Source organism: Mixophyes fleayi, chromosome 7 (assembly GCF_038048845.1).
Source record: "Mixophyes fleayi isolate aMixFle1 chromosome 7, aMixFle1.hap1, whole genome shotgun sequence".
Taxonomy (NCBI): domain Eukaryota; kingdom Metazoa; phylum Chordata; class Amphibia; order Anura; family Limnodynastidae; genus Mixophyes; species Mixophyes fleayi.
Window position 1 is genome coordinate 116,779,316 of NC_134408.1, and position 144,179 is coordinate 116,923,494.

The 144,179-nt window shown below is 38.8% G+C and overlaps 2 protein-coding genes across 4 annotated transcripts; one reads left to right on the top strand and one right to left on the bottom strand.

The window, feature by feature from the left end:
• Window positions 1-826: 826 nt before the first annotated feature.
• On the bottom strand, window positions 827-16,053 carry DUSP19 (dual specificity phosphatase 19). Its single transcript, XM_075178647.1, has 4 exons — window positions 15,734-16,053; window positions 12,266-12,312; window positions 9,776-9,928; window positions 827-2,117 (listed from the first exon to the last, which is right to left on the bottom strand). The coding sequence occupies exons 1-4, from the start codon at window positions 15,957-15,959 to the stop codon at window positions 1,893-1,895; spliced, it is 651 nt and encodes a 216-aa protein (XP_075034748.1). The 5' UTR covers window positions 15,960-16,053; the 3' UTR covers window positions 827-1,892.
• A 14,473-nt stretch (window positions 16,054-30,526) lies between these two features.
• On the top strand, window positions 30,527-109,213 carry NCKAP1 (NCK associated protein 1). Of its 3 annotated transcripts, none has more exons than XM_075180488.1 (32): window positions 30,527-30,861; window positions 52,642-52,659; window positions 55,531-55,641; window positions 59,240-59,332; window positions 60,838-60,894; window positions 61,777-61,919; window positions 62,222-62,312; window positions 65,561-65,698; window positions 65,934-65,982; window positions 73,916-74,072; window positions 74,450-74,506; window positions 75,734-75,830; window positions 76,569-76,675; window positions 77,062-77,194; window positions 79,428-79,509; window positions 81,382-81,440; window positions 86,876-87,021; window positions 89,002-89,125; window positions 90,842-90,961; window positions 91,568-91,707; window positions 92,481-92,612; window positions 93,453-93,671; window positions 95,481-95,611; window positions 96,268-96,365; window positions 100,445-100,538; window positions 101,706-101,788; window positions 104,018-104,098; window positions 105,363-105,456; window positions 106,662-106,778; window positions 106,898-107,007; window positions 107,376-107,465; window positions 108,202-109,213. In XM_075180488.1, the coding sequence occupies exons 1-32, from the start codon at window positions 30,754-30,756 to the stop codon at window positions 108,316-108,318; spliced, it is 3,396 nt and encodes a 1,131-aa protein (XP_075036589.1). In that variant the 5' UTR covers window positions 30,527-30,753; the 3' UTR covers window positions 108,319-109,213. The 3 variants fall into 3 exon arrangements, with proteins under 3 accessions (XP_075036589.1, XP_075036588.1, XP_075036590.1); XM_075180487.1 differs by having other exon boundaries at window positions 30,528-30,861; window positions 88,993-89,125; XM_075180489.1 differs by lacking the exon at window positions 52,642-52,659 and having other exon boundaries at window positions 30,528-30,861; window positions 88,993-89,125.
• Window positions 109,214-144,179: the final 34,966 nt, after the last annotated feature.

Consider the following 144,179-nt stretch of genomic DNA (forward strand, 5'->3'; position numbering starts at 1 on the left):
GACGCTGTAAAGAAACAAGTAAAAATTGCTGGAATCAACAAGTGAATATTGGCCAACATCCAGTTCTGCTCCGATGCCCATTCACTGGGATTAGCTGGGGTCCCTGATGCCTGTAAGGGTGAGATGTTAGCTGCTCATCGCTTATGTGAATGGGAAGTTCATAGGGGACGGGCATAGACACCAGCTTGGCCTGGCTATAACTATATATCTATATCTTTATACACACATACAGTATATAGTTGTATTCATTTTCAATTCTAGTATTATTTCCTTACTGTTTTGACATCCTGTTGATTCAGGAGTGTTACTGTGCCTCTGAGGTTACACCCACCTGTGAGTCCCTTAGAGCCCTATGGCTGCTACTGCTTGGGGACATAAAAGCTGTGGGTAGGTAAGCCTCGGGTTGGATAAAAAGCATGGCAATAATCATGTTAGGACTGGCCAGAAGGGGAAAACTTTGGTTTGAGTTGGTCACCATAACATATATTGCAGTATGTGGAACAGATATTCCATTTTCAATACAGAAAAGTAGTTAGAACAGCAATGTGTATTTAGGAAGTATAGAGCATCAATGTTTTTTGCGTCTACTTTTATTCATTTTCAACTCTTTAGTTCCTTAAGGTTTTGAAATCCTGTTTATTCACTCAGAGGGCTAGATTTACTAAGCTGCGGGTTTGAAAAAGTGGGGATGTTGCCAATAGCAACCAATCAGATTCTAGCTTTCATTTATTTAGTACATTCTACAAAATGACAGCTAGAATCTGATTGGTTGCTATAGGCAACATCCCCACTTTTTCAAACCCACAGCTTAGTAAATCTGGCCCAGAGAGTGTTATGGTGTCTCAACCACAGAGGTCCCCATTGCTTTCATCCTCAACAATAGTTTGCTTCGACTTTTTAATTTACTCTCTGGGCGTGTGTTATATCCAAATTTTAATTAGGGAAGTGCTATAAATAATGTGTTCACCAGCGTGTGTGCTACCTTGATAGAGGTGGTATATATTTCCCAATAGGACTCAAAGCACTTTACATTTTGAAGAAGGTGAGGCAGCAATCTTGGGCCTATGCAATCATTCACACATTACAGTTTACATTTCCCTACTATACACAAAGACACACACTAGGGTCCATTTTTCTCAGAAACCAATTAACCTATCAGTATGTTTTTGGAATGTGGGAGGAAACCGGGGCACCAAGAGGGAACATAAAAGATCCATAGGACCTCAGAGTGTGAGGCACAATCCCAACCATATATATGTGCAACAAAGAAAGAGATAAGTAGAATTATATGAAGGAGTCATATATTTATTATAAAACAATCTGTCAGTTTTCAGTGCACTGTTCCCTTCTGATTTGAACACAATGTTCCCCATTGCTCCTACCCTGTCATTGTGGCTCTTTAAAAATGTTAGTCAGATTCTCTACCATGCAGTCCTCTGTTACACCCTCCATAGCTGTAAAGGCCCTAATTTCTACCAGATATATGCTCCCATTCCAGCCACACTGAGGCTTACAAGGGAGAGTGCTAACTGGGCAGGACACCCGCACTCCTGTTCTGTGAGTGTGTAGTGTACTAACAGTGGATTGAATAGCAATCATGTCTAATCTAATTGGCTGCTGCATACAATGCACATCTCCATCCTATCTCCTAGTCCACGTTCAGTCAGCCACGTTGGACACTGCTGTTCTCTCCGTGCTGTCAATGATGATGAACTGGAAGTTGAACATAGGTAAAAATGATAGTCCCTACAGGACTGTACCCATTGAAGATGGAATAAATCACAGTTCAAAAGTAACAGAGAACACACCTCTCACTATAAAAATGTAACTATTAAGACACAAGGCTAAAAACTCAGCACTTAAGAACTTAGGAGATTTCTTAACAATTTATGTCAATCTGTCTTTTCGTGTATAACATCTGTCTGTTTTTTAATGCAGTCTTGATACTTGTGGAGCTGCTCCATGAATCCGAAATTTGGAGAGGCCGCAGGTCTTGCATTTTTTACTATTGAAAAGGCTCTGGCAAAATTGAGTTTTTCACTGCACATCAGATAACCAATAACGATTGCTGGTGCACGAGACACTCCTGCATTGCAGTGGACAAGCAGCACACCGTCCTGATAAAAACAAAAAAAGTGTAGAATTGACAAATAAAAATGACAGTTTTCAGATCAATCAGTGAACATGCATCAATTTTACAACCTATATTTTGCTAAATAAATGTCACCACAATATCAGAGCTAGCCAAAAGCAAGTGTGCTTTGTCTTATGGCAAAAATATAATAGATTACTAATTTTTAAATGAATATTAACTGAATCATCCTACTTATTATATGTAAATACAATTTAATCCAGTAATAAAAAAATATTTTAACAATAATCATTTTTTATGGAAAAGATCACGAGCATGACAATTAATTGAAATTTAATAGATTAATAAATATGACAGTTATTTCTAAAGTGTTATAGTAGATATTTCTGCTGTGCAGAACCATCTCATCCAATGTGCAATGTACAACAAATATATAATGTATGGTACTCTCCTGGAGCCATTTTTTAATTTATGCCATTTTTTATTTATTTTCTGGAGACTAGAAAATGTTAATTGCGTCCAAAGTGAATTGAATACGTTGTCTTCTCAGACTTCCAGTCTCCAAATGAATTTGGAAAAATACGACTTCAAATGTGCCACGATGTTCCTCTATGTTGTTTATTCCGCCATATAGCGGATCCCCACATTCGTTCAACGCTCTGAGTATGGACATCAGCGTCAGGATTGACAAAATTGCAGCGATGATTTACTTTGAAATGTTGAAATCCGCCAACTATCCGAGTATATTATAGAGCCTCTTTCGATATTGTCCAAAATCCCCGTCATTAACTTTTCCACACTGCAATCATCCACTTTTACCAAAAAGCACTTGTGCGTCTCTCGACAGAGATTTCCGCAGATCCACTGCTGAGGAAGCACTCGGTCGGCATTGTTCTTACACTTAATGAACAAGCTCTTGTCGATTTCGACGATTAATCCTTCACCTCCGGTCTTCTGTTTTGGCTGTCGATCGAGGTACTTGGCGCAGATTTCTCGCATATAGTTGTTCCAGTCGACCGTTGCATTTTCGTTCATGACCAATTCCTCTTTGCACAACTTGATCGATGTCAATTCCTTGGCCCAGCAATAGAAGAAGCGAATGACTCTCACAAATTATAGACGACTGTCGGTAAACCAATTTCCCTGGCGGATGTTGACCTTCTTTCCACAAGTAGATTTTCTACAATTCCAGGAAATACACAAACCAAAGTAGAGCTTCATTTCATGATTTATATGACACAGCATTGCAGTATTCCTTTCTTTAGCAAAAATGCCACAGCCTCTCTTTCTGTATAAGGCAGAGTGAATAAATTCATTTTTAAATGTCGGTTGTATTTTTTTTTTCCAAATAACTCCAGATAACAGTAAAGTTTTAAATGTCGGTTGATTTATTTGTTTCAAATAATTGGAAAAATAGCCATTTTTTTTCAAATGGCTCCAGATGACAGGATAGACAGATCTTTTTCTAGCGGTGTATGAAAAGGGTACTTAACTTTCTATTTAAAGAAGAAAAAAAAAGGCTATGTGGGATTGTTCCTTTAAGTAAAATTGAAGTACATATCCATCATTCATAATTTAAACTGACCAAAATATTTCAACAATTGCTAATGTTCCAAACATACCTTATATCCAGGCTGTAATGACCAGACTTGTAAGCAGTAATAATATAAGTACATGGTGCAAGACATAATAACAATGCTTTGGCTCATAATTATATATAGTACTTTTCTATTAGGTTTTGCAACTCTGAACTTGTATCAAAGTTTAAAGAAAGTTTAAAGTCAGTGATACTGAATGCTGACAATAACACAGTCATATGGTATTGAAATGGCAACAGATGACCCACAATATCCATATGTTCTGTTTAGGTTGGCAGGTTGCTTTTATATGGTTGTCACAGTGAGTGGCACAGAGAAAGTAAGACTCATTTATCAACCCGGTAGACTGGCACCAGTTTACTAAAGCAAAGATGGAATAACAGATGGCAGTGACTTTACCTACCTTCTACAGCAAGTATTTATATTATGTTTGAATGTATTCTGCTTATGTAAGCCTCGACACATACAATATTTGAACAGAGTCTTTATATTGTTCTGGTGCACGTCTGCATTTTGGCTATGGATTAAAATCATCATTACAAAAGTTACTGTGTTGTTATCAGCATTCAAATCACTCACTTGGAGGAATTGTTTGAACCTTTGACACAAGTGGGGAGTCATAAAATCCGAGAGAAATAACCCCTTGAGTTATCACTTGTACTTATGAGCTACAGCATTATTATTATGTATTGCACTATTTACTTCTAGACGCCTCTGTTATTACTGCTTATGAGCCTGTCCATTACAGCCTGTATATACAGTATCCATCAGGAACAGCTAGGACACCATCATTCAAGTAACTGAGAGCTGCTGATAGATGCTGCATGTCAATATCATAGTAATGTCTATGTGACCTGCTAGTGCTGGTGGCCAAGAAGCATTTCTAAGTTGCCATCATGACCTAGAAACATCCAGTCCTGAGAAAAAGAAAGTACACCCCTTTTAAGTCTGTTTTTTTACATTTCACCATATAAATAATCATCTAGTCCTCACCAAGTTCTAAAATTTTATATATCTAATCTCATGCGACATATAACCCATAACAGCTTTTACTTCGTCATTAATTATTCAACAAAAAATATTGGGAGCGTTATTTATCAAAAGCTCCACTAAAGGTGGATATATCCTTTAAGTGTTTAAACCTGAGTAGTAGTTTACAGTACAAACCAGTACATGAAGTGGGGGTGTATATGGTGGTATGCCATACCGCCATTTCTCCTGTTGCCTTCACAAAAAGACTATCAAATTCCGTTCACTTATATTCCCATTATATTTTTCATACCGCCACTTCTAAATTTACACTTTGACCACTGGAACACACTAGAATTAAATACAGTAAAAAAATATTGCCAGTAGCTCAATGGTTAAGATCACTAAACCATCATTAAGAGACTTGCTGTTGACCTTATTTGGAATCCCATTGCTGGCTCCTAGTGATCTTGTTAAAGTCTCTTTGTTGTTGTTGTTTGCCATTAATTATGTTAATTATTTTGTGACTTAATGGGATAATGCAGCTCATTAAATATGAATTGTTTTGCACACTTTACAACATCAAACAGAAGCTTCTGTAAATGAAGAGCCAACCAGCAAGAGCTATTATAATGCTGTACTGAGTGATATAATCACTGAATGCTTTTCAGCAAGTCCATACATGTATACAAAACGGAAAAGTGTCAACAGCTGCACGTAACCTGAGTGAGGTCATTATGCAAACTAGGATTCAGATGTCTTGTAAATTATTCTTCATGAGGGAAAAGGATACCACACATAACAAAGAACAGTGCAATTTAATCTTCCAAGATGTTAATCTATGATAAATAATCCACGTTAGGCCTGATGAGAAATGAATCCCATATAAATAGACAGGCACTATACCCAGAACATTTGTTAATAAATACATTAGGTTATTCACAAAGGTCTTTTTGGGGTTAGATCAAAAGGAGAACAATTCTGGTTATTTCTTTTTATAACGTGCCAAGCATATTCCTTCCAGATTACTTTTGCCAGACCATCTATTTAATATTGAATGTGCATTATATACATTAGTTCTTATCTTTGCAACTGGTACAAGAGAACTTGAAATTCTTAAACTGAGTGGGGGGGGCTAATGGAGAAAGAGCTAATAAAAAAAACCAGAAACCTCTATTGGAAATGATTATATTTCACGTCCATTATATAAGAAAGCTAAATTATGTAATTCACATTGCAGAAGTATCAGTACATTGGAACAACTCAGAAATAACTCTGTCTAGAACACTATGGGATATATTTACTAAACTGCGGGTTGGAACAAGTGGATATGTTGCCTAAAGCAACCAATCAGATTGTAGCTATCATTTATTTAGTACATTCTACAAAATGATAGCTAGAATCTGATTGGTTGCTATAGGCATCATCTCCACTTTTTCAAACCCGCAGTAAATATACCCCTATACCTCAAAAGGGCAGCATGGTGGCTCAGTGGTTAGCACTGCTGACTCACAGCGCTGGGGTCATGCGTTTGATTACGAACAGGACCCTATCTGTGTGGAGCTTGTATATTCTCTGCGTGTTTGCGCAGATTTCTATCATACTGATAGGTTAATTGTCTGCTGACTAAACTGGATCCTGGTCTGTGAATTAGGGAATTTAGACTGTAAGCTCCAATGAGGCAGGGACTGATGATAAATATTTTCTGTACAGCGCTGCATAATATGGTGGTATATAAGTAATAATTGTGAATCTCTGTTTTCTTATTGGTATTCGCATATGGTAAATTGTATTTTTTACCCAGAAAGGCTACATTCCAGTGATTACATTTTATTACAGATGTTCACTGACCCCGTGTTCTGGTTCTGGATTAACTTCGTGTTTTGGGTTTGGCAAAACCACCCTTGCGTGTTTTGGTTCCCGATTTTTTTTTTTTTTATAAAATCCCTATTTTTTTTGCTAAAATCACATATTTTTGCTTTTTTCCCCCACTACATTATTATTAACCTCAATAACACTAACTTGAAGTCATTTGACGTCAATTTTGACCACCTCACAGGTCACAATATCATTTTCATACACTTTCAAACAAAGACTGCAGCGACCTGGCTGGATGCTAAGCGACAGAGCAATGACTCAAACACACGGCAGTTCCCTGCACATCTAGGAAACAGTGCCACACAGCACTGGCAGAAAAGCAAAGTGGTGCAAGATGGAATTGTTTTTTTGTTTTTGGATCATGAAATTAGTTATGGTTCATTTGATCGCTCCACCCGTTCCTTGGATAATTGTGGTAATTCTACAGTCAATACATGGCAACGAGCGCTGACCCCCCCCTCTCCCGGGATGCGTGATTTTATCAGACCTAGATTAATTGAGGGTGCCAGACAATACACTAAAAAGAGCCATTGCAATACACAGCAAGAAGCAAGTTCATCACGGAGCTTCGATTCAGCCCCAATTCACAAAAAATTATAATATAGTTAGGTACCTTTGACGTAAAGTGCAGATTACAAACACTTTGAGCAATACTGATGAAACAGCAGCAAAGTATTATTTCTATTTCAGCAATGACAATTAGCAATGGAGCTCTCCTGAATGTCACTGGAGACTTTGAAGAACACTGCTATCTCTCTTCTTCCTTTTCTACCTATGACGCTGCCCAACTGCTCTAGAGACTACCAAGAAATGTGCTACCCCTTCTGTGTCCCTCTGTGAAATGGCGCTGGATTGCCGTGGAATGCGGTACTCACAGAATCCAAAACTCGCGAGATCCGACAACGTAATGATGACATTTTGCCTCGTTTTCAATTCCGAGGGCGCATGAAAGTACCGAGCCGGCTCGGCTCGGATCTGCTAAGTTCGGGTGTGTTCGGTTCTCGGGGAACCGAGCCTGAGCATCTTTAATTTTTATACAAAACATGACAATTAGAGAAACTCACCTCAAAATATATATTGAACAACAAATGTTTGTGTATTCCTCACCGTTTGGACATATAACAGGGCCCGGAAGCAATGAAAAACAATCTGTGATTGTCCACCTTTCAACCCACTGCTTCTCGGCTGTTGCTCAGATGGCTTCTTTTTACCACCTCGCTATTGCCAGGCTTTCCTCTTGTTGACCCTACTGCTGGTGCTCGCAGTCTGCAGCTCTCTTCCCTGCACCTCAATACTAGCACTTGGCAATGTACTGCAGTCACTAGCACCCTGCTCCACACTTCTGTGTGTCTCTCTGTCAGTGCTGGGTGTTCCTCCTATTCAGAGGCGACCATTAATGTCTAAGAGTGCTCTACAAGCTCAAACTCTTACCCACTGCATTTCATATGCCTGGTCAGCGCTATACTCTCTGAGTCATACTATATAGTCATGTAACATGTTACTATTATCTAGTGGCTGCGTACCTTAAAAGTAAAATAAACTGAGAAGATATAGATATCGCTAAATTCTAATAACTAATGATGAACATGCCAACACTGAACAAACCTAATAATCACTATATTACCTATCTAATTACATAATAACCATTCCTTAATACCGCCTAGATAATAAAGAATTATAACAGTATAATTCTAATAAAACATATAAACCCTCCTTAAAACAAATACATAACAGCTAATTTATAATCCTACACTATTCAAAGTCTATCGTAAAACAATAATGACATACTCTAAAAACTAACTAAACAACAACAGACAGTGAGAGGTGTCTATTATAATTAGGAGAGGAAAGGAAAGAACAAGCCAGTACCTCTCTCTCATACAGGGTTTAAAGGAGGGAGAGAGGGCTGACCACAGAAATGTATTTATATACACCTAACTTTTTGCCAGGAACCACATTGGTTGGTTCCTGGCGTATGCTAATATTTTTTAATCACTTTTATTTAGAGTGGGTTAGAGACAGAGGGCCTGATTAATTAAGGAAAGTTATGCAAAAGTAAGCAAGTAAGGCAAAACCATGTCGCATTGAAGGGGGGGGGGGTGAATTTAAAATGTGATGGCAGATTTATAGTTGGGATAGGGCATGTCCTAGATCAACTTTAAATTTCAGTGTACAAATAAGTTATCAAGTATTTGTGTGCTACATAAAAAAACAGCCAGTATTTTCCTTATGTGCAAAATATTAAACTCACTTGCACCCCTTGCATTGTAACATGGTTTGTCCAGAAAACTTGAGTAAGAAAACTTACTCAATTTTTTGCTTAACTTTACTTAATGGAACAGGCCCCAGAAACACTAACTGTGACTGATCCTGAGACAGTTAAATATGTTTATGCAAAGATAAATTTGTACCTGGAATCTTTTTAATTTTTGCACTATATTATAAAATGGTCGAGGCTTGGTTATTTGTGATAATGTACATAAGGACTGATGTAATATCATAGTACTACCTCCTGCCGGTCTTCTTTTGTTTTTTAGATACACTCTTAAGGAAGGCAGATCTTTGCAGGCACACACTTTGGATGGTTTCTTGTTGCTTAGAAACCCCCCCCCCTCCCTAGACCACAGTTCAACTCTAGATTAGCTACATGCATGTGGCTAATCAGGCTGCAGCAGTGACTCCTTAGCGTGCAGCATGAGCTGCTCTGACGAGACATCACGCAGCATTGGTGTGATCAGCTGCAGAAAGTCGACAATCACATTGACGGCCCAGAATGCCTTGTGCATGAGGCTAATCTGGCTGCAGCATGAGCGCTGAGGAGACATCACACAGCATTAGTCTGATCAGCAGTAGGACGCCCGAGAATGCCTTGTGCATGGGCCGGCTGAGTTCTGCATTCCAGTATACTAAACTCCAGGGGGTAAATGTATCAAGCTGAGAGTTTTCCGGCGGGTTTGAAAACCAATCAGATTCTAACTATCAATTATTTAGTACATGCTACAAAATGATAGCTAGAATCTAATGGGTTGCTATAGTCAACATCTCCACTTTTCAAACCCGCCGGAAAACTCTCAGCTTGATACATTTACCCCCAGATCTCCAGAGCTAGGGTGCTGTGGCCCTGTGTGAAGGAAAAGGAACTGAAATAAACCAACATGCGCCTTAAAAATGGAAGCTGCTGAAGCTCAGTATATCTATATAATATATGCAGTAACACATTAAATTAAAATGTTATTACCTTCAGTTTAACTTGCTCTATAAAATCAAAGCATTCTGGGAAATATGATGTTATGTCAGTCTCGGGTAGATCAAGGATGGAGAGTTTCTTATAAGTGAATTCTTCTGGAAAAACATTTTCCACGCCATATGCCACATTCAAGACGTGTGTGACCTATACAAAAAATAATAAAAACACACATTTGAAAGTTCTCAAAGTGAATCCATAAGAAAGAGATAAGTCCTATATGATATGGTACACCAACTAAAATACTTCTTTTGTAATCAAAACATTTTTAAAACAAAGTTTCAGGGGGTCCCGCTTTCTCAAATGGATCATGAAACTGAGGGAGGGTAAAGGGGAACCCCCAGAAATGTTGTGAAATGACACAATACATGTGGTTATATCTTTTAAACATCTGAAAGTCCATGGATTGCTCTTCTTCAACTTTTGACTGTTAAACAGAAACATATAGTCCCACCCAAAAAAAAAATTCAGGTTACAGAGATATTTGTCTCCGTAAAGAAAAGTCACCCTGGAAAAAAAGATTCAAACTGGATCTACACACCTGAAAATAAGAAGTGCTTAAAATAGTACTTCATGTTTGAGGCTCCTGAAATATTAGGGATGCACCAAATACATATTTTAAGATAATTAGGAATCTGATTTCGTTCAATATTCTTCCAATCTTTATTTTACTAAATACCAAACCCTAATTTGTATATAGATGATAAACTTTTAAGGGGGAAATCAATTCCCCATGATGAGCCGTTGGACATCATGGTGATGTCTAACTGCACTAATTTCCGTGTGCTACAGTATCCAAACATTGCTCATTTTCATGCACACCTCTACAGGGTGCGAGGGTAAACCTATGAAGTTAAATGGCCGCAGAGTGCCTTCATGACTACTCCAGAGGCACATGGCGGGGAACTGGTTGGGTTGTGGTACATTACTAGTAACAATCAACAATCATTAATGAACTCTTAAAGTGGCCTCCTCCTGCAAGATATTATCCTCATCATCTATTTTAGGATACATCAACACCATGCCATAATTTGTGAAAATACATTTCCCATGTTCCTTCTAACACGACCAATCCAGAATGGAAAGTGTCAAGTGATTAATCCAATGAGAATTAATGAGAAAGCCAGACTGCATGAACAATCTGCAATTTGTTTTCATTGCAAGTTGAAATGTTAACAATAATTTCCAGATTACTCAGCTCAAAGAGAACAGCGCCCATAATGCTCAGCCAATGCTATGAAAGATGAAGTCCAGCAAGAACTGGAGAAGGAGGTCTTATGCAAGACCACTTCTTGCAGTCTGACATCCGGGTAGTCATTAATACCAGAACACAACAGGTAGCACAAGCACTTAAAAGGGAAAATCTATTCATATGAATTGTGTTCAGTACCATGGGGAAAGTCTTGAAGTCACATTTAAATACATTTACTTTAAGCACTTTTTTATTTATGTGTGTATCAAATTAATGATTAATGACTCTGTATTTGTAAATCACCATAAATACAGAAAAGCATGGAGATCCTAGATGTAAAAAATAGAGTCATAGACGTATACACATCAAAATAGACATGGTGTATTATTGGTGTTAAGAATCAGAAAGTTCTTTAGAATTATTATCTCTACATACGCAGAGCAGTTCACTTGATATGTAAAGTTTCCCTTCTCTATAAACTTAAAGACTAACTTCATCATCATCGTTTATGGGTGAGGCGACAAAACTCACTGCGCCGGACAGTCAGAATTACAAATAATACAAAATTGCACATAAAAAGAGATCAAGTATAGACAAGGCTGACAAAGGAGATGCAGATGTGAAACAAAGGGCAGAGAGGGCCCTGCTTCTGAGAGCTTACAGTCTAGACTCTAGAGGGAAAGGACAATGGTGAGACAATAGGAGCTAGTGAGACAAGAGTAGGCATGAGACTGGAGCTGGTAGAGGGAGCAGTATGAGACGAGGAATGATAGGCTATATTTAGAAAGAGCACTGGAAGGATTGAAGGTTGGGGGAGTGTCTGGTTAGTTGAGAAGGGTGTTCTATAAGTGGGGTGCAGCAGACCATGAAGGTGCGAGTGAGATGTCTTTATCAGTGAGGAGAAGAGATGTAGGTCAGAGGCAGACTGCAGTGACGGGTTCAGAGGTGAAGGGAAGGGTTTGGTGAGGGCTTTAACTTTGTTCACAAAATATGGTAAACTTTTTTTATGAATTGTATAGTATGCAATATAAAGCCTTGAGCTGTATTTTATCTGAGAATCGCAGGTCTTTAAAAAGTGTAGATTATCCATCTATACAAAACAACAATTTCTAAATATTAAATGAATACTCAGTGGGAGAGATTCAATTCAGCGCAATGTGTCTCCAAAACAGTCTAATGTAATCCCTCATTCCCATTAAGTAGCCATGACTTTTACACATACAAAGTAAGAAAATTAAATCTATTAGTGTATAGCAAACCACTAAAAATAACAAAAAAGGGCACGTTTTTACCTTAAACTTTTTCAATGAATCCAGATCCTGTGCAACATCTTGTGATCCTAGCAAAATAAATGTAATGCTTAGAACATAAAGGGAAAGACAAATAATTACAATCGACATCCATCTGACAAAAGAAATCTTGATTCTACCAAGCAAAAATACATAGTTTGGATTATTTTGTTGATGTACTTGTTGACATTATTAACATCTTACAAATACTGAAATTGAATATGAATTACCTATTAACTGTTATACAGTTATCCATAAATAAAGTCTAATTTGTCCACATTTGGGGTATATTTACTAAACTGCGGGTTTGAAAAAGTGGAGATGTTGCCTATAGCAACCAATCAGACTCTAGCTGTTATTTATTTAGTATCGGCAACATCTCCACTTTTCAAACCCACTGTTTAGTAAATCTAGCCCTTAATGTCTGAATTGGTCTTTATTTCCTATTTCAGTCATTTCCAGTTCTATGCACCTCCAAGTACTGGAATCTACCATGAATGGGAATCTTGCTGTCTTTGAGCTTCTTTCTATGGAGCACAGACTAAAAGCAAATGAAACAACTGATGGAATCTTAGTACAATTAGTTCTGAGTAAGGGGTTGTGTAGTTTGCATGATACTTTGGGCAGCATGGTGGCTAAGTGGCACTTCTGCCTCACAGCACTGGGGTCATGAGTTCAATTCCCGACCATGGCCTTATCTGTGTGGAGTTTGTATGTTCTCCCTGTGTTTGCGTGGGTTTCCTCCGGGTGCTCCGGTTTCCTCCCACACTCCAAAAACATACTAGTAGGTCAATTGGCTGCTATCAAAGTTGACCCTAGTCTCTCTCGGTCTGTCAGTCTGTGTGTGTGTTAGGGAATTTAGACTGCAAGCTCCAGTGGGGCATGGACTGATGTGAATGAGTTCTCTGTACAGCGCTGCGGAATCAGTGGCGCTATATAAATAAATGGTGATGATGATGATACTTTCAATGCGCATTGCAACATTTTCTCCCTCTCTTCCAAAATTTCTGACAGTTGTTGTGCACTTATTGATGATGCCACAGTGATGGGATGCACAAAATTATGACATATTGATGAGTTGTGACCCAACACTAAAAATATATTACAAATAAAACAAAAGACAAATATCCTCTCAAGTAGTTTTATGGATGTGTTTATATGGCTATTTCCAGCACCTCCCTGCGCATGCAAAATTTCCCCGCACTGAGGCGTCTCAGTGCGCCTATTGCGATCCCCGTTCTGCTAGCAGGAAGTCGAAGGAGAAGGCGCCTATGCCGAAAAATAAATATTTTTTGGGGTGTGGGCTTCTCCACCTTCTGGATATATTTATTGTAAGACCTGCGTTAAGCTAGGTACACACTACAGGGTTTTCACCAGATTCTAGTGCCAATAACAAGATAAACGGCTGTTAGGTCCGATATTGCATCAGTTTTTACGCGCCTATGATCATGTTTTAATCGTACCAATGCACATCGTATAATTTCATTTAATTTTATAACTGGACTAGAAATCTTTATAAACGATGGAACGATGTCAGGCAAATTCTGCAGTGTGCATGCACTCATGGCCAGCAGTGTAGGCAGATCTCTATAGAGTTTACAGAGTCATGATCTTTTCAGCAGATGGTTATAGACAGCGAAGTATACAGATCTGAAGGTAAATCGTGTAAAATCATGTAAGTGTGTACGCATGAATTGGCCTGACGATCAGGACTTTCAGTCATTGGTAAAATCGCTAAAGATATTGCATCAGGGGAAATTTACTGTAGTGTGTACATAGCTTTAGATGAGGAAAAGTCTTCTGGGTTGATTTGTATTTCATGATGTTCTGTTGCTTTACAATTATTGCGCTTAATACTTTAATGCAATGTGTTAATAAAAAATGCTAAACACTTATCTGCTGATCATAATATTATTGTCTGAGGGCTAGACTTACTAAATGGTGGTTTGTTAAAGCTGCCTGTTTATTGGCCGGATCTATTAAAGTCCAAACCACTAGAAAACTGTATGAAAACCACAGTTTAACAAAGCTTCACATTACATATTGCCATCCCAATTTTTAACATAAGAATGTATACAAAAGGAGGTGGCTGTGAGAGGCAAAATTACTCAAGTTGTATACTGTTTGAGTTGAGTTATCTAGCAATTCAGAACATAAGAGGAGACACCAATGACTTATGAATTTTGGAGGTAATCATTATTTATTGATGAAGGGAGGGGAAATATAATTAACTTATGCAGGGCATATTCAATTTTTCATTAAATTATTATAATTTTGACCCTTAATATAATGAAAAATGACATTTGCCCCATAAGTTAATATGTTTGCCCCCTTAATCAATTAAGTTATTGCTCTCATAATTCACAAGTCAGTGGTGCCACTTCTTATGTTCTGAATGGCTAGATAGCTCGAACAGCATGCAGTTTGGGTTATCTAGAATATTAGATGCACGTGCCTTTGTTCTGGTGTTTTTTCTGGAGCTTGTGACACCTGCAATTCAGGTGTTTGGTGCACTACACCACTAGCTTAAAACCGCAAACCCCCCCATCACACCATAGTAAATTTAGCCCCTTCATTATTTCAAAACCACAATCAGCATTGAAGACATGGGTGACCTTGCGGTCATGTTATGGAATCTAAACTTCCAAGATTACAACTGATCCTTCTGATGCTCACTGACATTGTACTGGAGATTTATTCTCTCACAAATTTAGAACCTGAACTTCAATATCTAGTTAGCTTTGCCATGCTTTGATCTCTTTATTTCTCCCTTCCGATGCACCACCATGTGATAACTCTATTGCCATGTATATGCCCTCTTGCAACTTTTACTAAGCACATGTTTAGTAAAAGGTTGCAGGACAGTCTATACACAACTACAAATAAAAGGTAAAACATATGAAGTGAGAGAAGAAAAAAGAGATAGCAAAGCATGTTAAAGATACAGATATAAATATTATTTATTTATACACACACAATGCTTGAAGTGGAAATTTTGAAGAGGCGGTATGGAAAATGTAAGTGAATACAATTTGACAGGTTTAGCATGAAGGCAGTAGGAGAACTGGCTACTAATGTATGCCAGCCACTTTGACATACGTGTGTGTGTGTGTGTGTGTGTGTGTGTGTGTGTGTGTGTGTGTGTGTATGTATATATACACACATTTGCATACATACACACTTTTGTACAGTTGAAAAAACAGTGCTGAAGCAACAAGCAATGCAAGCAGAACAGTAGACATTAGGTTACAAGTAAAACTTACTGTAGTTACATAAGTAAACTTGAGGTCCTCCAGTTATTTCTGAACTACAAGTCACAGCATGCCATGCTTGTCTTTTGGACCTGGGGTGACGTGCAGGGCATGCTGGGACTCGTAGTAGAAGTATTATGAACATTTGCTTTTCGATCGTTTAGACACAAGAGAGTAACAATTGCAAATACACACAAACGCATCCTGTCTATATAATTACCAAGCAGTAGCCACGGCTTGATGACCCCGACCTGCAGGTCCAGGCTGAGATCCTGCACATACCCACAGGACTTCTCATCATGTTGCTCTGGATCATCCACAACATGCACTAAGGAATCTTTCCAAGTCTCTATAATTCTCTTCCCTGATAAGGTTGTGACTCTTGTACATTGTTTCTTGAGTTTGTTTTTAGAAAAACCTTTGATTTCATCTCCAAGTGAGTGCATCACATAAGTATTAACTCTACAGTCTGCAGCAGAGATGATGGCACACAGCAGTCAGATACACCACACTGACCTCTCAGTCACTGTGCACACACTGCAGAACTGTGTTCCTGTGTGACATGCCAGGACGTTTCTCATTGGCTATACTGTTAACAATTATGATTGGCTGCTTCTTACAACCCACAAAACTGAAAGTTGAAACTGTAGATCTTGTTTCTCAGATGTATTTTTCATATAAAAAGTGATCGACCTATAGTTTTCTTTTTTTAATTCTGCTATTTGAACAGTTTCTGTAAATGCTGTTTGCATTGAATTGTAGATGCTTGAAAAACACTTTTTAATTAAAGTTTAGTTAGAATAACATGTGGAAAGAAAAACAATGAACAATAGTGAAACAATAGAATTTTCATAGCTTCTCTTGTTCTGGATGCCAATCTCAGAAACTACTTATGTTTTCTTTGTTGCATGAGCTTAAAACGTATTGCTGGGCATTGCATTGTATGCATACATGTACCAGTGCAGCAAACTGTCCATGTAAATTGTATTGAAAGTTTGGCAAGTATGTAGCTGAAAATTGCAATAGAGCATGCCATCTAGTCTACAGCAAAATACAACATAAAACTGAATTTTAAAGCATAAATCTAGTTATAATTTCTATATAAATGAGCATGTTGTCAAATTCACAGATATAACTGCAGGCTTATGTACCTTTCAAGATAAACAATCCTACCTGTTATGGTTTAACTAGAATTAGATTGAATAAATGGGAATTAATTTTCTTTTAATCATTTTTGTGGCATCCATTTTAATTGATTCCATTTCAGATGAAATCACTGTGGCATTAAAATGATTTATTTTTACTCACCACATGATTAAAGCATTTTATTTTCAAGAGACATAATTGGCTTCCGGGGAAATTCCTGTAAAGGATAACAGTGTAGGTACTGTCAGTATGAGGTGTCAGGAGAGAGCAAAGAAGATGTATTGTCATTGTTTACTGTAATATTTTCTTTAATGTGAGAATTTTTTTAAGTAAAACAACAACAATATTGCTTTTGAGACTTGGGGGTATATTTACTAAGCTGCGGGTTTGAAAAAGTGGGGATGTTGCCTATAGCAACCAATCAGATTCTAGCTTTCATTAATTTAGTACTTTCTACAAAATGACAGCTAGAATCTGATTGGTTGCTATAGGCAACATCCCCACTTTTTCAAACCCGCAGCTTAGCAAATCTAGCCCTTGGGGCTGATTTCCTTGTTTGCCCCTACTCCCATATACCTTTCCTGGTACGCTGCTTGGATGATCCAGTAGAGTAGGAAAAACAGACCTATTAGTGATTAGTTATCTGAACTACATAAGCACACCAGTGGTGTGACACCACTAATGTCAAATGATAAGCTCAAACACTTTTTTTGGTTATCATGAAGTATGAAAAGTAAATCTGTGACTACTTTACAGTTTTTCGGTTCACTTTAAAACACTTCTCTTCATCTGTCCTTCATTCCTTTTATATTGTAAGTGCCAAGGACCAACAGACCTTTTTTGTTACATTTTTTGCATAACATTGTGTGTATGGAATTTCACTACATTAGACTTGAGCAGAGGAATGTGTTGATTCTGCAAAAAAAAGTCTATTTCCACACCCATGTGAGTGTGGATTAACTCAGTCTTACTCAGCCTCACTTTTGGTAAACTTCACAACTGATCCTGCCAGGAGTCTCCGCAGGGAGGCTGGCCTAGGATGTTCTACACCTGTTCCCAGATAAACCCATGCATCCTTATGTCATTCACTCTCTTCTCTCTATATGGGTTCATTGAAACCTCAGTCCTTGTGGACTCCGGGTCTGCTGGCAACTTCATCTCTGCCGCTCTAGCTACCAAATTCCACCTGCCTGTGCTGATTTTGCTGCAACCGATTTCGCTAAATGTCGTTGATGGCAATCATGTCACCAATGCTTCCATCATGAGCATAAATGGTCCTGTTTAGCTGCTGTTAGGAGTTCTTCACTCAGATTGGATCCAATTCCTGATTCTACCACAGACCTTCAAATCCATCATCTTGAGGCTACCTTGGTTGAGGACCTATTATCTCCCCTCTTTACTGACGCCTCGCACAAGTGACTTCCTGGGGACCTCTCTGCAGCAAGCAATGTCTTTCCTTTCACACACTTATCGTTGAGGCTTTCCTTCCCTGTCTTCTGCTTCCTTTCGAGATGTGTTCTGCAAAGCAGCATCTGAGCAGCCTCCTCATCATACGTGGGAGTGCCCAATCAACCTCATTTCCAGGTATAGCCATCTCTAGAGTAAAAACATATCCACTATCTCTGCCTGAAATACAAGCCATGTTGGAATATATCACCCAGAGCCTTCAACAAGGTTTTATTCAAGAATGTTCCTCACAGGGTTCTTTTTTGTAAATAATAAAAGATGGTTCTTTGAGTCCCTGTATTGATTACCGACAATTTAATGCCATTACAGCTAAGAATCTGTCAGGATCTGCCTGCAAGCCCTTGCAGTGCATGCGGCTTTGCCTGGCAGCTCCTGCCTCCTGGACTATCAGACTTTACTATTGTGTGTTTTGTAGCAGTACCTCTATCCTCCAGAGGTGCTGCTATTGTGCTTTATAGTCCTTAGGAGTTAAACCTGCTGCACTAATTATCCCTGGCACCTGGGTGTTTCCTATCTATACCTGTCTCTACCAGCATTCATTGCTGGTTATTGATGTTACACACTGTGGTCACATCCTGTTATTCTTTGTTGTTACTACCTCCTGCTGTGCTCCAGGGTTTATGCTGCTTGGGATCTCTACTTACATTCTCCTTACCTGTATCATCTGTGAACCTGGTAATTACCTCTGCATTTCCCTGCAATCCTTCCATATCTCCTGTTTACCTGCAAACTGCCGTATACCTGGTAATTCTGCAAAGCTCATTATTACATCATCTGTTCATACTCTTCTGCAAATAAACATTGAATGTTTTTCACCTTATTCATGGCTCCTTAGTTGTATTTCTGCATTGATTCGTGACAGAACCACTATCCCCTACCCATCATCTCTGAATTATTTGATTGGATTCAAGGGGCCAAGATTTTCTCCAAACTCGACCTTAGAGGAGACAACAATCTCCTCTGTATCCGTCAGGGTGATGAGTGTACAACCGCCTTTAACACCCAAGACGGGCACTATGAGGACATGATCATGTCCTTTGGGTTGTGTAATCCATAGCCATTTTCCAAGGCTTCGTCAATGAAATGTTTTGAGATTTACTCTATCACTATATAGTTGTATATTTTGACGACATCATAATCTTTTCCTGGGATTTGACTTCTCACAGGGCACATGTGAAGCCTGGTCCTCTGAGGCATTATTAGCTTTTAATGCATTAAAGAGGGCCTTCTCTTTAGTTCCAGTACTTGTTCAGCTCGATCTACTCGAACCCTTCTTTTCAGAATTTGAAGTCTCTTTGGTAGGAATAGAAGCAGTCCATTCCCAAAAGTTTTCCTCCGTCACCTTTCATCTGTGTGGCTTCTTCTCTAAAAAGTTTTCCCCAGTGAAAGAAATTACGGGATTTAGGACAAAGAACTCTTCGCATTCAAGTCAGTCCTGAAAGAGTGGCATCACCTACTGGAAGGAGCTAAATATTCAGTCATGTTTTCCAAAGACCACAAGAATCTTACCTCCAAACTGCACAGTATCTAAATCCATGTCAGGCTCGCTGATCAATTTTCTTTTCACGATTCAAATTGACTTGGACCTTCCAACGCAGCACCAAGAACTTCAGGGCTGTTTTGTCTTGATCTTTTGACAATTGTGATCTTGTATCTTCTCCCGAGCCCAAACCTATCATCAATCCCTCTAGGGTAGTGGCTCTCACCGATACTGCTGTGAGGATGCCCCCTCCAGGTTGCTCCTTTGTGGCCCCCCTTCTTTGCAGTAAGGTCATAAGGTGGGTTCACAACTCCAAATCCGCAGGCCACGCTGGTGTCAAGAAGACAGGGGCACTCCTATTCCGCTATTACTGGTGGCCAGTTCTCGGTTTCCGAAGTTTACAAATATTTTCAAGCCTGTGACACCTGTGCTCGGCACAAGATTCCACGACAGTCACCTCAGCGTTTACTTCTTCCACTCCCCATTCCCGATTCTCCCTGGTCCAGCATCTCAATGACCTTTATTACCAAATTACCAATGATTCGTGGTTTCAACACCATTTGGGTTGTGGTAGACCAATTCTCAAGGATGGCCCACCTTGTCCTTCTGGAAGGTTTGCCATCAGCCTCCGAACTGGCCTACCTCTTTATTAAAAATATCTTCCGTCCCCATGGATACCCGTGGGAGATCATCTCAGATCGTGGAGCAAGTTTGTCTCATCCCCAAACTAGTGGTCAGACCAACAAATCAATCTAGACCTGGAGCTGTTCTTCGATTGTTACGTGTTACTCCTCTGAGAATCAATCCTCTGGGAGCAACCTCCTTCCTCGGGCAGAATTCACTCGTAACAATCATCTCCACAAATCCATCGGAACCATACCTTTCTTTAAAGTGTATGGCATGCATCCTATTGTGCCAAACTTCACCTCGGTTCCCAACTCTACAGTCCCTGCAGCAAACTTTCTTTCTTGTGACTTTTCCCATATCTGGTCCCATACAAGACCAAACTCACCGAGACCTTATTATGGTACAAGTTTGCTACAGATTGGCAATGAACAAAAATCTCACTGCTCCATGTGGGGGATAGAGTTTGGCTATCCACTTGTAACCTGAAACTCCAAGTTTTCCCTCCATGACATTGGCTCCACACTATATTGGTCCGTTCCAAATCTTTCAGGTTATTAATCCTGTCTCTTACAAACTGCACTTGGCCTTATCCCTCAAATTCCATAACACTTTTCATATTTCCCTGCTGACACCTCTAGTCCTCAATGACTTCTTCAAAGCATCTTCTGTTTCTCCTCCGCACGGGACAGTTACTGGAGATGAATACAATGTAGAACAATTTTGAACTCTCGAATCCTCCATAAGACGCCTCAATATTTGGTCCACTGGAAGGACTACGGTCTCAGAAGTGAGCTCCTGGGTTGGAGAAAGACCTTCATGCCTTATGTCTTCTGGCCAACTTTAAGATAAGAATGCCCGGAAGAAGGCAAAAAAAATGACTAAAAACTCAGCGTTATTGGCACTTGATGAGTTTATTGGCCCATCTGTCAATAAGGGCAACAATACAGTTTTCAGGAAGTCCAAGTGAACACAACTGCTCAGAATTTGTTTCCTATACAACAGGGGAGAGATTTATGTTGCATAAAATTCTGGATTGTCAGTCCACATATGTGGTCTATCTTATCAACTGCAAGTGTGGCATTAAATATGTGTACTGTACTATTCGATCTCTAAGTGCACGGTTCCAAGAATACAGACGTAATATTCTGAAGAATATGAAAACACATCGTTTGTCATTCCATGTTAAGTGCCAGAGGGGACAACTTGAAGGTTTGAAGGTACGAGTGGTCGAACAAGTGGGTACAATGAAGAGAGGGGGAGATGGTTTCAACCTGCTATGCAAACGTGAAGCATATTGGATTTTCTGGCTTAAGACCTTAACACCGTCTGGCTTGAATGAGACCATTGAACTGAATAATATATGATCTTCCTGTATATATGTATATGTTTAGAATTTGCTGACTTATGATTCTAGATATTTTGTGTCTTAATGGATTAGTTAGTCTTCATTACCACTAGTTGTGGACCTTATCCATTAGCTAGCGTCTCTGTCACACCTTTTTTGGTGAGAATTTTCATTTTTCTCAACCTTAATATTGGTGAGTCTATGATCACATAATGGTGGGTTTGTACACCATGCCTATTGGGAACTTAGTTCATGTTATATATATCCATATTTAATGAAGACATTTGGGGCTAGATTACTAAGCTGCGGGTTTGACACAGTGGGGATGTTGCCTAGAGCAACCAATCAGATTCTAGATATCATTTTGTAGAAGGTACTAAATAAATGAAAGCTAGAATCTGATTGGTTGCTATAGGCAACATCCCCACTTTTTCAAACCCGCAGCTTAGTAAATCTAGCCCTTGGTATCTTTAGTTGCTTACTTTTTGGGGGCATTATAAAAAATGTCTTTTGGCTTGTAATGTATTGATCTAAGATTATGTGGTTAAGTCATTTAGGGTTAAGCCTTTTATTATATATTTTACATATTTTGTGAGACCATTGATTTTTGTATACATATATTTTAGATTCCTTTAATTTCCCCTTTGGAGATTTAATATGTAGGCTATTATAATTAATTTATTTGTATGGGATATGTAATTATTTCATTTCTATAGGTGTTATTTGTGACTATATGAGAGTTTGTTTATATATTTTTTTATGTAAATTTTTATATGTTTTAGATTCTGATCGATTAAATATGCCTACTGTATTACCTTGTTTTGTGTGAAATTGTGTAACGGATGGTAATAGGGTAATGTAGTGAGGTTAAGAAGGTGGTTGAGGAATATTATAAGCTTGTCTGAAGAGGTGGGTTTTCAGAGAACGCTTGAAAGTTTGTAGACCAGAGGAGAGTCTTATTGTGCAAGGGAGAGAATTCCATAGAGTGAGTGCCGCCCAAAAAAAGTCCTGTAGGGAATGGGAGGATGTAATGAGGGTGGATGAGAGACGCAGATCTTGTGCAGAGCAGAGTTGCCGAGTTGGGAGATCTTTTGAGACAAGAGAGGAGATGTATGTTGGTGCAGCTTTGTTGATGGCCTTGTAGGTTAGCAAAAGTATTTTATATTGGATTCTATAGAAAACAGACAACCAGTGTAAAGACATACAGAGTGATTCAGCAGAGGAATAACGATTTGCAAGAAAAATCAATTTTGCCGCTGCGTGCAAAATAGATTGTAGGAGTTTGAGTCTGTTTTGGGGAAGACCAGTAAGGAGGGAATTGCAAAAGTCAATGCGGGAGATGATAATTGCATGTATTAAGGTTTTTGCAGTGTCTTGTGTGAGATATCTGCGAATTCTGGAAATGTTTTTTTAGATGTATGTAACATGATTTAGATATAGAGTCAATGTGTAGAACAAATTATAGGTGTGAGTCGAGGATTACACCTAGGCAGTGAGTTTTTGGGGTGGGATTTATGGTCATATTATCAATAGAAATATAAATATAAGGTATGCTCTTGTTGGTGGGTGGGAATATTATTAATTGTTTTAGAAAGATTAAGTTTGAGTTGGCGAGAGGACATCCAAGATGAAATGGCAGAAAAACAATCAGTTACATGGGACAACACAGATGTCGAGAGATCAGGAAAGGATAGATAAATTTGGGTATCATCCGCATAGAGATGATACTGAAATCTAAAGGAACTTATTAGATTTCCAAGAGTATAGATAGAGAACAGCAGAGGACCTAGCACTGAGCCTTGCGGTACTCTCGAACAAAACAGTGCTTTTATCATGGAATTTTTCCTAGTCCCTTACAACTAGAGATGCTCACTGACCCCTGTAAAGTGGTTTTGGTTTTGGATCTGGATTAGCTTCGTGTTTTGGATTTGGCAAAACCACCCTCGTGTGTTTTGGTTTTGGATATTTATTTTGGATATGGTATTTTTTAGAAAAAATGCTAAAATATGCTAAAATCATATAATTTTGCTCTTTTTTGTTCCTACATTAGTATTAACCTCAATAACACTAATTTCAAGTCATTTGCAGTCAATTTTGACCCCCTCACAGGTCACAATATTATTTTCATACACTTTCAAACAAAGACTGCAGCTGTTCTTGCCAGTGACAAGAGGAAGGTCATTGTCATGCCTGGGCATAAGACCAAAAAATCCACCTCTTATGTGTGGAATTATTGTTACCCAAATCCTGACAACAGTTGGCTAGCCATTTGTAAAGCCACAGTCAGTAGAGGTAGGGACCTTAACCATCTAGAATCCTCATCCATGTTACGCCATTTGAAACGAGTTCATGGAAAGCTCTTGGGAAAATGAGAAACTTATGCGAAAAAAATAACAACAAGCAGTCCAGGATCAGCTACCTCCCTTCTCTCATCTAGATCCCAGCACCTGCAATCTACACCCCCAACACCTTCATCATCAATATCCTCACAAGTGATCAACTATGTTAGTATTAGATATGCATCCAATATCCACTATTAATGCAGCTGCTGTTAGAGAATTACTTGAGGTCTTGTGTCTCCGTTACCAAATTCCATCACGACACCATTTTACTTGAAAAGCTATTACTCACCTTTACAAGTAGGTTCGTAAGAATGTAATTATTCGGCTACAAAATGCCATTCTACCCACTGTACACTTAACCACAGATATAAGGACAAGAGGAACTGGGCAAACTAAAGATTATATGACTGTGACAGCCCACTGGGTTGGTGATTCGCTTTTACCAGCAGGAACAGCAGCAGCATGTACCCAAATACGTCACATATTTCTGAGGCAGGCTACTCTGTGTATCATCTGCTTCACTAAGAGGCATATTAGTATTATTATTATCGTAGACTTGTAAGGCACCACAGTGCTCCACAGTGCCGTACAGTAGGGAAGACAAGGACATACATAAAACAAGACATACGTAAAACAAGAATAGACAAGGCAGACAAAATGAATGGAGACATGAAAACAAAGGGTATGGAGGACCCTGCTCATTAGAGAGCTTACATTCTAATTCTAAAGGGAAGAGGGCACAGCTGAAACAAGAGAAGCGAGTGTGGCTCAGAGTGGGGATTGGGATAAATGTGAGGGTGCATTAGTGTGAATAGTGTTATCGAGGATAAGGTCACCTCAAAAAAATTGATGGGTTTTAAAAGAGCATCTAAAGATTTGAAAGCTGTGGGAAAGTCTGATTGAGCGTGGTAGGGAATTCAATAAGTGGGGAGCAGCACGGGTCAAGTCTTGAAGGCGGGAGTGAGAGTTGTTTATGAGACGAGACACGGCGCAGATCAGAGGTAATACCGCTGACAACCTGTTTTAAAAACCAAGGGATGTCATTGCAACATGGCTTATCCTGCTTGGACTCTCCTGATGATATGTGATTTCTGATAACGCCACCAATATTGTTAGAGCATTACAGTGGGTGGAATTCAATCACACTCCCTATTTTGCTCACACAATCAACTTGGTGGTACAGAACTTTTTAAAAAATTACAATGACATGCAGGAGATGCTGTCTGTGTCCAGAAATATTTAGGGTCATTTTCGGGATTGTGCAACAGCATGTAGGAGAATGCAGCAGCTGCAAGAAGAATGAATTTTGAGGGGAATGTACTTTAGTGCAGCGAAGTAGTCACCTGTGAATAGAGTGCAGGCATGGTTAACTTGAGTCAAGTGATTCCCATAATTAGACTTTTTGAGAAGCAGCTAGAGAAATTGAAGAAGGAAATTAAACAAAGCAAATCCGCTAACTATATTGTCATTGTAGATTAAGTACTTAATTTGCTTTACCAGGATCCAAGAGTTATCAACATCTTAAAATCGGATCACTACATTTTGCCAACTGTGCTTGATCCTAGGTTTAAGAGCTAGGTCTTTATTTCCCACTGTTCCACATCACAAGAGATGCAATGAGCTCCTGATCAGCAGGCTGACAGTTCAATTGATATATGACACAATGACGTCTATGAAAAAACTAAGCTTTCCCAAGACATCCAGTGCTGATGCAGATGAGTCAGCACAACATTTTGACATTTGGGCTGGTGTAAAAGAATTGCCCAAAAATCGTGACAGCCCTGCCATAAAATGAACTACAAATTCCATGAGGAAGGCCATTATCGGCAATTGCATCAAAGTACACAGACTTCTGTGATGGCGGATTCCAGCGGGGATGAATTAGTTTTGTTTGAGGAAGATGTACACAATGATGAGGGTGAATACGATGACAGTGTAGATTGCAGGTGCTGAAATCTAGCTAACAGAAGGAGCTACCTGATGCTGGTATGCTTGGAAATATTTTGGGTAGAATGGCATCTTGGCAATTTTATGTTTTTCTACAGTAAACTTTCAGCTTTATTAGAGAGGGGTTTTTTTCTTTAAAAAAGTACAAGCTTTTTATTTACATTTTTGTTTCCCTGACTTAAAACCACTATGCACTTGAACATAGACTTTAGCACATGAGGTAGAGGGATTAGTATCATCATGACTGAGACTGGAGAGTGACAACAACGTCAACCCTCCTGTTTCTGTATGAGCTATGGCGCAGTAGAATGTCACTGGAGACTTTTAAGAACGCTGACAGACCTATTATTACAATTTCTGTTTCAGCACTGAACCCTGCCACCTCTCCTGTTTCTGAGTGAGCTATGGCACAGTAAAATGTAACTGCAGATTTAGACCAAACCAGCCAGCCCTATAATTTCTATTTGACAATGACAATTAGCAATTTTGCAATTGAGCTCTCCTCTTTGTGTGTAAGCTATATAACACCGTACAATTTGACTGCAAATTCAGAAGAAAAGACTGCCAGCCCTAGTATTTGTATTTCAGCAATGACTCTTAGCAATGGAGCACTCCGTTTTATGTGTAATCTATATAACACCGTACAATTTGACTGCAAATTCAGAACACAAGCCTGCTAGCCCTAGTATTTGTATTTGTCACGGTACCAAGGAGGTTTAAGTGGATCCTGGTAGTTCAGCCGGGATTGGCCTGACTTCAGCTAGGGGCGCGGAGTCTAACAAGCTAAAGGTGTTCAACAGTGATTCCTGCAAGGGAATATGGGCTTCGCGGCTTCCACTTGCAGGTCGCGGTCCCCTAGGAAAGTTCCCAGTGAACCACAACAGAAGGAGCGTGGAATCAGGTAGAAAGTAGCCTTGCCACTCGATAGTGGAGATTAGCAGGGATGTTCTGCAGTGTTGCCACTTGGGAGTGGTAATTAGCAGGGATGTTCTGCAACATAGTCACTTGGGAGGCGGTTTGCAGGAATATAATAGTGTCGCCACTTGGAAGTGGTTACTTTAGCAGCGTAGCCACTTAGAGGAGGTTTTCCCGGAGAGATAGCTGCGTAGGAGCTTGGAGGAGCCGGTATACAAAACTCAGGGTAAGAACTTCCCAGGAGAATAGCAGAAATCACAGGAGCTGTTTCCAGTACTGAGGTCAGAGACTGACTGAAAGAACCAGCCCTGAAACTAGGGTAAGAGGACAAGATATAGGGCTGTACTAACTAGGACAGCCAATAAAGGGCAACAGAAGCCATGAAAAGGACTTGGAGTCTCTGCGCATGCGCAGATCTGCCGACCGCTGGAAGACAGTGCTGGAAGGAGACAGGACTGCCGCTGCTGATCAGGTAAGAAAGTTTGGCGGGGAACGGGGCAGGAGAACACTGGAAGCGCACGCCGGGTCCCGGGGTGACACAGCGGGAACCCAGGTGTGTGACAGTATTTCAGCAATGACTCTTATCAATGGAGCACTCCTCTTTGTGTGTAACCTATATAACACCGTACAATTTGACTGCAAATTTAGAAGACAAGCCTGCCAGCTCTAGTATTTCTATTTCAGCAATGCGAATTAGCAATGGAGCTCTCCTCTTTGTGTGTTACCTATATAACACAGTAGAATGTGACTGCAGAATTACACCAAGTCTGCCAGCACTAGTATTTGTATTTTTCAGCAAAGAGAATTAGCAATGGAGCTCTCCTCTTTGTGTGTTACCTATATAACACAGTAGAATGTGATTGCAGAGTTACACCAACCCTGCCAGCACTAGTATTTGTATTTTTCAGCAATGAGAATTAGCAATGGAGCTCTCCTGAAGGTCACTGTAGACTTTGTTGAACACTGCTACCCCCTCCTCTTTCAATTCTATCTATGTTGCTGCCCAACTGCTCTACACACTGTGCTACCCCTTCTGTGTCCCTCTTTCAAATGGCGCTAGATCGCAGTGGAGGGCGATATTTATAGATTTCAAAACCCCTGAAATCGGACGATGTAACAATGACGTTTTGCCTCGTATTCGATTCCGAACAAGCGCTAAAGTACTGAGCCGATTCGGCTCGGTACTCGGATATGCTAAGTTCAGGTGTGTTCGGTTCTCGTGGAGCCGAGTCTGAGCATCTCTACTTACAACATTGAAGCCTGAGGACATGGCCAGCATTGGTGTCTTGGTGTCATTATTTTTAGTAACTGGGAAGTCATCATAGTAGATTCCAAGAGGCAAAACAACAGAGCCAAGGAACATGGTGATGTTCTTTTGTCCATTGCAGCAGATTGTCATCAGTTGGCACATGTACTGTTTATGCAAGAAGAATGGAACATGTATTTATGTGAAGATGCTATTAAGCAAAATAATTCCTATGACTGTGCTGTATACGCAGTGTTAAATGTTTATTGTATTATTTCTGGAGAGGAATAAGAATATATAGAAAGTCAGTGTTAGAAGATGGATACACATAAATTTAGTTCAGCATAAACAGTGCAGCTGTAAGAAAAGTAACTAAAGACATACAGTAAAATGCACAGCGACCTCATTACAATCAACATGGATTTAAAGGTTGATGAAAAACCACTGATCAAATACTTAGCATCACTGGTTAACATGGATAGCAGTCCACATGTGCAGAAAGCGCATGCCCAGGAAATTACAAACCAGACAACTGCATGATTCTTTGTTGTCATTGCTGAAATTGGCATCATGTAGCCTGCCTTTCTATAATCAGAAAGAAGATCCAATCTACTACAAGTATCAAAAGTGCTCTGCTACATCGTAATGAAAATTCACAACGAACATTATATATCTATACATTACCATGTAACAATGGACACTTTAATATGATGTTGTTACCTCTGTGATATATAGGCTCAACACATGTACGATGTAGAAACTCCTCTAAAGTAAACTGTAACAAAGCATTTCGGAACTCTTAATTTTTTTTTATTAAATTAAATTCATTTAAACATAAAAAAAAATTCTGTCAGGAATGGTGGTCTCAGACACGCAGTGGTGAAAGTAGTTGTTCCTGCTGCTGTAGGGCAAATTATTATTTGTTTTATATGCTGCCAGTTCTGACCTTTGCCTGACTCAGATTATTCCATGGATGTTTGCCTGTCTTAACCTTTTCGTTTGGATCTAACCATTCTCTCGATGGCCACTGGCCCTGATGTTTCAACTGGATATTTACCATTTATGGTTTGCTGCCAACTGAAACTCTTCTTAAACAATGGACCTTATTCCAGACTTGTGTCAGTACTTGTACTTCCTTTTATTTTATTCATTTTGTGGTTTTGACTATTGTTTCCAATATATCCCTGTGCCATTCAAAAGGTGTATAAAACAGCTGTCATTCCATAGTAACCAGCCAACATTCCACATTATGGGGGGAATTCAATTCCCCCCGAAGTACCGCCGCGTAAAATGTATTACCGTTATTATGGTAATATTAACCTGGATTTCCGCTCGCAGCTCAGGGAGCTGCAAGGAAAAAGCCGGTGTTGAAACTACCGTAATAACGGTATTTAAGCGCACTATTACCGTAATAATGGTGCGCAGGCCTCGTTACTTTTTACAGTAAGGCGGCCAATTGAATTCCCCCCCCTCCTATGACACTTGTGCAGTGGGGTACAGGTGTGGGGCAGGGAATATGCAAAGGATGTAGTGTGTGGGATCAGGGGATCTGGGAGAAACAAGAGGTGTTTTTACGAGAGAAATGGAACTTTTTACTAATATTTCTGCATTGACATGGCGTATAAAACAGCCGTCATTCCGCGTTATCTCATTTGTATAGTGGTGTACAGTTGTGGGTGTGCGCATATGCAAAGAATTTAGTGTGTTTGATTAGGGGATCTGGGATAAATAGGGGTGTTTTATGAGGGAATGCAACTTTTTACTGATATTTCTGCCTTGACCGGCATGGCGTATAAAACAGCTGTCACTACATAGTAATCGTCTGTCATTCCACATGTAAAACATGACCAAGTACAGGGCCGTAACCAGAGCCGTAAGTAGGCATGTGCCGGCGGTGCTGTTGTCCAGGGTGCAAGCCCAAGGGGGTGCAGCAGCCGTCCTCTACCTGGGCTTGTATCTACAGGCTTTTACTTCCACAGTGGAACGCATTCATTTGGTTAAAATTGAGTGCTAGGGGGGTGGGCGGCATTTGTCTTTCTCGCCTCAGGCTTTAGAATTCTAAGTATCTTAGCTGTGTGGAATATAAAATTCAAAAGTATAGGATTTTTTTAAAGTATACATAAAATTTAAATTTGTTATCATAGTAGTCAATTGGCATTCATTTTAGCGGACTAGAGCTGTCATTCCTTTAGGTACGTCCCCCTGAATGCCTAGGTCTTCACACACGGGTCAGTAGGACTGCACAATGGTTCAGTTGTGCTTTATAACAGGGATAACCAGGGCTATACCACACAGGGCACTATGACAACCTCACACTGCTAGCCAGATATTAGTGGACACACACTCACTAAAAAAAAATATCAAAACACAGCAATGAGGTAGTGACGTCACCGCAGTATTCTGCGTGCACAGCGCAGCAGCGGCGAGAGCGCGCATGCCCGGGATCCTGAAACGTTATCCTCGTAGCCCATGGGAAAGGGAGAGGGGGGCGGAGCTGTAGATCGGCAGGAAGGGAGGGGCTGGCGGCGGGTGCCAGGCAGGCGTGTCATAGCGTTAAACTGCGGAGCATGGGATCTGTGTGAGGGCGCCCCCCCTTTCCCCCCCCCACAACAACAACCCCCCCCTCCCCGGCACACCGAGATCATCACTGATCCGCGACTCCCCCCAGCGAGGCCTGACAGGCTCGGGACAGCTCCGGAGGTGGTAGTGGGAGAATAGAGGTAGGATGTCGCGCTCCGTGCTACAGCCCAGTCAGCAGAAGCTGGCGGAGAAACTCACCATCCTCAATGACCGGGGCATCGGGATGCTCACCCGCCTCTACAACATCAAGAAGGTAAAAGGGGGGCGGCATATTGTGGGGTCTCTCGCCGGCTGTGAATGGGAGGACAGTCACTCAGGCCTCTCTGGAGCTCGGCACACCAGTGACTGGGGCTATATTAGGGAGGTATCCTGTCAGTGTAGGAGCGGGGATGTTCCTGGGATAGCTGGCAGTATGGGGGGTAGTTACATGGGGATGAGGAAGGGACATCTCCGAGGATGTCTAGTAATACAGGGGCCTTATACAGGGGTACTGAGGAACAGCTCTGGGGGTAACAGAGGTTCACATGGGGGTGATGGGGGGAACATCCCTGAGGGTGCAGCTAGCACAGGGGCTGATTAGGAGGAGAACAGACATCTCCAGGGCGGTGCAGGATAAGGGATCCCAGCTGCAGAGAGTGGGAGGAGGAGGAAATCCTCCATGTTACTGATTGCAGGAAAGGAATCTCTGCTCACTCGCATTCCCATGCAACACACCACACACCTATGTACATGTGATAGAGCTTGTAGGATGTCTGTCTGCTTGTGTGTGATAATGATCAGCTCCCTATATGTGATGGGAGATATATCAAGGCCTACAGACTCTGCCCAATGATTAATATGTGATTCATGCAGTCCATTCATAGATGTCAACTGTCAGTAATTGCCCAGGTGTAAAAGATTTGACTTGAAATCACAGTGCTAAGTAAAAAAAAAGGTGTGTGTATATATATATATATATTTATTTAGTCAAGCTCTTATTTTAGGCAGTTCTCACGATCTGTTGTGTAAACCTGTGATGATGTGGGTTGCAGTGGTCAAAAGTCTACCTGGACTATGTGGTGTGACTTATGTTCAGCAGAAAAGTGTCTTTGGAAATTATATTGCAATGTTATTACAACAACTCATTCTGAGATGCGAAAGATATTACTCGGCTCTAATACCTTGGGAAACCTTTATTAGAGTGGGTTGTATTATGTAACCTACACATTGTAGAGGGAGCATTTTCTCAGGTTTTAATTAATCTTCTGAACCAAAGTGCCTTATTCTTAAGTAACTATCTCCCAGTGACTTTCTTGGTTTCATTCTGCTCAGCAAACCGCTGCCTCAACCACGTGTAATGAGTAATGGAAAAAATGGTTATTAATACTGTTCTTTGAGTATTTGAGTGGACACAAAATTTCCTTTGGTGATCAATGTGCATATATTATTATTTTAAATTCCAAACAGGACTGTTATTGGAATATATATAGAAACTGTAATTTTTGGTTTATAATTTGAGATTACTAATTCATATATCAAAATACATATTTTATTCTGCATAATCTTTTTGTATGTTTAAAATGCAGCAACATGCACATTATATGTCATTGATTGACACGCCATGTACATATTAGAGAGTGTAATGTTTCAGACTACTTGTAATATTACTGTTAACTGATTTCCTACAGATGTTTTTCCTATTATGATTTCATGGATTTATATGTATCTATACCCCCTTAATTTTGTTGTGTTTCTAGTTTTATTTTTAATGGTTACTTTAAATTTATTGCTACTGGTTGGTGGTCTTATAAATACGTCTACAACAAAATTAGCTAATAGGGTTTCTATAGAAGTCTATTTTATAGTTGCAAAAATATCAGTGCCTAAAATGTATTACTTTTATATACATCATTATGTAGTGTATCATTTTATATTGGTTTCTATACACTTTCCCATATAGAACTAGTTGACTGAATAAGCGTTAGTTCAGTTACAAAGTACTTATGCTCTTAACGATTTCTGAAAATTCCTGAGTGAGTTTATAGTTTGTTTACTACTTCTTAAATGGCAATGTATAAGCCGTAAACTTTGTTTTGGTCTCTTAAATTTCATGAGAGCACATACTTCATAACTTTAAACTGGGATCACTTTTGCAGCTGCAGATAACTTCCTATCCCTTGTAAGTTGTAGCTTGTAATTATGTTGAGTACTTTTCTGTTACCTTTAGTGTGATACCAGGTGAGCAATCTTGCATTTTTCCATTTTGTAAAATGCAGTGTTTTGTAGTCCAGGTGCTGATGGTTTAGTCTTTGGAAATCGGTGTGCTCTACATCTTAAAAAGCTGCTTACAGTAAGCTACACTGACTACCCATATTGTGTATCCAGGCTTGGGCCAGACTTTAAAATGACCAGACCTTCTGGGGGGGGGGCCCAAGCCTAAATAGGTCCATGTAGATTTAAAGAACATCCATGAAAAGTGACGTTTGTCAGTTGTCCTCATAATATCATAATTATAGGTAAGTGCTCTTGTGTGAGAGGCAAACACTGGTTTTCACGTACAGTACCGTGTTAGTATTGGGCTGCTGAACAGTGATGAAGCGTGTTACCACAAAATAAAGTTGCTTGTATTGTATCTATCCTAACAATTATCAATAATGCTTTTTTTTAATACATTGAGATCTTTGATGGTCAGCAACAACTTTTACTACATAAAAATGAACTTGCATGCAGCCCTCTGAGTTAAGCTGCCTATACAGACACAGATTTGGTTGCTAACCCTGATCTTAACAAGATCTGTGTCCAATTGGAATGCATCTGATTGCTCAGCTCTCTAAGTGAATGGATCACGTGGAGTCTAGTTATAGTACTTGGTTGATGCAGTTTTCAGTCATTGACCAACTGGGTTTTGATGTAGTCTAATTTAATATGATCAACTGTCCTTTTGGGCAAACAAGATGAGCTTTTGGGCAGCTGAAGCCGCATGAATGAAATGGCTGTCCAGCTTATTAAATTGTTCATTGAGTGATTGTTTATGGGCGTTGAACTGTATTTGCTCAGAAAAATGTATAGATAGCTAAGATGGTATGGAGCTGACAGCCTAAATATGATGTTTACATTTGACATGAAGATTTCACTTCTCAATATCAAATCATACTATTTTGTGACCTCTGACTATGTTCTTGACCACTCAACCACTGATTTGTACAGTTGCTGGTGTATAAAGGTGCAGTTTCATTCTATCTAGCAGAATAACAATAACTTTTATGTTCCCATACATGCTGCAAAACTGAAAGCCAGTTGGTTTAACTTGCCACAATACACTATATCTATTGGCACGAAAAAACATCTATCCCATTTCAGCATCTTTATTGGGATCTTTCAGATGTTAATATATCTGGAAAAAAACCAATGCCTGCCTCTCACCACATGTACGGTTATATGATCTGGTCTCTTTCGGAGCTCTGCTCACATGACCAGCTTGGACCGAGATGCAGACATTTGGCAATCGAGCGGAGAGGATGGATCTACCAGTGTATGGGCACCTCTTCCATATCCTGTAACCCCCCCCCCCCCCCCTCATTCTGTGAGTTTCCACAACTTCTCACACTCCTTTTGTGTTACTTAAGCAAAATCACAAATACATTAGCAAACTACGTATAACATCAGGGTTAGCAACCCAGTATGGTTGTATACAGGCAGCTTTACTCAAAGGGCTGCATGCAAGTTGATTTTGATGTAGTAAAAGGTGTTGATGGCCATCAAACATATGGAGGCCTCAATGTATAAAAATAAAGAAAAGCTTTATTGATAATTAACTTATTTTCCTACATGCACCAACAGGCCATATATACATTTTGGGATACTGCTCCATTCTAAAGAATGCAGGACAGAAATCACAAAAGGATAGATGCAATACAAGCGACTTTGATGTAGCGTTTTACCACAAAATATTGTTCAGCAGCTTAATACTGACACTGTATCGTCCATAGTTACCAATGTTGGCCTCTCAAACAAGCACTTAACTATGACTATGATAGCAGATAATTGTCACTTTTCATGTGTTCTTTAAATCTGCAGGACTCTGCAACCTTATTGTGACATACCTGTTGCATTCGCCAAGTTGCACCTATTCACATAAATGGGAGTTGCACTGTTGATTAGTCACAAGTTACTTGTAGTTTCAGTGTCTTTTTGTGTGTGGCATTATTGGCACATAGCTGTAAAAAATTAACTTGCTAATATTTACTTAAAGAAAAAATGTTCAGTGGCTGCCAAAGCTGGATCAACATCAGAAAATGTAAAAATACTATAGGTAGATGGATATACATGATGGTTGTAGTTACATACATTGTCTCAAACATGTGTCAAGGCTCGGTGTAGCAAAGAAATAAAACAGCGAAGCCTATGAACTATAGGAAGCTAGCTACATTATATATGCAAATACTTCAGAAAAGCTGTAGTCCTTGCTGAAATACCTTTTGAAGATTGTGAGGGCACACTGTTACTTTTAGGGGAAGATTCAATTAGACGTGAGGTTTCTCCTAAACACACAACTTGTGTATTTACACAAAATTGAAGATGCACTCTTAATTTAATTTAAGTAACGGGTGTTTGAATAAGGGGGATTAATTGTCAAAAACAAAGACACCCCTGCAAACTTTCACCCAACAGTCTGTCAGTAAAAAGACCAATTACAACTTCCTATTCATAAATAAAATGCAGAAGTCTTAGTTACACATTTGCAAATATATGATAAGTCACCCTCCACTTAACAGCCCTTATGCTTTATATGTGAAATGTGATAACCCTAACCTATTGCGCACCTGTTAATATTTATAAATTTATTGACCTACTACCATGTTGTGTATCTTTGTGTTTGTGAGGCCTGTATAATATCAGTAGCTGACAGGGAGTGCTAGTTCTTTTATAGTGACTGTATTTTGGAGGCATTTGCATACCTCCTAGTAAATTTTGTTCTCAATGTTTAAAAATACAAGCATATAGCCCAAGTTGCATACTCGTCATGTATGATTAACATGATAAGTTTTGGCAGAAGCTCCCTTAAAGAAGATGGGGTGGATTGCATCTTATAAAATAAATATGTCAAGAAAAAATGGCCATCCAATTATGAATAAATATTGAGAATAATCAGAGCCGGCCTCTCAAAATCCCTGGAATGCTTCAACATAGAAGCCTGCGAAAGATTGTTTTGCGTTGATGATTTTAGTACTGCAACGTCAAAACAGTTCTTGTACATTTTCACAGAATGGCGCAATCCTTATTTTCATGTTTGTTATATTTTCTGCCTATTTGGCTGTGTTCAGTGATATTTATTGTTTGTAGAGTAAAGAGAATTATAACCCATTTATTGATGGGGAAAAGAAATCGGAATTTTCTATGTGTCATATATTCTATATAGTTCTATTAGAATTTTAGTTGAAATGTAACAGGTTAAAAACAATTCTGTATTTGTTCTAAAGAGCACTAAAATAATATCACATTAAATTTGCATAAGAAAAGAGGGCTTCCTTGGAAACTTGTAAAATTTCTTTCCTTGAAACCGTTTTGTGCAACAAGACCCTTATACATTACACCTTCACATGAACATAGTATAGAAATATTCTATTAAGTATAAAATAGAGATAAGATTAATTTACTGAATGCTTAAACAGTAACTTTTTCCTGAAATCTTAATTCACTTTTATAAAGCCTACTTCTTACTGGCATTGTGTTTGTTAAAAAACGCGTGTGAAAACGCAAATGCGTCGCTTTTATATGCATATGTTTTTAATATGACTCACAAATGCGATAAACCCACAGCTGATATGCGATGGGTGCATTTGAGAATGTCTAGCCAGAGTTTTCACAATCAATCCAATAGGTTTTCCAGTGTGTAGAAACCCTACTGAAATTAATTGAAGAAGCTCTGCTAGTTTATAAATTATAAGTGTGCCCCACCTCCTCTAAAAATCCATTACCAGCACCAGAGCTATACAATCTGGACTGGTTCCCACTAAAACGCTGACAACGAGCTTTATGTTCCCCTGGCAAAGTAGAAAGCAGTGGCAGGCTAGTTAGGCTGTGATGGCTGTACTATAAACGTGAACCCTGCAGTGTGAGGTCCTTCCGTCATTGTGGGAAACAGCATTAACCTGTTCAGCCCTGGGCTGAAACCTGTACAGGGCACCGTATAAGGCACGTCTTTTACATAGTATAAAAAGTTTAAAAAAAAAATCCACACACTTATTAAAAATAATGTTTAAGTAAAACACTCCCTGATACTTTCAATCTGAATGGTAATCCAAGATGGCTGAGTGATTAAACAGAGTTCGAGTCAATCACAAGCGGTTTCCCAGTGATGTGCAGCTGCACTGAAGATTATGGACAATTAATTCCTTTATCCCATTAATTTCAATAGTTTCTACATGTAGCCAACAACACATTTGAAATGAATGGACTATAGGTATGAATAAAGGCTATAGAAATCATGGGGAAAAGTACAGCACACCGCAGGGTAAACTGCTTGTGTAAACCCCTAGTGGGTATATGTGGGCAATGTGTTGTCTTATACATGAATGGACTTCAAGTTTATTGACATACTCTGAACATGCTGAAATGGCACAAGCATCATACAAACAAAATACAAGCGTGCAATGTATTTACAAGCAGACCCAGGTGTAAACGCAGATGATGTGGATACATTGAAAAGAATTTGTTTTATTGAATCGTGAGATCGCATACTTTGTCTTGCGTAATACACAACATTTACACACCAGAGTGTAGCAGGTTGAAATTGTTCTCCATTGCGATTTTTTTGTGTGTGTTCATAGGAGTAACTCTTCATTAAGAGTTCAGACTGTAGGCAGAACTATTCACTAGCATAATTCTTTGCAATAATTCAACAAATATTTTGTTAGATCATTTTGATTCAAAGGCTTGTAAACTTTTGTGAATTGGAAAACTTTTTTATTTTTTTTTATATATATATATATATATATATATATATATATATATATATATATATATATATATATTTTTTTTTTTCCCCCTAGAAACTGAAATCTTTTGCTAATGGTACTGGTAGGTGGGGGGGGGGGGGAGAATGATTTCTATTGTTTTTTTTATCAGTTTGTCACCTTTTACTCTGTACAGAACAATAAAAAACATGCAGCCAACCGATTAGGTTGGTGAACGAAAAACTGGTCACCTGCCAGTCAGGAGTAGAAACTACCACATCTGCATTCTGTTTTGCTAAACATGTGATGGGTCATGTATTTAATGCCTATGAACACTTGAATTCTACAAGTATTGGCTGACCTATTTCTTTTTCTGGTGGTCTTTGAAACAGGTAGCATAGTAATCAGCTGTGAAGGATGATGTGGAAGGTGGAGAAACAAGTTGAAAGTGGCAAAGAGGTGTTGAGTGTTAGTCGAATGGGTAGATAGAAGTGATGTAGGTTTTTTAGCAAGGGTAAGAGCAGTGCTTAAGGGTGGGAAGCTTTAAAATATTCATAGTGAAGAAAATCTGTTTTGTGGTGAGATTTCCTCTTGTATAGCTCAGCAGTGCAGGTAGTGGATTGGCTTGGTGTGCCATGGTGGAGACTTGAAGTGTAGGAGGCAGTGTGTGGTGGCTGGAGCAGGTGTAAGTTTAGGAATACTGTTGTAAAGAGAGACGGCCAGATCAGGGCAAGACTGGCAAGGGATATGTGAGGGTTGTGGTTTTATTAAGACTAAAAAGTGGAAATTTGGTCAAAGCCAAAATTTCATTAAGCATGTGGATTAGGGTGTGGGTGGTAGAGTAAGGCTGACTTTCAAGAGGAGGTCATTAGAGAGTGGCAATATTTTTAGAGAAGTTAGACTTGGAACATGTATGGCAGAAGACCAGGTCAATGGACAGGAGACATGGTCCACAATGAGAGACCAAAGGAGTAGGTAACAGGGGGAGGTTTTAAGGCAGCGGAGGTTGTTGGGTTGTGAATAAGGATGTTGAAATCTCCCAGTAGAGGAGTGGATAGTATGGAAGCAAGGCAGTTAGATTGTAAAAAAAAAATAATTAAAAATTAAAAAAACAGCAACATGAGGTTTGTTAGAAGAGACTGGTTGCTGTGGCTTCAAGGGAAGAGAAGTAGAGGAAGGGTTCTTGACTGTGAAGGTACAATGTGGGGAGTGTAGGGTATCGCCTATGCCTCCCTGTCTGACTCCAAACCTGGGCTTGTGGCTAGAAGTGATGTCCGTGAGAGTGAGCTACAGAGGAAGTAAGCCAGCTTACTGTAATAGCTAGGAGATTGAGTGTTTGAAATGTTTAAATTATGGATGCGTGTGCGTTTGTTGCAAATGGATTGTGTATTCTAGAGGGCATATGAAAAGAGGGGGGGAAGGGTAGAGATGAGGACAAGTGATGCAAATCATGGAATATTTGAATTCAAAATAAAACCTCTCTCAATTTAATATATATATAACACAGTGCAGCCAATCAGCTGTTCGTTTTTCAATAGTTTAACTTTAAACACTAGAGTGATATAAGTGAGCAACTAATAAATAAGTTACAGTGCCCATTGATACAGTACACATTAGAAAGTAACTTTGTGTATTTGAGGTCAGAAAACAAGATGCTTGTTAGCATTAGCAGCATATTTCCATGTGTGATCATTAGTCACCATGAAGAGCAGGATTTATCAGATGACTGTTTTATGGCAGTATTGAAACAATGATCAAACAGTGCCAAGTTCCTCAACTGAAAGCAATGCATAACTACTAATCAAACATTGTGGTATTGTGGTCGGAAGTCCTCTGTGCTTTGGGTCATAGCATCGGGGTGGGGGGACGGGTTATACAATGACCTGACAAATTTTATCAAACTATACAGTCAAAAGTAATATCTGACATGTTCTTTGTGACCTAATAGTAAGTATACTGTGGAACATTTTGATTATAATTTGGCTTTAAATCTGTTCAAATTTGCATTTTGACTCAGTAATATATTGTATATCGCAAGCAAATATTGTTTTATATTCCTTAAATAGGGATTCAGATGGCTGTGAGTAGTTCTTGTATGGTGCGTCTTCTGTGTGCATTTTGGTTTAATTTATTCATGTGAAATGTGAAAACAGAGCTGGCACTATGGTGTACACTTTTGTCATCATAGTCATAAGGGCAGCACGGTGGCTTAGTGGTTACCATTTCTGCCTCAAAGCACTGGGTCATCAGTTCGATTCCCAACCATGACCTTATCTGTGTGGAGTTAGTATGTTCTCTTCGTATTTGCGTGGGTTTCTTCCGGTTGCTATGGTTTCCTCCCACATTCCAAAAACATACTGGTAGGTTAATTAGCAGCTACTAAATTGACCCTAGTCTCTCTCTCTCTCTCTCTCTCTCTCTCTCTCTCTCTCTCTCTCTCTCTCTCTCTCTCTCTCTCTCTCTCTCTCTCTCTCTCTCTCTCTCTCTCTCTCTCTCTCTCTCTCTCTCTCTCTCCCCCCCCCCCCCCCCCCCCCCCCCCCCCGCGCGCGTTGGGGAATTTAGACTGTAATCTCTATTGGGGCAGGGACTGATGTGAGTTCTCTGTACAGCACTGTGGAATTAGTGGCGCTATATTTAAATAGATGATGAGGATTTATTTATATAGCGCCACTAATTCGGCAGTGCTGTACAGAGACCTCGCATCAGTCCTTGCCCCGAAGGAGATTACGATCTAATTTTCAACACGGACACAGACTAGGGTCAATTTTGATAGCAGCCTATTAACCTAGTGTGAGAGAAAAGCAAAAGCCCCCGGAGGAAACCCACGCAAGCATGGGGAGATCATAAAAACTCCACACAGATAAGGCCATGGTCGGGAATCAAACTCATGACCCAAGTGCTGTGAGGCAGAAGTGCCACTAAACCACCGTTATTGGTACTCAATCGTGAGGCAAAGTGTTCAGTAGATGTGCAACCACATCTTCATCAGATCCATTACTAAATACTGATGGGTCATCTCATGTTATCAGCATACAAGTGCTGCAAAGCAAAAAGAAAATACCAATAGAAGTAGTTAAGCTGATTGATGGCACAGCGACCCTGGCCTGTTGTACTTGCTTTAATGTATAGTATCCTAAAGCATAATTGAATCAACCTCTCTATATTGATGGAATAGCTGATTTTGTTAAAAAAAATATTTTCAATTATATTTGTTTTTGTTTTTTTTGGAGGATGAGAGCTGTCAGTTTGTTTTTGTTTTTTTATTGTAGAATACAACAAGAGCTTGTTTACACCTATCACGTGCTTATGCACTTTTCAGCTGCTAACTAGTACCATGTAAATTGCATTAAAAATAGGAGGAATAGTTTCTTAGGTTCGTTCACACCGTTAAATTCTAACATTTTAATGCCACATTTAAATTTCTAGAACATGGCATGATCTATTTCACATGTTGATGCTTGCTACCAATGCCATAAATTGTATTGATAACATCACAAAACTGCAAATGCATATCATAATGCATGCAAAGCAAGCCCAGAGAATTGGAACTATTTAATTCATACTTTTTTCCCTAAAATAAAAAATAAGTATTCAACAAAAATATTCACCTTCATCTACCGTTCTTCATTTGCATTTTTAATATGAATAATTTCTTTGTGTGAACTGTAATGGAAGCTGAGATTCTGGTGGCTCTACTACTTGCAAATCTCCTTTTGATTTACATGCTCTTAATATTCTTGTTACACGTTTTAGTGATTTAACATGGTTTCCTGATGGACAGATGAATAATTACTCTTTCTGCAATGCCCATTTCTCTGCAACACAATAACATGCATTAAAAATGAGAAGGTAAGAACATAGGAATAGTTTACAGGAATACATAGGTGGACGTATATGAAAACTGTTCTACAGAAAATGTGTTCAAAGCTACCCATCAGATTCTATTTTATTATTATTATTATAATTATTATTATTATTATTATTATTATTCCGTTTAGAAGCTTTTTAGAAAAAAATATCTCTTATTGATGGGCATCGACACAACCTCTTTATGCAGCTACATGTGGAACCGTTTTTCTAAGTATCACCATTTAGTCTGGCAGATTATCCTATGAACCGAAGAAAGGTGTTTTGACATTACTACAACGTTTGAATGCAAGCAGTAACGTTTCAGCCATAATTACCTCCTGGCACCTGGAATCATGCATAGAGAATTACTACTAGATGTAAAAGAGAAGCCATTGGTTGTGGTTGGCGTTAATGCGGAAAGATCTGGACCTGATCATTTTAAAGCATCGTTTGTTTTTTTTCTTTTACATATGTTGAAATCCTTTAATTGTAGGAGAATGTATTAATACTCCACCCTTCTCCATATCTTCATCATGGGCTTCATAGTAGGAGCTTTAGTGAATGTGTGCTCAGGTTATCGATGCAATTAAAAGTTGCAGAATATGCAGAGCTGACGCTTGAACCTGGGTTTTGTTTTAGATTTGAATATAGTGACACTATTTCAATAGTCTACTACTAACAATGAAACCACTGCATTGCAGTTAGGATTTGCTATAAACAACTGCACACAAGCGACAAACCAAGTCACTCTGAGATCTAAAAATGAATTTCCAAGGTAAGTATAAAATAGCTATGATAAACCTGGACCACACATTTATTTGTTACTGGGCAACTTATTTGATCATAAAATTATTTAAATTGGTGTGCTAAAAATAGTGACTAATCATTTGCTGACAAGAAGTATTTTTTGGACAAATAGTCACTCAATACACAAACAAGAAATGAAACCCATTGTATTGATTTTGAATCGACTACCAACCTGTATGGTCATAGTTTTTTGGTAGCCAAATGTTTCCAACATGACCAATCATTTTGTTTTTGGAGTAACTTCCAATTTGGTTGGCCAGGTTGCATGGAAAGGTTTTTGGTTTTTTTTGTGTGTTTTTGTTTTTGTGGGTTTTTTTTTATATAAAGTCCTTGTGAGTCGGCAAACTAATTCCTTTATGGCTGGGTACTTCACAGCCGATGACCGGACACATTTTTGTTGTGTGTTTGTCACACCATGATTTTACTATTGTTCGGTTACCTTTTTTTCTAATACAGATGCAGCTTTCTTTTCACTGCAAATATATTTTCATTTTTGCAGTGGCTGTTTGGTTGCACCACTTAGAGCTGACATAACAGCTTCACTTATACAGTTGAAATAGTTTAGGTTTTTTGTGAGGTTTTTTTTTTGTTTGTTTTGTTTTTCTTTTAATTGAGAGAGAATCTTCATTTTTGCAGACCCAGTAGCGTTCTCTCCGGTAGGGAATCTCCGTGTTTACCAGAGGGTTGTAGTTTGGGGAAGTACTACATCCTGTATACACTACACAGCAGAAATAATCAGGAACAGTTTGTAATGTTGTGTGGCCATTGTTACTACAGCACAGGGCCTTGTGTTGGAACGTAACTCTTCTCATGGCGTTATGTTGTTTTAAATAAACCAAGCAGCCAAGGTGTCACTCAATGCTTAGAGGAGAAGCTAGGGGTATAGGGCAGCGAAGAACTCTCTGCTTTGACGGCCCACAATGGCCTCTAATTGATGTCCTGGAACGTTGTGTTGCCTGTCATCCTGGAGTTACCCACGCTGTGTCTGACTTGCATTATTAACACAAATGCAAAGCATGCAAATACTGTTAAAATATATCTGTTTATGTTTATCCATATGAGTACTTATACAAATATTTTTGGATACAGCTTGTTCCATTCCAGTGCTTTCACCGCACTTGAAAATGTGCATTGTGTACATAACCCTGAGGGGTTAACACAAGTGGTTTAACTATTGCTGTGCTGTGTTCATCCCATTCTTACCATTGGACCCCTTCAGGTCAGTGGAATTGTGTGCTACATGTAGAAACTTGATCCCAATCGCTCACTGCATTGTTCTGCTGCAGGCTTGGAGCAGAGCAGTTGGCATTTCTTTTTCATTATGCGTATATTACAAAAAAAACATTAATTGTTTTACTCTTGTGGGTTACCAGGAGTGTTCCATTTGGATTACAAGATTCTCTTATGGAGAGGGCTAATATTATTAACTTTATTACTATTTTGGTATAATAAAACTGGGTATTATGTACTCCATTGGGGCAGCAGAGGTCTAGGAAGCGCCTCACAGAGTGGGTAGATGTTTGCGGCAGGGGAATGGAGTTTTTACATGAGAAAACGGTGGTTAAGACGTGTTTTAGTTGAATAGAGGATACCTGTAAATCTGACTGTTTGAATGAATCAAGGATAAGACCTGCTGACTTCATAAGGCACCTGTGAGCATTGTGCACATAAAGAGGTTCTACATTGAAAATGAGAACTTCCACTTACTTGGATTTATGCTGTTACACATGATACTGGTGTTGCTGAGAAATAGATAAGCTGTAAGATAGCTGTTCTTATGAGGCTGAATGATAAAGTCTTGAACTAAGGTTACCATGTTAAAACCTGTGCACCTTTTTGAAATGCATTGTAATTGGTCCAGATACATGCTCTATATCTGACAGCTGCAAGCATGCTACAGCCATCTAAACTAAGCTAAGCTGTTATGCAGCACATGTGTAACCTATACATGTGTTTTATGTGATTATACACAGGGTGCTCTGGGCTGCTCCTAAATAGTTGTGTTCAAGCTGTGTTTTAAGAGGGTATTTAAAGATTCAAATTGTTTCAAGTCTGCTCGATAAAAGTCAGATGTATCCTAAAATGTGCCTTTTATTCCTAATAACATTGAGTTGAGAAAAGTGGTTGTGGTTTCAGTACATGTGTTGCACTTTCCATTCACTATCACAAGATCCGGTTAGGGGTGCCGTTTCCTGGGATAAACTGCTGCTCTTCCTTTGCTTCAGCCAAACAACATCACACCGGTCCAGTACCTTGGTTATTATAACCGCAGCTAGTTTTGTTTATTTTTTGGAGCTGCTGAATAAAATTCCTAGCCTGTCCTGTTAATGCAATGCAATATGGAATACCCTCTTTATAGTGAACGACCTAATGTTTCACAGCCCCAAAATAACAGCACTTACTGGTAAAAAAAATTACAGTATCTCTCAGCAGGCATCTGACCTGTTCCCCAGGTAGTGAGAGACTGAGCGAGCTCCCTTGCAGCATTTTACCAGCAAAATAACACAAGTGGTGAAAGAAGATCACCTGAAAAGAATTTGGTAATAGGCACTCCAGTCATTTAACAATATAAAAACAAACTTTATTAAGGGTTATCTTTAAAATAGAGAGACCAGGTATCAATGAAATCGGCGAATTATATGTTTAAAATATAGAAATGTGATAAAGAATGAAAAAAAGTGACAAAAATTAAATAGAAAACCCTTCCGGGAGGCCGGTTAGTAAGTTGTTTAGACAGTTAGTATTATTACTGTGTGAAAATAGTATCCATTAATATGGGCACTGTATCATTTAATTTCTTTATTTCACATATTCAGTGATACATTGTGTCAACTTTCAAACATCATTGTGCTGCAACCACTTTCAAAATAAAGTTATTGTCCTTCTTGTTATTTACCATAAGGACAATAACTTTATTAGTTATTGTCCTTAGTCACGGGGAATTCCCCATGACTAAGCCGATAAGGCGAAACGTACGTCGGGTCACGTGTGACGCATGACGTCACAAACCCGGAAGTGAGCAGCCGGTTAGCGGTGTTTAGCCGCGACTGCACCACGCTACACAATAGGTCCTTTATGTTACCAGCGACTATGAAATAGATGCCTAAATTGGGACCTTTATAGGGAATTAAGATTAGTCTGTATGGGAACATCTCATTCGCAGTATTAGCGCATAACTAAGAGTATAGAGTTTAGAAGGGAGCTCTGCTGCCGATATATATTATCATAGATGAGATTACTTAGTGTAGCACTAATGAGTCCCGACACCAATAGATGCATTCCCCAAGAGACCTATCTGTGGTACTGATGGGTGTCTCATTATACATGATACCACTGTTATATAGAACTTGAATGTGCCTATTATTGCCAGGCTAATACGCAGCCAATAAATACTATACAAATAGTGTTTATCTCCCAAGAAATATCCCCTTTTACCCATCTATAAGACTACCCTATATTCCAAGGGTCTCATGATTTAGAAAATAAAAACGGCATATATAACCATAAGGACAATAACTTTATTTTGAAAGTGGTTGCAGCACAATGATGTATGAAAGTTGACACAATGTATCGCTGAATATGTGAAATAAAGAAATTAAATGATACAGTGCCCATATTAATGGATACTATTTTCACACAGTAATAATACTAAGGGGGGTATTCAATTGTTGCTCCGGACCGCAAAAAAACGAGCGCGTTAAAACTATTACCGTTTATACGTAAACTTGCGCGTAAAAACCGTTAATACGGTAGTTTATTCCCTGAATTTGATCTCGCAGCTCAGGGAGCTGCGAGATGAAATTCAGCGAGTGATTACCGTATAAACGGTAATAGTTTTAACACACTCGTTCTTCTGGCGGCCGGAGCATCAATTGAATACCCCTCTAACTGTCTAAACAACTTACTAACCGACCTCCCGGAAGGGTTTTCTATTTTATTTTTGACACTTTTTTTCATTCTTTATCACATTTCTATATTTTAAACATATAATTCATTGATACCTGGTCTCTCTATTTTAAAGATAACCCTTAATAAAGTTTGTTTTTATATTGTTAAATGACTGGAGTGCCTATTAACAAATTCTTTTCAGGTGATCTTCTTTCACCACTTGTGTTATTTAGTTATAACCTTATTTGGTAGAGCACCCCCTCTAATCCAACCTCTTAATTATTTTCGTGAGGTTGTAGGAATGAGGAAGTCTTGACCCTAGAGCGAGATGTAACTATCTTTTTTTTCAAGCATTTTACCAGCACCACACAGGTGCAACTCCTGATTACCAGCAGAGTGCCTGGTAGGTTGCAAGCCCTAGCATGGGCTTGATGAATGGAGCTCGCCCTTTTCTCTCCACTCATAACCCCAGGAACCCTTGTACTCGCTCTTACTGAAACTGGGCTGCTTTTTGGAAACTTGTTTTCCAAACATACACATTCCCCCTGTTGTTTTAAAACACAGATGACAGAACCTGGGCATATGTATATCCCATTAACCACTTTCCCAGTGCTTCTGTCATACCAGGTACACAAAGTGGAAACAACCTTAATTTTTGTTTTATATGGATTGAAAATGAACTGAAACTGGATGATAAATGCATAGATGGAACAGGATGTGTGACGCATAAGCTGAATGTGACATATTTTTTTATATCCTTTGAACATATACTTTACTGATAGTCTAATAGAATATACAGAGCTACATATATTGATTTATAAGATTTTTGTTTTGTTTTTTTCTTCCTTTAGAGAATTTGTTTTCCATGAATAGTTGGATTTGCAGTAAAGGGCTGAGACCCAGCTTGTGATTCTTTCTACCAATTAAAAATTGCTGTAAACCCTCTGAAGAACAATTCTGTGCTGTGTGTAGGAGGGAAATGCAGCGAGGCTGACATTTATCAAGACTTGTTTCTTAGCATTTTTTGCATGTTGGCAGGTAGCTGAATATTCATGCTTTTTATACTGATTGCTTTAGTTTTCTGTATCTAGAGCACTTATGGGAAAACAAAGTAAAGGCATTCAGGAGGTTTAATTAATCCTGAATCTTGCACAAAGACTATTAAATTAAATGCATCACACAGGGATAGCAGAATCCCTAGATAAGTGCCATTGTTTAAGGGGTATATGTAGATACATTTATATATAATAATGTTTGTGTAATATAGTCTCTCTGGGAAATCACATGAATTTGCCCTGTAAGCAACCGTCAAATGTATCTATTTTTAAAAATGCTTTCAGACGTCTCATTATTATCTGTATGTCCCTGGTGAAAGTGGGCAGGGACAGAATAATCTGTATCCAATCATGTTATCAGCATGCTCACAACATAGTTGCAGTCTAACTTTTGTTTGCCAGGGGTTCTGCATTGACGCTACCATGTTATATATGACCTCTTAAACAGCCTCAGTGTCATTAGCCATAGGGAAGATAGGACTGCATGTCACAGTGGGAAGTCAGACTGCGAGGTAGAGGAAGTAGGGTTTGCCAGCTGCACAGAGTATTATTAATAATAATAATAATAATAATAATAATATTACCATTTATTTATATAGCGCCACTAATTCTGCAGCGCTGTACAGAGAACTCCCTCACATCAGTCCCTGCCACATTGGGGCTTACAGTCTAAATTCCCACAGACACACAGACTAGGATCAATTTTGTTAGCAGCCAATTAACCTACTAGTATGTTTTTGGAGTGTGGGAGGAAACCGGAGCACCCAGAGGAAACCCACGCAAACACGGGAAGAACATACAAACTCCTCACAGATAAAGCCATGGTCGGGAATTGAACTCGGGACCCCAGTGCTGTAAGGCAGAAGTGCTAACCACTTAGGCACCGTGCTGCCCACAGAGTAGTGAGTGAGTGTCCTGTCAAAGTTTTGCAGGAAGATTGTGTGGTCAAACGAACATCTGTCAAGTAAAATCTATAAATCCTATATTTTTTTGGCCTAGGGGCACGTTCATATCTTTCCAATGTCATTGCGCTTCACATGCGTTAGTTAACGCATTAAGGATACAATCTATATACCGTAGTTATGGTAATGTAGTCCCCTGATCATACCACAAAGGTATAAGTCCGTGATGGACTATAGGCAGCCCTAGGGCTCTTTGCCCGTCGAGCCGTCCCCTGCAACCCCTATTCCTTTGTTTACTAATTCACAGCAAGCAATCCATTATTATAAGGAGTTAATACATCCATGTTATTACATTTTCAGGTTAGTAATGTCTGCACACAACTGTCTTAATTTAAACTTGTCTTTAAACAGACATTCAAACATTGCTGATTATATAGGAAAACATGTATTTTGTTAAGTGTCGGACACTAGTAAAAAATAGTTGGTGAATAGTTTGTGCTTTAGAATCTTTGTAAATTGGTATATCTTGCTGATATTGTGAATTTAGAGTTATTCATTTCAATTCATAAATATACTCAGGTTTTTAGAAGTGGCTTAAAATACTAGGTTGTTTGTATACTGGTCTTGTAGCAACTATGCACAACTCAGGGAAAGGAGGTGTCTATATGGGAGAAGCTGTTCTACTGCATTGATGGGTGTAGCATGAAATGTCAGTGATGTTCGAATTTAAACATAAAATTGAACATGGGAAATGTTGTCATCAGTACAGCTGGAGTTGAGTCTGCCAGTAGTGTAAAAATATATCTAGCTTTCCAGTCAGGAACAGGTCATTTGTCCATCCCACGTAACCATGAAAGTGATGGCCTAGTTTATGTACACTGATTGGCTTGTTAATCACCTATAGGAAATGTGGTGGTGGGTGGTTAGAAACTTCAGGCTGCCGTGTAGATTTGCCCACTGTTCCTCAAGTAAGAAAGGCAGTGATAATTAGCCCTGATGTTTATAAATATAAATGCACATATAAATTTCAAAAACAGAATCAGCCTGATTTATATTGGGGAAGACCACATTTGTCTACACACATTTAGTTTGTTTATATGAATTTTTGTTTCCCACCCCCAGTGTACTGGTTACATTTCTATGCAATTTAACCTGGTGTAAGGATACTTTTTTATTTTCTGCGCTTTCTTTTTATCTAGATTAGATAACCTAAAGGGGCACAAAACAACATTCTCTGGATGATTGTATTTATAAATGAGTGAGGGCATATTACTTGGTGTACTGAGGTAAAATGAAATATTAGACTTAAATTCCAGCAAACCGTAGGCCTTGTGGCCAGGCCATGGAAAGAAAGTGCTCTTGTTTGGTGTTAATACCCTGGTCCGTTTTGAAAAAAGTTCTTTATTTAGTTATAGGTACGTGTGTGTGTCTACAACTGCAGAGCAATTACAATAGTCTTTGTGCTCTATAGGTTTTTAATACTGTCTCACCTTTTAAACTATCTATGAAAGAAATGAATGAAGCGCCTTTTCCACATGGTATTCACTTGTTTCAGTCATAAAACCTAAAACAATTATAAACAGATGTCGGTTTTGTCACAGATAATTAGAGATGGGCGGGTCCGGTTCCCCGAGAACCGAACCCACTCGAACTTTGGGTATCCGAGTACCGAGCTGAGCAGCTCGGTACTCTCCCGCCCGTTCCGAATCCAAATCGAGGCCGAACGTCATCGTGACGTCGTCGGGGCTCGGTTCTCGCAATACTTCAACTTTATAAATACACGCCTCCACAGCAATCCATCGTCATTTGACAGAGGGAGAGAGCAGGGTGTAGTCACAGGCTGATTAGAGCAGGGACAGAGAATCCAATATTCTTCTTGCAATTGCTCTAACAAAAATCGCTAGAGAAGAGAGGAGGATAGAGGTTTATTATTTTTTGTTAATATTTGGCACTCCTCAGTGCTTTTGGGGTGTCCCCCATAATTGTGCATAAATATTTCTGGCTGTCAAAAGTCATAACTGTCAGCAGTATCTACCAACTAATTTTTAGAACTCCTCAGTGCTTTGCGCTCAGAATGGATTCAAAGCAGTCCACATATGATCAGAATGAGGACCAAGGTTCTGTCACCAGTCCTGATGTTAGTGTTCCCAGTACGTCAAGGCGATGTCAAACAACAGTGTTTTCAAAGTAGTGCAAAAACCCCCCAAAAAATTACTGTATTGAAGCGAAAAAAAAGTGTAACTGAGCAAAAGTTAAGTGACGATAAAAAAAAAATTGCAAGCATGCCATTCTACACATGTAGTGGCAAAGAGAGAATGAGGCCTTCACCTTTGGCTATTAGTGGCAGATCCCAAAAAGTTACCCAGCCTACAATTGGTGCACAACTACTGTTACGCGTTAAAGCCGAGCTGCAAGATAACAGTAAGGCATTAGAGGAGAATGTTTGCTCTGATTCATCCAACAGTGGGATGTCTAATCGTGAGCATTCTGCTGATGTGTGCCTTAATAGCCCGAGTGTAGCCGGTGATACCCAAATTGAGGATGCCACTTTGGAATTAGAAGAGGATGAGGGGGAGATTTATGTAGGCGACGAGGGCGCTAATGATGATGTTGATGATTATGATGCAGATACCAAATTGCCTTTCTCAATTTCTATTTATATTCTAGATTATATAACTGCTGAATAGTTTTCTATTTTACTCCTAGTGGAGAGAGGATCTGATGCAGACAGATACCAAACTGCCTTTGTCCATTTCAATTTATATTGTACAGTCTATAACGGCTGAATTTATTAGTATTTTATACAAGTGGAGGGGGGCCTAGAGAGACAGAAACCAAACTGGCTTTGTCCATTTCAATTAATATTGTACAGTCTATAACGGCTGAATTTTTTGGTATTTTATACAAGTGGAGGGGGGCCTAGAGAGACAGAAAGCAAACTGTCTTTTTCCATTTCTTTACATATTTAACTATAAGTGTAGGGTGTAATATACATCCAAAGACGATGGCTGCATTGCCAATATGCATAGATGGAGAGGAAGACAATCTGTTTTGTGTGTAGAATAAATGAAGGCCTACCAACGAAGAATTAAACTGTTTTTTGGATGATTTATTACCTCTATAATTAGATTATTTATCTCTAAAACAGTTGGAGCACTAAATTGGGTTATATTAGGCCCAAAAACATTGATTTTCCAACAAAATAGCAAAGCAAAACCAAACAAAACCAAAACACGCAATGGCGGTTTTGCAAAACCAAAACACAACGGTAATCCAGATCCAAAACCAAAACACGGGGGTCAGTGACCATCTCTACAGATAATACTTGTATTTTTTGTTGACCATTGATAAAACTAAGTGAGAATGGTTTAAATTGGACACAGTGTGAGACATTTCTCATGGTCTATTAAACCAATCTGAAAGACCAATTGGTAGATATTTTGCTTCCAGACCGATTTTTGGTTAGTGTGTTGTTATAAGACAATGTTCTTAACAGAATAAAGTCACAGTTGACCGCGTTTTGTGCAGTTTATTTTACATTATTTTAGGATGGAGCCTCTATCAGACATGCTTACTTGTTCCATTTCATGAGAGAAGACATTTTTCAGATTTGGGATTTCTCATAGGTTTTGATTGTAATGAGCACCTGTATAGGTGTAATGTGATCTTTACATCAGTGTAATAATCTACTGTGGGTCATATTGTTATAATTGGTGAATAGTAACATCAATTCCCTATCCATATTGGAAACACTATTAAAATGCATGTGTTATAAAGAATAACTCCTTACTGTAGACATGTTTATATTACTGTATATTGGTGTGAAAGGCAACCTAATTGTTTTTTTTTTGTATTTTGTTTTTTTTTTATAAAGAAATAATTGGATGTAAGTGTATATTTTATTATAGGATGTTAACTATTATTTTGTGCCAGGTTATCCATATTTAATTATAAAGCTCACCATTTAGAATATGGCATTATGTTTGTCTCCTCCCTGACTCTATCTGGCATTATTTATTAATATATAATTCACTCGCAGTGCAATAACTTGGACATGGCCGAGGTCGGAGGGCCGATAATGTGAAAGAGCACCAGCGCTACAAAGTTTGCTTATAGCCTGTACTGATGCATTGCATCAAATTATGTTGGACATTATTTAAAACTAATGTGAAGGAAAAAATGGTGGTTTCTGTAGTGGCCACTTAGATGTTTGTATACATCCCAACTTCAGGAAAAATCATGGCACAATAAGTCCAGCATCTCCTGTACCAAAACCCTACCAAGATCTGCTTGACCATATTCTCATACCTGTGAAGCCTCACCCCTTCTGGACCACTGGAAGGTATGTGTGCTTCCGTTTTCTAAACTAGAAAAATGACACTATCTCTAGATGCTATGGACACCATCGCCTTTTTCCTTTGTAACAGTTTTGAACAATTGTCACATGTGCCCCTGCTCCAGAAGATATTAAGGTTAGAGTGCCTTTAAGTGATGTTCTATATGTGTGTGTTTATTGTTCAAAATGTGCATGTCTAGTTCGCTATAAAATGTCTGTATGTAATCCTCTCTCTCTTTCTTTATTTAAATGCTTTCCCAGCAAGGACAAGTTTGGAAGGTTTGCATTGCTTTTCACCTTCCCTTTTGCCCTTTTTTTTTTTGTTGTAAAAAACAAGACTTCTACTCCATGACGCCTCTCTCTCTCTAATTTACAGCATGGCCGAAAAGATCAGTGACTAAAAGCAAAGTAGTTCTAGCAGCCTTACTAATGACTCGCTGTACACTGCCACCAAGCATGCAGGATCAATTTTGCATGGAATGACTATTTTTCAGTTCTGTCTCCTGTTTTCAGCATCTTTTTAGAATGTAGATATTTTTTGTTCTCTACAAAACTTCACTTCTGAAAGTTAAATATACACATAACATTGCCGCACACCAGAGCATGATTAAAAGCCATTTGTTAGCTACTGTAGTATATGTGCTTTTAATAATGTACTAGTCTGTCCTATATTATAGGAGAATTCCATCTGCTTAATGCACATTTTTATTAAGTAATTTCCAGCAGCCTTTTTCACTTCACCTAATATGTGGGTGTTTCTTCCCTGGGGCTCTGTCTTCTGCAATGTTAATTTAAATATGTTGCCAGCATTAGAGGGCCTGTTTTGAAAGCAGGGTGAAAGCAAAGTGCTATGTCAGCTCTGGCTCCAGCCCTGAACCACTTTAAACTCCCAGCGCTAATAGTTATATGCTGGGAACACGGTGTCAGTGACCTGACTCTGTGCATGACGGGAGTAAGAGGTGAGGTTGTCATAGCGCTCTGCTTGCTTGTGACCTACATGCAAATTGGGCCCTTTTGTGGTGGCCAACTAACGTTATGGATCCTAGGAGTGTAGTGTACAAGGTCCCGTTTGAAGAACCCAGTTCAGTTAAGGGGATCTGAAGAGGGGGTGGGGATTTTACTTTTTACAAGTTTGCTATTCTTAAATAATAATATTTTAATTTATTCGAATGGGGGGGAAAAAAAGACCCCTTTTTTAAATTGGTTTTATGCTATAAATGTAAAGAGCATAAAATTTAAATATGAACTGGGAACATTTCCTTTTTTTAATACAATTTCCAACTTGCTGCTAACATTTCTGGTGTCCTGTGGTGAACAAGTTCTATATAGTATATTTGTTTCTAAATTTTCTAGTGAAGGTTTCAACTGTATCAGTTCAGTTTGATAGAGTAATCTGGGGTCCTGCTCTCCCCTCCCTTCCTTACTCTGTATAATAGGGAGGAACGAGCCCCCAATTGTTATCAGCTATTTTGTGTCATTGTTTACATATTCAGAAACCCATGAAAAGCCCATAAAATAGGTTAAATTATCGGTTTAAAATTTTAGAACGCAGCACAACACATTTCTCACACATTAGCGGTTTCTACCAGTACAGATGATTGTATTGGCTTAAGTGCATGAAGAGCAAGTGGAAAGCAGGTCACAAATTCATAACTAAGACACTTCTAAATAGCACATTGTTTTATTTATTTACCCAGTTTCACAGTGCATGTGTGAACAAGCCCACAAGTTAGTCAGAACTAAATTTTCTTTTCTGTTTTTGTTTTTTGTTCTTTCAGCTTTGTTTGTTTCAGAAAGCTGTACCATTGTTGCAATAGTGTTAATTATTAGTGATGCAGAGAAGCTGATGGGTTTATTTTTCCTTTGACCTTATTAAAGGGTTCTTCACTGAGGCGGTTTCTCCAGCAGTCAGATGGCAGCCCCCTCCATTGGCATGCGCACTATTATCTTAAATAAGATTGTTTTGGATACGCTGAAATCACTGTTGGTGTCAGTAGCATGGTCAACCCTTCAATCTTGCAAAGGCGTTATGAAACGCAGAAGTAGTATCATTACTAACAGCAACGTACTTTATTCTAGACGCCTTGCAATGTTGAATACTTAACAATGCTGCTGACAACAGGGATATTGTGAAATCTGCAACACTCCTTTTTCAAGGTAACATAGTGGGGGTTCTGTAGTAGAATCCCCCCTGACTGCTATATAGAATGGAACCCTAATTATGGAGAGAGGTTCCTAAACAGCAGGGGGAGAGGTATCCAAAGCTGGATGACTTCTTCCATAGATGAACTACAATTTGCTCTCCATTACCCCTGCAGTTCCTCTGAAACTCATCCCAATCTTCACGTCCACAGGTCATTTCTCCAGGGTTTGGCATACCGAGGGACTTCGAATGTAGCTACTACCATAATTAGTATGATCCTGGCTTTCAATACATCTGCAACAAGTGCTTTATTCTCATTTTTCCAGGGTGTTGCAAGTGAGGTTTTTTTGGGAAAATGTGGTGGTCTTGGATATGGGAAGTTAATTTCTTTGACCTGGCCTACTACAGCATAGAAAAACGAAATGAACGTGTGTGTGTAGCCCATATTATAATCTAGGATATGTCAAATAAATGAGTGGCCATTTGCAACTGTTTTGTTTTTGTGTTATAAATGTTCTATGTATGTTTTGTTTGTTTTAAATCATTCGTACTGTAGATAAAAGCTTTAAAAACAAACAAAAAAAACTTAGTGTTTATTACAACATGTAATACACTCATTTTCAGATATTTTGCATTAAGCCAAAGCAAATCATTCTTTTGCCTGTTTTTGTGTTTTTTTTTCTTTACTCATTTTACCATTTTTGTTTCTTGTTGCTGACTTATCTACCTCAGTTTATTTTATTTATTTTTTTGAAATCTTTAGGATTGACCGTTTTAGTGCTTTCCACTCTGCTTTAAACTTTTTTCTTCTGTAGGAACATTCCTTTTTTTACCCTCTTATATTAATTTTAGCTCTGACAACCCTTGCGCGCTCTCATTTATTTCTCATTTCGCTTTGAAACAACAATCTTTTCATTTGACAGCCTGACGATCCCTGCCTGTATTTGTTTTTTTGGGGGGGGTAAAAAAAAAAAAATCTAATATTTTCAATTTTTAACTTTTGTTAGGCATGTGGCGATCCCAAAGCAAAGCCTTCTTACCTGATCGACAAAAACTTAGAATCTGCTGTCAAGTTCATTGTCCGGAAGTTTCCCGCAGTTGAAACACGCAACAACAATGTAAGTAAATCATTACATCACTGTGTACGTATATTTCTAGTACATTTTTTAGTGGCTCGCTGAACTGTACAGATCGTCTATACACTCTAGAGCAGTGATGTGGCCCCACCACCAGTGGTCCCCAACTCCTTCCTGCCTTGTCGGATTTATTTGTTATCACTTGTAACACTTATTTAAAAGGCCTGTTATGATATGTTATTATGGCTGGGGGTGTCTTTCTTTTGATTTTAAATGAATTCTTTTAACTTATTGAAATTAAGGGATAAAGTGTGATTGTTTTGTATGGCTCCTGAAGTGTATTTGGTTGCCTTTTGCTGCTCTAGAGCCAGCCACTTTGTATGATGACTGCATCTTATCAATTCCTAGTGAATTGATGATATCACTGAGGCATATAAGGTGCATGCAAAGTGCAATTTATGTGTATTCTCACAAGGGAAGACCTCACAGACCTTTTTTGTCAGCTGTAAAAGAAAAAGACTAAATATTTAATCACGAGAACAGTTTTCAATCAGAGTTTACCAAGCCGCTCCTTCCTGTTAGTGGAACCCCAAGAACTGAGCGTTTTTTGCCTGGGCACCAGCATTGCTGATTTACAGCACTTGCAAAAGCAGGTGCTGTACACTCAACTTTTATGTTGGGGGGGGGGGGGGGGGGGTGAATAGGAGGTCCCATATAAAGCCACAAGCATAGAGCTTACAGCTTCCTATTGGTCTACCCATTCACACTCCATTTTTAGCATGCATTTTAGAATGGCAAGCAGCACTTCCATTGCAGACCGATGGGGTAAATTTATCAAGCAGTTGGTTTGAAAAAGTGGCTATGTTGCCTATAGCAACCAATCAGATTCTAGTTGGCATTTATTTAGTTCATTCTACAAAATTGCAGCTAGAATCTGGTTGCTATAGGCAACATCTTCACTTTTTCAAACCCGTGGCTTGATAAATTTACCCCCGAGAGAGCTGATTTGAAGACCACTTTACGAATGTGTGAATGAGTGTTTGTGTTTCTCTGTAAGGGATTGCACATACCTTAAAACGCACCTAAAACTTTGTTTAATTTATGTTAAAGTTCTTTCTTCTTTCTGTTGAAATTTACATCGGAAATGTTTTCTTCTCTTGTCTTCATCATTGATAAACATTTTGTCCTGCAACAATGGTATTGTTTACATAGGCAGTAGAGGATACAGCATTTGCATACTTAGTTTAAAGAGCGTACTCTTTTTTGCTTTAACTTTTGGTTGAGGAATTGATGTCTTGTTTTGAGTTAAGGTCATACATTTGATATAAAGGTAACCGTTTTATTTGAGCATTACATTGTATTTCTGTTTAATGTGTTATACCAGTGGCCGTAGTGAAAATCTAGAAGTGGAAGTCTAAAAAATGTAAGTGAATGAATTTGGTAGTTTTACAATTAAGGCAGTAGAAGTGGAGGTATTGCACATCACTAAACTGTCCCACACAGTATAGTATTCCGAAAATATATGCTGGTAAGAGTCACTTCTTTAATTCTAACTTTATTCACCTCCTAAACACTGTACACGTAGGTACCTTAGGTAAAACATTCTCTCACAAGCAGGCTGAACCTTCAGTTTTACAGATGACTCCGGTCTCTAGACCAGTCAGGGAGACCACCGTTCTGCAGGACTCCTGAACAGCCAGTTTGTTAGGGAACTTCCACCAGGAAGCAGAGAGCATTATATACAGAGGTTTAAATACTGTTTACACCATTGTGTAATATTCAATTTCTGATCATTTGGCTATCATGATTCCTTTAAAACTATTGTCGTACGATGAAGACCTTTCCATGGACCAATCTTTAAAAAAAATGATATTTTTTTATTGATATTTAAAGGTTATCCCTCCAGACCAAACAATCCTGTGATGTTTCAGCTGTAAATACAAATATTGTACCCTTTTTCGACCATTCCATCTGACTACGCACCCCTACGCAAAAGAACATTATAGAAATGTTTAATATTTTTTTGTCATCAGCATAGGCTTTATATTCCCCCTACTGTAGTGTTGTGAACAGACTAGACAGCCTTAAGAAGAAAGACTAAGAATGTTTGTGTTTTTACTCCATGTCCCTGGCATTCTTGAAATTATGCCACTAGAGTGGGAGGGCCTTAAGTTTCATTCTATTTGGCCAGGCTGACTCCATACCATTCAGAGGAATCTTTTTTAAAAAAAATAAAATAAATCCAGTTGCTCTTTATGTAAACTCATTCCTGGGATAACCTGACATGATTGTACAAGTCTTGTTTAACAGAAGAGAAGAGCGACCCTCCAGCATTAGTGTCCTTGTAGAGGATTCATATGGTTTGTAGCAGTGTTGCAGACACACACACGTTCTACAGAACACTGCTGCATTCTTAACTAAACAATCATGAGTTGCATGAAGCTGTAGCCATTCCCTATTGATGCATTCCTGTCACACTAAGGTGTTTCACTGGCTGAGGGTTCTACCATAGGAGCAGGAGCTGGTTTAACTAGTTCCTTATATGTGAACGTGTATTGCTGCTCGGCACAGGGTAAATGAATGTGGGCAGTACTGCTGCCTGGGAAGTGTTTGAAAACTCAGTGAAGTACTGTAGCAGCTGTTCATGTAGTTGAGCACCTCTAATACCAGCCTGGGTGTGTTGTGTGGTGTTCAAACTTGCACCTGATGAGCAAGGCATCTCTTGTACAGTGTACTTTCCAGAGAGCCCAGTTTATTACAGTCCAAGAGATTGGAAATGTTATAGAAATAAAGGAATAGTAGATTATTGCATCTTTACTTTTCATGCTGGATATACTGCTGTTGAATTTTCTTCCTGGTCTCCACAGAAGCTGTCCAAGACAATATGTGTTTAAAAAATAAACCTGAAACATACAAATGTGAATTAAAAATAAATAAAACAAACGTTTTGTGTGGTTTTATTTTGTTAAAAATATGGTTCACTTATTTTAAATGTTTTCCTGCTTGCATATAATTCAAGTCAGCCTTCATTGTATGGTTTCATGAAATCGCTTTGCTTTAATGTGCATTGTTGCTTCTTTGTGAATTCACACTATCCCTGTAACTATAGCTTAACTTTCTTATATCTTGCTCATTATTCTCTTGTGTCTAACAAGTGTTTTGCTTTTTTTTTTAATTTTATTTGTTTCTTTTGTCCTTTCTTCTTTTTGGTTTGCTTTTGTCATTTTGTGACTATCTAGTTCTAGATCATTTTTACTGTATTTTATGTTTGTATCTACATTTATTTTGCATGCGTAACGTGGCTTTGCCTGGATATTCTGTTTGGTAAGTTCAGAATTTTAAGTGTCCTATGCTTCTACATCTGAGATTGTTGTCTTGCTCTATCTTTCAATTAACACCTATTTTAAATTTGTCCCTTTTGTGGGCAATCGATTTTCCTTTTTTCTTTTTTTTTCCATTCTGTACATTTGACATATTGTGTAACAATCTTTTAAATGTGGCAGCCTATGTTGCTTTCAGAGTGGTAAGTACAGTTACTAAATCTTTGCCATACAGAGCCTGAGACCAGATTTAAATATTTGCCATTTGTTCTGTGAGTGATATGATTGTCTGTTTAGCTGAATATATCTTAATTTTACAGCAACAGCTTGCACAACTCCAAAAAGAAAAATCTGAGATCCTGAAAAATCTGGCACTTTATTACTTCACATTTGTGGATGTTATGGAATTTAAGGTTAGTGCTTCTTTTAGTACTAGTTCAGTTATTATGTTATTTTTTTTTATATGTGATTGTTGTATTCTTATCTTTACTTGATAAGACAGGACATCCACACTGGTGTGTGTGTGTGTGTGTATAGCACAGACAGCATAGTACAGAGCTCAGTAGACCTTATGCCATGGTATATCCTCAGCGGTTATCGTTTTTTGTGTGTGCGCCATTCCATTCAGTCGACCATGAAAGAACTCTCTTGTAGGTGTGCCCTTATGAATATTCCTAGTTGAGCACAGGTTATTTAACCACTTGCTTTGTCAGCCTGAACATTTTCAGGTGATGCTGTAAGATACCTAAAATCTAAACATTCTTCAAAACTCCTGTATATAACGGTAGTCTTTTCACAGATTTGTTCCTTGCAAATTTGGTACGAAGATGTACTACACTGTTACTATTCAACTTTTATAACTACGTTAGGGAAACATACTATAGAGAGTATTTTTGCCTAATGCTGTTGTAGAATTTTGCATTGATTTTAAAGTAAGTAACTAATGATATGTATATTCTGATAAATTTTATTTTTTCTTTAATTAAATTGCATACATGTAGACTTTTAAACAAGGGCCTTGGTTTTTTCCCCGCTTTGAAAAACCCCATTGCATGCTATATGTAAACTTTTGAAGCCTCTGGCGGGGTAGTCATTTTATGTTTGTGTTTTTGTTTTTTTGTTTTGTTTTTGTTTTAAACCCTAATCGTGGCTCCCCTCACTGTAGTCCAGTGAGCTGCCCCATGCAGCTGTGGCTTTGTTGAAAGCCAGGGGTGTGACTGCATAGGACAGCCCACACTCATGAAGATTGCAGGTATTTATTTGCTCTCCCGCTCAAAACCCTATATTCAGCTATGTTAAAGTGGTGAGTAAGTGGGAATTTTGCTCTAACTTGAGGTGATCATAGATGCTACGATTGGTCAGTTTGTCTGTTTTCAATTGCAGTGACTTAACCTAGTTGTGTGTAGGCTACAAACAAGAAGTCATTTTACTCAGTCAAAATCCTATGGCATTTTAATCTGGAAAATATCGTAACATTGGTGATTCTTCACCGCAAGAGGATCCACACAACTTAATCAAACAACCTAAATTGTCACCTCATGTGTGGGCATATTAGTCCCATATCTGATTGCTTTAAATTTGGACTGAAGGACACACAATTTACATTCTATGGCCAGCCTTACACCCTGAGACTGAGCACAGAGTTCTAAAAGAGTAGTCTCCATTCTCAATATGTCGGCTCAATAATTGCTCTAGAAAAAGTAGATTTTTTTTTTTTTTTACACACATTTTCTATAAGTTCTTCCACTATTTTCTTTTGTGTCACCCAAGCCCTCCGTTCCAGTACAGGGTCTGCATACCTTTTGAGAAAGAGATGTTTTTGTCTTGATGAGTATTTGGGCAAGTGCTGTACAGTGACCGCTAATTGTAAAATAAGATTTCCAGCTATTGATGATATGCATATTTTTTTCCCCACCAGGATCATGTATGTGAACTGCTTAACACTATTGATGTTTGTCAAGTTTTCTTTGATATTGTAAGTATAAAAGCGTGTTACAGCACACACATTTACAGCACGTTTCCTGTATAATGATTTAAGCAAAAAAAGTTGAATTTATAGTTTTTAGCCCTGGAGGATTGTATCCGTAGATAATTGAACAGTGTATATTGTTTTAGCTAGAGGATAGGTGTATATAAATATAGGTATATGTTTATTATACACATCTGTGGTTTAAAGGGCACTTGTCGGTAACATTTTCTTGAGTAACCCAATAATGCAGCGTAGCCTGTTAAATGGTTCTGAGTTCAGTTGGCAAATATCAGAACTGAATTTCATGTCCGTCTACATTGATTGTTTTTCTGTAAAGTTGCTGGTCTACTCTATGCTATAAATGGCCACATTCCTAGGTAGGTTCCTCAGAAATATTAAATTGAAAATGGTATTACATCTTTAACAGTAACACTAGTACCACCCACCTCATCACCCCCTGGCAAATCACAGCTGGCACATCTGTTTACCTTGCCAACTTAAAGTGGAGGTAGAGGGGGGTGGGTGTGCAGGAGAAACCACAAGACGCAATCTTTTTATTTGCGGCTTGTGAGTAATCCCCCTGACTATTGCACGGTGACTCTCCTAACCAGCCATTTGCTGCTGACGCTCATCTTTATGTATGAATATTATGCCAGGAGTCCAGAAATCTCTGTGACTGTGTGTGGTGGACAAATCCCTTTAAAAAAAAAAAAAATAAAAAAAAAAATACCATATCCAGTGCATTAAAAAAGTGTTATCTTCAGTTTTTTTTATTCCTTAATAAACATTTCTAGTCATTCAGCGTTTGTAAACAGCATTTTTCTTTTGCAGTATGTGTTGGACCTTTTTATTTTTGCTGTAAAGGTTAATGATCCATTCTTTCTGCAGACTGTCAACTTTGATTTAACCAAGAACTACTTAGATCTCATAATAACCTACACTACATTAATGATAATGCTTTCTCGGATTGAAGAGCGAAAAGCAATTATAGGACTCTACAACTACTCTCATGAAATGACTCATGGTTCCAGGTATTAGCATTATGTTGTATTTAAGTTCAATCTTGATTTATAACTTCACTTGGGGATAAACTCCTTAATAAAAACAAACATTTTGTAAAATTATTTTAACTGAATTATTATTTTTTTGGTGTGTAACGCATAATTCTATCCATGTTCAAGATGTTTGCAGTCACTTAATTGCTTTGTGGATTTAAAAATGTGGATCTGATTCCCATAGCTTGCTGTAGTTCATGGTGCAATTAGTGAAGTTTGAGAAATGCTCTGTAACTACTAGATGTGCGAATTTAAGAGCACATTTGTTTTATTTTTAGTGATCGTGAGTATCCTCGACTTGGGCAGATGATTGTAGACTATGAAAATCCTTTAAAAAAGATGATGGAAGAGTTTGTACCACACAGTAAGGTGAGAAACCCGCTGTTGGATATTCTTATATAGCTTACATTAAATAACTGAATTATTCATGGATAAATAATTTGGTCCAGCATTCTACTGTGTACCATTCCAGTTTTTTTTGTTCTTTTTTCAATCTTTTTAAAAATCTGTTTTTAGTAGGGTTGGGCTTCTGTGTCTTCCATTTGGCAATACAGAAACACAGTTTATTGATTTGCAATCTCATTGTTAACAAATGTTTTGTATGGACAGGTGAATTTACACACAAAAATGTTGACTAGTGGTGTTACTGCATGTTTGAAAGTAACTCAAATAATAGTCTTTGAAATTCTTGTCTTATCTAACCACCCATGTCATTGTCTAAAGCTGCCCACTCGCGCTGCAATACCAATGATATTGGCAATTGGCCTGATATTACAGCATGTGTACTCTAGCATGATCATGATTTCAGAAGATTACCACTATTGGCTTGTGTGTGACCATCTCCTGACCACACTAAGGCCCCTGTGACAACAGAAGAGATCAAACTGAGCCAAGGAGACTGTTCGACTTAGCCCCCCCTACATACGTGGCCAAACTGGACTCTGATCCTGGTGCCTAGGCCAAGCTGCAGTGGAATTGTGTAATCTTATTCAGTTACCTACTTTGCTTTATATGAATAGCCACATTGATTGATCCTCTCTGTTTTTGCTGAAAAGGGCAGTGTAAAATCAATGACTCCCGTGTTACACTGGAGATATGGTTTAATAACTGTTATGAAGCTTCTATGGAGGCACTGTTAATTGTTGGAGCAGACCTCCACTGGGAGCATTATAGGATCATTCAATGCAACTATTTCTGCCAGGAGGGCAGGTAAACTGTGTAAGGTTACAAACATTGGATGGCTCTAATTTGTGTGTTACTAATGTACCTTTCATTTCAGGAGGGTGGATCTTAATATTTTGTTCTAGATCTTCCTACATATCCAGATGGTGTTTTTTTTTTATTTTATATATAATTATTTAATAAGAGAAATGACAAATGTTTTGTAGTAGATTTAAGACTTGGTCAGCCAATTTACAGAAAGTGTATATGTATATGTGTATATGTATATATATATGTGTGTATATGTATAATTATGTGTGCATATAAAGAAAATACATTATTTGGTTATATTTAAGAACGGAGTTTTGATCCAGCTTTGTAGTGACGTTGGCAGCAGATCCTTTAAGTCCTGTAAGTTGCGAGGTGGGACCTCCATGGTTCTGTCTTGTTTTTCCAGCGCCTCGCACAGATGCTTGATCGGATTGAGATCCACTGTGAACTCTGACATGTGCCTTAAACCATTCCTGAACAATTTTTGTAGTGGGGCAGGGCGCATTATCCTGCTGAAAGAAGCCACTGCCATCAGGTAATACTGTTGCCATGAAGGGGTGTACTTGGTCTGCAACAATGTTTGAGTAGGTGGTATGTTTTCAAGTAACATCCACATGAATGCCAGGACCCAAGCGTTCCCAGCAGAACATTGGCCAAAGCATCACACTGCCTCTGCCAGCTTGCCTTTTTCCCATTGTGCATCCTGGTGCCATCTCTTCCCCAGGTAAACAACGCACACGCACCTGGCTGTCCACATGGTGTAAAAGAAAATGGGATTCCTCAGACCAGGTCACTTTCTTCCATTGTTCCATGGTCCAGTTCTGGTGCTCACATGACCATTGCAGGCACTTTCGGTGACGAGCAGGGGTTCAGCATTGGCACAAGGACTGGTATGCAGCTACGCAGCACCATATACAGCAAGCTGTGATGCACTGTGTGTTCTGACACCTTTCTATCATAGCCAGCATTAACTTTTTCAGCAGATTGTACTACAGTAGCTCTTCTGTGGGATTGCATCAGATGGGCTAGCATTCGCTACCCACGTGCATCAGTGAGTTTTGGCCACCCATGACCCTGTTGCTGGTTCAATGGTTATCATGCATTGGACTATTTTTGGTAGGTATTAACCACTGTATACCGGGAACAGCCCCTGTTGTTTTGGAGATGCTCTGACAGTCCTTTTAGCTATAACAATTTGGCCTTTGTCAAAGTCACTCAGATCCTTACACTTGCCCATTTTTCCTGCTGCCAACACATCTGCTTCAAGAACTAACTGTTCACTTGCCCCCTAATATATCCCACCCCGTGACTGGTGCCATTGTAACCATATAGTCAATCCTATTCACTTCACTTTTCAGTGGTTTTAACGTTGAGCCTGAACTAGAGGCTTCAAGAGCAGACCCAATTTGGTATAGAAAATAATAGTTGTATTGAAAGTATAAATCTCTGGTAATGAACTACTAGTGTGGATTTAATGTGTATTTTATTTAGCCTTAATGGCTAACACTGTTTCTTCTTATTTTTCTTTTCCTCTTTAAAGGGTAATTCCACTATGTAAAATGGCCATTTTACTTTCTATATGTCAATTGTGGAGGCCCACCTCTGGAGATCCCTTCCTCTGCAACAGTGTGTGGCTCCACTAACATTGCACCATGTCTCTGACATAAGATGCAAGTCCCATCACCAATAGTTAGCATGGTAATATGATGCTATTCATGGCAAAATGGACACTGCACATTGTGTTCTTTTGTCTAGGCCAGTGTTTCCCAAACCCAGTCCTCAGGGCTCTCTAACAGTGCAGGTTTTCTGGATCACATGTGACATAATTAGGACCACCTGTGGATCTGTTACAATGTGTCAGTCAGTAATGAATACACCTGTGCTCCAGCATGGAGATATGGAAAACCTGCACGGTTAGGGAGCCCTGAGGTCTAGGCCCATGTTCATCAGTGGTCCTCTTTGGAGGAAATCACAATATAGAGGTACAGGATGTTTGTAGGGGTAAGAGACTATTATACATTGTTCTTGTTTCTTGGCCTCTGGCAGTTTCTCTTTCACCGACTGTTCCTTAGCAAGATGTAAGTCATATGCGATGTAAATTTTTGGTGCTATATTAATTTCCACACTGTGGTACTTTCTTTCTTTTTTGATTGTGTGTGTTTTTTTTTTTTAAAATAAGCCAAATCAAATTTTATCTCTAGGATAAAAATCTCTTCCGAGCAGATCGTGTTCATAGCACTGCAGCTCAGTTACACAATTTAATGGCTTCCAAAATAACAGCATCGGCTCTCGGTGAAAAGTTGCCATTATTATGCTAGAGAATATTTATACATTTTTCTGTGTGCATATTTTAGTCGTTGTTCTGTTATGCAGAGATAAGAATTGCTTTGTGTTTTCTGTTTTAGTCCTTGTCAGATGCCCTAATTTCACTTCAGATGGTTTATCCTCGGAGAAATCTTTCAGCAGAACAGTGGAGAAACGCGCAGCTTCTCAGCCTCATTAGTGCCCCAAGTACAATGTTGAACCCTGCACAATCGGATACGGTATGATAACATCAAAAACTTCTAGACTATGAGCTATTTGTACTAATTTTTTTGTAGTAACTTGAGTTACAAATTGCAGTAGACTTGGCAACCATGACTGCCAAAAAAGTGCATTGAAAATGTTTTAAAAGAAGGAACAGACTGACATATATTTCTGATTTATCGGATGCAGTGTAACGATAAATGGCCTGGAATTTGAGGTATTAAGATTTCCTTTAATTCCTCTTACTTACAGATGCCGTGCGAATACCTCTCGCTAGACGCAATGGAAAAGTGGATCATTTGTAAGTAAATGTCTTTTTGATTGTTCTCTTTCAATAGTATTTACCCATTTGTATGCTATAATATGGAGGAGATTCAGTTGCTGGTGGTGTGACTCGTGGACATCACCGCAGTGTCTGGTTGCGCAAACTGCCAGCCATTACGGTAGGAATCTTCACTCATTTTTTTGCGCACCTCTATGCGGAGATCCTGCCATAACATCAGTGTGATTTGTCTCCGTGGACATGCCGGATACTCCTTATGCTGAATTTAACTTCCCACTGTGTGTCTCAATTTTACAATTCTGATACATGATTCTGTTAATGTTTTACTATTGCAAACTGAAGAAATGCTGGGGTCAGTATGTGAAGTGCAATATTTATTTGATCTATGTAATAAAATTGCTGCACAAAGAAAAATGAAACCTGGCTGGGATTCTAACTGCACAATTGGCATTCTGTAGCTTCTATGGACTTTATTGAAACAATGGGGTTTGTGGTCTTTATTCACCACATGGATAACATTTTTAGTGTAACGTTTCTTTATTGATTGTACAGTATAGTGGTTTGTTCTACTTGATTATGATGTAACCCATTGTTAACTAGAGAGAGTTTTTTCTGCAAAGAATATCAGATGCATAGTTTTTTACAAAAAAAAAAAAAGACTGAGAAAGAAGAAAGGAAGAATATGCAAGGCAAAACCACTCGGGCGACGCAAATAAAGGCAAACAAGACATGAGAGTGAGGGGAGCGGGAGGAGCTACCAAATTGTGAATGTGGTTAGGGTGCAGCATTATCAGCTGAGGATGTGGGAGTTGAACTCGTCAACGGCACTAGTTTCCATGCATCCTGAAATGCAAACCAGAGACATAATGTTGCATAATAATCTGCAAATTTATCCGCTGAGGAGAATATTAACTCATCCATTGATCTATTCTCTGGAGCCATTTCATGATGGACAGTGGAGTGGGGGACCTCCACTGGGTCGGTATCACTGCTTTGACAGCTGATTTAAGATATTTCAGAATTGATTTTTTGAAGCTGGAATTCAGGATATTAGTTTTCTTTAGCAACCAAAAGGCAGGATTACCAGGGACCTCATCTCTCAATATATCTGTAGAGACTGCTATGACCTGGGTCCAGAAGGGTCGAAGCACTGCACATTCCAACCATATATGTAGGGGACTGCCTGGGGCCTCCTGATATCTCCAGAAAACATTCGGAATCCCCGGTTATATTCTTGCTAATTGGGCCGGGCATCTGTACCATCTCGACATGACCTTGTAATGTGTTTCCACGACTGCTACACTAGTGGAGCATGCATGCGTAGATGTGAAGATGTTTGGCCAATCTGCTGCCAGGATCTGGTTTTCCAGGTCTCGTTCCCAGTCTCTGGTAAATCTGGGTAAGGAGTTATACAGATTTTCAATGAGGAGTGTAATATATAATGAAGAGGAGGTGAGGGCAGCTGGAGGCCTGACATATCGATTCAAAGACCGTAAGATCCCTTGTGTCTTTGCGGGGAAGTCCCGAAGTCAGAAAATTTTTATTTGGAGAAATCTCCAGATTACGGAGTTCAGCAGTTCCCATTTGGCCTGAATTACTACAAAGGGAGACACCCGCGGAGTTAATCAGCTGGCTGGCCCGTGGAAATAGTAGATTGTCAAAAATGGGAAACAAAGGGGAAATAGGTGAGAATATGTGCATGAGTAGCCAGAGTCTAGACCACCTTGAGATGATGGGGCCAATAGTGGGATGTTTATGGTAGGTAATTTGCTCAGCCACGGTGTGATTTGCACAACCAATGTCAGTCACTGCTTCTCACCGTTTGATTTTCTGTTCCACAATCTTCCCCAGCATGTCTGCATTGTGATATGATGGAAAATGTGGAAGTTGTATGCCCCCCAGATGTCTGCGGCAGTATAGCATGTCATGTTTGAAACTGACACACACACACACACACACACACACACACTAGTCTCTGTAGGTCAAAGAACCATTTGCCGGGCATGTGGATTGGTAGCATCTGTAGAAGATAGAGGACGCGCGGAAGGACATTCATCTTAATTATGTTGACCCGACCTATCCAAGAGAAGGCCTTTCCCCTCCAATCTCTCAGATCAGCCCGGAGGCGTGCCATTAGAGGGCCAAAATTCAGTTCAAATAGGCGGAAAAGGTCGCTAGAGATCAACACACCTAGATACTTAATATGATGGGAGTGCCAATGAAAAGGAAATGCTTGTTAGATGCCCCCAGCTACATAAGTAGGTAGTGAAATGTTGAGGGCTACCGATTTCAAGTATTTAATTTTGAAGTTAGACAGGAAACCAAAACGCTGAAATTCGTTTACCAAATTTGGGAACCGTATAATTGGATTAGTGACCACGGTTAGGTCATCCGCAAACAGAGCTAATTTATATTCACCTACCTGTAATCCTGATGTGTCGGGATTTGCTCTAATGGTCCTAGCCAGTGCTTCCATACAGAGCACGAAAATTTGTGGGGGCAGTGGGCAGCCCTGCCTGGTGCCATTACCAATCAACACTGGTTCCGAGAGTGTCCTGTTAATTATAATACGGGCTGTTGGGGAGTGGTAGAGAGCCAAAATCCTGTGAAGCACTAGTGACCTAGACCCATGTGCGAAAGCATGCACTGTAGAAATGGCCAATCAATTCGATCAAATGCCTTTTCCGCTTCCGTGGATAAAAGCAAAGCTGTGGTGTTAGAGGACATTGCTGTGTTAACCAAGTCGATGACCTTAGTTGTGTTATCCCTTACCTCACGGCCAGGGACAAAACCAACCTGGTCAGAGTGAATCAAATCCGGGAGTAGAGTTTTCAGTTGGTTGGCGATGAGTTTTGCATAAAGCTTAATATCGACATTGAGTAAGGAAATCGGACGGTAACTTGGGCACTGGGATGGACCCATGCCATCCTTTGGTATCACTGTGATGTGAGCTTCTAGGGATTGTGTGGAGAACGGGACATCCTCTGAGACAGCATTGAAGGCTGGCACCAGCAGGGGAAAAAGTTTTTGTTTGAAAGCCTTGTAATAAGAGTGAAAATTCGTTGGAACCGGGGCTTTTATCCGAAGGGGTGGATTTGATTGCTTCCGCTAGTCCGCCATGTGTGAGGTTGCTCCAGTAGGGAGATATATAAAGAAATGAAACTTGCTCAATCAATTCCAGTAGGGCGATGTCTGCATCTGAGAGAGTGGGGAACCCTTCCTCCTGTAGGTAGGCGGATATCTGTGGGGTCTTATCTGGTAGGTCTGCCCAATAGCTTTTCCCTGAGATGTTGTAGAGATGACAATATTAAGAGTGGAATGATGTCGCTATGTGCGACGTAAGCTGGCAATCTATGCCTAATCACTGCTATGAAAGATTTGGCTCTTTGGGACCATAGGGCCTTTGCTAGGATAGAGTTTATTGCCTCACTCACAGTATTGATTGCGGCATTTACGGTAATCTAGTTTTATTCTGTCATATAGGAGTTTATCTAGGGCTGACTTGGCTTCTGTAAGCTCCGCTAGTAGCTCGGAGGCCAAAGTGGCTTTGTGTCTGGAATCAAGATCTATGATTTTATGGAGGATTTGGTTTTTGAGGGCTTCCTTTTCTTTTTTTCATGTAGGAGCCTAGTTGAGTTAGTTTACCACGAAGAACACACTTATGTGATTCCCAGAGTGACACCGCTGAGACCTCCTAGGTGGAGTTTAATTCTATATAGTCATCAAGGGCCTGTTCAATTTGAGTCCTACAATATGAATCTTATAGGAGAAGTTCATTAAGTCTCCACGAACAGCTTTTTTTCCTAGGTTGGGCCAGGTGTAGAGTTAGGGATATGGGGGTGTGGTCGGTAAAGGTCGCTTGGCCTATGGATGTGGAATGAACCAAATGGAGGTGTCTGTGCAAGAGGAATAGATAGTCAGTGTGGGTGTGAGAAGAAGGTATAGTTTCCGACTGATGGGTGTTGTAGCCTCCACATGTCAACCAGCTGAGAACTATGCAAGGTGCGCTTTACCTTCGCGTGTAGAGACCTGCGGAGTCTGGGAGCTCCATTGGATGTGTCCAGGTCCCGATGCGGAGGCCAATCCAGGTCGTCTCCTATCACTATCACACCCTCCGCCAAATCCTCAACTACTCCAGGACTGAAGCCAGGAAGGTGTGTTGACCCTGGTTTGGAGAATATAGGTTAACAAAGGTATAAACAGTGTTGTATAGCTTACATTTAACCAAGGGGGCTCTCCCCTTCACCAGTCTGGTCTTCTGTAATATGGTAAAAGGGAGTCTTTTAGAAAAGAGTGTGGCTACACCAAGGGTTTTACCTGCGCTGTTGTTGCTAGGGTATTGGTGATCTTGTAAGACTGGGGAGGACCCATACTTAGTGTGTCTCCTGTACGAAAAACATTGGTGCCCTCTGTGGAATTCACGCAAGGCACATGAACGTTTCTCTGGGAGGTTTAAACCCTTGGCATTTACAGGGATCACTTACATACAGCATTATTTAAAGCTCAATATCTATATCTTGTAAGGGGAAGCTCCCAGGGCTATGGAGGGGGATGGGAAGGGGGAAAGAGGGGAGTGAGGAGGTGAAAAGAGAAATACAGAGAGAGAACAAAGAACTTGGATATATTGTAAATAGAACCTAATATTCACCTCTGCAGACGGAGGTGAGGGGTGGAGCCTCTCCCATCTTCTGAAAAAACACTACAGTGGTGGGGGGTCAATGAGGGCATTGGTTATGTCAAAAGTAGGTGGGCCCTGTTTATTTTGTAGATATAGAAAAATCTTGGAGCGGTCCGTATTTGTTTACTTAATCCCTTGTTCACATGTCAATACTGGAAGTGTGTGTATGTGTTTGTATATATAATATATGTATGTATGCATGCGTATGTTTGTTTATTTGGTTTTTTTTTTGTTTTTTTTATCTACATTTGCTGCTGGCTTCTCTGGCACATAAAGAGAGTTGTGAATTATCTAGAGTGCCTTCCTGTCACTACATTGTAGTATGACCTGACTGTTTGGGAGAGTAATTAAATACCACACATTACAAGGCTAAGCAAGCAGTAGAAAAATGTTGCTGATAACGTGGTAAGAACAGGGAAGTAATAACCAGTTTTTAACCCTTATAGTTTACTCAATACACTGTAATGGGTGCCGAAAAGCAGTATAATAATTGCAAGGATACAATGAACAAAAGAAATCTTAAGGCATTCAAAAACAATTCAACATAAGATATGTCCTGGACAAACATGAGACACAGGGTAGAGGGCCCTCCCCTTATGAGCTTACTTTCTAAAAGGGTGATGAGAGACATGTAATTATCAGATGTATGTGTTGTATTTAGGTGGCCCTTAATAATGCTCTCCCCTTTACAATAAATGGTCTCCTCTTACTTAGTGATGTGAGGGTATATTGATTCTCCATCATTTTTTCCTTACAAAGTGTGTTCTTCTAAATTCTCCCGCTCCTACATAGAGAACTAGACTGAGACCTACTGACAAATTATAGGAACCTGAAACACAATATGATACAATCACCCCTAGTAATAGTATATACTGTCATATTCCCTGCAGTCACCTCTCCAGGCAGAAGCTGAATGATCTTGCTGGTGAATTAAGATATTCTCCTATTGGTATATTTTGGGATATACTGTATACTTTCTGCCACCATCTCCTCCGCCTTGCTCCTCTACATTTTAAACTCCCACATTGAGAACTACTTGGGTTAAGTTTGCAATCTGGTGATGGTGGGGTTATCCGCATACCAAAATTATTAGATTTCCACTAAATGGCAAAGATTATACGGCACAAAGCCTGATTTCCACATACATTGATTTTGCATGTATTAATAATTGCTAGCGCCAAACTGTTTTAATGGCTGAGGTGTAATGATTTGTTATCTATTCAGTAGTCATAATGGTCTGTTTGTCACACAGTCAGCATCACTCTGACCTGTCATCTTCCATATTCTTATTAAGAAGGAAGAGCACTTTTTTTTTTTCCATAGAATTAACGCTTAAGTATAATGCATCGTAGAACAAGATTTCAAGGCGTTTACTTCAGCCTCTGTCTGGTGCTCACATCCAAAGTGTACTGCACTGCCACCCTGTGCCAATCTAAGACAGGACATCTACAGTAATTATTGCATAACTTGAAAAAAAGTACACAAATAGCGGTATATAAATAAAATAGCCTTTTATTTGTATGTTGCATCTTGCCACAGTAGAAAGTCGCACGCTAAATGTCTGCCCATCTGTACTTTAAGGAAAGGCTTTGGAAATTTTTGAAATCTGTACCTTCCACATGAGAAACTGAGCAGAATTAGAATCTTCTGTGGTTAACATCTGAATCTAAGAAGCTATGCATGTGGAAGTTGGATGTTCTCTAGTGCGTTCAGTCTCTCAATGCAGAAGATCATGGATTTTGTGTTTCATGAAGATCTGCAGCATTATTTTGAACATAGTCTTGATGGTACACAGGCCTGAAGTATAAATTGATGACATATACAGCGGATATAATCCACACACCCTTTTTAAAATTGCTGGTGTTCGATGTTAAAACTGAAATCCTGATAAATCATGAAAGACCTTTTTCATCTTTTAATGTGACGTTGCAACCTATAAGATTCAAGTAAAAAACAGAAAATTTTTTAGGAAAATAAGTGAAAATAAAAAAACCTTCAATACCATGATTACATATCCCATAAACTAATACTTCATGGAAGCACCATGAGCTTCTCTTCTAGCAGTTAGTGTTTTTGAATAAGTCTGGTTCAGCTTCACACACGTGGCCTTTGCAAATCTATCCCACTCTTTCTTTCATGTAAAAAAAAAAAAAAAAGTTCAAAGTCCCATCAAATTGCGATTGGATCTCCTGTGCACAGCTGTCTTTACATCATTCCATGGGTTTTCAATGGAATTAAGGTCTGGGGCCAATCCAAAACTTTGATCTTCCTTTTCTGCGGCCACGCCTTGGTGGTTTTGGATGTGTACTTTGGATTGTTATGTTGGAAGGGAAAAGGTCTGATATAATTTATCCTGATTTCAGGCTTCACTTCTGAAACACCTGCAATTTCAATAAAGGTGTGTAGACTTATGGTAACCACTGCATAAATTAAGCTTTCATACTTTTATTGCCTATACACAGTCATGTGAAAGAGAAAGTACAGTCTTTTAAATGTGTTTTTACATAATAGGACATGAGTAACAATAATCTTATTCTTAACAAGTCTCACAATTTGAGTCAATCTATAAAAAAAATAACCTGTAACAGATTTTAATTTGTTCAACAAAAATAGTCCATTAAGAATCCATGTGTGAAACAATAAGTATGCCCTTACTGCTTCCATATCAATAAAGAAGGTAACTTGAGCCAGGTGCTGCTATTTGAGTGGACTTCATTATTTGATGATCCGGAAGTGCTTCCACCTCTAAAAAAAATTAGAACCTTTGGCAGTTCGGCTGCAGCCAAGGAGGAAAGCCTTCTGCAATGATCAATTTTTGCTGCTTTTCAGTCACTTATATGGCCGTCTCCAAACTATTTCAAGTCCATCATTCTACAGTGAGAGAGATTATTAACAAATGCAAAAATACGACTTCCACCTCATTGAATGATTGATTAATTTTGCTACCTCATCCCCACCTCCACCCCCACAAAAAAAAATATAGTGATTTCTCATCTACCACCATAAAAGGATTTTGAAAGCCATTATCGTGCTTTAGGCCACTTGACCTTAACTTGATTGTAGACATGTACATTCTGCAAGTTAGTGAGTATTACCAGCATATATGCGTTCGTAGTTTAACATGCAGAAGAAAATCTAGGATATACTTTAGGTAACTGAAGTAGAAGAAATTTTCCATTGCATCCTGTTCTCATTCATGTCTGCTTATTTTCGTATAGAGATTATGATATATATCATTGTCCACAATATCACTTCTTATTTTATTTTTTCTAGTTGGATTTATTCTCTGTCATGGAATCCTAAGTACAGACGCTACGGCTCTGAACCTGTGGAAGCTCGCCATGCAGAGTAGTTCATGCCTTTCCCTTTACAGAGACGAGGTTTTCCATATCCATAAGGCGGCAGAAGACCTCTTTGTCAACATCAGAGGGTAAATCCGTAACACAATGTTGCAGCAAATACGACAAAATGCCATAGTTTATAAGAAAAAAATATAATCGCATATATGTTAAACAGGGGAAGTGACAAATTGTCTGTGTAGGTTTGATGCTCTTGGTAGCCCAAGAAGCTGCAAGAATATCAACTAATTGCTCACACTTGATGTAGAACTTCATGCAAAAATACCTCATTTATCTTCAAACCACTGTGGTTTTAGTATATGGGTACTTACCCAGTTTCACTTCGGCTCCCATGATTCTTGGCTGGACGGGTGCTTATGGGAAGTGGGTACATTTTTGCATTTTAAGGTTTTCTTTTACGCATTTTTTTCCCCCTAATATAGTCAACTGTCATGTTTCTTGTTTTCAGCTACAACAAGCGAATAAATGACATCAGAGAGTGCAAAGAAGCTGCAGTATCGCATGCGTAAGTAACCATTATAAAGGCATCTGAATTGCAGTGTTAATGAACCTTAAAATATTTTCTATAGATCTTATTGATGGTACATGTCTCACAGACATGCGTAGTTAGAAAGCTCTTTCTTTGTAAACTTCTGGGAGCACTGTCCTGTTGGAGCCTATGAGTCATGATTCATTTTGTGAGGGCAAATGTATAGCTCTGCATTGCTGAGCTCTGGGACTGTATTCCAAGCTACTGGCATCGATTTGTTGGTTATTGGTTACTTTGGTTATGCCAAGGAGGAAGCCGTGACGATGTATACTCCCAGCGTGTATGAAAACATCTAAATCTATTCACCCAAATTTAGTTTTAGTAATTAGTTTTGCTGCCTTACATCATGTGGGGCTTGGGCTCAAATCTGGCTAGAAGATTAAGTGCTTGGAGTCTGTATGTTCTCTCCATGCACACATTGGTTTTCTTTGGGTACTCTGGTTTCATTCTGTGACCCAAAAACATACAGGTAGATTTATTGGCTTGTGACTAAATTGGCCAAGTGTGTCTATGGTAGAGATTGTAAGCTTCAATGGGACAGGTCTTCATTGAAATAAAGATGTGTACAGTGCTGCATAACAAGTTGCCACTGTATGAAGAATATTAAATGTTCTTAAGTAACTTTTCTGCATTGTACCTTCATAAGAAAAGTCACAAACTCAGTTTTACTACACTTCAGCGGTCTACAGAATCGAGCTCTACTGGTGATTACTCCTCAGTATAACCAGTTACTGACTTGTAGAACAATCAAAGTATTGTCTTTATTAATACAATATATAAACATGTGAAGTTCAATCAGCTTGCGTGGCGGGGACCAGCTATAAAACAATTGTTGCACATGCTGACCAAGCACTGCAATATGGGTCATTTAGCCCAATGTGGTAACGTGGCCAGAATAGAGCCGCAATGCCTGATATTTGTATTGAAATTGATCAGATCATTATTGGGCATGTTGGTAAATGAGATTGAAAGATTGCAGCTGAAACTGCTATGAGCTGGCGTGTCTAGTCCTCTTCTGACCAAAGTAGCAGATCGCCTTGGGCTGGGCCACTGGATCTTGTCCAATGTGTTCACTTTGTGTGTGTGTGACCAGATTGCACATTGGTTCTGATCGCAAATCTAAAACATTTAAACATATGTTTGTACAGAACTGGCTTGTTTTTCCTTTTGTATGTAAATGTATTAAGTTTCTTTTTCATTTAGTGGCGCAACACATAGAGAAAGACGCAAATTCTTAAGATCAGCCCTAAAAGAACTTGCTACTGTCCTTTCTGACCAGCCAGGATTACTGGGACCCAAGGTATGCACTACGAAACTTTATTATACAATTTGTTATTCGTTAGACTAGGTTAATTAATTTGTCAAATAAATTGTTTTAAAGTAACTTGTAAAACTTTACCCGGCTAGCAGTGTTCTTCTTTCTGGGTAAATGTTGATTTGGCAATAAAAATAATCAGGGAGTATTTATGTACCACAAGCTGCCAAGCAGATAAATACTTAAAAAGTTTATTAAAATGTTTTTTATTACAAACCACGAAATTTCAAAAAGGATACTTCTAAGAGTTCAATTTCATGTTTGTATTCAAATAAATCTGTATGGTTTACCTGGAAACGGATGCTGTACTGATTTGGGCTAAAGATTTTAATTAAAGGTACCTTGAAATTAAAATAAAAAATATTAATGCGTACACTCCGCCATCCCTTTTCTAAGTTTCATAGTTGTCCTCCAAAAAATTTTACACGTTGACTTCAACTAAAATAATATAATTAAAATACTGTAAATATTGCACTAAAGCTTAAATTCTCAAATGTTTTTACCATAATAGAATGAGTGATATGAAGTTAGAAAATAAAAAAATGTTTATGTTGCTACTGAAATACTATAACCTCTTGTTACCTGGTCTTGATGTATGACACTGGTAAGAGCACTGCTAGGTGTCAGGAATTGAGCAGCAAGGTCTTGTCCTATCTCCAGTCAGTAGCGAATCTGTTCTGTGAACACCGTGAATGACTCATAACCAGAACCTGTTCTCTGTAGGCACTTTTTGTATTCATGGCTCTATCGTTTGCTCGTGATGAAATCATTTGGCTGCTTCGACATGCGGATAACATCCCAAAGAAGGTTGCGGATGATTTCATGGATAAGTGAGTCACACATTTAGTGTTTCAGCAGCCTTATTGATTTATAAATATTCCATTTCATAGAATAAACATTAATGATTATTACAAAAATGTAGTTAAAACTGATAATAGAAAGTAATAGTTCGCTTGAAGAACCCCTATAGGGTCTATTTTACTTGCAGAAATCTACTTATCTTAAACTGTTGGTTATGTACACACTGAAAATGTAAAAAATGTCCTGAGTGTACACAAAACCATCATGATGAATGTAGTATTACATTAGGCCTTATTCACCCCCTTATATATTTATTTATGTTAGCAAACTAGTTTATTTAACTTTCTATCTGAACCTGAACTTTAGCATTTTCTGTTCAATCGTAAAGTAATTCCTGTCTGCATGTCTCATCCAGGCACATAGCGGAACTTATATTTTACATGGAAGAACTGCGAGCACATGTCAGGAAGTACGGGCCAGTCATGCAGAGATACTATGTGCAGTATTTGTCTGGCTTTGATGCAGTGGTTCTAAATGAGCTGGTACAGGTAAGAAGTTCTAACACTCACCCTTATCCCCTGTAGAGAATAGTCTATTTTACGGGTATATAAAAGTACTTGTAGCTGTAGAATAACTACATGAAATACTTTTCAGATGAATCTGAAAATATTTTCAGTTAATACTACGATTTACGTTGTGTGCTTACTTTCTCTAAGACGTAGCAGGGTCCAGGGTGTCGCTTTGATGAGGCCTTGTAGACAGGCAGAAGAGATACCTGTGATCACCTTTTATGTGGGTTGGTGTCAAACTCGGGAGTAGGAAGTCATGGGTTTGACACCTGTCAATCAGACTAGAGCTGGGTTGGTGCTTAGAGTTTAAAAGGTTTGTGTTTCCTGTGGCCAGGGTGATTGATGATGGACTAGCTGGCTGTTTTTGAGTGTCATCAGCAAGGTGTCTGTCACAATACATATTAGAGTGTATAAGAAAACAGGTTTCTGAAGAAAAGTTGGTGTTACTCATATCCACAATGCAGGAGTTTACTTTCATTTCTGTATTGTACTTTGTCAGCTTCAGGCTTGTTGCTGCGGTCAACAGACATCTCTACAGGCACCAATTGAAGCGTTTTCATAAAGGATTGTTCAATAAGAACATAGACACAGTGTTCTCCCCAACAAATTTTGCTAGCCAGGTGGCATTAAGAAGCAGCAGCCGGGTGGGGGCAGTTGTAATACTGTGCAATAATAATGAAAAATGTTTAACCAATCATAAAACAGGCAGTTGTGGACAATAAAGTCCGACGGAGGGTCAGTGGTTTAACACACATTGCTGGCTATAGTGCCTGTTATAATAGGAGAAACAATGGTTTAGTCTATTATAATAGGACTCTGATGGGCTCTAAGAGCCAGGTGGCAAAAAAAGCAGGCAGGTGGATAACCCGGGAAAAAGGTGCTGGGAATTGTGAGGGCCACAGAGAAATGGATGATTCATTAAAAGGTCATGTGGAGTCTTTCCATACTGAATTATTGACATCCTTAATTATACTTGCTCAGGCTTGTTTCTGTCATGTTTCTGAACTGATGAGCTGACGTTATGCTACAGATCAGCTGAGATGACATTCGGAGTGGTTCAAGAACTAAGCAGTTGGTGTAGATACTGATTACATTTTATGACAGGAGAAGTGGGAACATGCACTGCTAATTGAGCAAAGTATATGACTCACTGCTCGAAATGTAGAAGTGCCAGTGCCAGAAAAAAGTGGCAAAAAAAATGCACTTTTCATCCAATTGTTTTTGTTTTAAATTAGACTATTCTCACATCTTGTTTTAATTCCTTAAATGATTTGCTGAACATCACTACTCTTGTATTTTGTAGAACATAGGCTAGGCCCAAATAGTTCTCCAATGTATTGCGAATCCTTTTGAATGTTAGGAAATGTTGTCCTAAAGCATTTTTTTTCTCATTAAATAATTAAAGAGAATTTTTATTAAATTGTGTTAGCAATGTTTCATTAAATGGTTTCTCAGAATTACACTTGATAGGCACTAGAGGGAGCTCTGGGGTCATGTCAGTGGTGCCTCAAACTGAATCACCACACTGCTTGAACATTTTGTGTATTGATTATAGAATGAGATTCTGTTGTGTTGCATTGATGCCCTCCAATAACTTAATAATCTTTGTTTGCTGAAATCCTGTCTCAATCTTCTTGTGCGAGAGAGAGATATATATATATATATATATATATATATATATATATATATATATATATATATATATATATATATTTTATATTAAGTATAGTAATGTATTGGAAAAATGGACAGTTAAAAATGGGATTGTATGGTAAGAACAAAAATGAGAGCTATGTGACAGTCTTGGACACTTTCTGGAAGTCCTACTAGGATCCGTCTTGGGAATAGACAACAGAGCAGCTTCAAACATCTGATGTGATAAAAGCCTTTAAGGACTTAGGACTGCACCACTGTTTCCCAGCCATATACCAGCTGTTATATTTGAGGTTTATCACAGTTGATTAAGATTTTACTGTAGGGCTGTAGGACAATATTAAGGCATTATGGTATAAAGACTTGTACAGTGGCACTTTAGGACAAAATAAGCCCTGCAAGCTGACTTTATAACTCCTTTTAGAGGAGAACCCTGCAACAGGAATATTATTTACACTAGATTGGTACGTATTGAAGATAACTTGAGATTGCTAAACTTACTTTCTGATAGTTGTATGGAAGATAATGTCCTTCATGAATGTTTGTCTTGTCATCCTAGAATCTCTCTGTGTGCCCTGAGGATGAATCGATCATCATGTCCTCTTTTGTAAATACGATGACATCCCTGAGCGTAAAACAGGGTAAGGCAATATATTAATGAAGCTGTGTAGACCTCACAAAGTAAATTCAGTTGTGATATAAGACACGCTTTCATTTGCAGCAATAACTTTTGTACCAGCCTGTTTGATCTGTCTGTATATTCTTCTCCTGAACAGTCTATGGCTTCTTGTAGGACATTACTCTGGAGGTGATTGAGTGCATAGCTAATTCTCTGACCACTAAACACTTAAATATTACACTAAATACACTAAAAATATTATTCACATGTTAAAATGTTAGTTTTAGTATATATGTTTGTCTCGGTTTTTTTTGTTTTGTATTTTTGTTTGCCCTTGCTTTAAATCGGATGCTAGACTCATTTCTCTGCAGTTGCTGTAAAATGTCCCAGGTGTTAGCTGGCTTCTCTTTAACAGCTGGTTTGCATGGCTCTAGTTTAATCTAAAGTGCGTAGCAATATTTGCGCTAAATAGTGTGCCCCATCATCCCTGGTGAGGAGAACGTGCTCATGGAGTGTTAACAAATCATGAAACCTGCTTTGCATTAGGAGCTTATTTAAGTAAATAACACGTCGGCATGGTTGGGTCATATGGGACTCCCCTGGTGCTTATAATTTTGGCATGCTTGGCTGTTAGAGGATACTTAAGTGATTTAAAAGTGAAGTGGTTGTTTTGTTGCAGTAGTTTGTCACCAAGATAACTCCACTTGCTAATGTTTCATGAACAACTATATTTAAGGTAATGTTCGTGTGAGACTAGAACTACATCAGGGCAAACAATGGGCAGAAATAAATACTTCAGGACCGTAATATCTGTACATTAATTTGAAATGCAAGTCAAAAGAGGCAAACAGCTGCAGGTCCGTTCACCCAGTGGCATGAGCTGCCTGTTTAATCAAAGTTCTCAGAGCAGGATAGCATAGTTGGGCTGCAGTGCATAAACCACGCATCGCACCTGTCAATGCACATATGCAAATTCAGAATTGAGTAGAGCACAAGCAATGGAGGAACGTCGTATGGTCATGAATTATCCTTCACCCTGTTCTCGACAAATGGATGAGTGCACATGTGGCACCAACCTAAGGAACTGATCTAGAACTCTATGCTTGTCTCCAAAAGTGAAGGGTTTCTGTGGTTTTGTAATGTAGTGGTTTTGGTGCAGTCATTTCCTTAGAAGGAATGATTAATGCTAATCACTACTTTATTATGGTATGGAGTGATCATCTTCATCCCATGTTTCTTTACTGATGGAAGGGGCATCTAGAATGACTGTACCTCAAATCGCGAAGCATGTGTGTTCGTCCAATGGTTTTGATTAGTATGACAGGGATGTTCTCCATCATTCATGGCCTTTCCAATCATCCGATTTTAACCCAACCAAGCTTTTATGGAGATATTCTGAAATGATGCTGGAATAAGATATTGATATGGTGAATTCTCAGAAATGCCTGTTTCTACACTTTAAGCTTGTTTACAGCCAGATATGCACAAACCAGGCACACCACCCAGCATATTCATACATTATACTTATATACCTGGAGTGTATTAAAATACTACTTCATTGCTCTAGAACAACTTTATGCTACAATGTTACTGTGATAACCACAAAGCTGTGTTTATTTAAGAGTTACGTATGCTGTCATGTTTGCAGATGTTTAACCCTGTAGTGTAGACTGTATGTGTATATATATTATATAATTTATTTTTGCATACTTTTTAAGAACAATTCAATTGTTTTCACAATCATTATTTTTATTTCTTTTTTGTAATTTCAATTTCCTTTTGCGAAGTCCATGTTTTAAGATTATCTAAAAATGTCTCTAACATAGATGAGTACTTGGATGTACATAGTGAATATTGAATATTCCGTGACTTGTTTGTTTTTTGTTTTTCCCAGTTGAAGATGGAGAAGTTTTTGACTTCAGAGGAATGCGATTGGATTGGTTTAGATTACAGGTAATTGTTTGTTTTTGTTTAGAAGTTTTGATTTTGTCTGATTGTCAGGAGCAAAGGACACTTATAGCAGGTTGTTTTATACTTTATTTTAAAGCCAATTATTGCAAATACTTTTTCTATATTATGATGCCACTTTGCAGGGTCAGCACTACAATTGGGCGGTTGACTAGGACACCAGTGATCAGGGGGTGCCTAAAACACTAAATGACATAATGTCACTCATCCAGTGATTGTAATGTCTCTGCTGCACCGCCACACAGAGTGCTGACCACTGACGTGACTGAGCATCAGCTAGCAGCTTCTTACATGTGATGCTGCAGCTGCTTCATGTTAGGATTACATTGAGAATCTGGCTCTTGGCTATGATGTCACATCCCCAACCTGAGCAGCCAAGGATGCCCCCCACCTCCCAAGGTAGGAACCAGCTTCTCAGTGGACAGAGGTGCCCTCATGGCTAGCGCTGGCCCTGCCACTGCGTATACTTGTCATACTCTCACTTCCTGCTTATTGATTCTATCTTGCTTATGTGCTTAAAATAATAATTAGGTTTCCTTTACACTGAATACAATGCTTTTATAAATCTGTTGCTTTTGAATTGAGATCTGTTTGTTTAATACTATACATGTACTGTTTTCAGGAGAAGGGAATGAAATAAAACATGCCATTTATACTGAAAACATTTCTCATATTTACAAAAAGACAAACATTTACTTATGTGAACACGCTAGTGAATCTAGTATGAAAAAGCATTTTTTATTCTTTATGTATTTTTAAAAATACCCATAGCCTTATTATCTGCATCATAGCAAATTATTTTTCCTGTGGTATTAGCCACTTGGGGGTATATTTACTAAACTGTAGGTTTGAAAAAGTGGAGATGTTGCTTATAGCAGCCAATCAGATTCTACTTACCATTTATTTAGTACATTCTACAAAATGACAGCTAGAATCTGGTTGCTATAGGCAACATCTCCACTTTTTCAAGCCTGCCGTTTAGAAATATATACTCCTCAGTCTCTGCTGGAAATAGATTGAAAGACTAATGTACATTTGGAAATATTTCTCCTCCACATTAATGAAAACATATCGAGCTCTTGATATTTATGTATATGTTTGTGAATATTAATCTGTAGTTCTTTCTATAAAACTAGTATTTTAAGATTGGTGACCTTTTATTACAAAAAAAATAACATGAAGGCAAATCACTTTAAGCTTTTCTGTTTAGAAACCGACATTTATTCTAACAATAAATTAAGATATTTATGCATGTTGGGATATTTTGCCTATATCATGTCAAACCGCGTATCTAAGAAAAGCTATGTTCAAGCATATATGTAAATTACACGTTCCCATTATCCAGTATGTTATACAATTTACTTCTCCACATTTTTATAACACTAATTGCTGAGCAATAGACACCCTTGAGAATGATTTCTACACAAATGTCCCAATTCTTGGAAACGCAGATGCAGATTTGTTACGATGCCACAAAGTTCTGAAAAGGTCTTTTAAGCAGAACCCTTTAGTATGTGGAACAGGTTCAGTTTGACATTGTGGGCAATATTTACTGTCTAATTTCTGGGTGATATATGTCAGATTAATGTTTCTCTCAAAAGAGTACTGTTCATTTGTATTACAAGCTGAACAGCAGGGAACTGTTCTGCAGTGCCTCCATCAATTGCTCTTCTCAGCCTGCAGTAAATGATTTGTGGCAGCACACAGCTCGGAGGAAACCACTTCCTCATAAATCCTTTATAAGGTGCCATCTGAAATTGTACTTGTTAGAGGATTTTATTTCTCCAGTTTTCTTTGCAATTGAACACTAAATTAGAATGTGTTATTAGAGTTATGAAAAAAAAATCTCAATTTAAAATCTTGGCATAAGTTAATATCGTTTTTGTGGACACTACATTTTAACATAGTTACTGGTACTTTCAAAAGTAGCATAGAAACCTGCAGGCACAGTCTTGCGGTGTCGTTCTAGGCATCACCAAGCTGCTCAGTATGAACAGTGGCCTCGGTAATTGATTTTGTGTAGACAATTATTGGAAAACATAGTTTGCACTGTCATTTGGATAGCTAATTAGGCCGTTTTAGACCCCATTGACCCTAAATTGATTCATGTTTGTGCATAAACACACAGCACATTGTGATAGCCATGTAATGGGTAACCATCAGATGTTTCATCATCATCATTTATTTATATAGCGACACTAATTCTGCAGCGCTGTACAGAGAACTCGCTCACATCAGTCCCTGCCCCATTGGAGCTTACAGTCTAAATTCCCTAATATAGACACACACTAACACAGACAGAGAGAGAGACTAGGGTCAATTTTTGATAGCAGCCAATTAACCTACTAGTATGTTTTTGGAGTGTGGGAGGAAGCCGGAGCACCCGGAGGTAAACCCACGTAAACACAGGGAGAACATACAAACTCCACACAGATAAGACCATGGTCGGGAATCGAACTCATGACCCCAGTGCTGTGAGGCAGAAGTGCTAACCACTAGGCCACTGTGCTGCCCATATGGGATTGATGCTAGTCGCACAGTGTCTGCACCTTGTATGCAGGCATGTGACCTCTCTTAATGTAGCTCTGTCTGTGTATGGGCGGACAGAGATCCAGCCAGTGTATAGCTTTTATTTCCATGAAGCACCTGCACTGTATACGGTTTGTTGGTTTTGCACCGTTGTGGAAAAATGCTCAGAGATAATATAGGGGAAATAAGATACCCCCTAATTCCAGTTATCGGCACTGTTTTCATTTGTTCAAACATAACCCGTCCAAGAAAAACACTTGCCTTGCCAAAAACCTGATTGTCACATAGTAACGCAAGGACATTTCCCTCCATCTACCCCCATTCCCCTAAATCTTCTTCTTAAGAAAATTTTTCACAGATACTGAAAGTGAGTTATGGGCTCCAGTTGTCCCACGTTAAATTGGAATGAAGAACCACTTCTTTTTTTTTTTTTTTTTTTTTTCAATGTCGCACATTGTTTTACAAGTAAGACATTAAAATGATTGCCAGATTTGGAAGCAGAGATATGTTGGCTGGAGCTTGAATGTAAGAATTGCACTAACATCTGTGCAACAGTAGCTGAATAGTACTTTGTCTTTTCTGACCTGAGAACGCTTTGATGATTGCAGAATGGCTTCCGCTTGTATTATTTTTGGCCTGGAAGCTAGGAGGCTGTGCATCAAAATGCATAATAGTTTCAACAAAAACAAGCCGGCCTTTTCTCGGTCTTCTTTCAAGGAGGAAAAAAAAATAAACCACTTTAAAGTCAAGCTATCTGGGCATTTTGTCTTTGTTTTTGAGATAATGGTGAAACCATGCTTCAAAAGATGTGCTGACAAACCCTAACATCCCACTCGGATTGAGTCATGGAAATCCGCAGAGAGCATTTTAACAGATTCAGAGCTGCTCGAAATGAAATACAGAGCAACTTAAAGCCGAGGAATTTTCATCAGAAGTGTCTGCCAAACGTCTTTTTAAGCTGCTTTTTTTTAAAAAAAACAAAAAGCAAAAAACCCAAAATCTGAGCTTTATTCTTTGAACAATGGCACTGTAATCCCCACAGAAGTCAAATCTCAGGGTTTCTTAGTAGGTTTTGTACAGTATGCTGATCACTAACGCATTGAAAAGCTGGAGGGGCCCAGGCTGATGATAGATTGTGTAGCTGTGGTAGATTCAGACAATGAAATTCTTAATTTTTAAAAAAATATTTATTTGCCAACAGGTCCTCTATTTTCTCTTAGACTCAATATTTTCAATACTATCAAATCATTCCTGTAAAGTATAGACTAGAGTATCTTTTTATCCTAAATAATGCACATTTGGTAACGTAAATGTTTTCTGATTGCATCTACCATGATCGATACATGTTCCATTTCTTAAATCTGTATCGTCTTTCATGCTGACACATCCAGTTGCTTTTCTTTGCCTACTAGTTTAAAGAGAGAGTAGGCTCTTCCCTCTGTACTTTCAGTACATGATATAAGTTCATTACAGCCTCCCTCTGCATTAAATATAGTCCACTTAGAGAACCCTGTTATGTAACCATTCCAGTGCCAGAGGTCGATTTAAAATCACTACCTGAGCCAGGTAATCTTTTCGGTGAACACAATCCTCTTTAACAAATATAAACTGGTTGGCCTGTCATATTTATGTTTTTATCCCGCGATCTCTTGAGGATTAAGTCTGCTTTTCTTTTACTCTATGCTGTAAGGTAGTTATGTGTGTTTAACGTCAACTCAAGTCTTTCCCAATTACTTTGATACATATTTCTCAATTGTAAAGCGCTACGGAATTTGCTGGCGCTATATAAATAAATGATGATGGTGATATCGGAGACTGTCTTAGCATATATAACCAGCTTGGCAGTGCTTATGTGCGAAATGTTTACAAGAAAAATGTAATTATGAACACAACAGTCCGGCTTCCACAAGGCAATTTTCTCTAAGATACATGCTGTTTCTTTTATTAGCTTTTCATTTACCTTTTTTTAGAAACCTTATTTGCTGTTACTTTTGGACGTTCTGGGTTCTGAAGCTTTGGTAGAGTTTTACTTTCTTTGATGCTTCAATTGAGCTTGTCCCGATTATCTTTAAAATGGGGCCACATAATGTATGAAGCACCTAACAAGCATATAGGACCGATTGGGTGCAACATATAATGAAAAGCAATAGGCGGTAGATTCCTCCAAGATGAGCTTGGAGAATAAATAACTATATAACAGATGAAAATAGTACAATTGGGGACTGTCATATAAAACTCTGCAGAGTTTATGCTCCCTAATGTTTAGGGTATAGCCCAGTGTTTGCTAACCTGTGACACTCCAGGTGTTGTGAAACTACAAGCCCCAGCATGCTTCACAAATATATAGCAACTTATTGCTTGAAGGGTATACTGGGACTTGTAGTTTCACAACACCTGGAGTGTCACAGGTTAGCCAACACTGGTATAGCCCATACTAGTATAGGCAATATTAAGGTGGTGAGTTATTTATATTGTAGATTGCAAGATTACCCTAAATTGATTTGCAAAAGTAATAGTTCAAAGAGGACCTGACACAATTGAGATTATAACTAAAAACTCTGAGGACTAAACAAAGTAAATTGGTCTAATGTGCCTTAAGAACCTTATGATTGGAGCTACTGTCTTACCTGTGACTGGTTGTGCTTGGCATGTGAGCTTTAGGTAATGGGAAATACATGTATTTTCCCTTAATGTTATAAAAATTGATATAGCAAATAGCCTCCTTTAAATTCAAAAGAGGTATTCCTTGGACTATTTTCTAATGACCAATATTTTATGTACAGATTGATTAGGGAATGATTCACATTCCATGCAAATATCAGATCTTGTTAATCTTAAGATCTATAGTATAGTCTGGTATTGCATTTCATAACATGACTTTATTTCCTCAGGCCTACACGAGTGTTTCCAAAGCGTCATTAAGTCTTGCTGACCACAGGGAGCTAGGAAAGATGATGAATACTATAATATTTCATACAAAAATGGTGGATTCTTTAGTTGAAATGTTGGTGGAAACATCTGATCTCTCCATATTTTGGTAAGGTTGTATTAGTGAAGTATATATGTGTTATTACATTAATTCACTTGTGATCTTTCTACCCTAATGTGCCTGCCTTTACGTTTATTGCTTATATCTATTTGTATTATTGATGTGTGGAGCCGGTGCATGCCCTCACTGAGCATGTTTAATCTGCATTGGAAACGGAATTGACCAGGGTTTGTTTTTATGTATTGTCTTTTTTGGTGTGTGTTCTCCTGTTCAGAAGTGGGCTTAGCTCACACAATTAAATATAAACCCTCCAAAACTAAAATGTTTATTTTGGAACATCCACTTAAATTTGAGAAATAAAAAATGCACTACATTAAATGGAAATTGGCTATGTAAAGCTATTTAGTCTGTTCTGATCCTAAACACCAGAGATGAGCGTTCAGAAGAATATGTTCCTTATTCTACCATAAAAGTTTCAGAAGGTTTGGTCCTTAAGTGTTCCCAGTCCTACCCCATATACACCAAACAATTGAAGGAATTGTCCATCATCCAAGCTCTGTTATATCGCTGGAACGTTGCCTTTCTTTGAAATGACTCTTTACAATGCAAAACTGATTTTGCTCTGTTTCACTGCAACCTTGTTATTTGTTTTTTATTGTCTTTTTTTTTTTTTTCTTTTCTTATTTTAACTAACCACTGTCTCTCAATTAGTAGAACAGTGGAGTTTCCCACCAGTAACCCTCATAGCTCAGGATATATTTACCCTTGCCATTGCCCAAATGCCTGATTCTCTAAAGACTGGAGATTCATGTGTTGAATACAAGTAATACTGCATGTGATTTATCAAAAAGCAATTGTTTGGACAGAGCCAGTCTTTCTTTCATACTTGTACTATACTTTTTTTTTGTAGACAGCAAGGGTGAGTATCCTCTTGTTGTGGGACCTCATTTCATAAGATGTTAAATGTTCAGTGAGACCGCCTGCATTGCAACATCAGGTTTTTGTGTGATGAGCGTTTTCAAAATTAGTATTTGTTTAGTCGAGAGAGAGTCTGGCGCACATTGTCCTGTAAATGATCACTGCACAGCCCACTTTCGCATTATTTTACTCTGCCTTTGTCCAGACCAATTATATTCTTAGTGCTAAGAGGGTAGGTCTAGTTTTGTGGGTAAATTAAAGACTAACTGTACTTCATGCACATCTAATTCATAATCATTATGCATTATAACACTGTAGATGCAGATGTTGATCAAACAACTAGGGGCTGGCAATTTGTTTGACTTTTCAGTATCGGTGTCAATATAGTCTTGATATGTCTGTTTGACAACCTGAAAACCTCAACTAGCTATTTCAGCCAAGTTCAGTTGTTAATGTGAATTTTGGGTTAGCCAGTTACATATAACAGGCAAAATACTAAACCTCTAATTCTTAGCACTAGAGAACAGCTAGGACACTTGCCATATCGGTCCTCTGCTTCCTCAAGACCAGTGGTGGGCAACAGGCAGCCAGGTTAACCTTCACCTGCTGCCCCTGGTTCTCTACATCCATTCTGACTTTGCTTTGTCATGGGCACGTGTGGGAGGTGCGAGAGTTTGTGGTAAACTTCTGCAGTGCATGTGATCTATTTTGGGCCAAGTGACTGGTCTTGGTGGTAACTGGTGGAAGTCTTGAGCAAGTCCGGGCACGTGGGGTGCATTTTGGGGTGAGTGATGTGGGGGTGCCAAGGTCAGGCGTGGGGGGGGGGGGGGGGGGGCTTTTTTGTTTTTCTTTTTGTTAATTCTTGAAATTAAAAGTAATGTTCAGGTCTTTTGGACAGCCACATATGTGGTCCTCAAGATATTGATATTTCGTTGCCCATCAATGCTCTAGACCAATGCAGGCCAAAGAATGCCCCTTTCATGAACAGCTATATTAATGTTAATATACTAATAGCTATACTAATTAACTATTTGTGTAACTACTTGCTCATTGAGTGAGTTACAATTTGCTATGTGTTTAATAAAAGAGTCTAATGTTTAGCTTTTACAGTCGAGCATTTGAGAAGATGTTTCAGCAGTGTTTGGAGCTGCCATCGCAGTCAAGATATTCAATCTCATTCCCTCTCATATGTACTCACTTTATGAGCTGCACTCATGAGCTTTGCCCTGAAGAGGTAACTATCATATTTATTTCTGTTTTTTGATTTGTTACTTTTAATGAGTACCTGTCACCAGAAGGGAGCATGTGGTTCTATATTTTTGAAAATATGATTATTTTTTGATAAGTGTTATTAAATCTGTTTCTCCCCACCATTCTATCAGTAGAGGGGTCACATTGTAGGACACCCCAATTACTAAATATCAGATGTGGGCGTGCTTGGTTTATTTGTAAAGGTTACCTCCACCTAAAATCACAGCATGGACTTGGCAAGGGTCATAGCAACTGACATTTTCAAATTTAGTGACTTTGGGGCGCTCACATGGGAACTTTAGAATATTGTGCTTTACCAGCCCAAAATGTGTGGCGCAATCATGCTCCTATACTAGCACAAGAGCGTTCAGGTGTAGGAGGGCTGAGTGCAACGTCTTCATAACTAAACACTGTGATGTGCTTACCTGAGAGAGTATATATTACGGTGCGGCGCACAGGGAATTTTTTGATCGTTAATATCATTGGAGCTTACAGTCTAAATGTTTGATCAATTATGATAAATTTATCAGCAAATCTACATAATTAAGGTTTAACAAAGCAGGCAAATTGCCTTGTGTAGGTTTTAGTTATTTTAACTTTGTTTTAAGTAGATATTTTAGTGTTTAAAGTTGGGAGCTGCTGGCTATGTTATTCTTGGAGAACCACTTTAAAAGATTCTTCTTTTTTGAAACATAAAAGAATTATAACCAAGCTGTGCAAGTTATGGAAAATGATGAGGTTTTGGCAGCTTTTAAATATAAACTATACATTGAAATTGTGTGTGAGTCAGAATAAAGTTGTAGCTTGTTTAACATAATACAAAATCTTCCATTGAAAGGGCAGAATTGGTTCTTGGAGTGGGTCTTTTTCTGTGTTCTAATCCATTTTAAAATTAAACAAATAAAATCACATACTAGTTATTCCTCAATGACAGAAATAAAGAAAAGCAAAAGTTAAAGTATTTGTGGTGTGAACAAAATTGGATATGAAAAAGTCTAACACATATTTATTTAAAATGTTAGACGCACATACACATAACACAGTAACATAAAGGCTGACACAGGGGCCTCCAAATAGAAGAGCAATCTCCTAATAGGGAGAGCATTGAATTCATGGACCTTTGCAGTAATTACTTTATACCATGCAATATATAACAAATTACTTATGTGGAGCAGAGTTGCAGCTGGAAAGTTAACAGATGCTGTAATTCATGGAATGTTATCATATCCAGTCAGGCCTGCTATAAAGTAATAAGCTGAAGAATAGCAAAATGGACCTATGTTTATATCGCACATACTGGAAATGTATGTTAATAAAGCGTTGTTTGGCATGCACAATGTTTACAGTGGTAATAAATCCTTACTGAACATATATATACTTAAACCACATTAGTTATTACGATGTGAGCACATCATACAGGCCATTCAGAAACATACATTAGATTAAAGCTAATATTTGAAGCAATGCATCCACTTCTCTGCATCACTCTTAGCATCTATCTGTTTACAGCAAACCTATATAGCTGTTACTATGAAGTAGATCCTATAAATGTCTATCAGTATAATGAAAACCTCATAGCTAAAATGGGTCGAATCCACTCGCCTGACCTCCCTTCATAACAGATTTCTTATAGTCCTGGTGTGCAGCATAAACACGTCACTGTTTGCTCTTTAGATTACTGACCATGTCTTCTCTTCAGAGACATCATATTGGAGATCGCAGCCTGTCTCTATGTAACATGTTCTTGGATGAAATGGCAAAACAAGCTCGGAATCTTATCACTGACATCTGCACAGAACAGTGCACTCTAAGTGATCAGGTGAAAAGCTTTAAACCTATGCTTGCTTCCTTTAACCGTTTCTGAAACTGAATTTAAGGGGAACAAAGCGAATAAATGAACTTTTAATAGAATAATGCATAGTGCAAGAGTCGTCAATACATGCCTTTCAAAGTGATTCAGTATATATCCCAAATAGGCAATGCCATTAAGGTATACAGGTGTTGCTGAAGAGATTGTCTTTTAGCTGTGAAATATATGTATAAATGAATGACGATGATCCCAGTAAATATTGCAGTAATGCTGTGTATATATATATATATATTAACCAGTTTAGTCCCTACAAGTTTTAAAATATCTTTACTTTTCGTCCCTAAATTACTCTTTGAAATGACAACATTGTTGTAAAATCTTTAACCTATAGACCAGCTTTTATTAGTAGGTTCTTTTGTGCTGTTCTTTGAAATATCATTTTAATTTCCATCTTACTTTGCCCCTTTCTGTTGTTGTTTTTATACTTTATTACTTGGTAAACATATTGACTTTGGCCTAGCAATGTGAATACTGAGATAGAATGCCCACCTGAGCACATATAATAGATATCAGCTGCCTTGGTTCCAATGATACATTTTTATTATTCTACTGTAGCTGCTGCCAAAACACTGTGCCAAAACAATCAGTCAAGCAGTGAATAAAAAGTCGAAAAAGCAGACTGGAAAGAAAGGAGAACCTGAGAGGGAAAAACCCGGAGTTGAAAGCATGAGAAAGAATAGACTTGTAGTAACAAAGTAAGATTCACTTCCATCTTTTTTGTGTATACTATTCTGCCTTTAATATGCATTTTTTTTTTTGCAAGATTATTGTGCCATTCATTCTGATACTTTGCCATGTCAGGTGATGGCAGAACACTTGGCATCAGGTTGCATTATTCTCTACGTGTCAGTCAGTGTGATGATGATAGTCATAAAAGGGCTAGAATATGCTGTCACTAATGATTCCATGGAATGGGCAGCTGCAAGTCTTGTATGAAAGCACGATAATAATACTCACTGTTTAATCACTGTAAATGTAAATGACTTAAGAATTAAGGACCGAGTAAACTTTTTTTTTCTTATGTGCATTACACTTAATGTTGTTCAGAGTAAAGATGCACATACATTTGCCACAAGTAACAGCGTGAACACAGCTAAAAAATGGCATCTATTCTGGTCAGCTGCTGATCAGGACGGATGGTTAATTTGGCCACATTGAAGCCCAAACACCTTATTTTTAAGCCGTTTTCTCCCTGGTTTATTAGAGTTGGTAGAAATATGGTCATTTTATCAATTTGTATCATAATTGTGCCATAGGTTGGTGGTGCAATTTATAGGTATAGTTTGCAGCAAATTTGAAATTCCCTTTATAGTAAATTGAGGTTAAGGGATTAGCATATGTACTTCATGTTGATATATGCCCGATGTTTTATGAAGAGGCATAATTGTTGATGATAAAGTAAGCATTGTTGGTGAAAAGTTTTTTTTGTATTCATAATAAAAGCAATACTTTTTTTTTATTCCCACAGCTTGGATAAACTGCATACGGCACTTTCAGAGCTCTGCTTTTCTATTAATTATGCACCGAATATGGTGGTATGGGAGCATACGTTCACTCCAAGAGAATACCTGACCTCACACTTGGAAATTCGCTTTACCAAGTAAGTGTTGAGTACCTGGTATGAGACTCCAGCTTTTAAGGAGTTTCCGAAAAGTAGAAACAGCTACTTCACCTGTGACGCTGCCAATACATAGTAAAAATATTTTTACGAGGTAAAATTGTGTGTGGAATTTAAGGGCTATCTCACATCTGTTATATGTGTGATTGGGATTTGATGGAGGCTTTAAATGGAATGTACTACTTGAAAAGTGAATAAAATTGTAGGTAATGGAAGTCTTACTTGTAATGTCTAAAACGAGGAAGGTGATGCTTGAAGTCTGGAACGGCCTCTTTTCACTGACCTCCATAGTATGATCAAATGTAGATTGAAAGCACCCACAAGAAAATAATTTCTTGCTAGATATACTGTAGCTTTAGTTGTGTGCTGACGCTTTGGTATTCACTGCAGTGGGCAGGTCAAATAATCTCAATACCCACCGGTCCATCCATATCCCACATGAGTCAGATTGACAGCAGGATTTAACAAAGGGATTATGGGACAGCTGTAAATCAATGGTGTGACTATATATACTAACACCTTTTACAGGAGCTAGGTACATTTCTGGCATCACACAATAGTAGTATACATTAGCTTAATTTTTTACTTTTTTATTAAATTCATAATCTCATTTTATAATATGCAATGCCTGCAATAGATCACAGTAACATATTTCCTTATGAGCTGTATAGAATGGTTTAACATGCTGTGAATAATTAAATAAATTGGCCGTTCGTCTGGGCCGTATTGTTAATGCTAGTCCATGTATTTGGCCCACAATTGTGTTTTTGTTTGGCATTCCTAGAGATGTAGCTAAAATAATAATCTATTTCCCGCACACAGGTCTATTGTTGGTATGACTATGTACAATCAGGCCACACAAGAAATTGCAAAACCCTCTGAGTTATTAACCAGTGTAAGAGCCTACATGACTGTGCTTCAGTCAATAGAAAACTATGTGCAGATTGACATCACAAGGGTTTTCAACAATGTTCTCCTTCAGCAAACACAACATCTGGACAGCCATGGAGAGCCAACCATCACCAGTTTATACACTAATTGGTAAGTACTTATACTGGCCGCTTCTGGAGATGCCTTTCTCCACATATTAAGTTGTGTATCCCTTTATGGACTCCCCTCAAATAAATGTCAACTGTCGCTGTTTAACCTTTCTAACTTCCAAATTCCTTTTTTCTGTGCATAGTGAAGGTTGGATATTTACAAACACAGGCTTGGCTTGCTAATTTACTATATGAGAAATAGAATATCTTCTATTTGTCCATCCTGCTGCCACTCTACCCCATTTCTGACCCATCAGTTCACTTTTCCAGCTATTCCCTACCATTCCCTACTCTCCCACCTTTGTTCTTTGAAACTTTTTTTTTTTTTTTTTTTTAACGCCAATTTTTATTGAAACTTTATCAGAAGTATATAGGGTACAGAAAGAATAAAGGGAAAAGGAAGTTCAAAACAAGGTGAAATACATGGAGGGCACCCCCACACTGGGGGGAAGGAGTCATTCAAGTGAAACAGCGCTCTAATATCAACAATGTTTATACAGAAAACGACAAACAAATTTACAGCAAGGCATATAGTCCTACATTATGGCAGTATGAAAATATTCATAGTATAGCAGGGACGCAGGGGGTGTGACATGTTCGTTGGTCTGGGAAGATTCTATGACGGCCTCCGTAGATGTCCTTTGAAACTTTTGTGTTGTGTGCCCTTGATCTCTCATTCCATATGCTTTGCAACTTTCTCTCCTCACTCCTGACCAGTGTCTTAAGCAAAGTTAATGATTTGTATAAGTATACTTAGAGTGGAAAATAATGAACGATCATCATAATAAAGCAAAGTGTTATGTTCTGGACATTCCATCTTGTGTACATGGCCAATCCCCTGACAGCATTTACCCAGTCGTACCAAACACTTCACTTTTATCTACCTCCATGCTACTCTATCCGTGACACTGCTTGCACAGTTCTCTCTCGAGCTGTACCCGGTAACAAACACGAATACTCAGCTGTTCAACCCATGTCCTGTACTTTCTCTCCATAGCCGCTCGTCCTTTTTCCTGTCTGCAATCTTTGTTAATGGATACTAAAATTATTATTGCTTCTGGAGCCAAATATGGGCCTGCATTTCCTCCACACTACCTATGACCCCTTTGTTATGCCCTAAGATCTGTCTGTTTGGCATTACACTAAAAGAAAATTTAAGTAACCCACTCTTCAAAATATATATTTACTTTAGCCTCCCTAGCTTAGGTTATTATAGCTAGGAGATGGATGACTACTGAACCATCTAGTGTACCTCACTGGTTCAGTCTAATTACTGAATTATGAAGGCATGAATGTATGAAAGTAGAAAAGCCATCCATAAATACCATAAGATATGGCACCACTGGTATAAATCAAGTTATGTTATCCACCATCATCAGGATGATATGATGGATTTGGAGAATCACCAGATGAATGGTTAGCTCTCGGCGCCCCTATGCAGCTTCAATAAATTTAAACTGGAGTGCAATAAAAATACTATGATGGTATCAACGGCCTAAAAGTTCACAAGATATCGCTGTATAATGTTTATAGCAACATAGGCAGGGATAGATGTTTATTTAAATTGGATGTTAGATATGTTATAACTAAAAAATCTCAGTAAAAATACTTGATTTAAAAAATATTATTGCTCTTTGACATCGTGTATGGTTGCGCTTTGCTAATGATCCAGTTTTATGCAGTTTATGAAACAGATTTTGTAGATTATTTTGGCTGAATATTGGTTGACAAGTTTTTTGTAACTTGTGTTGATCGTTAAAGGTGAGCAGCTTAGAAATAAGCATTTTCATGTTTTCTGGTTTTCTTTTAGGTATTTGGAAACACTACTGAGGCAAGTTAGCAATGGTCATATAGCTTACTTCCCAGCAATGAAAGCCTTTGTAAATCTGCCCACAGAGAATGAGCTAACCTTTAACGCTGAGGAATATTCTGACATATCTGGTGAGTGAGATAAGATATGGAGCAGTAGCAGTTAGGAAGGATCTGTGTACTGTATGTTTAGCACAGAATGTTCTATTTGCGTCTTACTAGAACATTCAGTTCATATTTTATAGAGTGTTCCGTCATTGTTAAATGAGTCTGCAAAAAGTGACCTAGCGATTAAAGGCAGGTATGGTAGTCCTGGTAGCACAAACCCTGTTTGCTGGCTTAAGTGTGAGGTCACCTTGATATTTTTAATCTTTAGGCCAGTTATTCCCAACTACAGCAGGCTGTTTTGGGTGTTTCACGTGAATTTTTACGTAATGTGAGAACTTTTAAAACAAATCCACAAAGGTCACATGTGAAGCCTAGTTTATGAAAGTAGCGCTAATTCTCATCTGGATTTCACAATTTTTCTGGTTTCATTTTTTTTTTATTATTATAATATAACATTCGTGCCACCAAGAAACGAATCTGTCTCATCAAGTTGTAACACCTGCTCTATACACTACTTAGGGTGGTGGGAAAATTAAAATATAAAGAGTGGGGGGGAAAAAAAATCCAATCTTGTTTTTAGATGTAAGCCTTCCTGTTTTACAAAACTATGTACATAAGCTTTAGTGGTTCCGGAAGGTGTATATTCTAATCATAAACATTGTGTTGTGATCCATCTGCAGAAATGAGAGCACTCTCTGAGCTCCTGGGACCATATGGTATGAAGTTTCTCAGTGAAAGTCTCATGTGGCATATTTCCTCCCAAGTGGCTGAACTGAAGGTACTACATCCATTTTAAAAGTATATGTATATGATATGGTCTTAAATAACCTTTTTTGTGGGTAATGTGTATTTGTTAAATATTTATATTGGTGTTTATTTGAGGCCATAAATGTTAGCTCTCCAGTGTAAAGCTTTATGTAATTTCATATTATTAATCTATGCATCATAGTTTCTATTAGGGATACACGAAGACCAGGATTGGTTATGGATAATGTTGAAGAGTTTGGGGGATCAGTGATGATCAGCAGATATTACAGTAGTAATGTTAGCATTTTGTAGTACATGATTTTGATATTTGAACAAGTGTTCACTAAACCTTTTAAAAGATAATACATCTAAATCTAGAGTAATATTACTGTTAAGTTTTTTTTCACAGCATTTGCTATTGGCAATAATTACTTTATACTTTGCTACCAAATGTTAATTCTATTTTTAAATCTAATCTAATTTGTTGGGTTTTTTTTCCCTTTCTTCCTTTGCACAATTTTGGAAAGACAAATAGTTTTTTACGGTTATTGGCTGGCTGGGGGAACTGTGTGGCGGGAACTGTGTGACTTTAGAAGCAAAGGCCTCCATTATAGTTTCATAATTGCAACTCAAGGCTTCCATAGTGGCCTGGCATCCGTTTATTAGTAAAGATGTGTTGTATCTGTTTATGTGTAGATTGTTCTGATGGTAGAACATGAGGGCTGACATGTTTCAGGAATCACACCATCACAAATCCAGGGATGGTTTGTCAAACCTAGTTCTCCTTCTACGGAAAGTGTTTGAACAACTTTGGAGGAAACAAGCGAAGAGCCTGTTGCCGTCCCTGTAACTTTTAATATGTCTTAGAAATCCATTTGCTTTTCACCCTTTTTATTCCATTTCATATTAAGGAATGTCATTCTTGATTTCTTTCACTTGTTCATCTCTTACCACTTAAGTGGAAATTTAAATATATACTGCCTTTTGAGACACTCGTCAGTCTTGGAACAATTGTAGGGTGATTTTATTCTTGTGGTCTGTGGTTTAAATTTTATTTTCAACGGCTAGGTACTAGCAAATGCTTATATCGAGGACGTTGGCCAAGGGGCTGTCACTCTGGGCTTAATTAATCCATTCATCTGTCAATATTGTATCTAACCTTTATTCTGCCTTTTGTTAAGCACTTTTTGCAGAATGTTGAACTGGATATAATCCACCAAAGTGCCCTCATTCTGCTTGATTATGAATTCAGGTTCCAACCTGTCAAGATGTTGGTCTTTGTCCTTCATTTGATTGGCGGTCACACAACAGACATGTTGACAGATGTAAAAGTGACCATTCAAAAGTTCAATTCCCACTGTGATTTAAAACACACACATCGTTTTACAAGACACTTATAGCTTTCCTTTCCCCTACCCACATTGCATGCAGTAAACTTGTGTGCTTATTTAATTATTGTTTTTATTTATAAAGCACCATAGGTTTTGTAGTGCAGGATGCAGAAGCAAGTAACAAATATGAGGTAATAGATGAGTGTGAGTAATGCTATAGGGACTCACACAGTGCAGCAAACGACATGACAGCATGTATGAGGGGGTCGGACAGTAGACAGACATGGCGCATGAGCTTACATTCTATGGTGAGTCGTGGTGAGAAACTGTAGGACCAACTTGGGTGAAATGGAGCTGACGGGCAAGGAAGAGGAGGGAATGGATAAGATGGTCAGGAGGTGGTATCATAGGCATGCTTGAAAGGTGAGTTTTGAGTGCACGTTTGAAGGACTGAAGGTTGGGGGAGAGTTGAGCGAGACGTGGTAAGGAATTCCAAAGAATAGGAGCCTTGAAGGCGAACATGGGAGGAGGTGAATTGAGGCGGGGGTCAGAGGCAGAGCGGAGTGGCCTGCAAGGTATGTACCTTGAGACAAGATCAGAGATGTAAGGGGGAGAAGTGTTTTTGTAAGGGTTTTGAAAGTGAGGTTAAGGAGCTTAAATTGAATTTTGAAAAAATGGATAGGGAACCAATGAAGGAATTTACACAGAGTAGTAGCGGAAGAAGTGCGTCGGGAGAGGAAGATGAGTCTAGCTGCAACATTCTGTATCGATTGAAGGTCAGAAAAGTGAGAAGTCTGAATGAGAAATAAATGAATTGACCAGGATTTTGGTTGCTTCTTGAGAGAGGAAGTGGCAGGATTTGGTGAGGGACTGGATATGCTGAGGGCAGTCAAAGGTTTCTCCAAGGCAGCATCCTTGGGTGACGGGAAAGAGATATTGGGGAGGAATAGCAACATTGGCAGGAGGAAAGATGATGAGCTCTGATTTGAAGATGTTGAGTTTGAGGAAGTGCCGTGACATCCAGGTACTTACAGCAGAGATGGCTAGATACTTAGGTTAGGAAGGCGGGAGAGATCAGTTAGTGAAATATAGATTTGCGTGTCATCAGCATAGAGGTTGGTATTGGAGGCCAAATGATAGAATAAGTTCACTGAGAAAGGTGGTTTAGAGAGATAAAACAGTAGATTGCCAAGGACAGAGCATTTTGGACTCGAAGAGGGGTGGAGGAAGTCTGAAGCTGAGATGCTAAAAGTGTGCGCTCAATGCTGTTGATGGGACATGGCGTGCAGGTCATTTTGGTGGGTGCAAGGGGTAAAGAGAGGGTAAAGGAAAGGAGATTGTGGTCAGAGAGGGGGAAGACAGAATTTGAGATGTCACCGAGATGGGAGAACACTAGGTCCAGGGAGTAGCCATTATGGTGGGTGGTGGAAGTTGTCCATTGGGAGAGGCCATAGGAAGTGAGAGTTAGGAGTTTAGAGGCAGCGGTAGTAAAATCCCCAATGATAGTGTGAAGATCATAAGAGAAGAAATAGGAAAGCCAGACAGCAAAGTTATCAAGAAATTGTGCGTGTGTGGGGGATGGGGGGGGGATGATGGATGACGGCAACACAAGGGTGGAGAAGGGAGAAGAGGAGGATGGAGTGAACTTCAAAGGAGTAGAGGAGAAGGAGAGGGGTTCGGGGGGATAACACTGAAGATGTAGTCAGGAGACAATAAGGTACCTACACCATCTCCTTTGCAGTCCACTAGACGGGGAGTGTGGGAGAAGTGGTATCAGAGGGGGACCTCCGTATTTCTTAGAGGGCCAGTAGATCAAAGGATGTGAGAGGAAGAGGTCATGAATGGACGTGAGCTTGTTGCAGACAGATCTTGTATTCCAGATTTTGTAGGACAGGGTAAGGCGAGTAAGAGGAAAGATGGGAATAAGGGGTTGGGGGGTTTGGATGTTCGGAAGGGAGGAGGGGGGTGACACGGTGATATCTGGTGGAGAGCGGAGCTACAGCAGGTAGAGCGAATAGGCTTGGAGTAACTTGCACTGAAGATGTTGGGGTAACTCATGTCATTGGGTTTTAGTACCCAACCCAGTGGGCCAAGGTCCAGATCAAACTCTGTTTCATCCAATCATATTTGTGAAGGCATGCAAAGCCTAAGTAGGCTTGAAAATACAATGATTTGATAGAAGACTGAAGCAGCTGCTGCAGGGGGACGGAATGGCTAAGCAATTAGAAAAGCAGGCTGATTAAATAGAAGGGATGCTGCAGTGAAATTGAGATAAAACAATTTTTCCTGAGGTGAAAATGAAATAAGTTGAATTCAAAACCGAGTTTTTGAGATGTGAAGCTTGCAACCAGGGAGAGATGGAAACATCATGAGTTAAATATGGAGTTGCAGGTGAATGCTGAATGTTGTCCTCAAGTACCTGTGTTTCTCCTGTTCTCCTTTTTGTTCAAGTCTTGTTTAGAGATTGTCAGGGAATTGGTGACTTCACCTGAGGAAATCAATTCATTAGGAACTCATCATGTCATTAGTATCTATTTGTTTTAATTGTAACTGTTGACGTCACTAATAATGAATGTGGAGCATATACCGAGATCACTTGAAATAACGGTGCTTCTTAATCCACCTATAACAGCGTCAATCATGTATGCTCTTTTTTGTCATTACCTTTTTGGTTTTATATTTTAGTGTGTAAGTATTTGACTTTAAAATGTTTTGATTACTTTATCTGTACATCATACATAGTTTGCATGTGTTACATTTTCCTATTTTTACTCCCTAGAAACTTGTGGTGGAGAATGTTGAGGTTTTATCACAGATGAGGACAAGCTTTGACAAACCAGAACAAATGGCAGCACTTTTCAAAAGACTGTCTTGTAAGTGTCCATGTCACTGCAGAGAAATACACCCAGTCTTGTTTGTGTAGTCTTAATTATTAATCTATGCAGTTTGTTCCCTAATTGTATTGTGTTCTTGTTTGTTTGAAATACATGTTTTGTTTTTTGACAGGAATTGGTTTCAATGTGGCTTTGGCTGTCAGACACTCTAAAGCTGACCACACACAGGCTGAAGCTGCCACTTTGTGGAAATGTTAAGTGTGTGACCGAACTGGAAATTGGTCCTTAAGCTTAACGACCATTTTGACCAATTGGCTGGATCACTTCCTGTATGATGGGCCTGTTAGTGCTGTTATCTACTGACCGCAGCTAATAGTGGTCAGAAGCTAATTGCCCAATAACTGCATATTGCAGCGTGTGTGGCCACCTTTACTGTGTGTTGTGGTATAAAAAGTTGGATCTGAATGTCACTAACCCAGTGGATCCCAAACTTTCTCAGTTCGAGGCACCCTTAGTCTCCATAATTTCTTCAAGGCACCACTAAGCCAAAATATATACCAAGAAGTCCCCTGCCTTGCTTATAAACCGCCCTGACTGAGGCACCCCTGTGAGATTGCCACGGCACACAGTTTGGGAACCACTGCACTAACCTATCATGGGCTACTTTGGCATGGTGAGGAAAACTACTCAACTGTCATAGATGAACAGTTTTAATGCTATATATGTATTGACCTTTGTCACGTTTTGCCATAAGCAGAACTTCTCACTCAGATTCCGGCAGTGTATTTCACTGAATGATCTCTGGAAAGAATTAAGCTCAAAGTAATCCACAGCAACCTGTGTAGTGACTGGGCTTATCACTTACCCATAGACACTGTTAATTAAATGTTAATACCTGTTTATGATTGGCCAGTGCAGTACTGTACATTAACAAAATCTCCAGGTTAAAGTTATGCTTATTGCTCTCCAAAAGAGAATTGTGGTGTTTTACATAGTACATTTTGCAGTAAGCCATATTCCTAAATATTACTCTTAATAACACTCTGTTTATATTCAAAAATCATTCTGTGTTGCAAGTAATGTAGTTTCTTGGAAAAACATCTATTTGGACAATTGACATTCCATTTTAGTGGATTTCTTGCAGTTTGTTTTTCCTAAAGTTATGGCTTAGTTATTTATCTTGTGCATTATTCTTGTTTTCTGTAGCTGTGGATAGTGTATTGAAGAGGATGACGATCATTGGAGTTATATTGTCTTTTCGCTCACTTGCACAGGAAGCACTAAGAGATGTAAGTGAATTTATATTTCATTTTCCTTACCTTTCCCCTCTCTCTCCCTTTCTCTCACACCCCTTTTTCTCTCCCCTCTCCCTTTCTCTCACGCCCCTTTTTCTCTCCCCTCTCCCTTTCTCTCACGCCCCTTTTTCTCTCCCCTCTCCCTTTCTCTCACGCCCCTTTTTCTCTCCCCTCTCCCTTTCTCTCACGCCCCTTTTTCTCTCCTCTTTTCTCTCACGCCCCTTTTTCTCTCCTCTCTCTCCCCCTTTCTCTCACGCCCCTTTTTCTCTCCTCTCTCTCTCTCTCCCCCTTTCTCTCACGCCCCTTTTTCTCTCACGCCCCTTTTTCTCTCCCCTCTCCCTCTCCCCCTTTCTCTCACGCCCCTTTTTCTCTCCTCTCTCTCTCTCCCCCTTTCTCTCACGCCCCTTTTTCTCTCTCCTCTCTCTCTCTCCCCCTTTCTCTCACGCCCCTTCTCTCTCCTCTCTCTCTCCCCCTTTCTCTCACGCCCCTTTTTCTCTTCTCTCTCTCTCTCTCTCTCTCTCTCTCCCCCCCTTTCTCACGCCCCTTTTTCTCTCCTCTCTCTCTCTCTCTCTCTCTCTCTCTCTCTCTCTCCCCCTTTCTCTCACCTCTCGCCTCCCGTCCCTCTCCTTCCTATACTGTTTGGAGTTTAGGCCAACAGAATTCAAGTACCCCTTGAATCTGTTTCATTTCAATGGGGGTACAGTTTTTATGGGCGTTAGCATACCACAGGTTGCAAAACACACTTCTAGGCAATGGCTACACTGAAATTAAATTAAATATTTTTATATTTCAGGAAATGTCCTCATTTACTGGGGAAGGGTTTTACAATTTTCTGTTTATTCTCCTACATACATATGAACATGACAGGTTCAGTATAGCAATCAATGAGCCCTATTACATGGGGAAAAGAGCACATATCACATGAGGGCTGAGACACCTTTGTGTGCAAGCCTTTAACTCCAGAATTGTTTAAAGACAGCTATTATAAAGCATTGGAGCAGCATGACGGCACAGAGACTCTGTTTAGTGAAATCACACAGAGCACCGTTTTTCATAGTGCCTTCTGTTCCTTTTCTCAATCTCCAGATTGCATAGACAGTGCCTTTTGATGTAAATCCCAACATATGAGCGAAATTATTACTTTTCGATATGGTCAGGTGTATAATTATGGACTTGACAAGTGGTGGTTTTCTCACATATATCTAAAGCAGAACAGGCTCATTTTGATGCTCCAGCTGTTCAGATTTGACTCATCCTCTTAAATATTTCAGTCTGTTAAGTGTGAAAAGGAATACTTTTAATAATTATTCATGCTTGGATGCCATTGTTCTGCTTTTTGAACTTTCCTTTTTCAAACTCCAAGGAATGGAATGTTCCTTCTTGGCATATAATGCATTTACAAGTATTAGGAAAGCCTTTATCATCCAGGACCCAGATTAACTCTGTGAATCAGCATTAGAACCTATTGTTCAGTTTTAAATTGTTAGTTTTTATTCTCGGTTTTTTTATGGACACTTTTCTTCAGAGGTAACATAATAATCAAGTATAATGTTAATGACTTGTAGAAAATATTAATAAAATAGGATTATGAATAAAGTGATAGTTTGTTGTTGATAGCCCATATGGGTTTGCAAAAACGTGGTTTGTATTGTGACATATTTGGTAAGAATCTCTGTTTCAGTCCAATGGTAATTTGAATGTGAAGCTCTACCTACAGAATGCAATTGTTAAAAAGTTACTTATTTTAATCTTCCGTCGATAAACGAATACTCTGTATGATACATTGTTAGTTTTTTGAAAATGAACCACATACCAAAGGCAATGTATGCTAAGGTCTTGTCATGAAGTCCAGTTCTGCATAAGCTTATGTTGAATGGACCATGTGCATCTTGGTTATTTTACATAGATTGGTCAAATAAGAGCACATGTTAACTGCATCTAAAATAGCTCAAGCTGCGTATAAGAGAAGTCCCTCATTTCAACCCACTTGCAACCCATTCAGATTCACTTGGGTGATCAGTTTCATGCAGCGTCTTGTCTGTGTGAATGAGACCTTAGGGAAACTGTGGAAGGGAATGACGATGAAAAACAATGGCCAATCATGCCTTGTATTTTAAGAGCAAACCTTTTTAAATAACTTGCTTCACAGCAGAATGGATTTGGTGGCTTTAGCAGAATTAAGAAACTCACCATTCTAACATTGTCTTCAATTCTTTTTATCAGGTCTTATCTTACCACATTCCTTTCCTTGTAAGTTCTGTTGAGGATTTCAAGGACCACATTCCAAGGGAGACTGACATGAAGGTAAAACTTGCATAATGTTCACTAACATGAATGTATTTTCATATTGCTTTTAATGGTGCATTTTTCTTGGTCTGATAACACTTATTTGCATACGACAACAGTTGTTAATGTGACTAATGTTTTCACCGGTTTTAGGGGTATATGTAAGCCCTGTATAGATTCCAGGTGCTTCTATTGCATAGTAATTTCTAAACACCGCCTACATGTGTTAATGTGCCAACCCTCTGCTTGTCATCTTTTAGTAAATAAAAAGCAGGATGTTTGAATTGTATGTGAAGTGTATATATACTAGCCAGGAAATTTCCATACATACAGATGATGGAACCTTTTGTCCTTGAAATTCATTAGCATCTGAAAATCTATGATTCTTCAAAAATAAGGGATGTTCCCCTTTTCGTTTTACCATGTACCTCCCATTTGTAGTCCTTTAAATTTTAAAATGACACGTCTGACACTTTTTGGTTTGGAATTTGTGCTAGGCTCAATACCTGCCAAATGCATTGCATGTCCACAAAGGGGCAATGTTCTTACATATCCAAAACGGCAACGCTGTGCGAGTTAGGATGGGCTGCACATAATATATCTTTAGAATACATTACATATTATAACATCATTAGATTTTTCAAATGAAAATTGTGGACTAATTCGTGCAGCATACATTATATAAATTAAATTCACCAATATTTTAATACTAAAGCCTAAAACGTGACCATCTTTATTCTTTGTTTAGCCCAATGTGATTGCTAGTATACTGTACATATTACAATCCCATGGTTATTGTACATTATAGATAAAATTTTCACTGGTGAAAATACACTTGGTGGTGTTAGTGCAGGAAGGCAGCTATTTAGCCATGAGAATATTTAATATTTTGGATAATTTGAGGAGATTAAAGGTGCAGTTGAACAGAGTAATGTAAAGGTGAAGAAAATACTTTTTGTAGGTATCACAGTGAATAATGTGATATTATTCTTCCCCTCCCCCGCCCCCCCTAGCTGTGCTTTGAGCTCACTGAGTTACTGTGCTTATTGTTTACTGTACTGTGCTGTCTCACCTCGTATTGTAATTTCGTTTGTCCCTGTACGGCGCTACGGACACCTAGTGGCGCCCTATAAATAAAAAATAATAATAATGGAGAGCCCTAAGTGGGACTTATTTGAAGAGAAAGTTGGTACAGACTTTGATGTGTGTGAGAGAATTACAGCTGCTTCGTGTTAGATGGACTGTAGAGTAGATTGATGCTTTTTATATCTTTATATTTAAGGTTGCAATGAACGTGTACGAGTTGTCATCTGCAGCTGGACTACCGTGTGAAATTGATCCGGCATTAGTTGTGGCGTTGTCATCCCAAAAATCTGGTATGTACACATTGTATGGCTCTGGTAGGCTATTGTTTGTTTTTTCCTGTTAATATGTGGTCTATTTATTAACCGTGCTGAATCTAATTTAGAGGTAAAACAAACACCCCAAAATATATTGATAGATGATTTTTTTTATATATATATAATTTATTTTTATTTTTTATTTAGAGAGAGATATGGGAGAGATGATGATTTTCCTCACTCTGGCATTTCACTGTGACTTATTTGTGTGTATGTGTGTTTTTGGGGGTCTTTATTTTGTAACTTTTTGGATAATGGCTTTCCCAATAAGTGTTCCCATATCTGGAATGCTTAGGAGTTGGGTTTTTCTGTAATTTGGGATGCCATGTTTAAAATGTGTTAAGTTACATTGCAGTGACCCCCTATCGTTCCCCAGAAGACTGCTGCTATTACCCCCTCATTTAGTTGTTTAGAATCGCTCACATTTGGTGATCATGTCTGTAACATTAATGTATAGCAACAGAATTTGTTTATTATTTTTTTTAAACCCTGGAAAACGGGTTTCCAGATAAGAAATATAAATACAGGTATTGCCACTTATTATTTTTAAGCTGGGTAATGTAGATTTGAACCTGCGCCTTTTTCTTGAATGTCTACTACCGAACAGTAATTACGTTTTCCATCTCTTTGTACATTGATGCCTACATTTATGTTTCATTATATTTTTATTATTTTTTTCCCAAGGGCATTTAATTAGAGGTTTTAGGAATATTTTAATTATGGGCTATTGAGCCATACAATCCATTATTACCATATATCAGTTGGATCTGGAGAAACTACTATTTGGTATTTGTAATACAATGCATATACATATTTAGGCTTGTGTAATATGGTTACAACTGTATTGTATCATTGCAACCGATAACTAATTAACTATTACATTTACGTTAATTATGGGAATCGTTCGATTTGATGTGGATTGCATTATATGTTGCACCCTACACACAGTTTACTAGGCACAAAGGACATCACTTAGGCATGAATTTACAATCCACTGTTGCTATTTATTTAAATAAGTTTTATGGTGATTTATAGTATACACAAGGGCTTAAGTTAAAGCCTTGGTTTCATTTTCATTTTTTTTATTTGCTAATGTTTAGGGAAATTTCTGGTGTGGTAGATATGGCACTGTGTTGGGAGTATTACAGATCATTTACATTTTTGCCTGTGATTTCTTTCAGAAACAATCAGTCCAGAGGAGGAATACAAAATAGCCTGTCTTCTTATGGTGTTTGTGGCGGTTTCCTTGCCAACTTTGGCTAGTAACGTGATGTCACAGTACAGTCCAGCCATAGAAGGTATTGTAATGTTATTCCCTTACACAGCCCCCCTCAATGCACACTAGTCATAATCCAGCAGGCTGTGCTGAAATACCAAGCAGCTGTACATAAGCTTACCATTTGCTTTTGGTCCTTAGGTCATTGCAATAATATCCATTGCCTGGCAAAGGCCATCAACCAGATTGCCGCAGCCTTGTTTACTATTCACAAAGGGAGCATTGAGGATCGTCTTAAAGAATTCTTGGCTGTATGTATATCTTGTCCTTTGGACATAACTGTCTCAACTATAAAAAAAAAAAAAAAACAATTTTTTTTTTTTTATTGTTTTTTTCCCTCAAATGATTTATGACTTAGTCATAGCCTTTTGAGATGTATAAAATTGATTTGTATGTATTTGGAAGCTTCTGGTCTCTTGTAAACATTGGGAGCCTCCTCAGTAATGTAAATTATACATGCGGTAACTTATTCCTAGTTCCCAGAAACTGTGTTACAGAACAGTTTTTTTAATTTTTGTATGTCTATGTAAAGTTTTGTGTGTGTAGCTACATTCATCTGTAATGATTGTTCTTCTCCAGATTTCTGATCCCATAATTCTAATGTGTGTTATTCCTGCAGCTTGCATCTTCCAGCTTGCTGAAAATTGGCCAAGAGACGGATAAAACTACTACAAGAAACAGAGAATCTGTTTATTTGCTGCTAGATATGGTAAGGAAAAACAAAGCAAATATGGTGGCGTTAGCCCAGCAAACGAGGGTTTATCGGAACTGACTAAACTGATACATTTTCACAAAGTATAGTTCCATTTCTCATCTAATTAAAGTGGATGTGTATTGTGGCAGTTTAACAGCTTAACTATCCTACTAGAGTGCTAGCTTCCAGGCTGGCTTCCTCTATATGCCCCTACTTTTGCTGTGATAGGAAGTATCACTGTGAGAGAGAATTGTGCACTGGATAAAATGCTCTCTTGTGGGAGAACGGAGGGAGCCCAAGGCACAATGTAGCAAAGCAAAAAAACAAATAAACCAAAACCCATGGACGGACATGTGACCGATCCACTTGTTTGAACCTAAAGTGAAATGTGTTTCCTATCGCAGAATAATCCACTAATCCCTTGAATCCCTGTTGCATCCGCCTGAAGAAGTTTTTCTTACTTGCTCCATTTGTGTGTTCAACCTTTGCATTTCTTCAGTAAACAAAACTAAAAAGACACAAATACTCAACATAATTTTTCTCTATTTGTATTGATTAGCAATTGTTGCATCAGAGTGTGCAACCTGTCAGATATACAATAGGTCCTATTAAACTGCTTCACTTAGGTTTGGTATGGTACCACTGCTCTAAGACAACCAATATGGTTTGATAAACTTGTAATAAATAATGTGTGTGATGAATAAGATTTTTATTTACCCTTTTATTAAAACCTATTTATTATTCCTAACAGATTGTGCAAGAGTCACCATTCCTGACCATGGACTTGCTGGAGTCGTGTTTCCCATACGTCTTACTGAGAAATGCTTACCATGCAGTTTACAAACAAAGTGTCACATCCTCTGCATAAATATTTGCTTGATGAAAACATAGCACGAGTTTGTATTGGCTGGGTTTCGCCTAAAAACTATGGAGTACTTTAATGGTTTGGAAAAGAAATACAAAACGGTTTTGTGACTTAAAACTCTTTGACCCCCCCCCCATTCCATTGTATTTTTGACCAGTGGTTTCTTTATGCAGTTGTACTACCAGATAAGCTTGGTTGGTTGCACTTCACTAAAATAAAAAATTCTAGAAAAAATAAAACCGAAAAAGATTTCATTTCTGGACAGTTACATGCAAAGAATCAAGAAAATAGAGGGGGGAGAAAAAGCACGAACACTACTTTTTGGCTGTTTTTTGATATCTGATCATGCAAAATATTATTGCTTGTTTATTTCAAATGTATTTAGTGATTATTTTAGATGGTGGTATAGGTGATATACATCTGTGTGTAAATTATTTCATATAGGGAGAGTTATAATCTGTACCTTTTATGTTCTTATCGATAATGGTTTGGATAGGTGATTCTGTGATTTCTGTGAAGTAATTGCACCATTTATCTTTCTTTTTTCCCCCCAATGCATTCTCCAAATGGAAGCGGAACAAAACAAAAAATGACCATTTCTTCCCATTTCTTGCACTTCTCAGCATTCACAATACAGAATCTTCCCCGGTATTTTAAGCAGCAGCAAATGTTTGTAAAAAGCATAGTATAACTTTTTTTAGACTAATTTCCATAATGCTCTGTCGGCATTAACATTACTATTGTACCCTGCTATATGGTATGGTAAGACATTCTTATGCATTTCTCAAATGTTGATACATTGTTTTTTTTTCCCCTTAACCACTTTTATATGTTTTAAGTTTTTGAAATCCAAGTGTACCTTCCATAACATACAATAAACAATACTGTATCAAAAGAACATGTCTGCCAAGTGTATACATTTCGATGGTATGTTTAGTTGTAAAGGTTTTTTTGTTTGTTTATAATTATTGAACTTAAGTCATTATATATGCTGCATTTTAGTTATTAAAGCTAACCTGTTATGAGTTAAAGTGAACCTATAAAGTGTATTAAGAGAAAAAAATCCACATAATTATATCCTATATTAACTGATCTAATTACATCAGTCAACTGATCTTTAAAGGATAGTTAAACCTGAAAGAAAAGTTACCTGGTACAAAGTGCTAGCAATCAAGTCAGAATTATATAGGAGCTTATCAGAACTGAAAATATGTGAGATGAATTTATGGGATATTTTCTGATACACAGCAGAGTACCTGTCAGTAATTCCATTACATGATACTGCAACCAGACTTTTCACGGTGTTGCAGAAGCTGACTAATTTCAGAAAAATACATAGCAAGAATAAATACAATTCTATCAGGGCCATCCATTCGCTTTATCTACACATTGATACTAAAATGTGTATTCCTTCAATCTCCTCCTGGATGGTACCAGACCTGGAGAAGTCCCAATTACTGTTATACACAGGGTTGAGGAGTTTCTTGGGATGTTTAGAAGTTTGTGGGGGAAAAAAACAAAAAACTGGGGTTGGGTTTTTTGTTTTACTTTAACAAAAATAAAGTGTTCTTTTTCATCTCCAGCTATAATTCCCAGTAGTGAGTGTCATCTTGAGGATAGGAATGCTGGGGGCATCAATATTCAAGGTTTCCAGTACTGGAGTCATCACCTGCCAGTTGACCACTTTTACAAAATGTTTTAATGCATAAATGCTGTTTAGTTTTTTCCCTTTATGTACATTCCTCCTTTGTGATCTCTCTAATGTCAAGAGCATTGTATGAAAATGAAAAGGGGAAGATTCTCAGAAAATTCTACTAAATACAACATAATAGGCCTCCTGCTAGTTTACCTTTAGGGCTGATGAATAAAAACATGAACTATCTTTTAACATATAGCCTTCTAAACCAGTGTTACTTTATCATTTTGTTAGCTGTGACTGTCATTGAGCAATTAATCTTCTTTCCACCCTAACACCCCTCACACTTGCACAAAAAGGTGGTTCCCTATAGAATGCTATGCATATCTGACCAGCTGGTGCCACGAAAAAATATATATTCTCAGTCCCCACTTGGGGTTCTTACTCCAGATTGTGCATATCTGATTTAAGCAAACCCTTATTTGATGGTTTATTTTGGGATAAGAAGATCACTTTAAAGATGCAGGGCATCCATCTACCAAAACAGTCATACAACAACATTCTGAAGCATTATATGGATCTGGAGTGGGTATTTGCGTGAACAAGCAGGTGAGTTGTCCACACCCCAAGGTCACTATGGGTAAATAGTGAGCATCTGATTTAACCAAAAATGTCTTGACACCCACTGCTCATACGGATTTTACTGAGAACCATTGTGCTGGGCTATGCAAAATCCTAATGCCAGAGGCAATAGACTGGTCTTCATGTAAGCTAACAAAATTAAACTTCCCTAAAGAAACACCCGCTCCAATGAAAGTCTGTTACCATTTCAAGCAATCCAGGAGTTCTCTAACTTAGATTCTAAGCTTGGCCCCTTCTCCCACTTTCAAGACTTGCTTTCCCTGGTGCTTCGGTTTTTAGGCCAAATGAAATCTAATATGAACCCAGATGTGCAAGGTTTTATAAATCACTCAAAATCTCAGGCTAGTTATCTTCTCAACAGTCTTATAATATCTATTTATATAGTGATATTAATTCCGTATTGCTCTACTGAGAACAGTATTTTAGATATTCCCTCTCCCTATTTGGCTTCTTTTCAGTGGCTTAAAAAATGGCCATGATTATAACCCCTCCTTCCTCTTAGATTATATTGCAATATTTTCCAAACCCAAAAAGACCGCCATGATAACTATAGAACCATCTGTTTCCTAAATATACTCCTGGCTAAAGGATGAAACCCTTATCTAGGATTATTCACAGCGATCAGGTGGGATTTGTCCCTAGGAGACACATTAGTGACAATATTGGAAGGGTGGTTCATTTGGTCCAGATAGTATGCCAACAGGCTCACTAGATTCCCCCACAAACCCTTTGATGCACTTTCCTGGGTGGTATTTTTTTCTCCTTTGAGAAGCAGGTTTATAATATTGACTTTCTTAAATGGATCATTGCTCCCTTTAAACACCCTTCTGCAAAGGTTAAGTACAACTGGGATAGTGGAAAATACTCAGGTAATCTACTTTACCTCCATCTATCCTCACTGCATTAAACCCTAGCCCTATTCTGCCAGTGCGAGACTCCACATATGCCTTTAGCTCAATTAATGTGGCCACCTTTTAAATTTTGATGGAGTTCCACATTTCCAGAACATACAATAAAGATAGATCCCATCCCCCATGGCGATATCTTTCAATACCTTCAAATAAAATGTTTTTTTTTGGCACACTGATGAGGATACAGGATTTTATGATCACAAACATATTTTGAAAGCATCTACCTTGTAGCCCGGCTCTATAGGTGTGACATCTGTGATCATGGTTAGTCCACTTCACCCTAGGTTACTCCGTTACTACTTCCAGGATATGTGGCAAAGCAGTACACAAATGGAGGGAGCTGCATGAAGGTTAAAGCCTCTTGGCCAGAGTTCATGATAAATTGAGAAGCATTTTGCATAAGAAGGGTGAAGAGGTCTCTGTCCCCGATTTGGAAACCAATAACTTATATTCTTCATAGAAGTCCCCATGCCTGCATTTCTATTAAGTGAATCATAGATTTGATAGATGGCTTGGTTTTGTTTTAGACCAAAAATACAATTTTGAGGTTGAGGAAATGGTGGATTTATTATGCTCAACCTTTACAGAGCTTCTTGTCCATATAACCCTGGAGGATCTTCTGGCACCCGACTCTTCTCTGGTTTTTCATCTTTCCCCTGCTTGACTTCCCCTCCTACTACATTGTGATCGAACAAGTATGGAAAACCTAGGGGTACAATAAGGTGACAAAGTTTTCGGTCATACTGGCAACTTAGTCGACTGATTTTGTTTGTCCTCCAACCGCTACAAGAAAGTGAATATGGGTTCAATTCTTTCCCTCTCATAAATTGTCTAGACTTATGATGATCCTCACTTGCTGTATTGATTTGGTTTATGATATCAGGGATTGTGTTTATATGTTGTACTTTTATTTTTTCAATGAGCGAGGAAAACAAAATGTATTGAAACCGAAATGAAAATTGAAAGTTACGCCATCTAATATATGTGTAGATTTACCACACCAGTTCCCACTGAAAGGTACACATTTTCCATTCCCTTATTGAAAATGTTAATAATTTCGTTAAAATTTAAAAGCAACGAAAGATATCCTTCGTGAAGGATGAGTTTTTTTGTAGTTGACGACTTGGTAATAATCTTGCAAAGCCTGTGGAGGGAAAGGGAGAGAGTAAAGCCCAGCCCCCTGAACCATTTAATGAGCTGGATCATTAAATTATTTGTGACTAAGGAGGATTTATGGGGTGAAGCAAGCTCTCTGACAAGTATGGATTTAGGAACAGATTTCAAAGTTATAATTGGATTCTATGGAAGTTGAGGTTGAATGTTCTAGTAATATATCTGGGAAAATTAAAGCAGAATCCACACTTTATTTTGGATATTGTGGAGATTCTGCTCAGGCATGTATATAAATCCCATGGGGATGAATGAAGCATCAACCCCCACAGCAGTTCCGAAGTCTTTCTTTGTGGATCATAGACAGAGTTTTTCCCCGATCTACCAGGTAGTAAAGGATTTAATTTTTAAATAATGTGATCAAGTGGTAAATGTCAGCCTAACCTGAAAATATTAGAGGTTGTGTAACCCTTCAGTGATGAAATGGCACAGAAATTTAGTTTGGTGCCAAAAGTGTACACAGCAATAGCCAGTTTATCAGCCAGGATAATTATTCCTTTAGAACACTGGTCCTCTAAGAGATCCTATGGTTTGGCAAGATGGAAAGTTGTTTTAAAAAACTTCATACTTCTTGAAATCACTGGTAGCCATGGATTCAGTGGCTAGAGGAAGTAGACTGTGGGGAGAGGCTCTTTGTAAAAATGTCCAGTAAATGGCAAAAGTCATGTCGTGTGAAAATAGAAATCTGACATCGCTCTCATCACTTCAAATGGCAGGCAAGTAGAACATCAAATCTGATTATCTCTTCTCTTTCGAAAACAAGTTCATCTAGGAGAGTGGACTCTGCATCAGGAAATGTTCTAGTTGCTAACCAGAATGTTCGGCATCCCTCAAATAGACATAATGGTAACAAATTGAAACACCATAGTGCCCAGATTTTTCTCTCCCTAAAAAGTTCCAGGAACAAAACGGATAGATGCACTGGAATCAAATGGAGCAACCTTCCCTCCATTTTCTCTCATTGCTTGCACCCTGAAAAAGCAAAAATAAATTTCATAGCAATCCTTACATTCTGGCTAGGACATCTGTGGTTTTCACTAGCTTGGAAGTTCAGGAGCAACTGTGGCCTCTACCTCTTTGGCCAGACCACCAAAGCCCAATTCTTCATCCAAATCAAGAAGGGTTATCTTTGATGGCATGGAGATTGAGCGGGCACTGCTCAGAAATAACGGAATTCAGAGAAGGTGATGACATTTTAACAGGCATTGTCTATTATAAAATTTGGAAGGTTCATTATGTGGTGTCAGCCTAAAGTGGATTCCGCTTCAGCTACTATTATGTATATAGTCTTGATTTTCTTCAGGGTGGCCTTCGTAAATGTCTCACCCTCTCAACTCCTATATGTACAGATATCTGCACTCAGTGTCTTGCTAGATACTAAGGTAGCTTCTGTTTGTTTTTAAGCAGTGAAGTGAATCCTTCCTTGTATTAAGTCCTTTGTGGCACCATAGGATCTCAATGTAGTACTCAACACTTGGAAGTCTGATCCTTTTGAACCTTTACAAGAGGTTTTCCTAAGGTGGCTTACACTGAAGGTGTGGTTAGCCTAGTGGCAATTACTTCTGCCTGTAGAATTGGACAAAAGCTTCTGGTGCAAAGAAAACCCTATTAAATAGACAAAGTGCCGATATAACTCTACATACAGTGTCTATTGCACCAGGGTTAACATTCACTTAAATGGCTAATCCACTTCAAAGCGCATTGTAACTTTCCTATGACATTAAAGGGAATGTCCACCATCAGATGATTTGAAGTTATTGGTTGGTACATGCTCTTAGTTAATATTTACAGAATACAATGCTTTATATTTTTAGCTTTTAGACTTTTTTTGTTGTTGTTTTTATATATTCAGATAGAGCAGATATTTTTTGCCAGAGTTATGACACAAACTGCTCTGTGGACACAACTGTATACAATACTGATAAAATGACAAATCTGCACTGTGTCCCAGGACAATAAAAGTAAACAACTTTGTGGTTTTTTTTTTAGTCATGTCATTATACCGTCAAAGTAAGCTAAAACAATGTATAAGAACAATCAATAAATTAAGCTCGTCTGAAGGTGTAAGTCCCTTTTACCAATAAAAAGTGGTCTAGTTATAGTCTTAGGGCTAGATTTACTAAGCTGCGGGTTTGAAAAAGTGGGGATGTTGCCTATAGCAACCAATCAGATTCTAGCTTTATTTATTTAGTACCTTCTACAAAATGAAAGCTAGAATCTGATTGGTTGCTATAGGCAACATCCCCACTTTTTCAAACCCGCAGCTTAGTAGATCTAGCCCTTAGTGTCTGTTTATTTTGTGCAATCATGACGTGAAGTGAAATTTCAATGTATAATCTAATTTTACCCATGTCTGTTTTATTAGTTTTTGTTTTGTTGCTAGTTTTAACCTGTGAATTAAAAGTGGGTCTTTTTTTATTTTGTACTTTCTTTAGTTGCTGCTTTTGGGATTTTTCTTTGTTTCAACAGAACCAACTGATTGGCATACTTGGTTCATTTAATCTGAAAGCCAACTAGATGGATTATTCTTTGATCGCAACCATCAAAACTCTGCCTCCGGACAGTTCCCAGTCTGGACATTATACTGTACTCCTGAGTGAATTTTATATAAACTCTTAACAGAGGTTTTGGGGTTTTTTTATGATGAAAGAAAAGCTGCTCTGTGCTCATCTATTACAATAGCTTCTTGTGTTCAAGAATGAGCGGGGAAAAAAAAATATCTGTGGGGTGAGATGGAAGTAATACAGGGTTACAAATTGCTTTGATATTGCCCTTTGTCTAATACATCAAACTATGTCTCCGGTTCAGTGCAACAGAAAACATGGGCCAGCTGATTAAAAAGAAGATTGGAACAGTAAGAAGTTGGCTTAAAAGGAAGGGACTCTTAAGTAAATCAAAACTGTGCAGAGTAGCTGTGGACATATTTCATCACTTTTTTATATTTTTGTTTTTTTTCTTTCAGGTGTTTATAGAACTAATATACTACTTTTACAGTGGCCATGTTTGGGAAATAAGTATACAAATGTATGATGCAAATAATTATAGCTGTGAATGATTAGTAGAAATGTGAATATAAGATTGGTCAAAAACATGTTTTTATTTAAGATAAAATGTTTTTCTAAATAATTAAAAAATTAGTAATTTAAATTCAGAAAATCAACATTTCTTCTGACTCTTTCATCCCTTCACTATGGCACTGTTAAACACATTTTATGATATATATGTAGTATCCATTATCGCATTATTGCTTTTTTTTTATAGTTTACAACAGAGATTTATTCCTTTGCTTTTATAGCATTCTATAAATCTTGAGGACATGTTTATCATAAAATTTAATTATCTGTATGATAACGGCATTGGCACCTATGGTGGATGTAGCTAAAGTTACCTAGTATGTGAGCCCTAATCTGCCTGACAGATACCTGTAGGCTGTTTCTCTTCCTCCAGTCGATTAGCATTAACTGTGGTGTCCCACACTGCTGTAAAGTTGCACCCTTCCCTTCTTTCTCTGTTCTTTTATACAGTGTTGAGAATGACACAAATATTATTTTTCACAAAGTCTGCTGCCTCAGTTTTTATGATGGTAATTTGCATATATTGCAGAACGTCATGAAGAGCAATCAGATGAATCAATTAATTTCAAAGTCCATCTTTGCCATGACAATGAACTTTATCCACAAAACAACATTTCCACTGCATTTCAGCCCTGCCACAAAAGGACCAGCTGACATCAGGTCAGTGATTCTCTCGTTAACACAGGTGAGAGTGTTGATGAGGACAATGCTGGAGATCACTTTGCCATGCTGATTGCATTAGAATAACAGACTGGAAGCTTTAAAAGAAGCTTCCTCTGTTAACCATAGTTATCTGCAAGGAAACACGTGCAGTCATTATTGGTTTGCACAAAAAGGGTTCACAGGCAAGGATATTGCTGCTAGTAAGATTGCACCTAAATCAACCATTTATTGGATCGTCAAGAATTTCAAGGAGAGAGGTTCAATAGTTGTGAAGAAGGCTTCAGGGTGCCCAAGAACGTCCAGCAAGCGCCAGGACCGTCTCCTAAAGTTGATTCAGCTGCGGGATCGGGGCACCACCAGTGCAGAGCTTGCTCAGGAATGGCAGCAGGCAGGTGTGAGTGCATTTGCACACACAGTGTGGTGAAGACTTTTGGAGAATGGCTGCTGTCAAGAAGGCCAGCAAAGAAGCCACTTGTCTCCAGGATCAGTCTGCAAAAGGTACAGGGATTGGACTGCTGAGGACTGGGTGTAAAGTCATTTTCTCTGATGAATCCCCTTTCAGATTGTTTGGGGAATCTGGAAAATTTCTTGTCCGGTGAAGGAATGGTGAGTGCTACCATCAGTCCTGCGTCATGCCAACAGTAAAGGATCCCGAGACCATTCATGTGTGTAAGTTGCTTCTCAACCAAGTGAGTGGACTCACTCAAAAATTTTTCTAAGAACACAGCCAATAAAGAATGGTACAAAAACATCCTCCAAGAGCAACTTCTTCCAACCATCCAAGAACAGTTTGCTGACGAACAATGCCTTTTCCAGCATGATGGAGCACCTTGCCATAAGGTGATAACTATGTGGCTCGGGGATCAAAACATCAAAATTTTGGGCACATGGCCACAAAAGTTGCCAGACCTTAATCCCATTGAGAACTTGTGGCAAATCCTCAAGAGGTGTGGATAAACAAACTTTTGACTATTTGCATAAACTTAATGTAATTGTCAATAAAAGATTTTGACACTTATAAAATACTTGTAATTTTACTTCAGTGTACCATAGCAACATCTGACAAAAAGGTCTAAAAACACTGAAGCAGCAAACTTTGTGAAAACTTTTGGACATGACTGTACTGGTTAGTAAAGAAGCATGTATCATTTGTAAATTATATGACCAAAGCTGCATTGGAAAATAGTACTAGTTTGTTGGAGCAGAACAACCGTAAAACAAGAACTGCTTTGTAGTTGACATAGCTTTCAACATTGCTAAAAAGTCCTCTTAGGGACTGAAGTGTGTTGCAGTGCCCCACCTGAAGGGGTATGGTCAGCCCATGTAGTGGTTGTAGTCACATTGGTAGTGAGTCCATAACACATTTGGGGGTAAATGTATCATACCCCGACGAGTTGATAGCTAAAATTTAAAGCGGCCCTGGCTTGTAAAAGCAACGCTTGCCTTTACAAGCCAGCGCCGCTTTAAAGATTAGCTGTCAACTCGCCGATTCCCGGCGAGTTGAAAAAACCGGGGTATGATACATTTACCCCCTGGACTTACTCCCCTCTGTAATAACAATTTTCTCAGTCACATCCCATGTCACCTCTCTAGTAATGTATTTCCAAACATACATTTGTTCTCCCCCTAAAAGACACTTCCCTATCATCTCTGTAGTAACATATTCCACTGTTACCCCCTATAGTAGCACATTCTCCCTCCAATTGCAAAACATTCTACACTCTCACACCTGTAGTGGGACATTCTACACTCACACCTGTAGTGGGACATTCTACACTCTCACACCTGTAGTGGTACATTTTTTCCTTTATTTCTTATAGCAACACATTTTTCCCTCTCCCTCCTGTAGCAGCACATTAACACTTTCCTGCATCCTTCCTCTATAGTAAAATATTCCCCTTCCCAATTTTTCATCAGCCCTCTTTAGTCTTTCTCGTGACACTGATTTCTGTTGCTCTGCAGAGACCGTCTTTCAGCGAATCAGAGTGAAACTTATTCATTCTGATTTGCTGCCAGACTGACCTCACACATAAATGGCTGGGTCTCACTGTGGCTGCAGGGCCGGTGCCCCACAGTAAGAGTGTTATGATTATGGGCCTAATCAGGATAACTGTTATTGCTGTTATGACCCTTCCAAATACATGGACCGTTTTAGATAAAATAGTTCCAGCAAGTTCCTATGTGTAAGTAAACAATGAGTTAATATATGAACCAGGTGACAAAAAGCAGGCCTCTAAAGCAGAGAGTTTAGTCAGAGATAATTTGTGGTATATTTACTAAACTGTGGGTTTGAAAAAGTAGAGATGTTGCCTATAGCAACCAATAAGATTCTAGCTTTCATTTTCTAGAATGTACTATATAAATAACTAGAATCTGATTGGTTGCTATAGGCAACATCTCCACTTTTTCAAACCAACAGTTTAGTAAATATACCCCTTGGTGTCACAGGCGGTCAGTCAACTATGTACAGGTATATTCCCTATTAAGAAAAAATACATCAAAGCAATACTTTCCATAATCCATGTTTGGAGAGATCTGTGTACAAATTGTGAACCAGTTGAACCAGGCACATGTTATCTATATAATGGCCCCATAAGGTAACTATATAAATAATATATCTTTCTAAGGAATACTTTAAAAACCATAATCATGTTTCCTATGCATATGTGTGGAAAATGATACCCTGTTTAGTGGACCTAATATCATATCTCTGCTATGTTTTAGAAGAGAGTTATAATATTTATACAACTCATTACATTACTCATTACACATCACTAATCGATGTGGTTTCTGAATACATGGAAATTAAACATGTGTAAAATAAGTCAGCAGAGCCGCATACTTCTTTCATTGATGTCACAGAGAAGGGAGGTTGGTGGAAGTAATTAAATGATTTTTATAAATTGTCAGTTCTTGGGCCTCAGTCTTCAAGTGATGAATTGTCCATACCTTTTAGCCTTCCCTAGCTGGCAGAATTATGTGTGTGTGGTATGACCATTTCTGTTTTTATTCCTGTTTCATTTTAAGAAACCTGTTTTGCATTTAAATTTCTTTGTGTCACCATTTTTATTCCATAAGCATTGGAACTTTGGCATTTTAAATCCCCTTTAATAATAATCTGTCTTTGTGTTCTTAACTTGTCAGATATGCTTGGTTTTGATAACATTGCATTTATGCAGGGAATTATTTTATATTTGTTTATAGTAACTCTGATTTATGTAGGTTGTGATTCCAGTTCAGTATCCGTTATGGAGTGAAGAGTGTCAGTTCTTGAACTAAGAGGTTACAGAACTTTGTGTTTTAATAGTGAGTTGAGATATCATTTTGGGGGATCTTAGTAATTTTTAGGCAGATCAGGTGCTTTTGTTTTGATTAACCCTTATGCATGCTCAGGTGGGTCTTTTTGTGACAGTGTCAGACCCAGTACAATGCAGGACAGGTGGGCACAGAATGCTGGGAAAGAAATACTGCAGTAATTCTGTTATGGCATCTTCAGTCTCCTTGCATCTGACCTGCATCCCAAAACTGCAAAAAATGAATGTACTGGCGGCATGCAGCCTGTAGGCTGTGTTGTGCATCACTGCTATATAAACTATACACTAGCACCAAACTTTGCCCAACTTTACTACAGAGAGAATGAGATTAAATATTTGCTAAGTAAATAATTTTTCCTGCTATGATATTTGCAACTTGTATCAAATTCATGAACCTTCCAAATGCCAACATTAATGTTAAAACCAAGATGGACAGTAACAAAATCTAGGCCCTTGCACCTACTTTTTTTCCAGTCAATTCATAGTCCAAAAGACGTTTGCCTATCTCCACCAATGAGAACAATTCATTGCTGTTGCCAATTATTTAACCTGAAAATATGGATTATGGTATAGTCTTCCAAAAATTCAGCTAAAGTATTTCAAAATACTGTATAAATGAATATGCCATTTGTCATTTACTGTTATTACACTAACTTTGGCTACACCTTTCCTGTTAAACTCTGAAACTAGATATCCTGAACCAGTGTCGGAACTACCATTGGTGTAGCAGGTGCGGTGCATCGGGACCCATGGAAATAATGTGGCCCGCTGCACGGGGAACTAGCGAGTTGTGGGCCCTAGTTCTCTCCTCCCCGCTTCCTGGCATCTGGACCCACAGCTCACTACTTCCGCCTCTGTTATGGACCAAAACTATAAATCCAACGATTAACTTCAGTCTTTCTATAAACTACTGTGTTTCAAACTACAAGAAGGAAGCTTGTCGTTTACTCTTTACCCTTTCGTGTCCCATTGTTTAGCCTAAAAATGGTCATAATTGCCAAATTGCAGATGCTTTCTGCTTTGCTTGTATATGTTGCTTAACGCAATTTCCATAAGACATAATGGAACCTACAGTAATCTCAAATAATTTTTTCCTGCTAAAATATCTTATAAATAACAGGGTTATAAGATATTCTTCATTCCTCCAGCCTTCCTTCAATACATATTTGCATGACAGACCTCTACTAGAAAGATTCCATAAAGCTATAAAAGAAATGACATCTGATATACAAACAAAAATGTCAGCTGTCTACTGATTGGACACTCTCACCATGCACCAGACCCTTCCTCTCCTTCTCACACTTCATTATAGAGCTATTAGGAAGAGATCCTCAGTCAAAGAAATTACCAAGATGTTGTTGCATTGAGCAAATAGTAATGGTACCAGGAAAGTGAATGTATTAGTGTGGAGCAAGAAGGGAGATGGATTAACCCAGCTAACTTTTCCAATTCCTGTTTACCCCAAGCCTCTCCTAATCTCTATCAATTACCCTTTTCTCCAAATTCACTCTTTCTCTTTCATGATTTGGGAAAATGAATAAAAAAAAATAGGTAACTGTATAATATCCAATGACAACAAGTTCAACTTTTTTGTAACATTTCTGAATTCTAGTAACTAAAGATATTGAAGATGCAAGTGAAATATTGTATATATCTTTTTATTATATACTGCATTTCTTTGGGAGTTCTTTGCCCATTTAGATTTTGACAAAAAAATGGAATTCCATTTCACATATCTTTCTTTCAGCAATATCCTTATCAGGTAGTATGCTCTATTTTCTGGTTAGTTGGCATGGTAGACAAGATTTTAACAAGGTCTGGATGAAAGATGAGTTAAAATGATAGCAAATTCCTGGCTGTAGGTTTTGAAAAGAGATCTGTCGCTACGTTGGATCCACTTGCATAAATCATTGCATCCAAAACTGTTTTTTTTTATTGACTACAGACTTTAAAGATTTACAAATGGACGTTTAACTGTTCAAAAGCAAGATTGCAAACACAATAGGTGCAAATTTTGCCCAGGTGTGATATTGGCAGCCAAGCAAACCATGGTGAACTACTAGGGATACACATGCAAACATTTTTTTGCATGCAGGGCAAATACTGCATTCTTTTGTATGGTGCACACATATAGTGGTCTGCTCTTTTTTCACACTGCTTTTTAGCAGGGCCCTCTTAAGAACATCTTGGGCCCCCGGGCACAGCAGTGCACCGGGACCCCTATATATACAAAAAAATAAAAATGATTATATATATGGGCCCTGCAGCCCAGGGGGGCCCGTCGGAGGCAGCAAAAAAAAAAAAAAGAAAAAACCTGGAAAAAAAAAAGACAATACTTCCCTTGTGGTCAGCTGGCGATCCGACTCCCTCCATGGTCTCCTCCTCCGTCGCGCTCCGCAATGGATGTCGGGCAGGCGTGATGAGGTCCCGCCCAACATGCACTGCCAGCGCGATGGAGGAGGAGACCATGGAGGGAGCCGGATCGCCAGCTGACCGCAAAGTAAGTACTGTCTTTTTTTTTTTCCCAGGTTTTTTTTTTTTTGCTGCCTCCGATAGGCCCCCCTGGGCTGCAGGGCCCCCGGGCACCTGCCCATTGTGCCCAATGGGAAAGAGGGCCCTGCTTTTTAGAGTTGGGCTAGGCCGCAACCCCTTCAAAACTAATGTTGCAAATTTTTCATTTCCCCCCCACGTTGCAGAATGGTTTTCCCAGTAGCAAATTTTGCACACAGTTTTTGATTTTGCGCTGCACTGTAAATCATCCTCAATAATATACAAACCACAAAAACAGCAGATCTGCAATTCTTCTTTATGTGCGACAAGTGCGCCTACCTGTCCAAAAAATGCATTTAAAGAACGCCGACCACTTCCCAGTCCCACTCTAAAATCAGCTTGCAGGTAGTTTTGTGGAACGGTGGACATTGCAGAAAATGCACATGATGGAAAAAGCCACATCAAAGTCCATCCTACTACAACTTTGGGACAAATCTTTCTTTTCACTTAAAATTTAAATTTTTCTTCTAAAATACTGATCAATTTAGTGACACTGAAATCTCAAAGTAATCAGGAGTGTGAGAGGATACCAGGGGCTATATTTAGTAAACTGCGGGTTTGAAACACTGGAGATGTTGCCTAGAATCTGATTGCTTGCTATAAGCAGCATCTCCACTTTTTCAAACCCGCAGTTTACTAACTATACCCCTGGGACTCTTATTAAAAGTGTAAGGACAAGACCCGATCTTCATGACTTTGCAGGTGCCAAAGAATTCAAGTCTTTTGAAAGGAGAAAAAGGCTCTGCACATTCCCACAAAACATAATACCCCTGTGAATGCTTCCCCAATACATATTTATCTCATTTAAATAATCCCACAATATAACTTTTTCCACTTCAGTACAAAAGTAGGTGTGCTAATGTGCCAAATCCTCAGGATCACGCCATCCACCCAACTCCTCCCATGATGAACCACAGAAACCTTTGTCAATCCTGCAGATATCGTCATCATGATCAGCACATTCAAATCCTTCCATGTAAAACTGGGTGCAATTCCTCAAAAGAAAGGATGCGATTAAGAATGTGGATTTCATTGTTGGATTTATTAAAGAGATACTATTTTCACAGGCACAATGAATGATAGTGAAATGAGTTACTGTCTAAAAAATAAAAACATTTTACAATCCAATGTAAGAGGTATGTATTCATGCATATTAAGATATTAAATGGTTATTTTACATCTCCTCTACAGTCTTATCCTATGCTGACTGGGGGCTGCCATGACTCCATGTAGACTTGTTTGATGCTATGGAGGAGTTTTTCATGAATTGAAATTCACAGAAGAACAGGCAGTTTTGCAGGTTTGCAAAGTTCTGGCAATATAACCTTTGAGTTATACTTTTGCTTTTCTATCCTGAAAATTTGCTATTTTAAACTATATTAGTTAATACCACATTTTGTGGAGTTTTTAGTCTACTGTATATAGAGTTTGGATCATGATGTTGTCAATTTTATTCGGCACTGTGGTGTAATTGGGTATGATAACAAAGAACTCCAGGCGGAACAAATTAATAGGGGAATTCCGAGAAAAATAAAGATGATGGATATATTTCTACGTGAAACATTTCAGCCACATTCTGTCTGAGAACTGTTGAAATTCCCTACAAGACGGTTTTGAAAACATTGCTTGTGACTTAGGCCTTTTATCAATATAGTGCTTGTTTTGCATACATTGAGAGCAAAGAAAACGGAAATTTGCTTATTTCCTTAATAATAGATATATACAAATTTTCTGTTGCATACTTAGCTGCTAATGAGTCAGTTTACTGACGTAAGTAAATTACTGTACATGTGTGACAACCTTCACAGAAAAATGCTACTGTGGACGGAGCCATTTACTAATTATTTTATTTAACTTGTTTTTATGCGTAGAGAAAACAATATAAAAATCTTGCTGAGCCGTGTGTTTAAAACTTCCCATTAGGGTAAGTATAGTTACAATAGTATCGGTGTAATTTGTTCATATCATATGGTATAGTTTTGGACACAAAAAGACTGCATAATAACAACAACTATAAAACTATGAATAATAGTAAATAAACATAACAATAAAACTCAAAATTAAAACACATAAACCCCTGTACAAGGTAATGGTATCTATAATGAAAGATGTTCATTCACTAATTACTACCTCATAGCTCAATCACATTGTCTCTTGCCGTCTTCACTCTGGGTACCAAATGGTGTTTCCAAAGCAATTTCCTAGTTTGTGTTTGACTTGTTTCTGGAGACGTTTTCCTGTATAATGAGATGTGCTATACTGAGTTTCTTTATGAAAGGCTGTCTTCACCCAGACAATTCTAAAAAGAAAAATATATTCCCATAGGCTATCACAATCCTCCTCCATAAAATACTAGTATGTGTTTGTTACATACTACACTATGATTATATTCATATGTTTTCACATATTACACAAGAGGCACGTTTGAAGATAACAGAGCAAAGCAGCAACATTTTGAATTAAGTGGAATTGAAAGCATTTATTTTCTGGATTGAAGAACTGTAATAAATGGACTCTTTCCATGTAAACATTTTTGTATCAGAAGCACCAAGAACTCCTCCCATTTACTGTATTTGTCAGTTTTTTGTCTGATTTTATTGGGGGGACGATATCTTAGGAGTGGTTAGCTGCAAGTGATTACTAACACTAGATAATTAGTATATTTTTTGTTTTAATTCTAAAAAGACAAGCTAGATTTTCTTAAAACGCTTCAATGGAGGAGGGCAGGTGGCTGTCCACATGTGTTGGACTTTCTTAAGTGCTGCAGCGAAGGCATAAAGCAATAGCTTCCATCTTTCTTTCCAGCATTCGCTGAAATCAGAATTTAAGTAGCCAAAATTCAGCAATGTTGGTTATAAGGGTACATTATTGGTGGGGTTGTTCAATATATAGTCTTTGACATTTCCCCAAAATATTTTACAGGGAATGTACATAAGCAATTAAAAAGGTTGGCATGAGTGATCTTTTGTTAAATGTACTTGAAAGCCCCTGTGATACATATATGTGATTGGTGTTATGAGCCGCAATGACTCACTTCCTCTGCTCCATGGTGGCATCACTTTCGCCCTCCTCATCCTGGTCATCACCGTGGCAATGGCCAGGACACTTAGTTAATTAGCGCTGCATCCTGTCAAGTGTAAAATCGGGGCGTGTGCACATTAGAGGATTTTCTTTTAGGTATCATCTGGGGCTCTTTAGTTTGTTGGTGGAGCATGGCTCTTGATTAGCCAATCTATATATATATATATATATATATATAAAAGGCAGGGAGGGCTAGACTGTATGCAGTATTGCTGACCAGCTTCGATGTTACTGGGAATACCCTGCTACTCTTGATCTGATTCCCCGTTGTTACCCTTAGCTCTGTTTGTGGACCTTAATTGAACTCTTGTTGCCCTAACCTCTGGCTTAGGTATTTGGATTTTCTTGTTCCCTGCCAACCCTGAGCCTTTGGCCTGTTCCTGACTATTCTATTTGCTTTGGACCGCCGACCTATTGGTCTGTTTCTGGATATTCTATCGCATCCTGGTTACTCCTATTTCCCAGCGCTATGGTCCTTAAACATAAGCTCCTACTACCTAAGAGTTAAGAGCTGGGGGCATCTGAGTACCTGCGAGCAAATCAAGCTCTATGTGAAAGGCGGCTGCTATAGGTGAAGACCTCTTCCGTCGGTTCTAAGAGTTTGTTAGAGACGCTAGCCCTAGCAATTTGTGAATAATTTTTAATGAGATTTCCCAGTATATGGCTGATGGAAGGTGTGTGTGGTCTAGAATAACAATTTCAGTATTTGGCCAGATATCAATGAGGTAATGGCTCTAACTTGAGATGCTCCAACCAATCAATGAATCAATTTGAAAATTCACCAGAAATTCTTGAATTCTTTAACAGAAACAATTGAGCTAAATTCGATTTCAAATTCAAGAATGTCGAACAGGTTCGACCATGTTCAAGTCGGTTTGACCATGTTTGAGCCAGTTTCCAAACATACAATCTGGTCCAAGTACATTCATACCTAAAATTATACATTTTAACTGTTTTATTGGTGAATAGAAAACCTTGAACTTAGATCACTATAATGATCACAGTTTGCTTTTAAAGAAATTAAAAATGAAAATATTTAAATACTAATTTTAACATGAATGATGTACCTAACATGAATGGCAAACCTCACATTCAAACAGTGAACCTCAATTGCAAACACAAATCTCAAAGGTGATCAGAGAAAATGGCAAATGCAAATGGGTGCAAATTTTGAATCATAAATTTGAATCTTTGTAAATGGTCTAGCATCACCCAAGAATATTAGCAGAACATCCATTTATTTATTCCTGGAAGACTTTTAGCATGTCTCCAAGGTTAGTTGCCCAGTCTACATCTGTTAGGTGTTGAATTACTTTATGTACATAACTGCACACTTGAAGATATTAGAAAGGGTTTGGAAAAATATCTTGCAAATTTGACTTGGCTTTGTAAATCGTATACTAAGTTTGATGGAAATGGGTATAGGGGAAGTAAAATATGCTCTACTTTCCCCCATTCCTTCTTTGTCATCCACCATAGCAAGATGGCTGTGTTTCATGGTGAATTAATATGCATGAAATGTAGCCGATCAATTTGCTAGGATTTTTGTGACATCACAGTATACAGAGAAAATTTGATAATAAATTGCTTCCTCAAAAATATTGGTTTACCCTATTGCTTCCATTTTATATGAGTTCACTAATCAACATTTTTTTTTTGGGGGGGGGGGTTAATTCACTATATTGTAATTTCTTTTAATGTAAACATTTTTAAATGTTTTGTTGAGAAATGTTTGTAAGTTTGGAGGTAGTCAAATTGAAAAAAAGGAAATTGAGAGAAAGTTAACTGCACCAGTTTTATTGTATGTTTCTATTGTATCATATTCTTCCTTATAGAAACATAGAATTTGACGGCAGATGAGTGCCACTTGGCCCATCTTGTCTGCCCATTTTTTAACGTATGGTAAACTCAAACCCTACTTGATCCTTATTTATTTTTAAGGATATCCCTTTGTCTATCCCAGGTATACTTAAATTGCTCTTCTGTATTAGCCTCTACCACCTCTGATGGGAGACTATTCCACTTATCCACTACCCTTTCTTTGCATTAATTTTTCCTCAAATTCCTCTGAACCTACTTCCCTCCAGTTTCAGTGCATGTCCTCGTGTTTTAATAATTCTCTGCGTTTGAAGAATGTACCTCCTGCACCTTGTAAAAACCCTTGATACATTTGAAAGTTTCTATCATGTCCCCTCTTTCCCTTCTCTGCTCCAATCTATACATATTAAGATCTTATAAACAGTTTTGTTACATATCATATATCTCTTAGTTAAGGTGTTATCCTTATGACTCTAAAAGTCAAAGGGTGTTTTATATTGAGGAGAAGTGTCATTAAATTAGGATGCATAGAGGAAGTATCATATTAAAATGTAACTTCTAATTTATATCCCTTTAAAATGATTTCATTCCATTGTTTATCAAGTGTTTCAGCAAAATATTAAAATATATAGAAAAAAAAAACAAGTAAATAAATTAAGTGTTTAAAAAATTTGCCGTAGTCTGTGTGGTTCATATATTTTCTTATGCCTGATATTAATTTGCAAAAGAAAATACTTAAATAGTATCTGTTATTACTTACTGAAACGTACCTTTTATTAATTGGTTGAAAAATAACACTGTAAAAATCTTAATGGTGCGTGTTCTAAAGGTTTGAAAATTGGTAAACTACATGTGAAATAATATTATTTAGGGATCATCTTTATTGTTTATCCACCTATTGTGGTATAGGTTACAGCTGTATATATTCAGTCTCTCTAGGCAGTTTATAAGTTATTTACTGTACATAACCTTTCAGCCGTATCCTGTGCGTATACATGTACTGCGAAGAGGCTTCCATAGTGTCAGACTTTTCAAATGTCACTGAACTGTTATTGAACTTAGAAAAATGCCTGCTCCTGGGCTTGTCCCCCCAGCACTAGTCTATAAGGTGACAACCCTTGACAATTATTATGGACAAAGTCTTAGTGAAACGGAGTATTTAGAATCCTGCGGATGCTTTTACACATGTGTTTCGCAAGTTGCTTTGGTAGTGTCTGAATTCATAATTGTCTGTGAGATATTGTTACATATGAGACTTGTCTTGTCTTTCCAGTGTTCGTTCTGAAGGTGAGACATCCTTCTCATTGACTATAGATAAGATATCATGCTCAGATGAATAGACGGAAATAAGATATATTCTATTAGGATGACTAAATCTGGGTATACACTACAGGATTTTCATCCGAATATTGTGCCGATCACACAATAACCGACAGTTTAGTCAGATATAACATTAGTGTGTATGCTCCCACAATCATGTTTTATTGTACAAAAGCACATCGTATCATTTTATTTTATAAACTTCTTAAAAATCACAATCAACAATGGAACGATGTTGGACAAATGTGGAAGTATTTATGCACCCACGACCAGCAGCATGGGCAGATCTCTGTATCATGACTCTGTAAACTCTATAGATTGTTATGACAGATGAAGATCAGAGATCTGAAGGTAAATCCTGTAGGTGTGTACACATATATCAGCATGCTCATTGGGACTTTCAGTCGTTGGTAAAACCGTTACAGTAGTTTTCTGTGGTGTGTACCCAGATAACTTTGTAGTATGTTTGTAGTATCTGTAGTTTTACTAGCTAAAAACTTTTTTTAAAATCAGTATTGTTAAATACCTTTGTCAGGTTAGATCCACCATTCCATAATTGTACCTGATTATCCAGATCCCCTTAAAACATCTGAAATATTGTTTCTTTGTATGTATAAGGATATTTCCTTTATTTACAGTATATTAATTATAGTCTACAGATCTTACCTATCTCAAATAGAGAAGCAATGTTCAATAGAGAAATAATAGGAATTTTTTTGTGTCATTTATCCATTTATCCCACCTGTGTTGTGAACAGTGATTGTTAATTTGGGCATAGGGGAATTTGCTTTTTAGAAATTAGTTTTCCCTATTTTCCTGGTTTATAGAACTATTTTGTCCCTGCCAAGGTTAGCTACATACTAAAGTGAATTGCGATCTGGCGTTATAACCATTATAAAACAGACATACACAGGACTATGGCTATACTGACACGCGTTTGGCTGCTTGCTTTGTCAAGGCAAAATTGGTGGTAAAAATATACCAAATTCTTGAAAGTTTGAAAAGGAAATATCTTTTTTCCTGGAATGTGATTGGGAACTGATTTCTAGAACCAACCATGTAATGCTCTTAGGCAGCAATAGTACTACTTTGACCTTCATGTACAAAATGCTCTCCCCCACAAAGCACATTGAAGCTGAAAAATCTTTTGTCATTTTGTAAAAAAATATTATTGTCATTATTATTTTTATTATTAACATTTATCTACTCTATAATGCATTAAGATTATGAACAACTATAGTAATAAAACAAGACTGTGTATTTGTTACTACTCACGCCCCAGGTATCAGCTCCTAGAACCGCATCAGAGGACTTCACCTATAGGAACCGTTTTTCCCATAGAGCTAGATGCGCTCACAGGTACTCTGATGCCCCCAGGTTTTGTATTCTAGTAGTAGGAGCTGATAACCTGAGAACGTAGCGCTGGTGTAACGCAGAGGTGGAGTGAAGATCCCGGCAGAGGTTTTGAGGGTCGCCGGAAAAACGGTAGCGTCTAGGTCCAGGCTAGGGGTGAAACAGGTCACAGGCAATACGGCAGCGTCAGTATCCGAGCAATGGGTCAGGGTCACAGGCAAATAAGGAGAATCAGAATCCAGGCAAAGAGTCACAGGCAATCCACAAAGTCAATATCCAGGCAAGGGTCAGTAACGGTAATCAAGAGTAACAGCAAGCAAGGAGCAATAACACAGCAGGGTAGTATGTAGGGTAGCAGGGACTATAACCGACAGGGAGGCTTTGCCCCTTCCTGCCTTAAATACTAATGTAGGCCAATGGGAAACGTTTGGGCACAGCAGAGCAGAATTAAACCAGCTGAGGCTAATACAATTGGCGCACGAGCCAGGCTGCCCTAGATGCCGGTACGCGGCGCTGCAGCTAGAGAGCGTCCCGACCGTTGCCTTGTCAACGGCCGTGACAAACCGGAAGTGACGTCCCTGTCGTCATGACGACGGCCGGGACGTTAGGGGAGAGAGTCGCGGCGATGCCTGGAGCCGCCGCGGCTCGTGACAATATTACCAAATAGGCAAAAAGGTAACTGTGCCCATCTTGCAAGCTTATAGTCTATAGGAACATATACATTTATATTATTTTTCACATGGTCGGAACTTGGACCTTAGCCATGATGTTCCTTTAATCATGTTTTTATTAAATATTTTCTTTATACTCCTTCAGATTAGTTTTAATGTTTGAAATTCACATTAAAATATTTTAGATTTTTCATAATACAGTAAAAAAGGTCAACAATATATTTAGAAAATGTAAGCTTTTACATCTTGTGATACAAACAGCTGTTTTCCATAGTCTTATTGCTTTTATGTTTACATAGTTTATGAGTCTGAGTGGAATGCATCAGGATATTTTAGGGTCAAATCTTATTAAAGCAATAAGTATCTGTGTAAAAACACTCAGAAACTTGATGGCTGTGAAGTCTGCTTCTCAGCATAGGAAGGTTCTTTGTTATAAGTCATATTTATTTTTAATGTGTTTATATAGTACATGTAAATATATACTGTATTATATATTTATTTATGTAAATATGTAATGTATTTTAATATGCTTTATAGTAACAAGGAATGCATTTATTTGGGCAGACATTCATTAGAATGTGTTTCTCCTGGTGGTCAGTGAAAATGTTATGCCACAGAGCAGATGGCTATGGATTGCAATAATCTCCCCCTGTCATTGCCATGAATTGCATGGTGATTGACAGTTCCAGTGATATTGCAGTCATCTTCTATAGAAAACATTATAGTGTCCTGCCACATATGTTTTTCCATCCATGTAAAGTCCACAGTAAGTGCATACTACTGGAATGTATTGTGCAAGAACTTTTTTAGCACGATCAGGAAGTTTACAGATGGTGTCTGATAGAAAAGGCTACATGCAGTGTCTTCAGAGTTCAATTGCTTTTGTGACAATGGCACCGGGCAGATGACAGACACATTTTTGAATAAAAGTGCTTTTATCGTACACATCACTAAAAATCCACGGCACACTCTTGTCAAGATAACACTAAGCAAACCTAGCTCTGACTAGACATAGACCTCCTGCCTAGTCACCAGCCAACTAGCTCATCATCAATCACGCAGCACAATACAATAATACATGATTAAATACTTTACACTACCGCCCCTTGGCTTGATGGACAGGTGACACTCCTACCTGATCTTTATAGATGAGGTCTCTCCAGGTGCTCTGTTTGATGGGTCTCACTGCAGACACACCTTTAAGTCATCATACTTGTTTATTTAAACATATCGGGCAATGTTTTGTTAAGGGACGCAAACGTTGCTTTTGTGCGTATAATCCACACAATTATTCTGAACATGCCCAGACCATACACCAGAGAATGCAACAACGTCCAATTCATCTTCGAGGTCTAAGGACACTTACTTACAGCCTACAATTTCAGGGAGGGAATGAGACAGGGAAGGGACATTTGCCTGTAGTCAATGTACAGTAAGGTAGTGCCAATCTTGAGGGTATGCAGCAGCATCCAATTAAAGCTCTGGGCATCTCAAAGGGCTGTATCTATTGCTCCAGGTACAGGTCTAGTCAAACTGCCAATGCCTAGTGAGGACGGCTGAGTATGTATGCTAGGACATGTTTAAAATCAGAAGCAACTGTAAAAATGGGAGAGGAGGGTGACAGCGGGGCAGAGGAGAGGCAGAGGAGGGTGACAGCGGGGCAGAGGAGAGTGACAGTGGGGCAGGGGAGTGAGAGGGATCGTGACAGCGGGGCAGAGGAGAGTGACAGCGGGGCAGAGGAGAGTAACAGCGGGCAGAGGAGTGTGACAGCAGGGGCAGAGGAGTGTGACAGCAGGGGCAGAGGAGAGTGACAGCAGGGGCAGAGGAGGGGCACAGCGAGGCAGAGGAAAGGGGCAGTGGAGGGGGACACAGCGTGAGAGGGGTAGTGAAGTGGGACACAGTGTGAGAGGGGCAGTGGAGGGGGACACAGCGTGAGAGAGGGCAGAGGAGGAGGACAGCATGAGAGAGGGCAGAGGAGGGGACAGCGTGTGAGAGGGCAGAGGAGGGGACAGCGTGTGAGAGGGCAGAGGAGGGGGACAGGGCAGAGGAGGGGACAGCGTGAGAGAGGGCAGAGGAGGGGGACAGTGTGACAGAGGGCAGAGGAGGGGGACAGCGTGACAGAGGGCAGAGGAGGGGGACAGCGTGACAGAGAGCAGAGGAGGAGGGACAGCGTGACAGAGGGCAGAGGGGGCAGTGTGAGAGAGGGGGCAGTGTGTCTGGATGTAGAGGAGGCAGTGTGTCTGGATGCAGAGGGAGCAGAGTGTCTGGATGCAGAGGGGGCATTTTTGCATACAACTAAATAAGTATTTCTGTCCTGACCTAAATACTTGTTACAATTTTTTGACCCAACTACTTCTAAAACAGGACTGCTCAATAATTATATTGGAGGGGTGCCTTGAAAAAATTTGGAGACTCTAAGGGTGCCGCGAACTGCAAAAGTTTGGGAACCACTGGTTTAGCCTTTCTTTAAAACACAAGACAGTTTTCAGTTTCTGTACCCAACCTCTCAATGCTGCCTCCTGTGCAGGTATACAGAGTCTATGCCCAATCTTGGTGGCTTAGTGGCTAGCACTTCTGCCTCAGAGCACTGGGATCATGAGTTCGATTCCCGACCATGGCCTTATCTGTGTGGAGTTTGTATGTTCTCCCCGTGTTTCAGTGGGTTTTCTCTGTGTGTTCTGTTTTTTTCCCACACTCCAAAAACATGCTAGTAGGTTAATTTACTGCTATCAAATTGACCTTAGTCTTTCTCGGTCTCTGTGTGTGTGGAATTTAGAGTGTAAGCTCCAATGGGGAAGTTACTGATATGAGTGAGTGAGTTCTCTTCACAGCGCTGGGGAATTAGTGGCGCTATATAAATAGCTGATGATTATGATTGCTGTCTCCCGGGCATCTTTTGTAAAGAAGGCTGGAAGTTGCAGCCAAAATCAGGACTACTCTTCGCTGCTTCCAATAAAAATTTATTTAAAAATTATTTCCGGAAGCCGCGGACAGTAGTCCTGATTTTGGCAGCAACTTTCAGCATTCGAACCACCTAAACCACACCTGGACTGTTCAGCAAAAACTGGACTGTTAGCAGTAATGCATGTATCTGGTTCTAAATGCTTCAGCTGGCAAACTGATATACTGTCTGTATGGGTTAAGTATTATACAAATTAAGCAATAATTCATAACTTAACATTTCTGTCAAAATACCAATATATTTTCCCTGTTTTGCAAGTATGCTGCCTTGTTGAAAAATATGCTGTTGTTTCTTTTGAAAGTGCCCCATTCATTAAGTAATAGTGTTAGTATATCTGGATTTGGAATTTTGCCCTGGGGTGCACAGCCTACTCAATGTTTGTATATGCTGGCAATGTGCAAGGTTAAATTAAAAATACATTCGCTAAAGCAATTAAAAAATAAACTATTTATCCCTGAAACAATGCTAGAAAGTCTAAATGTAGAGGGTTAATTAGTAATAATAAACAAACAGTCAGCTTCTATGCCACTTCAATTATCCCAAACAGATAAGATGAACAACATCAAAGTGCTTATATTAATTATGTTGCATTCCATAAGTTCAGATGTACTTTCTGTTGCATAAGCTGTAATGTGTATTACTGGAATGAGTCAGCTTCATCCCCTTTAACAATCTTAATAAAACGACTGAAAAGTGCATGAAGGGACTAGAGTCTATCCTCTGGATCTATCATTAATAATGAAAGCTATAACTGTTATATTAGACTGAAGTATAAAACAAGATAAATGCAGGAGTTAAATGTAAAATAATGACTTTTGCTTACATGCAAAAATGTGTTTGTGCACTTACATTTCTACAGCTTTATAAAGATACATGCAACTTTAAATCTAGCGTATATATACGTCCGGCACAAAATTGTGGCTGTCATCATCAACTTGCAAAAATTGCACTGAATGATGCGTGCAAGTCAAAATTGGATACATCACTATACAATGTAGTTGGCGTGTGTCTCCATGCTCTTATTGTACTGAAATTAGACATTAACCCCCCTGACCTGATTCTTCAAGGACAAGTATGAAATAGGCTCAAGTCAAAATATGGGCACAATTCAAGCGCCAGTGCAGTAAGACAAATTTTACGCAAATTGTAACTTTAGGGGGGCAAATGGACTTACATCCGACTCTAAATCAGGCCAATGCTGCTCAAACTATTTAAATGCATTGCATATAGTGTTTATATGTCAGAGTCAGTGGCACAACATAATAGGGACAGATGGGGTGACTGCTCAGGACCCAGCTCCATAGGGGGTCCACAGGTTTTGCTCCATTCATCCTTAATAATTTCATTGTCATTTTCTTTCTAGGCCTGAGCGGCCGAGGACTGAGGGACTGTGAACAGTGGTGGTTGAGTGTCCAGATGTAGGTCGCTCCTCTTCAAGCTGTATGAAAATAGTTTGTGTTAAGTGTAAGTACAGCTAGCTATACCTTTTAAGAAGTTTTGAGTTTTTTCCGGTAAAAAGTTTGGCATAGTTCATATTCTTCAAGTTGAACTTTAAACTCTAGTGTGAGGAGGGTTTTTACAAACTGTGAACAAAAAGGAGTCAGGAAGCTGAGTTAAGACTTGAATAATGCAACATGTCATTTTGCAATGTCCTCAGTCCCGCGCTCCCGCTCCTCCCCACCTGTGTAATGTTTTTTTGACTGTGGCCGCAGATCAAATTTGCTCCTGCAGACTTCAGCAGGTGTTGAATTTACAAGCCCACTCAGTACACTTTACTGTGTCTAAGCAACGGGTTATTTAGCTATTCTATACTGGTGTCTATGTGATTTTCTGCTTACATGTTTCTGACCTAGCTAGTTCCTGACCGTGCTTGTGCAGTTCTGACTAGTTACACACGCAGTCTGTTTCCGACCATTCTGCTCATGACCCTGACCTCATGACCCTGACCTTGCATTTTGTCCTGAAAACTGCTGCGTGTTGTGACCCATGGTCTCTCCCCTACTGTGTTTGTGTCTCATCATATTGTCATGAGTTCATGCTCTGTCTATACCTGCCTAGTGTTGTTAGCCTAGAGCTTAGACCTGTGGGTGACCTGAAGTGAAGCCCATTACCTACTTGCAGGGGTGCCTGGTGAAGGCTGTTCACCCATTAGACTCTGCATCTCAGCTGATGCAGTGCAGCACAGTAGGGCACTCATGGGCATCCAGGGCCGGATTAAGGGAAGGGAGGCCTCCGGGCTAAGGGTACTGTGAGGCCCCCCCCCCCCCATGAGCTTATCTCCTTCTGTTGTTCCACTCATCATCATCATCATCATCATTTATGTATATAGCGCCAAAATATTCCGTAGCGCTTTACAATTGGGGACAAACATAGTAAACTAATAAACAAACAAACAACGAGGTGAGAAGGCCCTGATCGCAAGCTTACAATCTATGGCTCCTGTAGTGCTTCCACTTCATGTTGTAATCTCCTTACTGAGGAGATCTCGTGAGAGTGAGACTATAACTCTGTAGGCATCCTGAGACATTTTGCAATGGCCATAGACCCTACTAACATCCTCTAATTGACATCAGCTATTCTGGAATAGACTGCTTTCCCCAAGGTCTCAGAAACAACTGCTTTACTCAAGGTCTCCGAGGTGACTGCATTGCCTGAGGCCTCTGAGGTTACAGAGATGACTGCCTGGCCAGAGGTTTCAGTGATGACAGCCTTGCCTGAGGCTCCAATCACTGCCTTGTCCAAGGTCTCAGAAGTGACTGCCCTGCTGGAAGCTTCAGTGGCTGCCTCATGTCCGAGGTCCAAGAAATGACAGCCTTGTGTCCTGAGGTCCCAGAGATGACAGCTTTGTATACTGAGGTTAGTGAGATGACAGCATTGTGTCCCAAAGTCCTAGAGATGACCTCATATCTTGAGGATTCAGACACTGCCTCTGAGACAAGTGCTTTAGCAAAGGTCTCTGAGATGACTGCTTTGCCGATGTCTCTGGGATGACCACCTCACAGAGGTTCCAGTCCCTACCTCCGAGATGACTGCTTTACCCAAGATCTCAGAGATGACTGCTTTTCCTTAGGACCTTAATCCCTTTCCCATTATGCCTATTTTACACAAGGTCTCCAAGATGATTTCTTTGTCCGACATATCTGAGACAACTTGTCCGAGGATCTGTTTGCTACCTCTGGGGTGACTGCTTTGTCTGAGGTCTCTGAAATGACAGTTTTGCATGACTTCAGCGACACATATGCCTTGCCTAAGCTGACTTTTTTGCTTGAGGTCTTCAAGATGACTGCACAACATGAGTTAAAGCAATTTCTACATATGTGAAGCTGCTCCTACAGTCAAGCACACTGTACATTCTGGCTGAACCTGATATCCCTTGCCAGATCTTTGTGCTCAGTCTGCCTGGAGAATGATGCTGCCGGGTTTGTTCCCAGTCCTGGTGCATGTTGGTTCCTGTTTTCTTGGTGGATTCCCTGGCTTGGTCCCTTTACTCTTCGATTCCTTCTTATGCTTTAGCACAGCTACTTTTGCAGTTGTCTATGCAGAGCAGCAGTGAACTGAGAAATATTTCCCAGCATTCAGATTCTCAGCATTCACATCCTCCACACTAAATAACAAAACTCTTGTGTGCTCCTACTCCAAGGGTAGACAATAAAATATATATATACAAAAAAATTCCTCCACACTACACGGTTGGTAGGCACAGAAGCCTTATATGGGTACTGTCCCACCTAAATTGGGAAATTTGTGAGGTATTGTTAGATATGAAATTGCCCATCATGAGCTTTGGAACTTACATTTTGGCCACAAAGTTTGAGAAGGATTGAACCATCCGCTGGGTGGGGGGGGGGGGGGTATGAAAGGTACTAGGGTCACTTCATAAATAATTACCTCTAAAATCTGTCTTATAGTTTTCTTCTGAGAATTTTTTAAATTGTGATGGGTTATCTAATTCCCCTTGTGGCTAACCCCTGATAGAATACAACATTTAGTAGAATCATCCGCTATTATCTGCTGCATTAGTAGAGACAGTGGGGGGACTCTTGAAGTAGCAGGATGTCAGTACTGAGAATACATGAGTGTCAGTAAAGAAGTTGGACCGATGGGCCTTTTTCACATATTGCAGCACATATGCTGTAATTATGGAGAATATAGGAGGTGCTGTTATCTGCCTCTCTGACCAATGATACCACTATATGCTGTGATATGAGATTACATTTTATATAGAATGAATATTATCTGTTATTTTGCATTGAGGAGTAATGTACTGAGAGTCCTCCTTCCCTATTGAAAAATATCACTCAATCATCAAGGTAAACTACCAAATAAGCATGGCGTTATATGGTCACTTAGCCATTTATCACGGTAGTGCTACAATTTTTGTAAGGCTTACTGCACTCTGCAGAACTTTGGCATTCATATGATTTTTTTTTTTTAGAGGCTTTTATACAATTTTCGAACAATTCTCTAGTAAGCTCATAAGAAGGGGTGTAAAATGGCCCAAAATGCTTACGTAATACACTTCAAGTAGCACAAATTTTCTATAAAACATAACCATAACAACCAATCAGGAATTTGCAGCAAAGAAAAAAAAAAGTTGGGTTACTTTGAATTACATGGATTACTTTGAATTACAGTACATTCAAGCTTTTTGCAGAGCCTTATTGAATAAATAAACTTATTGGTTTGTCAGAAGCAACATACTGAAGAAGATGGTGTCTCTAAGCACTCGCACACGCATTACTCATGGAAGACTTAAAAATTTCAGAGACATTAAGATTGTCAAAACCATGGCATACTGGTTTGTATGCAAAGTTATAGAGCACCTCTAAATTCCATTTCTCGTGTCAAGGTGATTCTGAAAACTCTATACAAATATTTCAAAGGTTGTGACCCATTCCATTGTTCCTGAACAGCCTGAAATACATCATAACATAATTCTAAACCTGCAATTAAGAGTTCAGTTCTGCCGTAACTAAACTGCAGAATGAGATATGTAGAGTGTAGGACAAGGTGGTATATTTGAAACAAGTTAGACCCTATTATTATTATTATTATTATTATTATTATTAGTCTTATTTATAGGACGCCACAAGATTTTCACAGTGCTATACAGAAAACAGACAGTTGACCATACAAAGTAAACCAGTACAGAAGAGTGAACAAAAATACCATTACTTCAATAGCTCAAAACATAGCTAGCACAATGGATTTGGAGAAGAATAGGTAGAGAGAAAGGAGGGAAGAGGGCTCTGCTTGTAAGAGCTTACAAAAGCTTAATTGAGAGTTAGAGGGGATGTATCAATCAATCACTCTACTAAAAAATGTACTTTATATTTGGCTTTATATTTGTCTTAATAAGGAGACAAAAACGATCAGAATACTTTCACCCCCTAAAACGTGGGTTTTACCCTCATACACCATCAGGAGCCCTTATTTTGAGTTACAAGTACTCACAGGAGAAAGCCGCTGTTAAAAATATCACATCCTAATTCCCGCCATCTTTCCCTCCTCATCTACCCCCACTGGTTTTGATGCTCAGTGAGGACATTCCTCCTTAATTTAGCAGGTGAAACTTACTGTAGTGCCTCGGAACCATGCCTTTTAACACTCAGTTCGGTTCCTACTTCCAGCACCATATCAGTGTTCTTGTGAAGGTTTGAACCAGTGGGGCACCATCAAGGTGGAATCCAATCAGTGCATGGCTCCAGTGGCAATGGACCACCACAATCACCAGTGGGAAACAATCATTGCCTACAACCAACCACTGAACCTGAAGCCGCCATTAAGCCCAGAGCTTGCTACATCCTAGTGCCACTACCAAACCCGGTGACTCTACTGATCCTAGTGCCTCCAGTGGAGAAGAGCTACATCAACCACCCATCATAGCTCTGCATCATGCACAGAGAAGGCAGGTGTCTCTTTGGATCTGACACAGGTCTGCACCAGCTACTGCAGTAAGGCTGACTGGGGGGGTACACTTCAGCCTGCACTCCACCATTCAATTTAGACAAGCTATATAGTGGCACATAATATTAGTACTGCCCAGGCACATCACCAACAAAGTTGGCTTCAAAGCATTAATTGCATACCTGCTCAGCACACATTTATAAGAAACACAGCACCACTTCTGATAATGGTCATTACACCCTTTAAGGCCATCTCCGGTGTACAAATTTTAATTTGCTCATTTATCAACGGCCTGCAGAAAAACTATAATTATCTATTCATACCCTTCCTAGAGGCACTATTACATGCCCTAATAATTACTCTGTTCAGCACAGATCTCAATTTTGTGGTCATATCAAATACCATACTGCCATGCTGTTGCCGGCTAGGAAACTACAACGCCAAAAAGTAATGACCATTTAAGGAGTCTCCTACTTTCACAGGCATGTTTTCAGTTAATCTCCTGCATGAGCAAAACCTGCATCTTAACCTCTTTCCTTGCTATATTTCAAGACACCTACCTAAAATACCCTCATGTAGCACTCAATGTCCAAATTAAAATATGTGCCTCTTCAGAGATCACTCATTATTTCACCAGACAGGAAAAAGCTATAGCACAATTGATATTGTCATCATCTCACCCGAACTCCATGGAACAAAAGGACCCATCAACCACAGCCCCATCCACAGAAGATGACATTTTGGCTCTAAAAATTCTCATTACAGATTTCAAACAGTCTCTAGAAAGTGATCTCATCCATTAATGCGTACATTTTCTCCTTAGCAGCCCGCACCATAAAATTGAAGATGTGTCAGGTCAACTTTCAAAGGTTCCATCAAGATGCAAACAGGGACCTGGACCTCCTGAGTAGAGAGCTAGAGAACAAAAATAAGGACCTCAAAAACCGTGAATACCATAGCAATATTTGCATTAGGAGCCTTCTGGAAACCATCACCAAGAAAATTTTTCTGCAGTGTCCTGCAATAATGGATGTGAAGATACCAGGTTTTCTGGCCCAAATCTACCCACTTCACACTGGCTGGCCACCCAGGAGTGCCTTACTATGCCAGGGAAGCCTACCCAGTATCTTCTAGGATTCGTATAGTCACTCAGGCGAATGCATTTAGAAAGCAGAACAATACATTTAATGTAATAAAAACAATCACTAGAATATTATGTACACACAGTAAAGAAATGCCAGGCGGGTTCACCACATTATCTGTCCCATACACCACTAGCTTAAGGCGATACAGTCACCTGGCTGTCCTGAATGGCAGACTCCAAAGCTCATGGATCTTTAAATAGGTGCTACTTGGCCTTCCTCACCTCCAAATATCATATAACAGTTAACCCCTCCTGAAATTAACCCCTTGCACTACTTTGTGATGTCACAGGGTCCCCAACTGTTCCATGCATCCTGTAGAGAAAGGAGGGGGAGAATGAATGCAGCTCCAACCCTCACACCTGTAACCTGGACACCACCTAATGCTTACCCATAACCCATCTGGCTTCAATTTGAGAACAATGTATAACAGCATCACTGAATTAACAACAAACACGTTTTTACAATGGGTAACATGGAATGAACAAGTCTCTAACCTAGGCATGGCTACAATGTCCACTTATCCACATGTAATTAGACACTGCAGTTGTACTCTGTTTAGCTGGGGAACAAAAGCAAGGGGCTATAAAAAGTACATGCTATAATCCACATTTTGTGAGAGAAAATAGACAAACTCGTTTTGTCACAATGGTCCTCATATAATACCAATAGAAAGACCTTATAGAGATCTTTCCCCTAAGCCAAGAGAAAATTAACCGACAAGCGATGTTGTCATCCATTTCAAGGTATGCATCATGGCAGAGCCGTAACGACGGCGGTGCGGGCGGTGCGACCGCCCAGGGCGCGAGCCCAAGGGGGCGCAGCCGCCCGTTACCTGCCTATGTGCCCAGAAGAAACCACGCTCTAATCCAAGCAACAATTCATTCAGGGCATCAGAAGCAGTTCAGTGGAACGCATGTGCGTTCCACCGAAAGCAGGAAGTTCGGCATTTGGAACGCATTTGCGTTCCAAATGCCGAACTTCCTGTTTTCGGTGGAACGCACATGCGTTCCACTGCTTCTGATGCCCTGAATGAATTGTAACCTCCCGGATACACAACTTACTGACAATTCCCAGATACACAACTTACCAAAGTGTCCCCTGTATATCCTGCACGGTAAGGTTGTGACTTTTGTAGATCTTTGTTACAGATCAGTGATAGGAAACGGAGGGTAGTGGAGGGGGCTGTATGTGCCTGGGATCTCCCCTCCAGACAGGATTTAGTGAGAATAATATGAAGTTGCACTGACTTTCTTATAGAGAATTTATCTCTAATGCTTGCTACTGATAGTAAATGTAGAATTTAGCAGATTATATACATCCAATATGATTCAGATTGTTTTGGTGAAAGGGAAAGTTGATTTCCACCTCTATAAAAATCATGTATTCTCCCCTATAAAATATCCTGTTTTTGCTTCTGTCAGTGCCTTTATGATTAAGATCTCTCATGAGACAATGTCCCTTTGATTTTCCGGCTGTCTTCTAATATCAATAATTTGGTTTGTACTTTAATATAGAACCAGTGCCATATATCTATATAGATATAAATATATATACAAGCATTTAGTTTTCATGCATTTGCAAATATGTGTAACAGAATTTTTTCAGTAAAGTGCTAACCACACCCCCACATTAGGCTGGCCACACCCACTCGGTAAATGTCACGCCCACTTAGATGGGGGCGCCGGTGCCCTGTCTCGCCCAGGGCACTAAAATGTCTAGTTACGGCACTGCATCATGGGATCAGCCCGGGGTAAACCCCATGTATTTTACAAGGATATTAAGCTTCAGTTTTATCAAGATTTATCTCAGAGACCATCGCCAAATGGAGGGAAATCAGGAAACTCACAAGAGCCCTCCCTGGCAAAGGCTTCTGGTACAGATGGGCGTATCCCTGTAAATTGCTTGTAGATCTAGGAGGTGAGACTGTCTTTATAAGGGACCCTAGAGAAGGGAAGGACTGGCTTAGTCACCTTCAGGAATCAAGTCCCAACCCATGAGATCAGCATCTCACTCAGGATTCCTGGTTTTTGATATTATATCTCACTTTCCCTTGGACTTTCTGATTACTCTATTTCACTTATACTACTCTCCACATATTAATGCTTACCACATTTACCAGCTGCAACTTATTTTGTGGCAGCACATATGAGGATAAAATACAAAAAAAAAAGAGCGCAGGGGTCTAGTGCTGATTGGCAGATATTTTAACACAGAGTTAGATTAATTCTAAGATAAATACAGTGGGTCTTCCAGCTCATCCTCACAAGCTAACACCAGAACTCTCAAAAAAGCATATGAAAGAATCTGGCCTCTCTGACACCTGCCCTCAATTCTTCCTCGCGTGACTATACCTTTTATTCATGCCCACATAACGTTTACTCATGGATTGACACCTTATCTCCCAAAGATTATTAAGTTCTGTTATACAGAGAAAAAACAGACCACTCAGTGGTCAGACCACTCGATAGTCTCTTCTGTTTTCAACCTTCTGGAGAGTCCTACATGTAGACCCTCATGGAGGCTCAACTAAAAATTCCTGAATTCCAAACAAAAGTGATGTTAAGTATGACTGATTATTTCTCTAACAATCTATAAAACAACTATTTTGTTCCACTAGTGTGGGAAGCACATAAAGCTGTCATCAAAGGTCTCATAGTCGGTTTCGCTTCTCACTGTAATAAAAAGCAAAAAAGAAAAGTACAAGACCTCGCTATCCTTGTACAGTCAATCGAAAACTCACACAAACAAAAGCCCTAAAAAAAAAACTACTGATTGAAGGCAGAAAAATCCTTTTGCTGACTAATCGGAGTAATATGCAGAGACTTTGTTAGCTAATAAATTAAAAGCACACACAAATTAAAAGTGTCAAATGTTATTCAATCAATCAAAGATCGTAAGGGCAACTTGCAGTGTGAATTTGAACTTTGATACATTCCCCAATATAATCATGTAATTTTCAGCTGTTTTTTGTTTCTTTATTATTGTTTATGTAATTTACATTAATTTCTACAAATTTAGTCTTTTTACAGATAATTTTGAATTATTTCAGTTATTTTCAGTTTATGTCAACACCAATTCTTGTATTACAGTCTAGCACTCTTTTGGCCTCAAGTCTTCTCTTGTTGCAAAAAGACATATTTCTATACTGTGCATCAAAGATGTGTATGCATACTTCCGTATGCAGATTTGGCTGCATCTTATACTTATGACTCATTGGGCTAGATTTACTAAGGTGCGGGTTTAAAAAAAGTGAGGATGTTGCCTATAGCAACCAATCAGATTTTGTAGAAAGTACTAAATAAATGAAAACTAGAATCTGATTGGTTGCTATAGGCAACATCCCCACTTTTTCAAACCCGCAGCTTAGTAAATCTAGCCCATTATGCTTAGACAGGAGCTACAGGGGTGGGAAGAGGCCAGCAAGAATAAGCCAAGTACATTAAGGGCATGTACACAAATCTGCTGCACACTTAAGAGGTGGACATGCGCATATCAGCAAGTGTATCTCTTGCAGGTGCTCGACCCCTAATGCAAAGATCGTGCTGAAGATCATGATCATCGGCATAGACCTTTCGAAGTGTTTAAAAAAAATCTGCGCCCCCCCCAAATTAATCTTAACACCAGCCGGCCCAAACAGGGGTCAGACT

Bases quoted from the DNA above. Each gene is read 5' to 3' on its own strand.
- DUSP19 (XM_075178647.1), bottom strand. From the start codon at position 15,959: ATGCACTCACTTGGAGATGAAATCAAAGGTTTTTCTAAAAACAAACTC. The intron at 12,313-15,733 runs GTAATTATATAG...TTATTTTGCTAG, and splicing joins CAAGCCGTGGCTACTGCTTG to GATCACAAGATGTTGCACAG. The intron at 9,929-12,265 runs GTAAAAACGTGC...TTTTTTGTATAG, and splicing joins ATTCATTGAAAAAGTTTAAG to GTCACACACGTCTTGAATGT.
- NCKAP1 (XM_075180487.1), top strand. From the start codon at position 30,754: ATGTCGCGCTCCGTGCTACAGCCCAGTCAGCAGAAGCTGGCGGAGAAA. The intron at 60,895-61,776 runs GTAAGTATAAAA...TTCTTTCTGCAG, and splicing joins GTCAAGTTTTCTTTGATATT to ACTGTCAACTTTGATTTAAC. The intron at 81,441-86,875 runs GTAATTGTTTGT...TTATTTCCTCAG, and splicing joins TGGATTGGTTTAGATTACAG to GCCTACACGAGTGTTTCCAA.